At 39.4% G+C, this 144,179-nt stretch overlaps 4 protein-coding genes and 1 non-coding gene across 7 annotated transcripts in view; 2 read left to right on the top strand and 3 right to left on the bottom strand.

Moving 5' to 3' along the window:
- Nucleotides 1-1,762: 1,762 nt before the first annotated feature.
- On the top strand, nucleotides 1,763-1,866 carry LOC118588197. Its single transcript, XR_004945585.1, has one exon. It is a non-coding gene; the product is annotated as a U6 spliceosomal RNA (small nuclear RNA).
- Nucleotides 1,867-11,551: 9,685 nt separating this feature from the next.
- On the bottom strand, nucleotides 11,552-12,196 carry LOC118586934 (putative methyl-CpG-binding domain protein 3-like 5). The gene has a single exon (XM_036192390.1). It carries the CDS (start codon nucleotides 12,194-12,196, stop codon nucleotides 11,552-11,554), a length of 645 nt encoding a protein of 214 aa, XP_036048283.1.
- A 36,145-nt stretch (nucleotides 12,197-48,341) lies between these two features.
- On the bottom strand, nucleotides 48,342-49,616 carry Ubtfl1 (upstream binding transcription factor like 1). The gene has a single exon (XM_036192389.1). It carries the CDS (start codon nucleotides 49,614-49,616, stop codon nucleotides 48,342-48,344), a length of 1,275 nt encoding a protein of 424 aa, XP_036048282.1.
- An 8,877-nt stretch (nucleotides 49,617-58,493) lies between these two features.
- On the top strand, nucleotides 58,494-105,891 carry Naalad2 (N-acetylated alpha-linked acidic dipeptidase 2). 3 transcript variants are annotated; one of them, XM_036193213.1, is made up of 20 exons: nucleotides 58,494-58,511; nucleotides 59,071-59,201; nucleotides 59,834-59,945; nucleotides 63,539-63,725; nucleotides 65,446-65,547; nucleotides 66,776-66,901; nucleotides 69,174-69,360; nucleotides 75,505-75,598; nucleotides 76,423-76,521; nucleotides 80,370-80,455; nucleotides 80,704-80,823; nucleotides 80,931-81,013; nucleotides 83,887-83,950; nucleotides 84,948-85,015; nucleotides 88,748-88,839; nucleotides 95,073-95,163; nucleotides 98,322-98,586; nucleotides 100,578-100,659; nucleotides 101,803-101,895; nucleotides 104,462-105,891. In XM_036193213.1, exons 2-20 carry the CDS (start codon nucleotides 59,120-59,122, stop codon nucleotides 104,649-104,651), a joined length of 2,223 nt encoding a protein of 740 aa, XP_036049106.1. In that variant the 5' UTR covers nucleotides 58,494-58,511; nucleotides 59,071-59,119; the 3' UTR covers nucleotides 104,652-105,891. The 3 variants fall into 3 exon arrangements, with proteins under 3 accessions (XP_036049106.1, XP_036049105.1, XP_036049104.1); XM_036193212.1 differs by lacking the exon at nucleotides 58,494-58,511 and adding an exon at nucleotides 58,816-58,838; XM_036193211.1 differs by lacking the exon at nucleotides 58,494-58,511 and having other exon boundaries at nucleotides 58,996-59,201.
- Nucleotides 105,892-121,858: 15,967 nt separating this feature from the next.
- The window catches only part of Chordc1 (cysteine and histidine rich domain containing 1), a 22,675-nt gene continuing 354 nt past the window's right edge, over nucleotides 121,859-144,179 (bottom strand). The window contains exons 2-11 of the mRNA XM_036193025.1: nucleotides 140,778-140,827; nucleotides 137,820-137,876; nucleotides 136,878-137,035; nucleotides 135,167-135,270; nucleotides 134,331-134,389; nucleotides 129,080-129,150; nucleotides 127,946-128,051; nucleotides 125,665-125,784; nucleotides 125,143-125,205; nucleotides 121,859-124,915 (exon numbers count right to left, since the gene is read on the bottom strand). Coding sequence (XP_036048918.1) covers nucleotides 124,769-124,915; nucleotides 125,143-125,205; nucleotides 125,665-125,784; nucleotides 127,946-128,051; nucleotides 129,080-129,150; nucleotides 134,331-134,389; nucleotides 135,167-135,270; nucleotides 136,878-137,035; nucleotides 137,820-137,876; nucleotides 140,778-140,827 — 935 coding nt within the window. The 3' untranslated portion in view covers nucleotides 121,859-124,768. The remainder of the gene's footprint in view (nucleotides 124,916-125,142; nucleotides 125,206-125,664; nucleotides 125,785-127,945; nucleotides 128,052-129,079; nucleotides 129,151-134,330; nucleotides 134,390-135,166; nucleotides 135,271-136,877; nucleotides 137,036-137,819; nucleotides 137,877-140,777; nucleotides 140,828-144,179) is intronic.

Below are 144,179 nucleotides of genomic sequence, written 5' to 3'. Positions count from 1 at the left end.
GACAAGAACAATGTTCTCACAAATCTTTCTGAGAGGCCTGAGAGAGGAAAACTGAAAGGTCCTATCCTAAGTATGGTGATAGAGAGGCTGCTGAGTGTGTGGCCACATCTGTGAGGCAGCAGCTCCTGTAGTCTAACCCAATACCACCAGGCAGATGGAAACCTCAGAGATGGTATCCTTTTGTTTTTCAGAATCTCGTCAAGTTGTGTCTGTCATCTGAATGGAGAATTCATATTCTTTCCCAAGAACCCTCTCTGCTGTACTACCTTGGGTGATGCCCAAGTATCGATCCTCGCACTTGAATCCTAGGAATTGTTTCCACCTGTGGTTTTTGTGTGAAAGTGGGGGTGGGGTTTCAAGAACAAACCTAAATCTCTGGATTCCTAGAGTTAAAGCTTGCACCACACAAACAAGAACCTCATGGAACTACAAAGAATCACTGCTGGCACGGACAATTTATCCTGTACAGATCTTACTTGAGGGCAGATAGAAAAGCATTTAACACTCACTAGAACCAATGTTGTGGTCTGAGGCTCTGAATCAATCCAAACAGACATAAGAGGTTTTGGCAAAGCAAGATTTTATACAGGGCAGCACAAATAAAGGAGGGGCCCTGGAGGGGCTGATCAGTCAAGGCCACAGAACAGACTTAAGAGCTGAACTGTGACCCAAATGCCAGCTGAAGCAAGTATTTAAGCACAAAAATCACAAACATTTATTGCCAAGCTCCAGTTACAATTTTTCACCAATCAGAATTCAAAGGTTAGGGGCTTTCCTAAAGTGTTCCATCAGTTGTCAATCAGTATAGAATACAATCTGATACATTTGTTCTTTTTTTTGTCAGGAACAACCATAATGTTTCTAAAAATCTAAAGATGCATAACAACTAATGGAATTTTCCAAAGGGCCTGCCATGAGAAGATTCCTCCCAGAGTCCTGGGGAAGATGCTATGTCCAATGGAGTGTGGGGTGGGGGTCCGAGGGAAAAGGGTCTGTGTACATTTTTATCCATTACTTTAATTCTCTAAGAAAAAATTCTAGCTATACAGCTTCAGTTCCGTCCTGACTCTCAGTTCCTCTCTGTACCTACTTTTTCTGTCCTCTTATAGCCCTAATAATAACTGAGCCCTTAGGCTTTTGATCTCATCTTTGTCCCCTGTTCCTCAATCCTCCATCTTTCCTTCCTCTTCTCCTGACCTGATTCACCTACGATCTACAAGAAACTTTTCCTTGCTTCTCACTCCTCAGTCTAAGCCATTCTGCCTTCCCATCTACAGAAACTCTCCTTGTTCTCCTCTGGACAGGAATCCTGCCCCATCCTTCACTCCACCTGGATATGCAAAAACATCCTTTGTTCTGAGTCAATTGCTCTGGAATGCTATTTTCCCTGTCTGGGGAAGGGAGACCTGAGCTTCATTTGCACAAGAAACAAAGCTATGCATCTACAGCCTGCTTGTCTCCTAGGCCCTGAAGGGGTGTAAGTTACCTAGGGGGATGAGTGTCTGAGAAGCTTACACTGTTTGCCAATATGGTCTAGTAGTATATGGGCCTACAAAAATTTCTATTTTTTTTTTTTTTTTTTTTGGTTTTTGGAGACAGAGTTTCTCTGTGTAGCTTTGCACCTTTCCTGGAGCTCGCTTTGTAGACCAGGCTGGCCTCAAACTCACAGAGATCCACCTGCCTCTGCCTCCTGAGTGCTGGGATTAAAGGTATGCACCACCCCTGCCTGGCTAGACACAGCTGAAATATTAAAAACTGAATAGTGCTCACTTCGGCAGCACATATACTAAAATTGGAACAATGCAGAGATTAGCATGGCCCCTGTGCAAGGATGACATGCAAATTCGAGAAGCGTTCCATATTTTAGAAAAAAACCTGAACAACACCAAATATTCCTTGATAAGTGGCTTCCTCTAGAAAAAATGCCTTGAAATTTCTAGGTATAGCTTTAATATACAGCTGAATCTCTATAATATATTCTTGTGTCTCACAAGAAACAACAATTTCTATGGCTTAAGAAGGAGGTGGGTCAACTATTGGAAAGTACCCAGCTCCCCTAGGACTTGGGAACCTGAACTTTGTTTTGCCCTACAGGTATAATGGAATCTGAAGTCAAAATGGCAGTACTTAGGACAAGGTGCTTTTACCTGTTCCCAACACCAATAGTATGTACTTGGATATTATTTCCCCAAGTTATGATGATAAACAAGTGTATCCAAGTGTAGCAGTCAATCATGTCCTGGGTATTGTGTATTGGTTGTTTTTGTTTGTTTGTTTTTTAACTTGAAATGGGTCCCATAGAAAGCTGAGACCAATTTCTTTTGAGATGCATTGTTTAATTTGGAGAGTTACTGTTAGTAGTTATTCGGCGCTAGAAACACGTCCTGAACACGACAAGACCACGGGAGAGTTTTATTAAAGAGGATAGAGGTGACAGGCCTGGGTGAAACACATGTGGGTGGGGAGAGAAGGGGGGAGGGGAAGGGGGGGAGGAGGAGGAGAGAGACTGAGACTAAGAGCCTGAGAGAAAGTCCTGCAAGGTGGCGCCGGCTTTTTAAAGGTTGGGCCGTGCATGCGTACAGGGACTCCTGTGTGTACTCCACGCATGCGTGTAGATTACATGTAATTATCTATCATTCCCGACTCTCATGTTTTAAAAAAGAAAAAAAATGTGGATAGATGGGTATGGGACGCCGTTTCTCTCAAAGACTGCTTCAGGCTGAATGATGGACGTTGATTGGTTTTGGGGGGGAGATGGGGAAGCCGTCTCCTGAAGTTCTGGGATGAAATCCTGTAGCTGTCCGTCCTCCATGGTGTTGCTGGGATCCTTCTATCTGACAAAACACTGGTGACATAAAAAGCTTAGAGAAAAGACTCATTATTATTTTGTTTTTGGAGTTGACATTTATCTGAGGTAGATCTGTCTGGTCTATCTGGTTGGAGACATGTTAAAGGTGGCTGTGATGTTTAAGTACTCTGGTTGGTTTTTTTACCTGAGACAAGCCTCATTTGAGGTGGTTTATTTAAGGCACCTGTTTGTTTTGCTAGTTTAGCGTTTGGGAAACACAGGTGATCAGTTACTGAGAATTGAACAGTGACAAACTGTTATAACCTTACCGCCCGGATATTTTGACGTCTCTTTTGCCTCCAGCTCTATGTGGCCCTAGTTGGGAAATTCCTCTGGAATTGGTGACAAGGCAGTGGATCCTGGTGTCCTCTGGAGCTTGAGAGTGGAAGAGAACTTATTTTTTTGAATTAGGGACAAGGCAAAGATCGTGGCCCTGTCTGTATGCACATGAGAAACACAGGCGGTAACTTTGAAATGAGACAATGAGCTCTTATCTTAGTTGGAAATCTTTTTCATTAAGTAACTCTGAAAGTGCAATTAAATCTGGTGAGGGAAGTAAGGCTGTCCTCAGTTCCCGACAATAGAAAGGAGTGACATCCTAAAACTCCCAGGACTGAGTCAATGGCTCTGGTGTCCAGAAGGAAAGAAACAGATCGCTTCCCTGCTGAGTTCTGGATTCCCTGCTGTGTCTGTAGCCAAGCCTAGGTTTGCTGGAAGTCTTAGCTTGCTGTACCCATGCGTCTTGGTGCCTGGGGGCAGTCAGCTGACTGGTTGTCTTTCTAGGCAGCACAAGGACAAGGCTGTTGATGGGCAGGGCATTTGCTAGCCCATGGCCTTTTTCATTTAAAACAGGGACCCAACAGCTTTCAGGAGTCAGAGAGTGCCAGCATTTGGCAATTTCGTTTTCGGGTTTTTCTTTTCTGACACACCTTAAACGCCACAGATGACTCTTTTGCCCATGGGGTCAGGAGCCTTGTTCTCCAGATACTTAACTTTTAGCCGGGAACAAGAGATGGATTTTACTCTATGTCCTGAATTTTTCCTGACGATTGGTGGCTTAAGGACAGCTTTTGGAAAGTCTGCCAGTAGGCAGACTGTAAACCGATCCTTTGGAAGACTTGCCTGAGGCTATAAGCTTATTCCTTTTGGCTTAGGAGCCATCCTGATTATTGTAAACTTAATTGTTTAGATCTCAGCTACTTTTAGACCCATCTGTGGTTCTCAAGGCAGTTTGAGAATGAGTGGGTGGAGTTAGGGTGGGGGTGGAGTTAAGTGAGTTGGGGCAATTCTTAGGAACCGCCCAAGCCCGCGCATTTGTGCCCGCCCACCAATGGCGCGAAAGTCAGACAGAGGTTACACGTGGCAGACGCCTTAGTGGGAAAGGAAAGGGTTTAGAGCTTTAGCAGAAAGTTCGGAGATGAAGCAACTCTTATTTTAACATTTACTGGCTGAAGTACCTGCCATACTGTTATGTGGTCAGGTTTACCGGTACCGCAAAGCTGTTAAGCGGCCAGATTTACCGGTACCGCCCCATCCGCCAAAGTAAGTGGGTGGTATCCGCCCTCTGTCCCATAGCTGTAACTGAGTGGAAAATAAAAACTTAAAATAACAAACCGGGATCAGACTTCAACTCAGGTGTCCTGAGAATGAAGTAAGATCTAAGCTCAGCTAAGAGCTGCGACTGTGCTGCCGTGGATCCACCCGGTAGACCCAGACGCCATTCTTGCTCCGAGCAAAAATGTGCCTGCCAATGCCAGCACAGCCTGGACAACCCCCGGGATTGTCCGTCGCAAACATATAGCTCAGATTTCAGCCATTAGAACAGCAGACTCACTGTGAAAAATCGTGGCGGTATCAATAATGGAAAGCCGCGCTTCTCGTGGCTGGCCACCACCTGCGGTGGCCAGCAGGAGGTGCGTGCTGGTTGGCGGAAGAATCATAAGCCATGGTTACCTTTTTAGAGCTTTTACAGAGAAAGAAAGCTAAGATACAGAGCAACTCTAGAAAGAAAGCTAAGATACAGAGCAACTCTTTCCATTTGCCTGTTTGCTGGCCAGAATTAGATAACTCCCATAAAAGATTGGGATTTTTTGTTATTTTTTAAAGCATACTTGGGCCGTCTCTCAGTACAGAGACGGATAAGCTTAGGAATCTGTAAGTAGGGCTGATTGAGTTGGAAAACTTATTTCCCATGTCCGCAGCGGAGAGGCAAAAAATAAAAAATTAAAAAAACAAAACGTGATCTAGAGGTCCGATTTTGGGCGTCCCCATATATCAAACGTGGATCTGTTCGGGCACAAGCCGCCTTATCAGCTCGTCAGCCAATAAGCGGGGGGCCCCCGTCCTGTGAAGGAAGCCCTCCCCAGGAGCCTCTCTCACGGTCAGCCACCCCGTCGGGTGCGAAGATCGTGCCGGCTTCACACGACCCCCGGAACGCACCTGACGGTGGTGGTCCCTTCGCGAAATATCTCAAGCTGCAGATGTGGGAAGTGGCTGGAAATCCGGCCCGCGATGGGGGCCAGACGTGGCCAGTAAAGGCCATGGCTGGGGGGTTCCCCCGGTCTCAAGAATAACCAGTGAGGCGCCAGATGCTCAACGGTCAGTCGATCTCACGGATTCAGGAAACCGTTTACGCTGGCCAAAAAAAGGGGAAAACTCACCAATCAGTAGCGGTGTTGCATGTGGATTTGTGCGACCAGGCAAATGGAGAGTGGTCTGTCACGAACGGAGCAGAGTTCCCGGCGTGTATAGCGCAGTTTACGTCCCGGTTCTCGGGTTTCCAGGCACAGAGTGCCCGGAAGCGCCCGTTTTCGCACGGCACCAATGTTAGTAGTTATTCGGCGCTAGAAACACGTCCCGAACACGACAAGACCACGGGAGAGTTTTATTAAAGAGGATAGAGGTGACAGGCCTGGGTGAAACACATGTGGGTGGGGAGATGGGGGGGGTGAAGGGGGGGAGGAGGAGGGGAGAGACTGAGACTAAGAGCCTGAGAGAAACTCCTGCAAGGTGGCGCCGGCTTTTTAAAGGTTGGGCCGCGCATGTGTACAGGGACTCCTGTGTGTACTCCACGCATGCGCGTAGATTACATGTAATTATCTATCAGTTACAATAGACAATTTGACAGGAACTCTCTAGATTTCTTGCTCTTAAATGTTTATGGAGTGAGGTACCATACTGTTTGACAGTCTGTGTGCTAGGAGTCAGACAGGAGGGGGCTAGATAAGACTAAATGTATCCTTTAGTCAACCATTAGGGGACTGGACTTGCCTACTGCTACAAGAAAAGGGAGAGACTACAAGGCCACAGCAGATATCTACAGAGAACCACTATAGACTAGGGCTAGAGTAATTACTACTCAAAGCCCATGGAACTGGTAAGTAGCTACCCATAAGGCAACCCCAGAACATGTTATAAAAGGTACAAGGCATAGCTATCCCTTCATTCTTTGTTGTTCACTATTTGACCTACTGCAATTAGGTTTACTCCAGTCACCACTGCTAACAACTATTTCAAAGATCTTCACATTAGTCCAAAAAAAAAATCTGGATCCTCCCCTACCTACTCTATGAGTTGGCACTAATACTGTGACAAATACATTTTTTTAATTGGTTCCCAGGAGGAAGGTTTCTTTTTCCTTTTGATCACTTTCAAAAGTTCAAATCTATAATTGGACTTCTGTTTCTAGGCTGTGGTTGTGACAGAACATCATGGGAGCAGTGTGTGATCACTGACAGCTGTGTCTAACCTGTGGCCCAAGGGCAGTATGCAGGCATGTGCAACTAAGGATAGCTATGAATTCAGCCCAACACAAAATTATAAACCTACTTAAAAGATTTTTTTGTGCACTTAAAAAACTCAGTTGCAGTTCTTGAGCATGAACTATGTAGACAATAACATTATAATGCCAAAATGTTATGCATGCATTTTATAAGTAAGAGTGATGCTTAGGAATCAGAGGGTAACAGGTAGGAGCCATTATCACAATATCATATTCAAGCCCAGAGGTAGTAGTGCAGGCCTTTAATCCCAGCACTAGGGAGTCAAAGGCAGACAGATCTCTGAGTTGAAGGCCAGTCTGCTCTACAGAGTTTCAGGACTATATAGAGAAAGCCTGTCTCCAAAAACCAAAGTTATTGTTGGTTAAGCGGCGGCACTCGTGGTGGCCATGCCCACAGATGTTGCAGTGGTGGCAGAATCACGAGCCACAGTTACCTTTCTAGAGCTTTAGTAGGAGACAGAGACAGAGAGACTGTGCAGATGGAAGAAAACATGGGAGGACAGGCAATATGGAAAGAGGGCATGCCCGCTTTTTAGGCTGGGATGCTATCGCAGTTGGTGACATAATTAAGAACATAATCCTTACATCCCAGACTTTTGATTATTACAAAAAAAAATAAAAGCAGGTAAATGGGAATAGGGGCATAATTTCTCTTAAAAGCTGTTTCCAGCTGACTGTTGGACGTTGGTTGGCTCTTGGGGGAGTCTTCCAAGATAGACAGGCATTGTGGGATACTGTCTGCCATCCGTTTGCTCTGGAAACATGTATCCCTCTTGGCTGAGGCTGGGAACCTTCTGTCTGACAAGATGCTGGTGACATAGAAAAAAGCTTTTAGCTGTTACAGTTTTTATTTGATGATCTCTGGACTCCAGTTCTGTGGTGGTCCTGGACCATTGACCATTAGCTGAACAGTGAGTTAGAACAGGGAACTGGGAAGATAAAAGCTTGTGGTGCTTGAGAACTTACTTTTCTGAATTAGGGACAAAGCAAAGATCAGGGCCCTGTGTGTATGCACATGAGAAACACAGGCAGTAGATCTGGAGTGAGACAATGAGCTCTTATCTTAGCTGGAAATCTTTTTCCATTAAGTAACTCTGAAAGTGCAATCTGCTGAGGTGGGTAAGGCTGTCCTCTGTACCCGATGATAGAGACAGGAGAGGTGACATCCCAAAACTCCCAGGACTGAGTCAGTGGTTTTGGTGTCCAGAAGGAAAGAAATGGATAGCTTCCCTGCTGTGTTTTGGGTTTCCTGACATGTCTGTAGCCAAGCCTAGGTCTGCTGGAGGTCTTAGCTTGGTGTACCCATGTGTCTTGGTGCCTGGGGGCAGTCAGCTGAGTGGTTGTTTTTATAGGCAGCACATTTAACAAGGCTGTTGATGGCCTGACAGGGCCCTTGCTGGCCCGTGGCCTTTTTCCTCACTTAAAACAGGGACCCAACAGCTTTTGGGAGTCAGCAAATGCCAGCATTTGGCAATTTTGTTTTGGGGCTTTTATCTCTTTCCTGGCACACCTTAAATGCCACAGATGATGTTTTTTGCCTGTGGGATCAGGAGCCTTGCTCTCCAGATGCTTAAATTTTAGTTGGGGAGGTCTGGGGAACAAGAGACAGATTTTATTCTGTGTCTTGATTTTTTTTTTTCTGATGATTGGTGGCTTAAGGACAGCTTTTGGAAGATCTGCCAGGATGCAGAGACTATAAACCGATCCTTTTGGAAGACTTGTCTGAGGCTATAAGCTGATTTTTGGCTTAAGAGCCATCCTGACTACTGTAAACTTATTTGTATGGATCTTAGCCACTTCCAGATCCGTCTGTGTCTCCCAAGGCAGTTTGAGAATGAGTGGGTGGAGCTAAGGTGAGTTTGGACAGAGTCCATAGAAGCCACCCAAGCCTGCCCATATGAGCCCACCCACTGCCGGCAGAAGTCGACAGAAAAGGTTGCACATGGCAGAAACAGAAATGGGGAGGAAGGAGGATTCAGAGCTTTAGCAGAAAGCTTGGGGATAAAGTAACTCTTTTATTTGCCCGTTTGCTGGCAGAAGTTTCCGCAAAGCTGTTATGTGGCCAGATTTATCAATACCTGCCCCATCTGCCAATCTAAGTAGTAAATATATCTGCCCCTTTGTCCCATGGCTGTAGCCAAGAGAAAAATTAAAATAACAAACAAACTGAGATCAGACTCCAATCCCAGGCATCCCCAAGGAGTGAAGAAAGATCTATGAAGCAGCTTAAGTTAGCCGTACTCTTCCTCAAGGGATGCTAAGGGCTTCAGCTGCTATACCATTGGTCCACAGTGGATCGGAGACAGCATTGACCCCCTCGTCAGAAGGGGAAATGTGTCTGCTATTGCCAGCACAGCCCAAGGACAACTCCAGGGGTATCCATTGCAAAGAATATAGCTTAGACTATAGCCTCGAGAACGACGGACTCACTATGGTGAAGAATCCTGGCGATAGCAGTAGCAATAACTGTGTGTGGGCCCAACGGAGGTGAGGGACGTGCACACTCGTGGTCTCGCTGGATGGGGGAGGAAGCAGCAAGTGGCAGCAGGTCCTCAATGACCTATCCGAGTCACGGCACCATGTTGGTTAAGCAGTGGCGCTGGTGGCTGGCCACTGCCCATGACAGCCATGCCGATAGATGTTGCAGTGGCAGAAGAATCATGAGCCATTACCTTTCTAGAGCTTTATTAGGAGAGAAAGGAAAAGAGAGAGAGACAAAGAGGCCACACGGAGGGAAAAGAATACGGAAGGACAGGCGATACAGAAAATGGGCAGGGAGCATGCCCACTTTTTAGGCTGGGATGTCGTTGCAGGCTGCTGATGTAATTAAGGACATAATCCTTACAGTTATAATCTTCAAAACAAACCTCTAGCAATCCAGCTCTATTCAGACTTTGAATTCATTCATGCATTAAGCCTTTGGTTAGGATTAAGACCCCAGGATCTAATGAACTTTGAAACTGACCTCACGGACATCTCCAGAGTGTTTCAGTTGCTTTTTTTTTAACTTTGAAAAACTTTCAGATGTGTGTTTTATTAAAATGCTTTATATCTCACCATCTAATGAGTTAACCAAGAATAACCATTAGGTGTCCGTGGCTATTTTTCCTTCTGGTGTAATTGAATTCCCCTCAGGATTCTTTCCTATTCCATTGAATTCTGGTTCATTACATTAAATACTACATTTATATCTAGGAAGATGTAGACAAAGTGAGGATGAACGTAATGGCTCTGACATCAAGACATGTCAATGAAAAAAATGTCTTCTGGTAGACTTATGTCTCAAAGACATGTTTTGTTTGTGAGTCCTTTATAGATACATAGAATCATATAGTGATGGCATGAAGGTAGAAATTGAAATAACAAGAAACCAAAGATTTGTGGGAGGGGAAGGGTAGTGAGGTACTGGGAATATGTCAAAGTGAAATTATTTTATGATTTTGTTTTGAGGTTTTTTGGGGGGTTGGGGAGGTTTTTTTTTGTTTGTTTTGGTTTTTTTTGTTTGTTGGTTTGTTTTTTGGTTTTTTGAGACAAGGTTTCTCTGTGTAGCTCTGACTGTCCTGGACTAGCTGCATATATTCAGGCTTGCCTATGCTGGGACTAAGGGTGTGTGCTACCATGCCCAGCTGCATTGTATTCTCCAATGCAAATGACCTTATGTAACTTTATATTATAAAAAATGCATTTATTTTCAAATTAGCTGTAGAAGATGGAGGTGTGGCTCATGGCAGAGAGCTAGTACAGAGGGATTGATAAATGACAGCTATAACCACATCTATAATATCTTTATGGCATCAAATTACTATCATGTAAAAGAATCTCTGAACTTGTATTTAAAATGGAAACCTTTATTATAGTTTAGGATTACAACAGGGAGTTTCACAAAAACAATTCCAAGACACTGGTATCTAAAGCTGCAGCACATGGATCATCTTTCATTAATATAAGTGTTAAGTTAAATACTTAGTATAAAACACTAAATAGTGCCCCAGGCTAGATTATTCCTGTAGACTAAAAAGTAAAAACAAACAAACAAACTACAGTTAGATGTGGAATGCTTGCCTGTAATCCTACCATTCATCAGACTGAGGCAGGAGGATCAAATTCAGGGCCTACCTGGTCCACATAATGAGATTCCAATAATCACCAAGTTTTAAAAATTTATAGCCCGAAATTGAACAATTTTGAGTAAAGTGCCCCTTTCTTCTCTCAATATTATATTATAAAACTATCTACTTGTTAGGTCATAGACATAGCACTAGAGAGGGGATTAGCCATACCAGCTGCGGCTTCTCTCTTTCCAGGGCTAAGGCAACCAGAGTTTCAGTCTTATATGTGATCTAGTACCATCACTAGAAGCTAAACACCTAGCAAGTAGCAGTTCTGTGGTAGGGAAGGACAGAGGATTACCTTCAAGGTAGCCAGGCCTGCCTAACCTGAAAGAAAGCTTTGTAATCCACCTGGTAGCTTCACTAAACTACCTGCTAAATCATAGACCCTTTTCATCTAAATGCTATAAAATAAGGAATTTCCTTTGCTTTGTGGGTAGCTATTGGATCTATTCCAGAGTCCTACTGTAGATCACAGCTGACCTAAAGGATAGTTTCACAATCATTTCTAACAAAATTAAAAACATTTACTTAAAACACTACTGGTCATTTGGTTGGCTTTCAAAAGAGCTTTAAAAGGAGTAATTTGTGTATATCATCATGAGAGTAGGATTATTATATAATGACATACAAGTAATGCTGGGTGGTGGAGGGGCACCTTTAAGCCCAACACTCTGGAGGCAGAGGCAGGCTGGTCTCCAGAGTTCCAGGACAGCCAGGGCTACCCAGAGAAACCCTATCTCAAAAAATAAAACAAAAAAGACATACAAAGTTCCTTTATGGAGAAATTGCAGAGGCTACCACACTCTGTTTTCATTCAGTTTTCAGAACACTCAGGTATGTTCCGTTTCCCATATTCTCAGCCTGCCTGGCAAGCCTATCTGCCTCCAAAGCCGCAGCCAGTTTCTTCCGGGCTTTCTTTACCCTCCGGGTCTGTCTCCGGATGTCTGCAATAGTTACCCCTTGGCTGTAGAAAGAAGGTGACACCTGAAGAGCCACAGCTGTTGTTACCCCTTGGCTGTAGAAAGAAGGTGGCGACAGCTCAGGAGTCCCTTGCACCTTCCTTTCCGAACTCGGGGGCTGGGCAGAGGTGAAATCAGGGCAAGTGTGCAAGTCAATAGCACGCCTTTGAACTCTGGCTCCAGCCTGCATTCCCAGTGCAGTTCTTTGTACAGGGTTTGTAAGGTCCAATGGATGGAACTGTTCCCCTTTACTGTCTTCTTGATATTGCTGCAGTCTTCTGAATGCGCTGAGCTGCCGGGGTTTCACCAGCTTCTCTTCGTCTTTCCTGCACATGGTCTTATTCCCAGGGTGGGAAGTTATTCTAGTCACAGGCCTTGTGAAGATGCAACTGGTCAGCCTCACAGGAAGAACAGGAGTGACCCCAGATCGGTGTTTGGCCTTGACCTTGTTCTCGGCAACCTGGGCCCTCCTCTTCTGTAATTTCTCAGGTATCATACTTCTTTGGGGCATCCTCTTTGAAAGCAAAGTAAAATTTAAACAACAGAGGATGGAATCTACTAGCAGTTACGCAAAATTTTCTCAGTTTATGGATTTTCTACCATCCATTTTAGGTCTTAGATCCCAGCATAGGCTAAAGTCATTTGTGAAAATTTCTGAAAGTCAAATATCTGTAATCCAAATATGTCTAGGGTGGAGCCCACAATTTGATTTTTTGCTAGATCCCCAATGTTACTGCAATAAAGGCTCTAGTTACCAGGCTTCTGGGACATCTAGCTCATGTGATTTTCAAGGATAAGAATGCTACTTTTTTCTTTCTTATGGTCACAGCATGCTTATGTTCCAAATCTACCCTCAGTGACACACAGTTATCACTAGTACAGAAGTACACCATCTAAGTTTATGGAAGAACACTCTAGATGTTCATACAAGGACAAAAATCATCCAGCAGTGTATTTCACAGAACCCCTTCTCATTATGAGCTGATGAAATACATTTTAAATTTCTTCCAACAAATTTTAACCACAAGCAATTAACACAGCTTCCTACAGGACATCAGTTTGTGTCAAGTACAGCTATGCATTAAATGAAGGAGGTTTAAATATAAAGAAAAGGGACAAGAGTGAACATTCTACAGTTCTTGTGAATTGCATACTCATACTCACTAGCAAAGGCTGACTTGGAAATGGATTTCCTGAAGGTCCCTCCATGGTTGTAGGGCTTGTCCGAAAGGCTCCACTACAGGGATGCAGACAGGGCTTGGGTTGCTAGAAATGGCAGTGCCTTTCTCGTCTAATTCTCCTTTTATATAGGACTAGAGATAGATAACCTGCAGATAAACCAATGAGTGTTAAAACTGCTAGGGAATAAATCAGTTGGTAGATATCCTAAGCACAGAATAAACTGGGTAGTAGATTATTATTAATATTGTTAATAGACAAAAAGCTTGTTTTAAGTACCTGAGGTTACAATAGTGTTAATAACAGCATTTCATTGTATTTAAATTCTTTAAGATTATATTTAGAAAACTTTATAAACTGGGAATCGTGGCACATGCCTTTAATCCCAGCACTCAGGAGGCAGAGGTAGGCTGATTTCTATCAGTTGGAAGCCAGCCTATATACAAAGCCAGTTCCAGAATAGGTGACACTATTACATAGACAAACTGTTTCAAAAGACAACAACAAAAAGCTGTTTATAAAGAAAAATTGAGCCAGGCGGCTGTGGCGCACACAGTTAATCCCAGCATTCAGGAGGATCTCTGTGAGTTCGAGGCCAGCCTGGTCTACAGAGTGAGATCCAGGACAGGCACCAAAACTACAGAGAAACCCTGTCTCGAAAAACAGAAAAAAAAATATTGAATGTTCTATGTATAATATAAAGACACCTCTAATCTAATTAGCATACCCATTATCTCAACTTTTCCTATCAGCTTTTTTTAAATATATCCATTTTTTCTCAATAGTTTAACATCTCCAAATACATTCTATAAAAATAAAAGTAGAAAACAACAACAACGAAAGGCCAGGTAGTGGTGGTAGATACCTTTAATCCCATGGAGGCAGAGTTAGGTTGATCTCTGTGAATTCAAGGCCAGCCTGGATTCAGAGTGAGTTCCAGGACAGGCAGAGCTGTTACACAGTGTCGAAGAAGAAGAAGAAGAAGAAGAAGAAGAAGAAGAAGAAGAAGAAGAAGAAGAAGAAGAAGAAGAAGAAGAAGAGATGTTTCTGTATAGATAAATTTTCATACATTTTTATGACAGATTCTCACTGTGGAGACCAGAGTGGTCTGGAATTTACAGAGATCCTTTCTCTCTGCCTTCCTCATGCTTAGATTAAAGGTGTATTTGACCACACCCAGCCCAACACCTATTGTACAGGATAAAATTTGAAAATATTTACGTGTTTATCAGGGCTGGGTGTGGTAGTACACTCCTTTAATCCTAGGACTGGGGAGGAAGAGGCAGGCAGATCTCTGAGTTGAGGCCAGCAGGGCCTACAGAGCGAGTTTCATGACAGCCAAAGCTACACAGTAAGACCCTTTCTCAAAAAAACAAAAATAAAATAAACATAATGTTTTATCAATAAAATATCCAAAACACTTACTATGTGCTTGCATGTTTTAATACAATGCATGGGTATTAAAACAGAACTTGCTAGTTTTTACATTGAAATGTCATGTAATTCCTGATAAACCACACTTATCACATCCTTTCTGAGACCCTTGGTTATTTTTCCTTTAATCTAACTTAGAATCTCTCTCACTCTATCATTGGCCTTTCACATTAACTTTTGAAAGAGTGCCTCACTAAATTGCCCAGGTTGGCCTTGAACTTGAGATGCCCTTGTATCATGCTTCTGAGAGACAGATCTTTCTGTCTCTGCCTTCCTGGTGCTAGGATTAAAGGTATGAATGAACACACCCAACACAACACTTTTTGTACACGTTAAAATTAGAGAATGCTTACATGTTCATCAAGGCCTGGTGTTAGGAAAGTAACCTGAATTGATTTCACTAGAAATTATTTTCACTTAATTTGTGAAATCACTCTACAATTTACTTTTCAGTGCTGGGTATCAAACTTGGGGCCTCACACTTGGTTAGATATTGCTCAGCCCTTGAACATGAGCTAAAGCCAGAGCCCAAGATTTTTTTTTTTTTCCCTGTTTCAAAACATTAGCAACAGCCGGCAGTGGTGGCACATGCCTTTAATCCCAGCACTCAGGAGGCAGAGCCAGGCAGATCTCTATGAATTTGAGGCCAGCCTGGACTACAGAGTGAGATCCAGGACAGGCACCAAAACTACACAGAGAAGCCCTGTCTCAAAAAAAAAAAAAAAAAAAAAAAAAAAAAATTTGCAACAAAATGTTTCAGGATTTGGGGTATCTGTATCTTTACTTAACCATTTAACCCATGTGATAAAGGAATTTCTTTATCTTTACTTTTATCCCCAACCTTTAGGGGTTGAGGAGTCCTACATTCAACAGTAATCTTATATTGCAAGTAAGAATTCAGATTTAGATTTCCAGGAACCAAGAGGTCTCTCTGAATGCCCAATGAAGTAAGCCTTTGTTTCTATTTCTAGTATACAAAGGGATGCCCATTGGTTTTCTGAAGCATAGTCTTATAATATTACTCCCTGAAGTAAAACAACTGTTTGGAATTAAATCTCTGAGATTTTCTGTCTTCTAAACTGAACTGCATGTTTGTATTTCATTCTAGATTCATTCAAAGCAAGTGCAATCAGTCCTTCCCCGATCCTGCAATTCAGCCATCAGAAATAGAGGAAACGTGGGTTTAACCAATTTGGTGGAAATTGCCTACCAAATATAAGGCCCCAGATTTTCCCCAGTACTCAAAAATAAATTGTAGAGGTACAATCAGTCATTCACTATCTGATCAAAGGCCATAGCTCCATCAAAAGTGAATAATATCACTACATCATGGATTCTTTCTTTTTTGAACTGAGGATCGAACCCAGGGCCTTGCGCTTGCTAAAGCAAGCGCTCTACCACTGAGCTACATCCCCAACCAGGTATGGATTTTTTCTTAATCAGCTGGAGTTTTATCATATGTACCATCACAGGCTGAAGACCATATTGCTACTTAATACTTCTTAAGTTCGTTCCTCTCTAAACTTTTTCAAAGTAGCATTATTAGGGTTGTGAGTGACCAAAAAAAAAAAAAAATACACATTCACATAATAGAGTTCCAGGAGGGCAGTGGCTAATGGTGACAAGTAAAAATGTGGACATGTGTGAGAGAGGAAAAAAGTCAACTCTTGAAATGTTTCTCGTAAGAGAACATAAAAAAAAGCCAATAACATGCCTATTATTTATTTTCACTTTCTTTTTTGTTTGTTTTACTACAGGATCTCTCTTTGTAGCCCAGGCTGGCCTGAAATTCATGGAGATCTGCTTACGTCTACTTCCTGTGTGAGTGCTGGGATTGAAGGCCTGCACTATCACACCCAGCTGGCCACTGTTTTCTCTATTCAATTTGTGTATACTGAGCCAGGTGTGGTGGCACAGGCCCTTAATCCCAGCAAGTAGATCTCTGAGTTTGAGACCTGTCTCATCTACATAGTGAGTTCCAGGACAGGCAGAACTACAACTACATAATAGAGAGACCATTTCTCAACACATGCTCACACACATTCTGAGTACACACAGCTTTTACTTCATTTAAGCACTAATGAGATGAGTTATATATAGTTAATGCCTGCAATGAAATATGCCTGCAATGAAAAGAAACAGAAAAACCAACTACTTCTGAAGCCGTCTCTGAGTGACTATAATCTTCAAAGCAACATTAATGATGACACAAAGCACCCAAGCTCACTTAGCCCTGAGTCCCATAGAAATCTGATGTCAATCTTAGACTTTCCAGTGTGCAGCATCCAGTCCAGTGAAAATCATGACTCCACCTCCGAGTGTTGTAGCTTTGGGGGCATGCCTGGCTGCTGGTCTTCCATGCTATTTTGGTCTAATTAGGGTTTTAGCTTGCAGTCCTGACTTACACCATCTCTGAGTGTGCACTAGTAATCACCTCCCATGTATCTGTATTTTTAGGTTAACATTGCCACAGAGTATAGAATCCTGTTCTGATAAATTTATGCTAGCACTTTAAAGATTATGTCTCATTTAATGTTAGCTGCCAGTCCTTGTTCAGTTATATTGGCCACTTCCCTAAAAGCTTTCTCATTAGCTGTTTTTTGCTTGTTTTGTTTTTTTCCAGTTCTAGAAATTGAACCCAGGGCCTCTTGAGTTCTAGCAAGAACCATCACTGACCCATGTCTCTATCTCTCTTAATCTTGGTTTGTAGAACACAATATAGTTCAGTATTGTTAACCTGGATTCCTTGAGTTAGGAAATGTGGGTTTGATTAAATATGCAGTGTGGTATCTCCCGTGCTTTGGAACATACTTGACTGAAGTGGGTTGTTTGTTTTATTTGGTTAACAAGGGAGTTTGAGTTTATTTGTTTCTAGCTGGTTTGGGGCAGCACAAGGCTTACCTCAAACTTGCAATAATTCCTGTATAGCCAAGGGCGACCTTGTAAAGCTTCTGTTCTTCTGCTTCCAGCACCTAAGTGCTCACATTAACAGCAAGGAGTCTCTCACATAGCTTGTTTGGATATTTTGTTTTCGATACTCAGGCTTTCCCTTTTAATCCCATCTCACACAATTACAAGTCACTCAGTTCTAAATTTTCAAATGTCTTTCACTCATGACTTTGGAATATTTTGGTTTGTACAGCTTTCTAAACTTATGTTCAGATTAATTGCTTACTAATTTCTCCCTAATATTATCTTAGGATTTCAGATCTAAATAATCAATAGCTTTAATTTAAAAATAGAAGAATGGAGCTGGGCGGATGGTGGCACACGCCTTTAGTCCCAGCACTGGGAGGCAGAGGCAGGCGAATCTCTGTGAGTTCGAGGCCAGCCAGGGCTACCAAGTGAGTTCCAGGAAAGGCACAAAGCTATACAGAGAAACCCTGTCTCGAAGGAAAAAAAAAAAAAAAAAGAATGGAAACTTTAAATCAATGTGGAGAAAATTTCTTTAGACACAATATATTAAAAATAGGCAAAATTATAATTTACAACACATTAATTATATTAGTTGCTATTATTTATCAAACTAGATCAAGAAGATGGGGAAAACCCAGCGTGGGAAGAGGGGATTTGGGTTACATACATCCACTAAAGTACATCAACAAAAATAATGAGAAATGGTTTGGGAAAAGGGTGGCAAATTTGGGAGTCCCTACATAAAAGATGTTAACAAATGGCCAATAAACATGTTCCAGCCTGGTCTACAGAGCAAGATCCAGAATAGGCATCAAAACTACACAGAGAAACCCTGTCTCCAGGGGGAAAAAAAGAAAGAAAGAAATGTTCAGCTTTGAGCTGGGCAGTGGTGGCACACGCCTTTAATCCCAGCACTTGGGAGGCAGTGGCAAGCAGATATCTGAGTTCAAGGTCAGTCTCATTCACAGAGTGGGTTCCAGGACAGCCAGGACTACACAAAGAAATTGTCTCCCTACACACACACACACCAAAAAAAAAAAAGAAAAAAAGAAAAAGAAAGAGATATTCAACTTCATTAATTAATGGTGAATAATTTTTTAAACTCACAGTAAAACACAATTAATTATACCCAGACAATTTAGGTAAAATGGAAACATCAGGAATCATGGTACTGAGAAGGTCAAAGGATGCTTGTGGGAGTTCAAGTTAGATTATCTACCCTGAGAACTCCTGAGTAGTATTTATAAAAGCTGTATAGACGTGTAAGTAAATTGTACCGGGCATGGTTAACCCATCACTAGGGGGATTGCAAGCTCTTCCCCCAGGGCTAAATAATGAAAGCCTATCTCAAAACCCAAAACAACAAATACGATATTCCCCTGCACACAGCCAACCATCACCACCAACATCGTACACATTCTACTTGGATCTTGGAAACTAGAATCATAATAGCTGTGAACTAGAATTTAAACAAAATACTCAACAAGAGAATGGACAAAAACAATGAAGTATTTGCAACAGACAGAGCTCCATACAGCAAAAATTCACAGAAAACAACTGATGTAATACTACAGAAATATCTCAGGTACAGTGGGGACAGCTGTTCCAACGATCAAGGGTCCCTGTTTCTCTTTTCCGGTCTTTCATGCTGAAGTATCTTTGTTTAGCCTTGACTTTACCTGCTCTCTTCCTCTGCCTCATTTACACAATGACAATGAACACACTGAAGCTTCACCTGGAAGAGCTTATCGGAAATCACCTTCTATCAAAGGTCCTGGGCTAGGAGTGTGATATTCTGAGTTAAACAGTACAAAGAACTAAATCACTGTTTGTGATGGTGATAAGACTTTGTTGTAAGCACCTTTTTTAATGTAATGTCTTCCTTATAAAAGCTAAGATGTTGGGTGTTGGTATAATTTGACTCCCTAACTGACATTCATTAAACCCTTCCTGCAGCCACAGCTGCCTTGATTGAAGGACTAGCACCCAGAGCAGCCAGCCTAACTACTCAGAGCCTTTGAAGAGTCCTAAGAACTTATAAAATGAACTTACACATAAATATATATGTATATATTTATTTATAGGACTTTACTGAAGCCGGGCAGTGGTGGCACACGCCTTTAATCCCAGCACTTGGGAGGCAGAGCCAGGCAGATCTCTGAGTTCAAAGCCAGCCTGGTCTACAGAGCAAGATCCAGGACAGGCACAGAGAAACCCTGTCTTGAAAAACAAAACAACAACAACAAAAAGTGGAATGACTTACAGGCTGTAGTTTAACAATGGCTAGTATGAATGGAAGTTCAAGAGCCCAGTAGTTGCTCAGTCCCACGAGGCTAGGTATCTCAGCTGGTCTTCTGTCTCTGCTGGAAACCAGAAGAAGTAGGCTGCAATGCCAGTGAAGGAATGGAAGTGCAGGCAAGATGAGAGCAAGCACGCTGAGAACGACCTCTTCCTCCTTCCCTTGTCCTTATATAGGTTTCCAGCAGAAGGTGTGGCCCAGATCTGAATTAAAGGGGTGTGTCTTCTCACCTTAGGATCTGGATCAAAGGCATGTTGTCTTCCTGCCTCAAGATCTGGACCACAAATGTACCCTCCATTTCTGGATTGTAGTTTATTTCAGATATAGTCAAGTTGACAACCAAGAATAACTGTCACAAGTACCTTGAGTTCTGCTCTTACTAACTTGACTGAATGACCCAAATGACCCTATAGCCTATTTCACTCAGGTCAGAGGAGCAGCAGTTCCTATGACAGCCCGTGGAATTCCTATAATTGCTTCAATTGTAGTGTTTTGTTTTCCGGAGGTTCTGTGCCATACTTGCTGCAAACATTGCCCTTTCTTTGCATGACCATTTGCTATGTTTGGTGCAAATATCTCTATGGCTGTCCTCTTCTGGTTCTATAGGCACATGTTCAACTGAGCTGATTTTACAGCTTTGTTGGGAAGTTTTCCTGTATTACCCTATTGCATTACGGTATTGCAACAGTCTCTCACATGTCTTTTCCTGACGGCCTTTTTTTTTTTAAAGACAGAGTCTTACTCTGTATCATTGGCTGGCCTGGAACTCACTGTGTATTCCAGGGTGCCATCAAAGTTACATAGATCAGCCTATCTTTGCCTCCTCAGTGCTGAGATTAAAGGCACTACATACCATTCTCAGATTCTTGCCTACTGAGTATGTGTGTACATGTCTTTGACCACATGTGCAGAGGCCAAGGGAGAATAATGAGTGTCCTGTGTTAGCAATAAATCTGTAGCCTGGCAACCAGTAAACCCCAATGTTAATAGCACATCATATTAGCATTACCATCTTACTTGTAGATACACCCAACTCTTTACAAGGATTCTGTGGATTCAAACTCAGGTTTGGAATAATTACTCTAATATTTAACAAGATAATATCTTGATGCTGATAATTTCCTGTCAGTTATTCTCTACCTAAGTTGTGTGTATTTACTATGCAGAGCCCATGTTTCAGGTTTATCATCATCACCATCATTATTGACAGTGCTGGAGATTGAACCTAGGGCCTCATGCATCCAGAGAAGCACTCTCCCACTGAACTCTGGTCGCACCCTGTTTTATTCATTTCACTCTGACGCAGGATCTTGCTAAGTTACTCAGGTTGTCCTACATTTTTGTTCTCTAGTCTGAGCTTCTGAAAGAGCTGGGGTTAAAAGCCTATGCCTCTAGACTTTAAATATGTTAGCATTACTATTGTTTATTATCTGTACTAAAATTCATATTATAGAAAGTGCAGTATATTTATGTTTTTGAATCTAAAAAATAGCATAGAAACAGAGAAAGAAATATGAAACAACTTTCTGTAGGCAGAGTTTCTCTGTGCTATGGAAGTTGCTTCCAAATAAGTACTTAGAGACTTATTATTAATTATGAATCCTCGGCCAATATCTCAGACTAGCTAACTCATATATATATAATTTATAGCCCCAGGCCTTTCACATTAACTTTTGAAAGAGTGCCTCACTAAATTGCCCAGGTTGGCCTTGAACTTGAGATGCCCTTGTATCATGCTTCTGAGAGACAGATCTTTCTGTCTCTGCCTTCCTGGTGCTAGGATTAAAGGTATGAATGAACACACCCAACACAACACTTTTTGTACACGTTAAAATTAGAGAATGCTTACATGTTCATCAAGGCCTGGTGTTAGGAAAGTAACCTGAATTGATTTCACTAGAAATTATTTTCACTTAATTTGTGAAATCACTCTACAATTTACTTTTCAGTGCTGGGTATCAAACTTGGGGCCTCACACTTGGTTAGATATTGCTCAGCCCTTGAACATGAGCTAAAGCCAGAGCCCAAGATTTTTTTTTTTTCCCTGTTTCAAAACATTAGCAACAGCCGGCAGTGGTGGCACATGCCTTTAATCCCAGCACACAGGAGGCAGAGCCAGGCAGATCTCTATGAATTTGAGGCCAGCCTGGACTACAGAGTGAGATCCAGGACAGGCACCAAAACTACACAGAGAAACCCTGTCTCAAAAAAAAAAAAAAAAAAAAAAAAAAAAAACAATTAGCAACAAAATAACCTCAAAATACAGATACATGGGAGCTGATTACTAGTGCACACTCAGAGATGGTCAGGACTGCAAGCTAAAACTCTGGTTAGACCAAAATAGCATGGAAGAAAACCAGCAGCCAGGCATGCCCCCAAAGCTACAACACTCGGAGGTGGAGTCATGATTTTCACTGGACTGGATGCTGCACACTGGAAAGTCTAAGACTGACATCAGATTTCTATGGGACTCAGCGCTACCAAGTGAGCTTATATATATATATATATATGGGGTTTTGGTTTTTTGTTTGTTTTTTTTTGGTTTTTGGTTTTTGGTTTGTTTTTTTTTTTTTGAGACAGGGTTTCTCTGTGTAATTTTGGTGCTTGTCCTAAATCTTACTCTATAGACCAGGTTGGCCTTGAACTCACAGAGATCTGCCTGCATCTACCTCCCAAATGCTGGGATTAAAGGCGTGTGCCACCACCGCCTGACAAGTCATACATTTTAAATTAACCCATATTTCCTGTCTACCATCTGCCACATGTCAGTAACTTCTTTCAGCAGGGCACATTCATCTTGCTTTCCTCTGTGTCTGCTCATGATTCCCAAGACTCTGCCCTTCTTCTTCCCATTCTCTTTGCCCCTAAAATCTGCCAATCAGTTTTGTTTATTTGTTTGTTTTTAGTTTTTTTGAGACAGGGTTTCTCTGTGTAGCCCTGGCTGTCCTGAAACTTGCTCTGTAGACCAGGCTGGCCTCGAACTCATAAAGATCCATCTGCCTGAGGGCTAGGATTAAAGGCGTGAGCCACCACCAACTGGCTCAGCTTTTTATTAACAATGAGAACAACACATTTTCACAGTGTGCAGAAGGATTATTCCACAGCAACTTTTTCTACACCTGAAATTACTTTTCCAGACTCACAAGTCACTTTTTCAAACTTATACCCTTAGCCTCTCATGTCCTCAGACCTTAAGACGTTTTTATAACGTGCATTTACAGACTTTCACAATTAAGCTTTTACCTCCTCAGACCTTCATAACCTGTATTTATACATCTTAGCACATTTTCTTAGACTCTAACAATTTTAGACCTTTACAACTTGGTGATTGGGAAAGATGAGGAGGGGGCTGTATAGTGGAGGTGGGATTACTTCACTGGCATACACTACAGTTTGGGGCTAGGCTCTGTAAAAAAAAAAAAAAAAAAAAGTCTAATCTGCTAGGGTGAGAGTCAAAGATGTTTAGAGAAAGGATAGAAAGGATTTATTATTAAAGTAAAATACTTGGTGTAAGCAGTGAATACTGTCCTGTGTTGAAATGGGCTAGGTAAGTTATCTGGGTTACTTAGTGGAGTACCCTGGGGGTAAGTGGGGGGAGACTTGGGGATGAAAGGGCAGCTTTATGGGTTGCCATGTCAGGGTGATTACTGCCTTTACTGACAATGGAGGGGTCAGTCTGATGGGCCTTGTAATGAACCAAGACAATTTGAGAGGGTAAAAGCTTTGAGAAGCTTATGGATATATGAAGAGTTAATAATTGAGTTGTCTTTAGTGTTTAAAAATCTCTGTTCTTGCCGGGCGGTGGTGGCACACGCCTTTAATCCCAGCACTCCGGAGGCAGAGCCAGGCGGATCTCTGTGAGTTCCAGGCCAGCCTGGACTACTAAGTGAGTTCCAGGAAAGGCGCAAAGCTACACAGAGAAACCCTGTCTCGAAAAACAAACAAACAAACAAACAAACAATCTCTGTTCTTGGGCGCTGGAGGAGAGCGCAGCTGCGGAGGTGTCCATCACAGATCTCCCTCCGCCCGGAAGGGCCCGGATGAGGCGCGAGACTAGCCTCGACGGCGCCCGCAAAGAGGAGGAGGCCAGGCGCTTGAACTATAATTCCTGCGGCAGCTTTCGCTTCTAGCAGTCAAGTATGCCGAGGTTGGCCTCGACTCCATCTCCAGGTGTGGTCCCAGGACAGTTTTGTCTGCAGGCACCCATCAGCTGGACTGCCCTACATGGAGGCCCTTGGGCAGTTGGCGGGAACAGCTGGCACGGGCCTTTGTGGGTGGTGGGCCGCAGCTGCTGCACGCAGACACCATCTACAGTGGAGCTGACCGCTATCGTCTGCACACGGCCGCGGGAGGCACAGTGCACCTCTGTATTGGCCTGCTGCTGCGCCACTTCGATCGCTATGGTGTGGAGTGTTGAGGGACTTCACCGCCACTAGTCACTGTCATCTACAGCCCTAGGAACTCTTGAGCACAGGATGGCACAGCTGTCAAGAGCACGGACTCTGGATCTTGCCAGTCTTGACCTCACCCAAGTCATGGCCCCTCTGCCCTACCTAGAACTGCAAAGCCAGGAACTCCCCCGAGGCCCATGCTCCACTGAACTACCTGGTAGTAAGTCTGTGGGTTACAAGGACTCAAGGGATGGTGCACTTAATAAAAGCTCAAGGGTTTTTAAAAAAAAAAAAACAAAACAAAACAAACAAACAAAAAACCAAAAAAAAAATCTCTGTTCTTTCCAGATGTTTGAGTGTGTTAGCAAGATATGGAAAGCATATTTGGATTCTGTATAGCTAGCCCCCAAGGTCCATTCTCTTGTTTGGCCACTGACGAATACCTGAGACAAAACACCGCCCTGTGGTGGCACACGCCTATAATCCCAGCACTCGGGAGGCAGAGCCAGGTGGATCTCCGTGAGTTCGAGGCCAGCCTGGGCTACCAAGTGAGCTCCAGAAAAGGCTCAAAGCTACACAGAGAAACCCTGTGTTGAAAAACCTAAAAAAATAAAATTAAAAAAAAAAAAAAAAAAAAACAAGGTCCAACAATCAAAATTTATTATTTGGCTAACATATGTAACGGGTTTTGCTGTACCACACCCCTCCGATAATAAGTTTCTCTGACGATGAAGTAAGCCAGATCAAGCTGAGTTGAAAAGTATAACAAGTATATTGAGAAAAGCAACTCCCTGCAGGTTCATTGGTCCCAAAGACGGAGATCAGAAAAGTTGAGTGCCCAGGCCAAGGCAAAAGAGTTATAGAGTGTGTGAGAGGTGTGTCCACCACAAGTTGGGTTTGTATCCACATATGATCAAAAGCTGAGCGCTTAGGTGGGGGCTTGGGTGGCTGGCGACTTCAGAGGAGGAAGCGGCAGTAGCCATCAAGAATTGGGAACTGGGGCTGGGCGGTGGTGGCCCACGTCTTTAATTCCAGCACTTAGGAGGCAGAGGCAGGTGGATCTCTGTGAGTTCGAGGCCAGCCTGGTCTACCAAGTGAGTTCCAGGATAGGCTCCAAAACTACACAGAGAAACCCTGTCTTGAAAAACCAAAATAAATAAATAAATAAATAAATAAATAAATAAACAAACAAATAAATAAATAAATAAAAAATCAGGTGCAGGTATACCACTTTTAGTGGGGCAGTGGTAGCCAACGCCTTTAATCCCAGCACTTGGGAGGCAGAGGCAGGCAGATCTCTCAGTTCAAGGCCAGCCTGGGCTACAAAGTGAGTTCTAGGAAAGGCTCCAAAGCTATGCAGAGAAACCCTGTCTCAAAAAAACAAAACAAAACAAACGAACAAACAAAGAATTGGGAACTGGGCTTTTGGGCACCTTTCCTTTGTTCTGAGACTCTCTGAGTAGGCTAGGTTTGGGGAGAGGAGAGAGAGAGGGGGGGATACGGAATTTCTGGGCCATGCAGGGGTGAGCTGGTTCCAACCAAACAATATCTAGTTAGGACTTACCAACTCATCCTTGCACAGACATCCCCTTTTCTCCTTAAAAACCCACTCATGCAAAAATCACCTGCTGCTATTTTCTGCCTGCCTTTGCCTGATTCAGAGGCAGCCTGCCCACCCCCCCACACACACACACAAGTAATAAATATACTTTGTGCTGATAATTTATTGTCTGGATGTGTCCAGTACTAACTGGGGGAGGGGAGCACCCCTCTGTTATTTATTAAGTGGCAACATGTTATTTTTTAAGTGGTGCTGTATAGGAGAGAAATCACAAGGCACAACAAAACCCACTATAAGAGTTTATTAAGGGAATAGAAAGAGGATTGCACAGGCCTATAGAATGACCATGCAGGATGAGAGGGAAGGAATAGGTGGAACCACTTTTAAGGTCCCCTCCTCCCCACATATGAGCATATGGGCTTACATAGCTACACCACAAATGCACACGGATCACATGATCATGCAGCACATGGATTATGTAGGATACAAGGCCGTGGGATGACTAAGCATCCTGTCTGACTACTGGATATCACACAGGCAGTCATGTAGCTTAGGATGTGGCTAGGAATTCTAACACCCTCCCCTACATGTGTTACAGGTGGTTTTGAGTTGTTTGATCTGGATGCTGGGAATGGAACTCAAGCCTCTGTACTGGTACTCACTGCTCAGTACTCACTCTTGAACTCAGAGCCATCTCTTTAAGCCTCACTTTCCCTCATGAAAACTTCCAGCCAGCCCTGGCATGGTGACATACATCTATAATCGCAGGCACTCAGGAAACTTAGACAAGGGGATTCCTGTGAATTTCAGGCTAGTATCCTCAAAAGAAGACCAATGTCCCAAAAGGAAGCACACAACAGTGAGAATTCAGTATGTGGTGGCTCACACCTGTGTTGCTAGCATTCTGGAAGCTGAGGAGGAAGGACTGGGAGTTGGAGGCCAACCTTGGCTACAGAGTAAGACCCTTTCTCAAAAACAAACAACAGATTGGAAATTTAGCAAAGAGAGGATATAAACAGACAGTTTTCTCCTGCCTGCCAATTCCCAAATAACCACTCAGAGGCTTAATATTATTTATAAATTCTCAGCAAATAGTTCAGGCTTATTACTAGCTACCTTTTACATTTAAATTAACCCATAATTCTTATCTATGCTTAGTCACATGGCTGGGTACCTTTTCTTGGTACAACATTTTCATTTTGCTTCTCTGCATTTGCTGGTAACTCTCTGACTCCGCCCTTCTCCTTCCCATCATTCTTAGTTTGGTCACTCCATCTATACTTCCTGCCTGGTTAGTAACCAATCAGTGCTTTATTAAACCAATTTGAGTGACAAATCTTTACAGTGTACAAGATGATTATTCCACAGCAAGAGGAGTTTGTGGGAATAAAGGGAAGGGGGAAAATGATATAATTCTATTATAATTTTTAAAAATTATTAATAAAACAGAGGGGCTGGAGATATGCTCTTGCAGTTAGTTAAGATCACCAGATGATCTTCTAGGGAATCCAGACCCAAGTTCCAGCACCCACATGGCAGCTGACAACCATGGGTAACAGTAATTCCAGGCTATCTGACCTCCTCTTCTCTCTTCTAACTTCGTTGGGTAACAGGCATGCACATTGTTCATAGATAGGCAGGCAGGCAAAACACCCACCACAAAATAAGTAATAAAATTGAAAAATAAAATATAATAAATACCTGGAATGTGGCTGAAAAGGAGCATGCAGGCTCAACACAAGTAAGGCCCCGAGTTCTATCCCCAGCAAACCCCCCTGTGGGTAGTTTGGAAGAAAATGACCCATAAAAGACAATGGCACTATTAGGAAGTGTGGCTTTGTTGGAATAAGTATGACCTTGTTGGAGGAAATGTGTCACTCTGTAAGTGGGTGTTGAGGTCTCATATATGCTAAAGATACCACCCAGCATCTCAGTGCAATTCTTGTTGCCTTTGGATCAAGATGTAAGAACTCTCACCTCCAGCACCCTGTCTGCCTGCATGCTGCCTTGCTTCCCACCATGATGATAATGAATTAAATCTCTGAACTGTAAGCAAGTCACACCAATTAAATATTTTCCTTTATAAGAGTTTCCATGGTCATGGTGTCTCTTCACAGCAATAGAAACCTTAACTAAGACAACCTCCCACACTGCTGTCCTGAATACACACACACACACACACACACACACACACACACACACACACACACACTGTTAACCTTATGTCAGCAGTCTTCATAGGTTATGTGAATTGTGCTGAGATTATTCACATATGTATTTTATGAATATGCCAGAGAAAGTGAGAGAGGAAGGAAAAGAGGGAAATAAACAGCTGAAATGTGCAAATTGTCAAAGAATAACAAAACAAGGGTAACACCAACAGCAATAAAAGTAGAAAAACAAAACATAGTAAATTCAAAATTACAAATACATATATTTAACACAAACCCACTTAAAGCCACAGTGCCAGAAAGGTTGCTTTTGCTCTTTCTTTCTTTCTTTCTTTCTTTCTTTCTTTCTTTCTTTCTTTTTGTTGTTTTTTTGTTTTTTGAGACAGGGTTTCTCTGTAGCTTTGGAGCCTATCCCGGACTAGCTCTGTAGCCCAGGCTGGCCTCAAACTCACAGAGATCCACCTGCCTCTGCCTCCCAAGTGCTGGGATTACAGGCGTGCGCCACCACCGCCTGGCACTTTTGCTCTTTCTTACCACTGGATTTTGCACTTAGGTTTCCTATGTATACTAAAGCAAGAGTTCAGATTGGGGAAAGCAAAACGGAAGAAAAAGCCTTAGCAAGGCAGGGTTACACCCTTGGTCCTAAAGCAACCTCAGAATGGTCATTTGTTTTTCTACATGTATCCCTTTTTTTTAATTAAAATTTTTTTTCATTTTACATATGAGCCTTAGTTCCTGTTTCCTCCCTTCTCCCACTCACCCCCCCCCATTTCACCCTCCCCATCCACTCCTCAGACAGGGTAAGGCCTCCCTTGGGTAGTCAACGAACTCTGGCATACCAAGTTGAGACAGGGCTGGCCCCTCCCCTCTGCATCAAGGCTGAGCAAGGTATCCCACCATAGCGAATGGGCTTCAAAAAGCTATTTCATGCACAGTCCTGGCCCCACTGCCAGGGTCTGCAAAAACAGATCAAGTCACACAACTTTCACCTACATTCAGAGGGCCTAGTTCGGTCCCATGTAGGTTCCCCAGCTGTCAGTCCAGTGAGCTCCCACTAGCTCTGGTCAGCTGTCTCTGTGAGTTTCCCATCATGATCTTGACCCTGCCTTGCTCATATAATCCTTGTCTTTCTCTTCAACTGATCTCCAGTAGCTCAGCCCAGTGCTTAGCTGTGGATCACTGCATCTGCTTCTATTAGTTACTGGATGTAGGTTCTATGATGACAATTAAGGTAGTCAGTAATCTGATTACAGGGGATGGCCAGTTCAGGCACCCTCTCTACTATTGCTAGGGGTCTTAGCTGGGGTCATCCTTAGGGATTCCTGTGAATTTCCCTAGAATCAGGTTTTTCCCTTCCCCCATAATGGCTCCCTTTACCAAAATATTTCTTTCATTGCTCTCCCTCTCCATCCCTCCCTTCACTTGGCCATCTTGATCCCTCATGTCCCCTTCTCCATCCTCTTCCTTCCAGTTTACCCAGGAGATTTTAACAATTTCCCCCTCCTAGGCCCCTCCATGTATGTCCCTCTTAGGGTCCTCCTTTTTACCTAGCTTTTCTGGGACTGTGGATTGTATCCTGGTTATCCTTTGCTTTGCATCTAATATCCATTTATGAGTGAGTACATACAGTGTCTTTCTTGGTCTGAGTTTCCTCACTCAGGATGATTTTTTTCTAGTTCCATCCATTTGCCTACAAATTTCATGATGTCATTGTTTTTTTACTGCTGAGTAATACTCCATTGTGTAAATGTATCACATTTTCTTTATCCATTTTTTTGGTTGAGGGGCATCTAGGTTGTTTCCAGGTTATGGCTATTACAAATAATGCTGCTATGAACATGGTTGAAAGGACATGATCAATAAGACAAAAATGACAGCCTACAGAATGGCTCTGACAGAGGGTTGATTTCCAAAATATATAATGAGCTCAAGAAACTAGACATAAAAATATCAAATAATCCAATTTAAAAATGAGGTACAGATCTAAACAGAGAATTCACAACAGAAAAATCCCAATTAGCTGAAAGACATTTAAGGAATTGCTCAACATCCTTAACCATCAGGGAAATGCAAATCAAAATGACATCAAGATACCATCTTACACTTGTCATAATGGCTAAGATCAAAAATACTGAGAACAGCTTATGTTGGAAAGGATGTGGAGAAAGGGGAACTCTCCTCCACCGTTGGTGGGAGTGCAAACTGGTACAGCCACTCTTAAAATCAGTATGGCGGTTTCTCAGAAAATAACCTACCTCAAGACCCAGCAATACCACTTTTGGGCATATACCCAAAAGATGCTCAATTGTGTGCCTTTTTAAAAATAATTTCTTTCAGAAGAGAATATTGGATTTAGCCTGAAGTTTTCTCCAGTCCTGCCCACACATCCCCCACAGTCCCACAGTCGCTTGGACCCAAGTAAACACACAGAGGCTTATATTATTTACAAACTGTATGGCCTATGGCTTTAGCTGCTTGCCAGCTAGCTCTTTCATCTTAAAGTAACCCATTTCTATTAATCTATGTTTTGCCATGTGTTCTGTGGCTTTACCAGTTTGGGGCATCTTGTTCCTTGGGTGGCGGGCTGGCATAAAGCAGCTTATTTATTAACCAGTGGGAACAACATATAATCACAGCATACAGAAAGACATCCCCCAGCACTGGATCTGTGGGGATTGGGGTTACAGGTGTTTGCAAGGTATCTGATGTGGGTTCTTAGAACCAAACTCAGATCCTCTACAAGAGCAGCAAGCACTCTTAGCCACTGAGACATGTTGCCAACCATCACAAGGGTGTTTTAGAGTATCCATGTACATGCCTCAGCTTTTCCTTCACATTGGTCTGTGCCACATGTCCCCCATCATTACAAAGTGAAATCAGACATCTGATGTCTCTAATGTCATAGATATCCATGAAACACCTGAGAATATTCTTTTGTAGTATATTTTCCAGAGGAGAGAGATGAAAAGAACTGTCTGTCCATCCCAGACAGGCAGACAGAGCAAGATATCAGCCAAATCCAACTTGGTCAACTTACTGAAAGGGTGCTACATCATCACCTTGAAGTCTAGGAGTGAGGACCTCATGGAAACTGTATCATGTGGTATCAGTTTCAATTTACCTTCTGTTACCATTTAAGGGTCTTGTTTGGGTTTATTTTCTTTGCCAGCTAAAGAATTAAAAGGTAGAAAACATCCTAAGAGTTACAAGTAGCAGCATTGAAATCTTCAGCATAGCAAAAAGAATCAGAAGTTGAAGAAATACTTTTATTAGGAATGAAGACATGTATATATACAGCAGGTACTCAGGGAAAGGACCCTCACAAAATGGATGTGGTACTCAGCAAGCCAAAGTCCAACTTCTATTTGAGGGATATTTTTTTGGTTTGTTTCTTTGGGTCTTTGAAAGAAATTCTTTCCCTTTTTGAGGTTTTGTCAACTTAAAGAAAGACAGGATGGCTGATTGGCTAACAACTGTCATGTAAATATGTCCTGATACAGCCTTGAATTTTTTGAGCCTGTTCATCAGCAGGGACCCTTCTACCTGAAGGAGGAAAAATCCACAAGGTCTTCACTTTAAGCTGTTAGGCTTTTATCTCAGGTCCAGAGGATGAGGAAGAAGCCAGGCTTCTTGGAAGTTCACCATCTTCCAGTCACAGCTCCTCTCTCTCTTTTTTTTTATATAAGATCTTTATTGACAGATAATTCACATAGAATACAATTTTCCTATTTGCACAATTTGATAGACTTTAGTCCAGCATCCTCATAGGCCCATGACACATTATCATTTCCTGTTTTAGAACATCACTGTCTTCAATTTCTTTCTTTCCTTTTTTTTTTTTTTGAATGCTGAATGCCATTTATTGATGGAGGGAGGAGGTCTTAAATACAGGCTTACAGCACAATGGGAGAACCCTGGAGGGCAGAACAATGTTTTACAATCTTGCATCTAAACTGTTAACGCCCAATATGCAGGATACACAGACAAGGACCTTCCCTTAAGTATTCAAGAGGGTGGAATCTCTCAAGGAATTAGCATAGGGAGGATATCAAGGTCAAGGTCAGCAAGCAAGGCAACAGTTACCCAAAACAGGGTCCAGGACCCTACAGGTCCCCCCCCCCCTTTACTAAAAAATGAGCTTCTGACTTAGGTTGCATGGGACATCAGCAGGTCACCTTACCCATCATGGAGACACCTGTCCAGGCCACACAGGCTCTCTGTCTTGGGTTTGTGAGAACCCCCCAGGCATTCATTACCCATCTCTGAATACTCATTATCATACAGGCTCAATCATGTGAGAGCTGCAGAGTTAACTGTTGCCAAAGATCTCTAAGTGGCACTGGGCTTGCAATCTGTGTGTTTGACACAGAAAAGAACAACAGAAGTCTTAATCCATCCATAGCTGGTAGGCTAAAGGCAACTGAGCCATTCCCTTCCTTAACGAGCCTTACTGCAAACTGGAGTCCTTGTAAGATGGTATCCCAAGAGCAAATGGAACTTGAGTTTGAAAATGTATAACTTTCAAAGCCAATAGAAATGTATACAATTATTGATTTAAATTTGTCATGCCCAATAGAATGAAAGATTAACTAACTGTGGTAGCTACTTTTGCTGCCAGGGTCTCCACTGTGCTAACTGTAGTAACCAATTATGATATGGCAATCCCAGAAACAGTAGTAGCGATGGCCTTCACTGTTATAACAGCAACAGTGGCAGCAGCGATGTCAAATTCTCTTCTGGAGCGTGTGGGCATCCACTGTTATGGACACAACTCGAGGAACACAAACTGCTGAGGCCCACTTTTCTTGATCCCAGCATGACCTAAGCTGGCAGCTCTGCAAAACAACTAAGAACCATAAAGAAAAACAGGCAGCTCACAAAGAGCAGAACTAATGGTGTCATAATGGCTACATTTAGGCTCACAAATTTTAAGGTATCTTCAAAGGGGGCTAAATGAATTTCAGGAGGCCAAAAAATGTTGCACAGAGCCACTCCTGAGAAATAGGTACTACTCCAGCTTGAATAGGATTTTGAGAATGAAAATGCTTAGCTGGCATGCTACTGTTAATAAATGGAGATCAGTGATCTTCAGTGTTATCTTTAATCTCCAAGGTGTCTGGGTGACATGTTCTCAAACATACTTGAAAAAGCAGTTATCATACATTAACTTTTGGAGAATCAAACCCCATGGCTGCAGTTCCTTGGCTTACGTTAATGCTTGCCAAAGCTGGCCATATTGGGCTTTCAATCCCCATTGGCATCAGAAGGGAAGAGTTTTTCACAAAGGCCCAATAGATCTCTGCCATGCTGGGCTTCAGCTGCAGCCATAGGGCACACACAGTGCTTAGAAACCCAATGATGAATCTCATTGTCCTGAGGAAAGACATAAGCAGAACCCGAGCCCACACCAACACCAGATCGGGTCCTCTCCAAGTGTCAGTAGAAAGATCCTTCCATCACTCCAGAGGGTGATTTGCAACAGAAGCCCTTTGGTCACAGCTCCTCTCTTTATTGTAAGCAAGTGTAGCAAAACTGGAATGAGAACAGTTTGTGGGTAGAAAAAAAGAGTTTACTGGGGAAGGAACTGTGAGGCTGTCTCATGAAAGTAGAGAGCAGCAGCCCATCCTGGGAGAGCAAGTAATCTTTATAGGGTGTGTGCTGGCTCAAGGGAAAATCCCTTTCTCTAGGAGGAATTTTTCTGTCCTGGGTAGAATAGAGTCCCCTGGGCAAGCCCACCAGGAAGGGGTCTGTGCCTGATGTATCAGGTCAGTTTATAGGTAGCAGATGTCAGGCCATTATCAGAAAGGATGAGGAAACTGTAGTTACCTGGTAAACAAGATCACAAGGTTTCTGAGAATGTTCTCTTTCTCTATGGACAGATGTCCCAGATAAACTCTTGTAGCCATTCTAGGGTATTGATGGCCATGCCTCCATCTTAGGGGCCTGTTTGTGACCTACCTACATATCTGCCTATCAAGGAATCTGTCTAATTACTAGTTCCTTACATCCACTTCTTTGAAGATCATTTGTGGTGGTGGTAATAGGTGTGTGTAGAAGGAACAAGAATAGGCTGAGTGGGTAGAGTTTTCTTTCTGCTAGAATGTGTTAACAGTTCCATTAATATTACCATTTCCAAAGGCCTGGGTATCTCTGCGTGGGCTTTTATTTTTTCTTAAGGCTAGTTGGCAGGTAGGCAGGCATGTTTTGGGTGCTGTGAAAGGGTGGAGACTGCTTGTGTCATGGTGAAAAAATTCACAGGACACTGAGTTCTCGAAAAGATTACACTGAAATCATGACTGAAACAGAAAACTTGCAACTGGAGAGGTGGCTCGGCAGTTAAGAGCACTGGCTGCTTTTTAAGAGGACTGGGATTCAATTCCCACCACCTGCATGGCAGTTCACAACTGTCTGTAATTCCAGTTCCAAGACATCTAACTCCATCCATACTCTAGAATCCATGGACAACAGACAGGTTAATTGGTACATAGACAGACATTCAGGCAAAACACTCATATACATTTTTTAAAAATCCCAGAAAACTAGAGATGCACTGTGATATGGTAATTAGAACAAAAAAAAAAACCTGTAAGCATGCAGACCCACAAAACATGGAGACACACAGACACACACAGAGAAAGGATTAGACCAGGCAGGCATATCAGCATGAGCCAAAGCTGTGCCCCAGTGTGGGTGGATATCTGTGAGTTTGAGGCCAGCCTTATCTACAAGGTGAGCTCCAGGCCAGCCAGTGCAGCACAATGAGACCTATATGTGTCTAGGGTATTGGGTCTGGGGGTTTGGAGGTATGGATTATGTGGTACAGGGTCGGGAGAGAACTTAACTGAAATAAAATAAAAGTAAAAATATATAAATAAATAAATGGAATTTTTTACTTTTTTATTTTTTATTGAGTATACTGGAAGAGGGCAAATGGGCTAGGCTGTAGATAGAGTACCACCTCAGGTCAAGTTAGTAGGCCACATGATGATAGATAATAAAGGAGAAGTCCAGACTGGTTGGTGTACAATCCTGTGATGTTAGCACAAGTGACCTTAAATGTAATTTCTAGTCTGAGACTGAGGAGCCTGAGGAGGCTAGATTCACACAGAGTACTGGGCTGTCTGTAAGTCTATGGTGCTGCTATAGCCTATTCTGGCCCTGACTTGCCTGGCCTTGCTTGGCCAACACTATGATTCCTAGAGAAGATTATGCACACTCTGTGAGGTAAGCATACTGTGTCAAGCAATTGAGTAAGCAGAAGAAATATTCATAACATTGGGTCCAACGAACCAAGCTCAGCAGGCCAGGGCACTTGTTGGCATAAACAGTCAGCTCATGAATCAATAAATGCTAAAGAAATTTAAACATTAGAATTACCAAAATATGTGTCAATGGGCCTTCAAGATTGTGAGTAAAGGCAGTTGACACCAAGACTAAGAACCGGAATTTGATTACAAGTCATCCTCTGACTACCACAGTAGCAGCATAGCACCACTGGTGAGCATGCCTAAATCTGCATGGTCAAGAAATAGAAATGCAAATAACACCATGAAATGAAGAACTAAAAGAAGGCCTATAGCATACATATCTGGAGATCAACATAAATGAAAGCAAACAGCTCTGAGAAGTGAGACCATGCAAGGTCACATTGGTCAGGATTCTCCAATTCCAGCTCAGGGTGGGCACACAGGAACATTTGGAATTATACAGTGAATCAAGAAACACACTTCATCTCACAGAACACACACATATCCTCAAGGAAAACAGTGTTCAGGAAGATACTCAACATACTGGTTTAAAAAAGTCCTCATAAAAGTCCAATCCCTGCCGGGCGGTCGTGGCACACACCTTTAGTCCCAGCACTCCCGAGGCAGAGCCAGGTGGATCTCTGTGAGTTCAAGGCCGGCCTGGGCTTCCAAGTGAGTTCCAGGAAAGGCGCAAAGCTACACAGAGAAACCCTGTCTCGGGAAAGAAAAAAAAAAAAAAAGTCCAATCCCTGAGAAAAGGTAGTTGTCACAGAGCCCACAAGCAACCAGCCTGCTACTGAAATTCATTTAACTCAGTCACAGCCTCTAGCATCTCCCAATTCAAATTTAAAAGAAAAGATAATGAATTAAATTAATTGTTTTCTTTAAACACTTTCAAGCTTTGGAGAACACAATGGTTTGACACTCAATTATCTACCAGTGGGACTCAGGACTGACCACTCAAGTTGCAAAAAAGTGAAATTATGGCCAGGTGGTGGTGGCACATTCCTTTAATCCCAGCACTTGGGAAGCAGAGGAGGGTGGATCTGTGAGTTTGAGGTCAGCCTGGTCCATAAAGTGAGTTCCAGGACTGCCTATACTTCCTGGCTGGCTACCGGCCAATCAGTGTTTTATTAAACCAATTAGAGTGACAAATGTTTACAGTATACAAGAGGATTATTCCACAGCAGCAATGGTTATGGATCAAGGGTCATCTCATCACATCTTATCTTCTAGAATGTCCTAGAAGAGCTCTTTGGTAAAACTTCTGCTCCAGGCTCATTGCATGATGGCAATCTGCTCCCAGCGAGCCCTGCACACTCCTTCCATGAACCTTTAGTTTGCCACAAAGCTGATGATAGCTTGAGAAACACAAGCAGCATCTGATGAGCACACCTGCCAAATACAGACAACTGGCCTGTGACATTCTCTGAGGACATTGACCTGAAAGGCAAACAGGCCTCACTGCGCTTGCTTAGTCCAAACCCCTCCTGGAAGGTGAGTGCGGATGATATACGATTGTTTCCAAGTGTTCATTCACAGTGCTTTAAAATGTCACCTGGGCTATGCATGGTGATGCCTGCATCTAATCCCAGAACCAGAAAGACAGGGACAGGAAGATATCTATGAGTTTAAGACCAGACTATTTTGCATAATAAGTTCCAGGCCAAACCATTTATCAAACCAACAAACAAACAAATCACTTATGGCCAGTGAGCCTGCCAACCTGAGTTGTATCCCTGGAACTCACATGTTAGGAGAAAAATGACAACTGTGTTTGTCCTCCAACCTTCACATACTTACTGTGTGGATCACCCTCACTCCACCTCACACGCATAAAATTTATTATTCATGTTTTCTCCGCCCCCCCCCCCCGGCTCTGCCTCCCGAGTGCTGGGACTAAAGGCGTGCGCCGCTACTGCCCAGCCTTCATGTTTTATCTATGTGAGCATTTGTCTCTGGATGGACTCCAGCACAGAAATGTGCAGACCACACATTTCTGGGCCAAGTGTAAAGCAAGTTCCCATTTACCCTGTGGGAAATGAAAGGCGATGTTTGGGTGATCTCTTCTGGCACCTTCATGCATTTGTCATGAGCAGGTGCTTAGCAGGCTGGACAAACCACTTACCTTCTGTCCTTTAGGCCAAATGTCATCGATCATTTAAAACAAAGGCAATGCTAGAATGCTTCCTAGGTGTCCACTAACCTGAGGGATAGCCCCACTACTTCCAGCTGCCTCCTTCTTATCATTTGGAGAAGACCATAATAAAGCAAAAGAAAAGGGTATAAGTGTATCCACAGCCCATAATTATGCCTGGAGGTCACAGGAATTTTTTTTTTTTAATGTATGGTGCAATCCTGGGGATCATTTAGTTAACCTTTCCTAGCTTTTGTGTGCATTACATAGATTCTTCTGCACTGGAAACGGCAGTAGTAAAAGTCAGGTGAAGTCAAAGACCAGAGTGTAGAGGAAAAGTTATGATTATAAGGGAGCAGTGTGTGTGTGGAGGGTAGAGGCTGGAAAGATAGTTCAGCAGTGAAGAGCACTGCACATTCTTCCAGAGGACCTGGGTTTGGTTCTGAGTACCCATATAGCAGCTAATAGCCTTCTATACTCCTGTTCCAGGATAGGCAACTCTCCCTTCTGGTTTCTGCAGGTCCCTGGCATGCATGTGGTACACTCACTGACATACATTCAGGCAAAACACCCATAGACATAAAATAATAAAACTGAGATGGATGGGAGTGGGGTGGGAGGGAGAGTATAGTTGGGCTTTCCTTGGACCACCAGCTTCTAAATAATGACACAGAGACTTATTATTAAGTAAGAAAGCTTGGCCAGCCGGGAAGTGGTGGTGCACGCCTTTAGTCCCAGCACTCAGGAGGCAGAGGCAGGTGGATCTCTGTGAGTTCGAGGCCAGCCTGGTCTAGAGAGTGAGATCCAGGAAAGGCGCAAAGCTAAACAGAGAAATTTGCATAACAAGAATTGCTTCCTGGGAAATGGTACACAAATTTGCTGACCCTAACCCCAAGAGGATTCCTGTATGGATAACCATGGAACCAAACAGTAGGTTTTGTTTCTTGTGTGGTAGGATAAATTTTTTACTTTAATGAATGGCTGTGGTAAGTATAGATTAGATCTTTGCTGGAAGTCTTTCTGGTCTACAACATTTGCCTCAAGAAAGAAAGAAAAGCCAAGAACAAAACAAACTTGTACACAAAAGAACACTGTAGAGTCTTTATTTAATATGAACAGTTTGTATCATTATATGAAATAGTACTGGGGTGTATGTAAATCCTGCCTAATGTTATTATTAATTTGTTTAATGTGGCTTGCAAAATATTGTATATAAAACTATTAGTTTTTATATTATATTAATTTTTTATTCAACTTTGTTTTATCTGCAGTATACTAGTTGTTAAGTTTCTGATTTTGTCATGTACATTATCTTGGCACAATAAAGTTTGATCACACACACTGCACACAGAATGGACACTCTTTATAATATCTGCAAATTCACTGGGTGCCACTTTCTAAAATTACCCCAGAACAGAAAGAGTTCTTTTTGTTTGTGTTTCTATTTTTGAGGCATGGTCTTATTATGGCTGGCCTGGAACTATTTATGTAGAACTCCCAGAGATCTGTCAGCCCTTTGTGCCCTCCCCCCAATTCCTTCTTAAGAACTGGGATCAAAGGCACACACCACCATGCCAAGCAATTGCTTCTTAGTGTCCCACAAGCACAAATGATTAAGCTCCTATTAGCTCATTATAAAATATGCCATTCATTTCTGGGGTTCAGGAAAATGACAACTTCTACCATGACAACTGACAGGGCTTGTAGAATAAGAGCTTTCAGCTGGGTATTTGGAAACAATGCTCATTGGACTAGACAGAAGATATGATCCTGAGTTATCCAAGGACATTCAGTCTCCTGGGGTCCCCTAGCCATATCATAATATCTAAGAGATCTTTGGACTTTTGTCAGGTTGAGGTGTGAGCATGGGTCTCACTGGAGAGTGTGTGTGACTTCTTTTTGACTGGTGTTGGGTTTCTGTTTGAGAGAATCATGCTTGTGGTGAAGGTGACTCAGCTCTATCTCCACTCTCAACTTTGGAATGGACCAAATCAACTATGGCAGAAAACATGGCTCAGGTGTACTAAATTTTCACTTCCATTAAGTGGCACCCCACCTCTGGTATGCACATCCTCTTTTTCTCAAGATCTTTGAAGCATATGAAGACCTTTGCCAGAAGAGGTCACAGAAACAGCACATTTGGTTTTCCTACCTGTTTAGTGGGGCCACCATGCCTGGTTAAGTAGGGATCATTTTTATACACAGCACAGCCATGGTCAGAATGGCAGAAGGCAATATTTTAAGCCTGTCACTAGCATGAACTGGAAGTCACATGAGACCCTATTCTACTATGCAAATGTTATATTGAAGGCTTTAGTTAATACTCACTAATATGGAGGCATAAGAATAAAACAGAAAGAGGTAAATTACCTTTTTATTTTTATTTTATTTTTTTATCAAACTATATTTATTTTATGTACAGCAGTACAATTTATACATTAATTTTTATTTATTTGTTTATATTTTATGTGTGAGTGCTTTGCTTGCCATAAGAGGGCACCAGATCTCATTACAGATGGTTGTGAGCCACCATGTGGTTATTGGGAATTGAACTCAGGCCTCTAGAAGAGCAGTCAGTGCTCTTAACCACTGAGCCATCTTTCTAGCCGGTAAATTACTTTTATCATCAGATAGTATTAAAACATTTCTGAAAACCTCAAGGTTGTTAATGAAAAAGCCACTATCAACATTAAGGAAAAGTTCAAGCTGATGGACTGATAATTATTGTATATGAATTAGCAGGAAAATTTTAAAGCAAAAGTATATACCAACAAATATTGAACAAAAAAATGAATATATTTTTATTTTTAAAGTGTATTTTTAAGATTTTTTTAAATTATGCATACAGAAGAGGGTGCCAGATCTCATTACAGATGGTTGTGAACCACCATGTGGGTGCTGGGAATCGAACTCAGGACCTCTGAAAAAGCAGTCGGTGCTCTTAACCTCTGAGCCCTCTCTCCAGCCCTTTAAAATGTATTTTAAAGACTTATTTATTTATATATACAGTGTTCTGCCTGAATGTTGCCTGCAGGCCAGAAGAGGGCACCAGATCTCATTACAGATGGTTGTGAGCCACCATGTGGTTGCTGGGAATTGAACTCAGGACTTTGGAAGAACAGCCAGTGCTTGCATCTCTCCAGCCCTTAAAATGTATTTTTATTATTACTTGGTATGTTTTAGTTAGGGTTTCTATTGCTATGAAGAGATACCATAACCATAGCAATTCATAAAGGAAAACATTAAATTGGGGCTGGCTTACAGGTTCAGATGATTAGTCCATTTTCATCATAGCAGGAAGCATGGCAGTGTGCAGGCAGACGTGTTACTAGAAAAGGACCTGTAAGTTTTCCATCTGGATCTACAGGCAGAAGAAAGAGAGATTGACACCGGGCCTGATTTGTGCTTCTGAAACCTCAAAGCTTACCGCCAGAGACACACTTTCTCCATCAAGGCCACACAGACTCCAGCAGAGCCTCATCTCCCAGTAGTGCCACTCCTTATGGGAGTGTGTGTGTGTGTGTGTGTGTGTGTGTGTGTGTGTGTGTGTGTGTATGGGTACCAGAGCATGTAGGAGCCATGAGTTCTTGGTATTGTTCTTTTATATCTGGACTCCAGGGACCTTCTGCTAGGGATTCTGAGAGTGGTTCATTCTTTGGATCATTCAGCCTAGCTTGGGCCTCCCAGGCAAGCTCTCTCTGACTATATGTCCAGCTACCAGAATTCTTGACATCCATGGTTTCAGAACTCATTAGGGGATGATCCACAGTTCCCTGAGACCTAGTTCACCTTGGAAGGCAAAGGGGACAATACTCTATCTTTTAACTCTCCTAATCACATTTATGTAGACCTATAAATATGGTTATTTAATACCCAAAGCCAGTTATACTTGCTTGATGTCTTTACTGTGTAATACTTCAATAACAAGGAATTTATAAATAAACTTGATTAGATATAGATCTTAGCTAGGTTTTGACTGTTGATCTTTGGTCTTATAAACTTTAATATTGTATATATCCTCTCAAAGTCTCATCCACTAGGTACCTTCAATAACTTCTCAGATCTTCATAATTGCAAAAGCTTTCTAATTTCCTTCATTCTGGAAACATCCAATCACATTGATTCTCAACTCTTGTTTACTAGAACATTTTCATCTTTATATACTTCTAAACTTTCCTTTATTTCTTAATTCCATAAGATATAATAACATTAACAAATGAATTTACTAGCAGTTATGAGAATGGTCTCCCTCAGGGAAAGTGACACTAAACAATGTCTATACCTTCTTCATAAGGTACCAATGGCAAACTAAAGTTCAATTTCACCAAAGTTCATCTGGGGAACCCATGAGTTTATTGAGTCTACTTAAGAGAACTAGTAGGGGTTTAGTGTTGGGAGTGTGGGTGATTCAGAATCAGTCACACTGAAAAATTTTTATTCAGTATGTATGAGGCCTTTTTATAGCCAAATGGAGAGTTTGCATCCTGTTAGCTCCCCTACCCATTTTGTCTATAAAAAACTGTCTGGGCTGCTCTGTTCATCTCCTCCTTTTGTGAAAGAATATAAAGATTTAACAAGCACCACTGTGATCATTTTAGGCAGGCACAGGTGAAGGTCTGAAGATGGCAGTTGTTTAACTTAGAAGATAGGACAGAGGCCCTGTCTTCTTTGAGATAGATAGATAGATATTGGGTTTTTGTTTGTTTAACATGGGCTTGGTTAAAATAAGGAACTTGAAAACAAAACCATTGTTTCTTTGTTTTTAAAGGGATTGTAGTGGTCAAAATAACATTGTTTCTTAAAATATTTGTATCTCTATATACATTCATTTATAATCAAAATATATTTAAAAGCACAAATAAAAGGTTTTTTTTTAAGATTTATTTATTTATTATGTATCCAGTGTTCTGTCTGCATGTGTATGTGCAGGCCAGAAGAGGGCACCAGACCTCATTACAGATGGTTGTGAGTTACCATGTGGTTGCTGGGAATTGAACGACTTGACTGATATCTTTGCTAATGAGATCAATTGCAGGCCTGTAATCCCCTTACTCAGGAGGCAGAGGCAGGTGGGTATCTGAGTTCGAGGCCAGCCTGGTCTACAAAGCTAGTCCAGGACAGGCTCCAAAGCTACAAAGAAACCCTGTCTTGAAAAAACCAGAAAGAGAGAGAGAGAGAGAGAGAGAGAGAGAGAGAGAGAGAGAGAGAGAGAGAGAGAGAGAGAGAGAGAGAGAGAAATGGAATGTAACATCACCACCATCTTGGCTAATGTTACCATATGGCACAGCCAAAAGAAGGATACCCATGACACTTCATGGTTCTACTGACTCCTCTTGGAATCACCTTGCCGCTTTTGTATCAGACTAAAGAGGTAAGATCAAACCTCTCAGATGATTACTTTGTAACTTTAAGGCTTCATTTGGTTTTAATTTTGATAATTTTTAAATGATACATTTACTGGTTTCTAAGGAGAACCTAAAAGTTTTCCTGGTGGCACGCCTTCAACAATGGCATAATAACAAGGGAGCTAACACTTTGAGATTCACAGGTTCCAATGAAGACTCAAAGGATAAATGGCCAAGTGCTAGACAAGGTGCTGCCAGTGAAGCTGCCCGCTGTTTCTGCTGGTATCTCCAGGCCCAGTTTCAAGTAACTGAGATAAGATGTTCTTTACCCTGGATGCTCTTTTGTTTTGCATGAGTCTGCTTTTGTTTCTTCCCAATCTAACAATACATTTGCTAAAACTCTATGTTAATTCCCCCCCACAATGAAAGTTATAAAATATAATTCCTCAAATTATATAAACTCAAATATTTGGTTTAAAAATACCTCTTGGGTATGTTTATATATATAAAGACTACCTGAACATATATGATTATGGTTTGTTTTTTGCATCATGTACTTAACATCATATTGACTAATAAGTAAATAATGATGCAAACTAAAATTGTTAACTTCGCCATACTTTGTTGTTCATAAGAAAACTGAAATTAAAAAAAAAAAAAAAAGATAAATAGGCATGGCTAATGGTCCCAAATCTTTCTTTGGAACAATTAACGTAAATTTTTAAATTTAAAAACTTTAAATCTGCTTTTAGGACAAGACTTAATAATCATACAATTCTGGTCAATGCTGTCTCCTTGATCTTATCCCAACTTGAGTTCCATAAGATGGTCTCTATCACTTGATAATATTTATTAACTTTAAGAGATGATCATCCCTACTTTGGGATGTTTTTCCTGTTGTGCAATTGCTTTTTCTTTAGATTTGAATAACTTATGTCTGTGCCTTTAAATGTACTTTACATGTAAATGAAAGTATATACAAATATAAACATCTAAAGAATATTTTTGATCACTATAGTCTTTTTAAAAACAAACAAATGAACAAATTATTTTTCAAGATCAAATATAGGGCTTCCACCCTATATCCTAAGATAAACAATTGCCATCGTCATACCATCAGCTGTACTGGCCTAAATTGATCTTAGTGAGACTTGTTAAATGTTAATAATTCTTCATAAAAAGAGGAGTGATAAATGGAGATTTGACTATAAAATGTCCTCATATATATTGAGTTTTTTAGTGTAATTGCTTCTGTGTGACCCACATTCCTATCAGTAACTCCTTATCAATTATCTGTAAGTAAGCTTAATAAACTCACTGGTTTATCAGGGTGAACTTTTATGAACTTGAACTTCTGTTTGACAGGGATCTTATGAATAGGGAATTGACATTGCTTACTACCCAATCCCTACACAAAGGGAGAAAGTTCTCAAGTAGAGGGTAAATTCAATTGTTAATGCTATTATGTTTTATGATATTAAGAATTTAAAAAACTGGTTGGTGATAGCTTATGCCCTTTATCCCAGCACTTGGGAGGCAGAGGCAGGCAGATCTCAGTAGGAGGCCAGCCTGGTCTACAGGGAGAGTTCCAGGACAGCCAGGGCTAAACAGAGAAACCGTCTCAAAAAACAAACAAACAAAAATTATAAGGATGAAAAGAAGTATTTTTTTTTAATAAAGAAGGAATTATGTGTGAAGATTAAGATGGATGAATGCTTACAGGATGAAAAAAAATAGAAAACGTTGGCAAGTTATGAAGATGTGAGTAAGTTATTCAAGGTACATAGAGATGATGTGTACAGAACTAAAGGTTCTAAGATCTAAGATCATCAATTACAAAACTGACTAAATGTATATCCAATCATAGTTTATTTATAAAGAACAGACCATTAAAATATTACAGAGTAGTTAAAAGTAGCAAACTGGTATAACTGATCTTCTGGGCATTTGATAACCATTCTTGATGTCTATTCTATTGTAGTCGGAGGGACTATTTTCCCCATGGGCTTCCAAGGTCAACAAGGTCCCAAGGGACTATGGATAATGTTCTGGAACTGTAGGAATTCACCTGTTCTCTTGTTCAGAGAAGCCATGGTGACCCCACTCAATTAATTTTAACCACTGTCCAGTCTACAAAGAGGAGAGGATATTTAGAGGAAAGAATCCCTTGGTGCTTCCAGGGAAGCCACAGCCAGACAAAGCCAGGCCTTTGGCCTATCCTCACATAGGTGGACATCTGGTAGAGAAATGCTTAAGGAGTCAGAGATACCTCAAAAGCCCAAATGACCTCTGAGGACTGGATCCTCAGAGGACCATAACAGCACAAAATAAAAAATTAATTTTGGTTACCCTCATAATTTTAAACATCCAGCAGGAGGTTATAACCAAGATTAAAATACTACATATATCCCCCCCCCCCTTTTTTTTAAAAAAAGAACAATTAAAGAGGCTTCAGTCATCAGTTATTATATTTAACTGTATAAAATGTTATTTGGACAAGTATTTCTCACTAATGACTCTTACACACACACACACACACACACACACACACATTCTCTCAGATATAAGACATGACTTTGGTTTATATCAGTACCACTGTTTTTATAAGTTGAGAAAAATCTATCTTCTGAAATAAAGAGGCCAAATCTAAAGGCATCTACAAAAAAACAAATAGTTGAATGAAAATTATTCATGACACAAAAGTAGAATTTAACAAAGAAATAGAAACATTAAAGAAAACCTAATCTGAAATAAAAGTGGAAATGAAAAAAATTAAGAAGTGAAGAAAAATCCTCAGAAGAAAGCCTCAACAACAGAGGAGAAGGCATGGAAGAGAGAGCATCTCAGGTGCTGAAGACGAAGTAGAAGAAATGGACACCCCAGTCAAAGAAAATATTAAATATAATAAAAATCTAGGCTGAAAACTACAGGACATACAGAACACTATGAAAAGGCAAAATCTATAGGTAATAGGAATAGTGGAATTAAAAACCAAGATCAAAAGTGCAGAAAATATTTTCAACAAAAATGATAGAAGATAATTTTCCAAACCTAAAGAAGGAGACAACTATCAGGATAGAAGAAACATACAGAACACTAAGTAAACAGGACTAGAAAATAAATTCGCTATAACACATAATAATAAAAACAGCACAGAAGAACCAATGGATATTAAAAGCAGCAAGGGAAAGAAAACAACAAATTACATATAAAGGCAGACTTTATTAAATTTTTTAATTAAAATTTTTTTCCATTTTACATACCAACCCCAGTTCCCCCTCCCTCCCTTTCTCCTGCCTCCTCACCTCGCTCCCCCCCATCCACTCCTCAGAGTGGATAAGGCCTCCCATGGTAGTCAACAAAGTCTGGCATACCAAGTTGAAGGAGAGCCTAGCCCCTCCCCATTGTAAAAGCTGAGCAAGGTATCCCACCACAGGGAATGGGCTCCAAAAAGCCAGTTCATGCATCTGAGATAAGTCCTGGTCCTGCTGCCAGGGACCCCACAAACAGATTGAGTCACATAGCTGTCACTCACATTCAGCAGGCCTAGATGGGTCCCATGTAGGTTCCGGAGCTGTCAGTCTAGAGTCAATGAGCTCCAACTAGGACCTGTCAGCTGTCTCTGTGGGTTTCTCCATCATGTTCTTGATCCCCTCTTTTTTTTTTTTTTTTTTGAATGTCGAATGCCATTTATTGAAGGAGGGAGGCCATTTATTGAAGGAGGGAGGAGGTCTTAAATACAAGCTTACAGCACAATGGGGGAACCCCGGATGGCAGAAGTTCACTTCTGATGAGTTTTGTTTGTTTGTTTGTTTGGGGTTTTTTTTTTTTTGAGCTGAGGATCGAACCCCAGGCCTTGGCTTGCTAGGCAAGCGCTCTACCATTGAGCTAAATCCCCCCCGCCCCACTCCTGGTGTTTTACAATCTTGCATCTAAGCAGTTAATGCAAAGGCAGACTTTTTAGAATAACACCTGACTTTTCAATGGAGACTTTGAAAGCCAGAAGGAACTATATGAATGCTTTAAAAACTCTAACAGATCACCGCCTAGACTACTGTATCGAGCAAAACTATCAATTACAATACATTAAAAAAAGAAAAACATACCATGGTAAAACAAAATTTAAGCAGTTGTTATCTATAAATCCAGCTTAACAAAAATTACTAGTCTAAAGAGTTAACCACAACCAAGAAAACACAAGAAATGAATAATCCCAGACAAGTAACTCAAAAGAAGAAAAAGCTCCATACTATAACAATAAAACAGGAATCAGTAAACACTGCTCATTGATAACTCTCAATCATTGTCTCAATTCCCTAATAAAAAGACACAGACTAACAGATTCTATCAGAAAACAAGACCCATCCTTCTGCTTATTCAAGAAACACACCTTGGCATCAACAAGACCCATCCTTCTGCTTATTCAAGAAACACACCTTGGCATCAAGGACAGAGATTATCTCGGGGTCAAATGCACCCAAGACCAAGCAGATGCAGCTATGCTAATACCTGACAAAATAGACCTCAAACAAAACTAACCAGAAGAGACAGAGAGATACTACATAGTCTTGCAGAAGATTGGCAACTAAGTAGGCCATTTTTTGTGGCCCCAAAGTAGAAGCAATAACAGTACTTTCTATGTATCTCTAGAGAACTCTGAGAATTATTCTATAGAAAATTTCTATCATTACATGATTAAAGACAGGAAAAAATTAATAAACATTCATTAAAATTGTTTAATTGTATAAATAAATATCCACTTCTGGCAATATGCTATAATTTAATTCAAATTTATATATCAACAGTTTCATGATAGCAAATCCTGCAAGTTTTAGCTAAAATTTTTTTAAAATCACACAAATTTAACACTACTATCTTTTGATATTGTTGCATCTGATCCAACATCTTTAGAAGCATAGGCAAATCAGAAAGGTACAAAATATTCACCAAAACAATTTTTCATGCAAGAACACATAAACAGTGATTCACTAAGATAAGAATGATAATGTGCTATAAATTTCAAAAGGAAATTATTTTGGCAAATTTCACCTCAAATAAATGACAAATATTTGAAGAGACACATATATTTAACCGATTTAAACATTACACATTGTAAATATTTATAAAAATATCCTAGTACTCTATTAATATGTACAAGTTTTACAATTTATGTGTAAGCTAAGAGAACTAAATTAATATTTAGGTACAAATATAAAATCTCTAAGGTCTCAAACAATTACTATTCGTGAAAACAGCTTAGATTATTCAGAAGCAAAATGATAAAGTAACATTAAATACATCTAAAATGCCACAAAGCAAAATAATTACGGTAGTGTGGTACTGATGTGTATTAAAGACATCAGATAAGTTCAGAGAACAGAGTATTTATCTGTATCTAGCTGTGTTTCTACTTATCCTGAATCACAAGGACTAAGAGAACTGTCTTAGATTTAACTGACCGCTTGTATGCACAAGTGCCTGGCTTTGTAAAACTGGTTCTATAGTTTGTTCGAATAAAATGTAAGTAGCTTTTACAGGAGTGTCTTCCTAAGCCTATGCACCTGATGGAGGCAGTACTATGGAAACCCCCTCTCCCCAAACTGTACTCCTTTGCACTTAGTACGCCAAGGAAGGATGTAGGAGAAAAAAGCGAGGGCATACAAAAGCAACAGAGAAGACAGTTCCCTCTGTCAGGGAGGCCCTGGGTCTTAAACAATGATTTAGGATATGAAAGTGACTAAAATGGAGTCTAAATCTGAGGATTCCGATAAGAGAGATGTCCATCATCTTCATCTTTCTTTCTTTTCTTCCTTCCTTCCTTTCTTTCTTTCTTTCGTTTTTGTTTTTGTTTTTTTTTCCGAGACAGGGTTTCTGTTCAACTTTGCACCTTTCCTGGAACTCACTTTGCATACCAGGATGGCCTCGAACTCACAGAGATCTGCCTGCCTCTAACTCCGAAAGCTAGGATTTAGAGGCGGGCGCTAGCACCGCCGGGCCATCATCTTCATCTGTACTGCTAGAGTCGTCCGAGGAGCCGCTAGAGTCGTCTGAGGAGCCGCTAGAGCCATGCCAGGAGCTGCTAGAATCGTCTGAGGAGCTGCTAGAGTCGTCCTCTTCTCCATCTTCCATCATATTCTGCCTGAATACCTGGGAGCCACCATCAGCGCCCTGAATAGTCTCCGAAGAATCTGTTCCAGGAGCCAGCAGCTCTTGCATTTCCCCAGGCCTTTTTTGCTGCTCCTCTGCTGAATTGGACTGCTGATCTGTCCGTCCAAACTTGGGGCTTTTGCCTCCAGACATGGCCAAGTTCTTTCGCTTACCACAGGCAACCTGTGCCTTTCTGTATGCAGTGTATTCCTCAGATGACAATCCCTTCAGCCAGAGGTCCATGTCCACCTGGTATTGTTTCTGTAGCTTCTCAGCCTGAGTGTTATAGTGCTCTTTCTGGCTCTTGGGGACTTGCTGCCATCGTCTGCTAATCTCAACCCAGCGCTCCCTCAAGGGTAGACGGCACAGCTCCAGACTTGACCACGAATCTTGATGAAATTTGTGGTATCCATTCATAGGGGGTTTCTTGGGTTCTCCCTGAAATTTCATCACTGAGGGAAATGTTTTGGGAAGATCTGTTTTTAGAGGAGACTTCACGTTTTCCATATCTCTTTGTGGTTTCTTCGGGACTTTGGTTTCCCGGCTCCTGGGCACCACAGATTTCTTATAATGCTCTACATCAGGATGGTTTTTCTTGAATTTAATCAGTTTTTCCTCAAAGTCCTGTTTCTCCTTCTGGAAGTCCTGAATATATTTCTCCTTGATCTCCCGGGGCAGCTGATTGTATTTCTCTGCCAGGAGTTTGGCCAGCTGTGAGTTGTTGTATTTAGGATACCGCTGAGAGTACTTAGCCCGCTGCTCTTTGTAAAAGCGCAGATAGGCAGTCAGGGGTCTTTTGGGGAAGTCAGGATGTTTCTTACTTTGGGGCTGTTGTTTCACATGTTCATTGGCTTCTAGCACTAATTCTGACAGTGTGCGGAACTTCCTCAAATTATGAGAAAGTTGTATCCACTTTTGTTTGCACATTTTTCCTGAAAAATGTTTAAAAGCCACTTTGCCCCAGTCTAGGTCTTCCTGGGTTTTTTTGAATGATCCGGAGTCATCTGAGGGGATATTTTTCTTGATGCATTCCAGTAACTTCAGAATGTCTCCTTGGGACCATGGATAATCTTTGTCAAGTGATGCCATCACTAGCTTAGGTTCTGTGCCCACTAATAATATCTCAGTTGTGCAAACACCTCAACAGTAGCTCAAACTGCTTTAACAAACATGTACAACTTTGTAGATAGTTTCTGAATTTCAGTTAGTGTGAATCTGTTTTTCTGAAGAGAAATAAAACGAATGTTAGACTTCATTATTGGAATTTACAAAAAAAAAAAATCAGGTATCACTTGTAACATGTTACTTATATGATTAATTTACTATTAACAATGTAAAGGATAATTTCTCCTTTTGAAATAAAAGTTGTATGCCTTATATATAACATAGTTATATCATCTTCAGGCTCCTTTTCCAAATATTAGCAGAGTTTGCCTGAAAAATGTGGTAATGAAGCTGGGCATGGTGGTGTACACCTTTATTCTCAGCACCAAGGAACAAATCTGTGTAAATTCAGGGGCAGTCTGGTGTACAGATCAAATTCTAGGACAATAAGGGTTATACAGTGATACTCAAACAAACAAACAAATAAATAAATGTGAATGAAATAAACACCAGGCTAGGGAAGCTTAGATTACAAAAGAAAAAGAAGAAGGAGGAGGAGGAGGAGGAGGAGGAGGAGGAGGAGAAGAAGAAGAAGAAGAAGAAGAAGAAGAAGAAGAAGAAGAAGAAGAAGAAGAAGGCAGCAAGAGGGCCCAGTGGGGCTGGAATAAAAAGCCGAAACAAAAAGACTAATGACTAAGAAGAAAGGGACTTTCACACTGCAGTGCCCTGTCTGACTGCTCTCTCGATAGGGCCAAGCTGTTCATAACTTACATGCAAATGAGCTGAAAACAGGAGACAAGACACTGAACTCCCTAGACATCCAACTGTGGCATTTTCATGGTTTGAATGTGTCTCTGTAATAAACGATAGATTTATATAGTCCCCAGGACTCTGTCCAGAAGTAAGAGCTCTATGCTGCATCATCTTGCATAGGTTTCAAACAAGCATTTCATTACATTTGCAGTTTTATTTGGCTACTTTTTCTACATACATAAGCCTCAGTAAAAGGATTGCCCAGTAAACTGAATACTTGACAATAACACTGATAATTGTTTTTAAATATAATAAAGTAGAAATAATAAAAACCATCCATCATTTAAAAACTCTCTGCAAAGAAAATTGATAAGATCAGCTGGATCTAAATAGAAAGCTTACCTTGAACTTTTTAAATTTTGTCAAAATCAACATTATCAACCACAGGCTGGCTTCTCACTCTGGATCCTCCAGCCTGAAGCTCCCAAGTAGGGACTTGTAAACTGATTGGTTTCAATTATTTTGTTTTGATTATTTTCTTAGTGCCAGGGATAGAACAAAACATGTGCTAGGCAAGCTATTAATGAGCTGAGTCCCCAGCACTAGGAGCTCAGCAAACGTATAATGTTACTAATTGAATGTGTTATAATACACCAGTAAAATATAATTTTTTAAAAGCTTTTAAAAATATGAGACACATGACTGTAGCTTCTTATACTGTGGAAGGTTTTATACACATTGCATTTTATGAATTCTATAATGTGTACTAGGTTTAGATCCCATACTAAAAATAGAACTACATATCTCCATACATTCAAAATTTAGAATCACAAGAAACATAAAGGAGACAGAAAAAATCACATTAGTTTTAAATTTTAAAGTGATAGATCAAAATTCTGTGTTCAACAGGAAACTGAAATAACGGTGTTCTATTTATTTATTTATTTGTTTGTTTGTTTGTTTTCCGAGACAGGGTTTCTCTATGAAACAGTCCTGGCTGTCCTGGAACTCACTCTGTAGACCAGGTCCGCCTCAAACTCACAGAGATCTGCCTGCCTCTGCCTCCTGAATGCTGGGATTAAAGGCGTGCGCCGCCGCCGCCACCGCCGCCGCCACCGCCGCCGCCACCGCGGCCGCCGCCGCCGCCGCCACCACCACCACCACCACCCACCTGGTGTTCTCTTTATTAACTATGTCCAATACATCTATTTGAGAAAACTTTAAATCAGAGAAAGAAATATAAAGCCAGGATTTCAACTCACCTCCAGATGCTCTGGTCTCAACAATGCTTGCCAGAAAGTCTGCTCTTTGCTTCAGGGGTGCTGTGTCTTCTGGACTCCCTAGACAACAGTTGTGATTCTGAACTGAACACATCTTGCAGTTCTGAAGCCTTTATATACAGATCTGAAAGCCCCACCCTAAGGTGGAGTGTTCACGTGTTAGCCTGATTGAATTAACTTAGCTCACTGGATATACCCTGAGGGTTGTTTTAGCCCTCGTGGCTATTTGGCTGTTCTGCTATGGACGAAGCAGGGCACTTCATGAACACTTCCACGTGTTAATAAATTCAAAGAAACTTATTGTGGTGGCCAATCTTGGTTCATTTAAAGTCTAAGCTTCTGGACACTCCAGTAAGGAATTCTCTCTCTCTCTCTCTCTCTCTCTCTCTCTCTCTCTCTCTGAAACATGGTTTCTCCATTATGTAGCTTTGGCTCCTGAAACTTACTATGTAGATCAAGTTGGCTCTCCTCCAGTTCACAGAGATCTACCTGCCTCTGGCTCCCATGTGCTGGGATCAAAGGCGAGTGCCACCAAACCAGGCTGAGTAAGAAGTTTTCTCACTCAGCTGATTTGAAGGAGGAAGATTCACTCTAAGTCTGAGCCATACCTTCTGGTGGAGCCCACACAAAAGGACATGGAGGAAACTTCGGCTTTTTGCTGGCTTGCCCCCACTCATGTTTTCTTGCTGTGGCCAATATTAAATCTAACTTCATCAGCATTCTCATATAGACTGAAGACAAGCAACTTTCCAGGAATCCTCCAAGACTCCAAGGCCATATTTGGACTGAAGAGACTTCCAGCCTCATGGACTGAACAGCTCCTGGATTCTCAGCCTTCTGTCTGAGACAGCCATTGTTGGGTTACTCAGACACATCTTCAGTGCACAATCTAATAAGTTTCCTGTTAATTGTACAGTCCTTTTTGTCAGCTCTGTCTCTTCAGAGAACCCTGACTAAATCCATTTCAAATATCACAAGGAAATTCACTCTTCTATAATTAGTATATACTAATTTTAAAAAATCTATGTATTTAATTTTGTTGAAGATAGATTATATATTTTGGAGCTTAGAATAGGTATCTTGGAACCAGATTTATTCTTTGTGAAGGTCAGAAAGCACTGATTGAATCAGCTACTCCCCAGTTTGTTGAACTGCACCATGATCCTCTTACTCTTCCTTCCCTGAACTTGTCACCTTCATTTTAAGGTCAAACTTAGAGTCTGTTATAAATTTATCATCTAATCATCAGAAAAGCTCCTTTACTTATTTGCTGTTAGACAGGCTTGTCTGGTTCTGAGAAAAAGAATTTTTCAAATAAATAAAGAAGTAAATAGATAAAAACAAACAAACAAACAAATATATAAATAAAAGCCAGGGGGTGGTGGCTCACACCTTTAATCCCAGCACCCCAGAGGAAGAGCCAGGATCTGTGAGTTCAAGGCCAGCCTGGCCTACAGAGCAAGGTCCAGGACAGGCACCAAAACTACACAGAGAAACCCTGTCTCAACATCCCACCCCCACCCCGCAAAAAAAAAAAAAAAAGAATTCTTCACAGTAGATAGTATATACTGAAAAGGACTAGCAAGTCTTTCTCAGGTAGCTTATGACTTAAGCACAGAATTAACACTGAATCCTATTATTGACAATGCAGTTGAAGAAAACGGGGAATGGGGCTGGAGAGATGGCTCAGTGGCTCAATGGTTAAGAGCACTGAGCACTTCCAGAGGTTCTGAATTCAGTTCCCACCAGCTATGTGGTGGCTTACAACCATCTGTAATGAGATCTGGTGCCCTCTTCTGGCCTACAGTCATACATGCAGGCAGAATACTGTACACGTAATAAATATACAAATCTTTATTTAAAAAAAAGAAAATGGGGTGTGATTATTATGTCTGTGAGAACAAGGTTTATACTCTTATTAAATGAAGTAGGCTGTTCTCAGCCAATCTAGTTGGTCAGGAAGAATAACTATTTAACAAAGACTTTTTAACTCAATGGAATAAAAACAGAGTTATTTAACTTTTCCAACAATTGTCTCCATTATAAAATTATTAGCTACTCTCTTTTATATTTTGTCTTTTGTTAGGGGATCCCTGGGAAATACTGTTAAAGAAAGCTGGGGACTCTCTAGGCCACTTACCATGTCACACTGTCTCCTTCACTAGAAGACATGCAGACTGACACCATCATCAGGAAATCATGGCACCACTGAGCCTCTAGTAGCTTCTCTGTGATGCTAGTGATCTGTTGATATGGGGTTGCCTAGTCTACATGTGTTGGTTTTATATTTTTGTCCTTGATGAAGCTTTCCAATGAAGGGAGGTGGAACTTAAAACTAGATCATATGGACTTTGGTGGCCACTATTACAAGTCTGAATTTTGTTTTTAAGTTTAAAGGGGAGGCTTTGGAGTGATCTGACTGTTGCTTTAGGAGAACACTACCTTAAGTAATTGTGTGTGTGTGGTGAAGGTGGAAAGCAGTTGTGTTTGGATTGCATAATCATTATAGTCTTCTGAAGGTTTGTATGTAAAAGAAACTGAGGAATAATATGAAAAATTGAGGTGGACACAAGATTTAAAGGATTGTTGTTACTACCAGTAGAAAGGGTAGCAGGTGCTCAGCTGGCAGGAAGGATCCAGACATGAAGCAAAGACATAAAGGAGACTTCAAAAGATACTGCAGAGCAGAGTAAGGTAGCAGACCAAAAGTCTTTTTCACTTCTGACCTCTGATGTGGTGATATTGTGTTCCCAAAATATTGTGCACCCTAATAAACTTATCTGGGGTCAGAGAACAGAACAGTTACTAGATATAGAGACCAGAAAATGGTGGTACACACGCCTTTAATCCTAGCAGATTTCAGAGGCAGAGATCCGTCTGGATCTCTGTGAGTTCAAAGCCACACTGAAAACAGCCAGGCATGGTAACAAGAGCCTTTAATCCCAGGAAGTGATGTCAGAAAGCAGAAAGGTATATATAAGACATGAAAACCAGGAACTAGGCTGGTTAAGCTTTTAGGCTTTTGAGCAACTGTTCAGCTGAGATTCATTCTGGATGAGGACTCAGAGGCTTCCAGTCTGAGGAAACAGGATCAGCTGAGGAATTGGCAAGACCTTTTAAGATTCATGCTACACTCTGATGAAGGATGGTAGGAAGAGAAAATGGCTGGTTAGCTAGCTTCTAGGAAATGGTATCATTAAATGAGAATAAATATCAGAAAGAGAGACTGTTAAAGAGGACATAGAAAGCACTGAGACACCAAGGTTACTGAAGGAAAGTAGAGAACACAGACAGAAAAGACACCAGAATGATTAATGCTGGCAAAGTGTCATGGGTAACAAACAGATGGGATGTGTATGTTAATGATAAGAGAGGAACAATGCTGAGTGGGAAAATCTGGGTTAAAGGCAGTGTTCGTAACTTACCAGTATTCTAACTGGAATGTCAGTTTGACAGGAGCTGAGGCAGAGACCTTCACCTTCACTTGAAATAAGTGGCTGTTCCCTAATTTCTACATTTATTGTTGAGTAGAGTAATTGTGACATCAGAAGAAAACCATCCAATCCTGGTTTCTGCTTTTTCTCTAAATTTCTTCTCCTCTTTGCTAGTCTTTTCTCACTACCTTTATTTCACTTATCATCTGTCCAACAGGTTTCTCTATATTGATCAGTATGCTAACACTATAGCATGTCAATTTCTATTTGTTTTTGAGACAGGGTTTCTCTGTGTAGCTTTGCGCCTTTCCTGGATCTCACTCTGTAGACCAGGCTGGCCTCGAACTCACAGTGATCCGCCTGGTTCTGCCTCCCGAGTGCTGGGATTAAAGGCGTGCGCCACTACCACCAGCTGTCAATTTCTATTTGTAATGAAAATTGTGCCCAGACTCTTAGAAATGTTCAACTGGAATGCCTCTCTTCTCATGAATCACAGTACTCAAGGTACTCAACATTTGCTTTTTGGAAAGTAAGCATTGCTGTCTCAATGACCATTTCTGTAGTAGTGTTACCTTGTGATATCTTTAATGGTTTAATGCTTGTATTTATAAAGAGGGTATTTAGAATAAGGCTAAACCTTAAAGGTGGAATTTCTGACACAACCACTGTTGAGAATGTGGATGTGACAAATATCTAGTCACTAAACCCTTTCTAACACTTAATTATTAAAATATTATTAAGATATATATGCTATACACATTGCTTTATTGGTATACATTTCACACTGGTTTGTTTGATTTTGTTTTAAAAACAGGGCCTATGTATTTCAGGCTAGCTTAGAGCTCATTGCTTAGTACAAGATGTCTTCCAAGTTTTTGAGGTAAATCTCCTCAGCCTCTTTAGTTTTGGGATTAGAAGTGTGTGCCATGCTGGGTGGTGTTGGCACATGCCTTTAATCCCAGCATTTGGAAAGCAGAGCCAGGCGGATCTCTGTGAGTTTGAGGCCAGGCTGGTCTACAGAGTGAGTTCCAGGAAAGGTGCAAAGATACACAGAGAAACCCTGTCTCTAAAACAAACAAACAAACAAACAAACAAACAGTGTGCCACTACACCTAGCTCTATTTCATCATTTTTCAAAAGATTAGACATAAACCAGTTGAAGTGACTTGATTTTGGAGTTGTAAGGATGCTTCTAAAATGTGAGAAGAGGAAGAAAAAAAATTTATATAAAAGCATTCAACTTGATGAATGAGAAAGCAATATATTTTGGAGGCTCACCAAATGAGTAGATCAAATAGTTTTATGGAGAGATGGGTTTCCAATAGAAAATTTTTTTTATATTATTTTAGCTTTGAAGAAAAATTTTTAGAAAATGTTAGCAAATATCAATAGTATTGGTTTTTTACATATTCTTTGCAAATATTTACATATTCTTTGCAAATATCTGTCAAGATGCTAATTATTAGAAATCATTACTTAACAGTAGCCTTCTGTTATACACTTAATGGAGCAGAAATTCTGAATGCTTGCAGATTCCATAGTAATAAAAGGCCGAAGACTCTGGAGCTAGCCAATCACACTTCTTATAATGGATTTTCAGGACTCAGACTGCAGATGCCGCCTGATAGGGTATCGGCGGCGGTCATATTGGAGGTAATACTGCTTTTTCTTAGAACTTATTATATGAAATAATTTATCCAACCTTATCAGTCCATCATAGGTCTTATAATGGCAAGTATCACATCCTCAAGAGTTTGTACAATGTGTGTCATGTAATAGTTGCTTATTAAATGTTGACTGAATCAATATGCTAATTTCAATTTTGGAAGATTAATCAAATTGACAAAGTGATAAATAATGCATCAACTTCTACTTGTCGAACTTCAATTGGCTGTCAAAATTGAGATAGGGTGGGGAAAATTGAAATTTGAAAATAATTTAGTTACTTTAATCATTAGTTGCCATCTTTTCTCTCACAAACCTAACTGAATTTTTGTGTACTTTTAGATACCAGCCTGGAAACTAGCAAATTATATAAACAGTTCCCAAAATATTTATGTGGAATACAAGTAACATTTCATACTGTTTGTGATTGGAGGTAATTCTTGTCCCAGCTGTTAGATACTGGACAGTTACTTAAAACCATATATTCAGCCTGTTATGATAGAGCTCGCCTTTAATCCCAGCATTCAGGAGACAGAGGCAGGCAGATCTATGGGTTTGAGCCCAGCTTGGTTTATAGAGCAAGTTCCAGGACAGAGAAACCCTGCCTCAAAAAAGTAAACAACCAACAAAACTCTGACATTCTTTATTTACATAACAGCTTTCTTTCTTTCTTTCTTTCTTTTTTTTTTTTTGTTTTGTTTTTTTGTTTTGTTTTTTAACAGCTTACTTTCTTAAGCTCTATTAGGGGAGTGTGTCCACTTCACAGTCTCCTGTGCCTTTGAAATAATTTCATTCTAATTTTCTATGTATTCATCCACATGGAGGGGAATTCATTTTGACATGAAAATGTATTTGAAAAGGTGTTTATTTCTAAAATTGAGACTGACAGAGACATTGGTTTAGGACAGTCTAGAGAGCCACTATTGAAGGAACTGGTGGGGCTTTAAAAGTATACAAACACTTAGAATTAAGTTGTCAGGGCAGGGGATTTGGCACAGTTGGTAGAAGGCACACCTAGCATGAACAAGGATGTGAGTTCCTTTCCCACAACCATAGAAATGGTGCCTGGGGGCACACTCCTCAGGAGTTCAAGATTGCCTTTGCCTGCATAGCAAATTCAAGGCCAGACTGGGAGACTTCTTTCAAAAACAAACAACAAACAAACAAGCTTATTGTATTAAAAGTATCTCTGTGAGTTTGAGGCCAGCCTGGGCTACAGAGTGAGATCCACGAAAGGCTCTAAAGCTACACAGAGAAACCCTGTCTCGAAAAACCAAAAAAAAAAAAAAAAGGAAAAAGAAAAAGTAATTTTTTAAGGCAGCTTTTAGGGCTTTTGCCAAGTTAGAATAGAAAAGCCATTTGATACAGCAATCAATTATAACATCCAAGAGAAACACACTAGGAACTTTCAGCACCTTATTGGAAGTAAGGTGTCTCACCCGAAGTCATTAAGAATGCCCAGGATGTGGAGAACAGCTGGGCATATCGTAGAGGTGTTATCGCCTTCATCATCCACTGGGGAATTTGATTTGGCTGCAAATGTGTTTCTGGCTAGAGATGAAAAGTCAGCTATCACTTGTTAGACCTTCCCTTTGGGAGAGATGAAGGCAGGAATTCTTTTTGCAAGACCTGCTATTTTGCCAACTTTCTAAACACTTTTAAAGGGAAATGCTTTTTAAGTTAACAGGACAAGGACAGAAGTGACATTTAGAACTTACTGCCACTAATAGTGCAAGGCCTTTGCAATGGTGAATTTTGTTCATTTGTAGCTACAATATTCCAGTGAAGTAATGTTTTAAAAACTGCTACAGAGGGTTGGGGATTTAGCTCAGTGGTAGAGAGCTTGCCTAGCAAACGCAAGGCCCTGGGTTCGGGCCTCAGCTCTGGAAAAATAAAAAATAAATAAATAAATTAATTAAAATAAAATAAAAAGTGCTACAGAAGCACAGAAATGCGGAGTCCTGTTCAGATATGCGTGTTGGGGTGGAGAGGGAAGAATTAGGTCTCAGTCTCTAGGATTTGGTGTTACAGGGTTGAGGCTCCAGCTTGTTACAGAAGTAGAATCTGAAAGCAAGGTAAGGAACTCTTCAGTGAGATTTGCAGTGAAATTGCTCTTCTTAGGATGTGTTTGACCAAAGGCTGGTTGGTCTCTTCAGTAAATAATCGGAGCTCTTTTAAGAGCTTCCTGTGCTGCTCCGCCTTCCACTGCAGGCAGATTGAGCAGGCTGCTCCCTGCAGGGCTTCCGCAGCCTTGCAGTTTCCGGATCTTTGCAAAGTCTTCTGCTCACCCCGGCTTTCCATCTGCAGCCCCCAGGCCTGCGGTTGCAGTCCCCCGAGCTCCCAGGCCCAGGACGGCATGGCGAAGCCTAGGCATCTCAGGGGTTTGGGGATTTGCGTGGCCGTAGTGCTGGCGTCCTTCCTCGCCGGCTTTACTCTGGGTAAGTGTGAAAGTTGGGTGAGGAGATGTTACTGGAGGGAGAAGCCCAGAGCGGGCTGGACTGTGTTCTGTGGAGTTCCCAAAAGGACACAGCAAAAGTAGAGAGCGAGTAGAATGCATTTAAATCGGAATTCAACTTTATTAAGTTCCTATTGCGTGTAGACTACTGCTGTGGGTCGCTGGGAAGAGAACACGGGCTGTTACTATTTATGTGCATGGGAAAAAGATGACTATTTCTAAGTAATTATGAATTGAAACCATTTTTTACATGGATTTTTTTCAGTGCTTCTTGAGTGTCAGGGGTTGTTTATGAACTAGATTTCAAAAGAGAGCCTGAAAGGCCATAGCACAAGAGAAGTAGGCAACAGTTCTTAAAGTAAGCCTGTGCTAACCAACTGAGAGTTATATGTGTATGAGAATTTTTAAAGCTTTCTGCAATTAGCATGTTTTCCCCCCAAAAGTGCACAGTGAAATGTTGGTTAGATATCATTATTTTTTATTATTTATTTATTATCTATTTGTTTGTTTGTTTACTTTACTGGGGTCTTATAGTCAGAAGCAGTCAGTGTGCTTGTGTCTGTGTGTCTTTCTGTGTGTTGTTTGTGTGTATCTGTAATCCCACTTCACCCCCAGGCTGGTTTATTAAGCCTCTCAAAGAAACAACGACATCAGCTCATTACCATCAAAATATGCAGTGGAAACTCCTATCTGAAATGAAAGCTGAAAACATTAGATCATTTCTTCGGTAAGTTTGTTTTTCATTTTTATCTTATAAACAGTGTTTGTTGCATGAACAAATGCATTAAAACTTGGCCAGCCTTTACTTATATGTGAAATTATAAATTTCTCATTAGTTCGCTGATTTTTAAAATGTCTCTAAACCACTCAGGATGAAATCCATGGTCTGTTACAGAGGAGTCTTTTCTCACCTATAACTTCATCCCACAGAAAAGTATCTGGTCAGTCTTTTTAGAGATATTTCAGTGTCGTGTAACCTAGAACTGCAAACTGAATGCGATTTTTTTTTCCTAGAATTTTTTTTTATTGCTCTTCACATACACATTTGTTTTGTTTTGTTTTGTTTGTTTTCAAGAAAGACTCTGTTAAGCCCTGGCTGTCCTGGCACTCAGTCTGTAGACCAGGCTGGCCTTGAACTCAGAGATCTCCTTGCCTCTGCCTCCCAAATGTTTAAGATATTTTTTTTCTCCCCGGAGCTAAGGACCGAACCCAGGGCCTTGTGCTTGCTAGGTAAGCACTCTACCACTGAGCTAAATCCCCAACCCCACTTTTTTTTTTTTTTTTTTATAGCCGTTTATTGAAGGAGGGAGGAGGTCTTAAATACTGGCTTACAGCACAATGGGAGAACCCCTGAGGGCAGAAGTTCACTTCTGATGTTTTACAATCTTGCATCTAAGTTGTTAACGCCCAATATGCTGGATACACAGACAAGGAGCTTCCATTAAGCACTGAATGCGATTTTTTTGTTCCTTGTGCATTAACTAGAAAAATCTTTCCCCACCCTTCTACTCCCTCTCTTTACTACATTCTGTTAAGAGTTGGGACACTGGCAGCCTGGTGACTTAGAAAGAAGATCAGTGTTTCTGATTATGGCTGCCTTACATTTTTTCCCCCTTCATTTTGCAAATAAAATTTTTTTTTTGCTCAAACAGTGAACAAAATGAAAACAGTAAAGACAATGTAAACTTTTCAACTTCTTTTTTTTTTTTTTTTTTTGGTATGTGGAGCTGAGGATCGAACCCAGGGCCTTGCGCTTGCTAGGCAAGCACTCTACCACTGAGCTAAATCCCCAACCCCTCAACTTCTTTTTGAAGGCAGTTACTGTAACACATTTTTGTTCTCAGACTCCCTCAAAAAGAGCACCATTAACAAATCAGCTTTGTTGAATGATAATTTACATAAACTACACGCCTTCAGAACCTTTCGATTTCAGAGATTTTACAGATGTATTATAGTCAACAAACCACATGTTCTACTGGGATCCTGAGAATTCAAATTCTCTGGTCATTAGTTGAAGAAGGGATGTGCAATGAGGTTATGCTTCATGAAAGGTGAAGGAAGTGTAACTAAAGAAGCTTTCCTTTAGTGAATGAAAAATGCAAGAGGGAACAGTGTTCTTACTTATTCTTTGATTGAACATTACCAAATTACTGTTCAATTTGGATCACAAAGGGAAACTCAAAGGTCTGGTTTTCTTTTTTTCTCCTTTTTTCACTCCTGTGTTCCATTTCATCGAGCCCTCTAGAAGATGAGAAATACAAGGTCATGATTAATCCTCCATCTCCATGTAAAGAAACACACTAATTTTTTCTAATTGCAAAAATAGTATCTGCCGAGCTGGAGAGATGGCTCAGAGGTTAAGAGCACTGGCTGCTCTTCCAGGGGTCCTGAGTTCCATTCCCAGCAACCACATGGTGGCTCACAACCATCTGTAATGAGATCTGGTGCCCTCTTCTGACACACAGGTATACTGTATACATAATAAATAAATAAATCTTAAAAAAAAAATAGTATCTATCTACTGTAGAAAGTGAGACAACAATGAACTGTTGCCATACTTGGGTTTCTATTGCTGTGATAAACACCATGACCAAAAGTAATTTTGGGGGGTGGGCAAGGGTTTATTTCATCTTAGAACTCTTAGAAAATACTCCATCACTGAGGAAAGTCAGGACAAAAACTCAAGAGAGGAACCTGGTGGTAACAACCAAAGCATAAACTGTGAATGCTGTTTACTGGCTTGCTTAGTTTGTTGTTTTATTGATTCCAGGACCACCTGCCCAGGTATGGCACTGCCCATGGTGGCTGGGCCCTCCCAATAAAGCATTAATCAAGAAAATGCCTCACATACTTGTCTGCAAGGCCAGTCTGAAGGAGGCGATTCCTCAAATGAGATTCCCCATACTAGAATACTCTTGGTTGTCAAGTTGAAAACTATAATCAAAACAAAACAAAACCATAACCAACACAAGTATGTAAAGTAGAAATTTAATATACTTAGGCTTGAAGTATTTTTCTCTAGCTGTAAAATAACTTTTCTGAATTCATTGTACTTTGTAAAGGAAATATTTGACATATTCAACATCTGTAGCCTGCAGTTTTCACTTAAGGACATGAAGAGAGAGAGCTTCACAGAGCTTGATACTCGAGTCTTTATGGATGAGTCATAGTTTGCAGGTAGGAGAGGGAAGACTCTAGTTGATGGAGAAATATTTATTATGGAAAGAAGACCTTGTGCAAAGTCTACAAACAATGAAAATGACAGTGGAAAGAGTGCTGTTGAGCAGAAGCTTGTGAGCACAGTAACAGTGAACAAGGCTGAAAGATGGAAGGGTGGGTCAAATGTATGTTGGGTTATGAACATTATAGTCTAGATTATATGGAACTGTCCAAGTATCATGAGCAATCATGCAGTAAGATTGGATCAACTGCTAAAATGCACTATTCCTCAAAATCAGAAAGTTATAATTTCAAGGTCTAGCCCAGGCATTTATTAGCTATAAATATATGAACTTCTTTCTCAGTTATTTTATTTGCAAAATAGGAGAAAGAAGAGTGGTCGTGAGGATGAAGATGGAATGTAAAAGTGCTGGCACCAGGGTTTTAATGAAAATTTCATCTTCATGTCCATGGGTTTTTGTTTTTTAGTTTTAGGGTTTTTTTGTAATATTATTTCTCTACAGATGTAAGTGGAAAAGAGAAAAATCCTTTAACATAATATTTGTCTAAAGTAAAATAAATCTCTTTACTAACTCTTTGTGGGGTTATTAAAATCCTATAGCTCTTTTACACCCAGAACTAAGAAAATATCACCCAAAGTAATTTAACAGATCTGTGTTTTTCATGTCACAGACAAGACCTTGGCACTATAGAATACGTAAGTTCATGGACTTTCATTTCAATGAAATAAATACATTGCTACATACATGTTATAGTTGCTAGAAGCATCTAAGACAAATGCAGAGTACTTGGCTGTTCCTGAATAAATATTAAGACTTCTCCCTCAAAATGTCCTCAGTTCACTCATAAACATCAGTGTTGCCTCCTTGTTGTAGAGCTGTGACATTCTTATAGGTGTCCTCTCACATTTAGTCTGTGCTATTGTGTTTACCATGGATTATGTTATTCATAGAGGGAGCAGAACATGGAAATTGCAGTTTTGCTTAATTATTTTAAAGAGTCATGCCTGAAAATTGGTATATCCAACTAAGATTTTTCTACGTCTGATAGAAAATTGATGCATGACTTGCTGAAAGGTGAGCCATGTAGCATCATTTGGACGTACTCTCTTAATTCTCAATGTTATTCCTCTCATTTCAGTTCCTTTACAACATTTCCCCATCTGGCAGGAACACAACAAAATTTACTGCTTGCCAAGAAAATCCAAACACAGTGGAAGAAGTTTGGATTGGATTCAGCCAGCTTGGTTCATTATGATGTTCTTTTATCTTACCCAAATGAAACGAATGCAAACTATGTATCAATTGTGGATGAACATGGAGTTGAGGTGATGTAGAATTCTTGGGAGTTTTTGTATTTTACAATCTCTGGCTTGTACTTTGCCTTTGAGACAGGATCTCACTTTTTGGCTCATGCTGGCCTGGAATCTACTGGATGAATCAGACTGTCCTCAAATCTGTGGTGAATCTCTTGCCTCTGCTTCCTGAGTTCTGAGATTACAGGTGCACACAACCCAGTTCATTGCTTTCTTCTTGCTCCTTCATTGATTAGAATGTAGAGTCAAGTAACAATAGAGCTTTGTTAATAGTGCAGTACCATTTACATCATTCGGAAAAAATGGATAGACTGCAAACTCTCGGTGTCTGCCTGTGTACACACATGGTACTAATTCCTCAGACCAGAATGAAGATTAGGACATAGTTCTCTTGCTTATTAGGGTGAGGCCAACAAAGGGATACGTTATTTAAAGTCAGTAGGGTGAGTGCTGGGAAGAGAGAACTAAGGTTCTTGATCTACAAAGGAACAGATCATTTAGCCTAAACAAGGAGATAGAAAGTCTTCCTGGTAGAATTGATATATGAGTCAGAAGAGAGAATAAGACTTTAACCACATGAAAACTTACAGCAAGGTAAGAGAGTTCTAGTCAGAGGAAAGCAACTAGACATGCCTGAATGTGTATCATGGCTTGGTATTATTGGTAGAGTCTAAAGATTTTGTGTATTCCAATAGTGTGAAAGCAAAGTGAGCTACAAAAAGGGATCAACTAGTAGATATGTTATGGAGACAGGTCATAGGATTATATTATATCTTCAGGAATTAGATGTCAAGCTTCAATAATGAAACCTCCTGAAAAGCTTAGGAAAAGCAAAGATAGGACGGAAAAGCATGTTAGCTAGTGCACTGGCAACATCATGTATAGACTAGGCAGGGAGTCAAAGTTACAACTGTAACAATAGTTCAAGTCAAGGTTGAAGCCCTGAATTAGGCTACAAGCAGAAGTAAAGAGGAAGGCTGAATTTGAGAAGCAGTTCTCGAGTGTGTTACCCGCATGGTTCATGGCTGACTTGAGCAAGGAAGAAGTGCATAAATAATCAGGATGACTGTCCACTCCCAACTGCCTGGTGCAGCTGGCTTATCTAGTGAGGAGGTGGGAGATGCAGAGCCACAAGTAGGCTTTGGGATGGTAGAAGGTAAAAGCAAATTTTAATATGTTGAGTTTGAACATCAAAGCTAAGTGGTCACCTGGCTCTTAAATACAGGAATGTGAAATGCTGAGTCTCAGAAGCATATTAGATGTTGGCACAGTCTTAATAGTGAAATTACACAGGAAGGCAGAGAAAATTAGTCAAGAAGTGGTAAAGGGATAAAATATGCTAACAATTTAATTGATGATGAAAGAGTAGAGCTTTGCAAGGGAAGAAGAAAGGACTACCGAGGAAATCACAAAAGTGCCACCATCGGCGGCATTTCCTTTGTTCACTTTTAAGCAGTGTTGGGGATGGAATTCAACATGATATAGAAGTATTCTATCACCGAGCTACACCCTAGTCCATGAATGCCACCTTTGCAGCTCTGCTTCTACACTTAATAAGAGAACACTTAATCACTTCAGACTATTATTTTGAAGATGATATCGAACTTACTGTTGTCAGCAGGATTCATTTATTTAATTATAAAACCTTACCTAAGTGTAACTTAGGGGCAAGATGCCTTAATAGTAACCTGGAATTATTCTCTGTGACTTGACATGTTTGAATTCTTGCTAGATTTTTAAAACATCATACTTTGAACCACCACCAGATGGATATGAGAATGTAACAAACATCGTACCACCATATAATGCGTTTTCAGCTCATGGAATGCCAGAGGTAAAAAAAAATAAACAAATAAAAATAATTACACTTTTAAATTGTCTTTATTATGTTTAGGAATGTTCCTTGTAAAAAATTACATTTTTAAACATTCATACCTTCACGCCTTTCTTTGTTATATGAAAGCCTGTATAGAGAAATACAACCAAGGGGAATTCACATGCAGACTAAATGTTTGTGTAGTCATTGTTTAATGGTCAGTACTATGAACACCTTCAAACATTAAAATTATTTTTTCGTAATAGAAAAGATCCCAGGGAGAGAAAAAATGAAACAAATGCACTGCAAGGAGTCCCGCTGGCGCAGCCAGCCCTCTCCCGAACAGCAGACTGCAGAGTGAGCTTGTGGCAGGTGCCCTCGTCAGCTTCCCCACTGCTCACAATGTGAAGTTTGAATGATCTTTATCCAGCTGTTCCCGTAGTTCACACACTGGGGATTTCAGAAGCTATCTCCAATTGATATCCACTTGCAAATGAAAAGTTAGTTTTCTCCACAGAAGTCTCACTAGGGAAACAAACCACTCTTAAGGGTAGGCCGCCCTGTGTAGCAGTAGATGACAAACACAAAATGAACCCAACGGTGTCTTTGGAGGTTCTTTGTCTCATAATTTTAAGTCAGGCTTTTTTAATCTGACTGATTCGTTGCTTATCTATTATGGCTTCTAGTTTTACGTGTTTATTGAATTACTTTGTGTGTGAATACATGTGTCTGTGCATTTATATGCATTTCCTACCACTTTTCTTTCACTCTTGCTCTTTTCTGATTTGTTTTGTTTTGTTTTTATCTTACTTTACTTTATTATCATTCCTTAGATGCCTGTTTGTTTTCTAATGAGAGACAGGAAGGCTGTGGATCCTGACGGGGGAGGAGATGAAGAACAGAAAGGAGTTGGGAGGGGACCATTATCAGAATATATTATACTAAAAATATTTTCAATAAAAGAGAAAAGATTGTAAAACTGAAGCTAAAAATTAAAACACAGTTGAGATTATTGAAATGGCATTGATTGTTTCTTGCTGATATTTTCTTCTGGAGAACAACTATTGTAAATACATCTTAGCTCCTTAAAGGAGTTTTTGAACAGTTAAGATGATGTTGTAATGAATTCCAAATGTTAATTAATCCCAAATAAGGAAAGAAAATTGCCAATATAGTTTTGAAGAACAAATTATTTTAATTTTATTTTTAAGACAGTAGCATATGTATCTTTCCCATTTCCCTGTAGGGAGAACTTGTATATGTCAACTATGCTCGCACTGAAGACTTCTTCAAACTAGAAAGAGAGATGAACATCACCTGCACTGGAAAGATTGTTATTGCAAGATACGGGAAGATCTTTCGAGGAAATAAAGTAGGGTATTCTTTTTTTCTAGAGGGAAGGGGAGAGGTTGGATCCCACAGATATTAATGGTCAGTTATATTCACTCTGAAATTGCTCTTAATTTTAATTATTTTTTTGGTTGTTCTCCATGGGTACACAGAAAACTTATTGTGGTATAACTATATTTCTAAGAAGGAAATTATTTTTGTTACAAAAGTAGTATTTTCTTTTTTAAAGTCAATAAGAGGAAATATGTATCAATTAAAAGGAACATTTCCTCTCTATTGCCCAACTTAATTTTTCTAGACATATTCAGTTTTAGTCACCCCTTCCTGATTTAATTCTTTGAGTTTTAATTATGAATATATGTATACTTTATGCAATTATTATGGTTAAATTTTAAAGACGCCATTGTACACTGTGTGTTCTGTAGCATTGTTGTTCCCACCCAGCTATTCATGCACATATCCATGGTAACACACTAAGCTGTACAGTATAGCAGTAGTTAAGGGGCTAGGACTCTGCACATTTCCATGGTAACACTGTAAGAGCTGTACAGTATAGCAGCAGTTAAGGGGCTAGGACTCTGACTCCATACCTGGGTCAGGCATAGTCTGGGCCTGAATCCTAGATCTTTTTAATGTCAACTACTTTCTCTGTGCCAGTGTCCTCATGAGTGGAATAGGATTGCCAATAATACCAACCTCAAAGGGTTCTTCATAGGATCCTAGTCTGCACTGAGAGCATCTCAGTAGCAAACTTATACTAGTAATTTCTGTGTAACTATTTATTAAATGCCTCGTTAATTTAAGTGGGAACATAATATTTTTCAGAATTGATAGTTTATTTAATCATTCTTCTATTGATAGATGCTTTCCTCAGTTGGGCTTCAATATGTTACTACTATAAAGAATTCCATTGTTAACATTTCACGGCTGGGTGGAGGTGGCGCACGCCTGTAATCCCAGCCTGTAATCCCAGCACTGGGGGGGGGGGGGGGGGGCAGGCGGGAGGCAGAGGCAGGTGGATCTTTGTGAGTTCAAGGCCAGCCTGGCCTACAGAGCTAGTCCAGGACAGGCTCCAAAGCTACAGAGAAACCCTGTCTCGAAAAAACAAAACAAAACAACAACAACAACAAAACCCCAAAAAACCATTTCACATATACTTCAAATATTTGCATGCAATTTTTGTGATATAGATTCCTAAAAATTAAGGCTGGGTACTATACATACATATATACATATATATATAAACATATATACACACACACACACACACACACACATATATACATGTGTTATATATATGTATTATATATATATATATATATATATATATATATGTATGTATTATATGTTCTTTCATAATTTTGATGAAATGACCAAATTTCTTTTCCAGAAAGTTGAGATATTAACAAAGCTGAGTGCTTTCTTAATATCATAATACATATGAGAGAGCCAAGAGTGGGAGTTACCTGTCTTTTGCTGTAACATATCTGATGATTAAGAATTCAGTTATCTTGGGGTGGGGGCAGGAGGGGAAGGACAGGGGAACCCATGGCTGATACGTAAAATTAAAACACAAATATCCATATAAAAAAATAAAATTTGAAATAAAATTTAAAAAAAGAGTTCAGTTATCTCACAGAATAAAGTTTTCTGTTCTTAGCAAATCCAGATCGTTAGATGCTTACAAAGTTACTTTTGAAAAACACACTGTGACTGTTCTACATAAAGTTGAAAACCTGTTTGCTTATGTAAGTATTTGTAAAATGCTTTCTCAGTGATGTGTAAGATTTTTGTGGGTAGTTGGTTAAGAGTATGGCATCAGTCATATTCTCAACAACACTTTCATTTTAGTAGAGGAGACACACACTAGAAAGATATTTTAATATATTATAAACTGTCCTATGATAGAAATATATAAAATAAGTATAAAGAAGAGAGACTTTAATTTTGCAAGTTTGGGAATAACAGGAACAATTTTTTTTCCCCTGAGACAGGGTTTCTCTGTGTAGTTTTGCGCCTTTCCTGGAACTCACTTTGTAGACCAGGCTGGCCTCGAACTCACAGAGATCTGCCTGCCTCTGCCTCCCAAGTGCTGTGCCACCACCTCGGCCAGGAACAGTTCTTAAAAGAGATAATTTAGTAAAGATTTTGTAAGATAAATGGCCATGTGTTAAGTTTACCATGATGAAAATTAGTTTTAAATGCAAAGATAACAAGCATATAACAACAGGATCAAAAGCAGGTATTACTACTTTTGTAGGAGCAAACCAGTCATTTGCATATTTCTCTTACAGGTTAAAAATGCCATGCTAGTCGGAGCCATAGGAATCATCCTGTACTCTGATCCAGCTGACTACTTTGCCCCTGAGGTACAGCCGTATCCCAAAGGATGGAACCTTCCTGGAGATGCAGCACAGAGAGGAAATGTCTTAAATCTGAATGGGGCAGGTGACCCACTCACTCCAGGCTATCCAGCTAAAGGTAATGGGCAAATCTGTTAGTTGATCATTTTTGTAAAATATTCCTTGCTGTTCTAGGTGTTACAAACAAGCACTTTATGTCATTTTAGACCCTGACTACTTGGAAATAAGTACTTTTAATTTTTTCATATGAAGTTGAGGATTGTCCTTTCAAGGTCTGTGAAGAATTGTCTTGGAATTTTGACGGGGATTGAGTTGAATCGGTAGATGGCTTTTGGTAGGATGGCCATTTTTACTATATCAATCCTACTGACCCATGGGCATGCAAGATCTCTCCATCTTTTGATATCTTCAATCTCTTTGTTCAAAGACTTGAAGTTTATCATACAAGTCTTTCACTTGCTTGGTTAGTGTTACCCCCAAGATATATATATATATATATATATATATATATATTGGTTTTTTCGAGACAGGGTTTCTCTGTAGCTTTGGAGGCTGTCCTAGAACTTGCTTTGTAGACCAGGCTGGCCTTGAATTCACAGAGATCCACCTGCCTCTGCCTCCCGAGTGCTGGGATTACAGGCATGCACCACCACTGCCCGGCTTGATATTTTTATTATTTGAGGCTATTGTGAAAGGTTTTGTTTCTGTGATTTCTTTCTCACTTTGTTTGTCATTTGTGCATAGGACAAATACTGATTTTTTGTTTTGTTTTGTTTTTTAGTTAATCTTATATCTAGCTACCTTGTTAAAGGTTTTTATGGTCTGTAGGAGATCCCTGAGAGAACTTTTAGGGTCACTGATATGTACTATCAGATCATTTTCAAATGAAGTTCCTCCTTTCTAATTTGTATCCCCTTGATCTTTTCAGTTGTCTTGCTCTAGCTAAAACTTCACGTTCTGTAAAGAGTAGGTATGGGGAGTGTGGACAGCTTTGTCTTTAGGAAATATTTTAGTTGAATTGCTTGGTGGGGGGGGTCAAGGAATGGAATGTGGTGGTTTGAATAGGAATGGCCCCATAGACTCATGCGTTTGAATACTTGGCCCACAGGGAGTGGCACTATTAGGAGGTGTGGCCATGCTGGGGTAGGTGTGGCCTCATTGGAGAAAGTGTTTCCTGTCTCAGAGGGGGTGGGCAGGCTTTGAGGTCTCATACCCTGGAGCTACACCCAGTGTGGAGCACAGACTCCATCTGCTGCCTGCTGATCAAGATGCAGAACTCTCAGCTCCTTCTCCAGCACCATGTCCATTTGCATACCACCACATTTCTCTCCATGATGATAATGGACTAAACCCCTGAAATGGTGTCTTAAGGTTTTTACTGCTGTGAAGAGATGGCAACTCTTATAAAGAAAATATTTAATTGGGGTGGCTTGCTTACAGTTTCAGAGGTTCAGTCCACTATCATCATATCAGAGAGCATCATGGCCTGCAGGCAGATGTGGTGCTGGCTGTGTCTTGACCAGAAGGCAGCAGGAAGTCCACTGAATGTCATATTAAGGGAAGTTTGAGCAAAAGAAACCTCAAAGCGCCTCCCCCCACCCCCACAGTGCCACACTTCCTCCAACAAAGCCACATCTCCTAATCGTGCCACTCCTTTTGGGGGCTATTTTCTTTCAAATCTCCACAAACTGTAAGACAGCTCCAATTAAGTGTTTTCCATTATAAGAGTTGTGGTCATGGCGTCTCTTCACAGCAATAGAAACCCTAACTAAGAAAATGAGTATGTAGTGTCCTTTATTGGTGAAAAAATTAAGGCCACTCCACGTAGTTAAAAGGGAGGTTTATTCTGTGGCGTAACTTACAAATGAAGGGATAGGTTGCAGGGTCTGGGAAAGGTATGGCACAGTCCAGTGGTGTTCTCTGGAGAACTCTGCTTGGTCTACCTCCAGTGTCCAAGGTCCCCGGAACCAAGAGAGGCCTCTCCTCTCGATCCTCGGTCTTCAGCGTCCTCCCTCAGCCCCGCCTTGTGGGGGTGACCATTACTGAAGCCTCAATGGGGGTTGGAACTTCTAGGCCAAGGCTGGGATGGCTACCCACTACAGTCCTTCTCTGTCTCTTGATTAAATTTGGTTTGAAGTCTGTGGTGATATTTTGTTTGTGCTCTAACAAATAAAACTTGCCTGGAGATCAGAGTGCGGAGCTAGCCAGTTGTTAACCATAGAGGCCAGGCAGTGGTGGCACACACCTTTAATCCCAGTGCTAGGGAGGAGGAAGCAGGAAGATTAGGAGTTCAAGGCCGCCCTGATCCAGTCTAAAAAAGAAACAGAGCCAGGTGGTGGAGGCTCACACCTTTAATCCCAACACTAGGGAGGTGGAGATAGAATATAAGATGGGAGGAGACAGGAGCTCCGCCCCTTTTGGTTTGAGGATTTGGTAGAGATAAGAAGTCTCTCTAGTGGCTGGCTCCTCTACTTCTCTGATCTTTCAGCATTTACCCCTATATCTGACTCTGGGTTTTTATTATCAAGACCAATTAGAATTCATGCTACAAAAGTATATTTTGTTGGAAATTAAAATGGCTACACCATTTTTCTTCTTAGGTCTATTTGCTTAGAAAATCTTTTTCCAACCCATTACCTTAAAGTAATGTTTATCCTTGTTGTTGAGGTGTGTTTCTTGGATGCAGCACAAGGATGGATACTGATTTGCACCCAGTCTGTTAGTCCTTGTCTTTTTATTGGAAAACTGAGACTATTGACATTGAGAGAAACCAATGATCAATGATTGTTGATTCCTATTACTTTGTTGTTGTTTGTGGTGGTAATTGTGGTGGTGGTGTGTGTGCACTTTCCTTTTGTTTCTGCTGGTATAAATTTATTTCTTATGTTTTCACGGGTGTAGTTAACGTTGGTGGTTTGGGTTTTTCTATCTAGCATCTTCTGTAACACTGGATTTATGTAGCTAGAGTTTTCCTGCCTGGCCCAATGTCAGGACAAATCTCTCTCACCTGCCAGTCCTGCAGCTGCTCAGACCCAACCAAGTAAACACAGAGACTTATATTACTTATAAATTGTATGGTTATAGCAGGCTTCTTGCTAACTGTTCTTATATCTTAAATTAACCCATTTCTATTAATCTATAAATTGCCACATGCCTCGTGGCTTACCTGTATCTTAACATGCTGCTTCTCATGACAGAGGCTGGCAGTGTCTCTCTGCCTCAGCCTTCCATTTCCCAGAATTCTCCTTTCTCCTTGTTCCACCTATACTTCCTGCCGGGCTACTGACCAATCAGCACTTTATCAATCAGTCATCCACAGCAGATTTGTACATAGATATTGTTTCAATTTGACTGGATCATGGAATATCTTGTTTTCTCCATCTAGAGTGACTGAAAGTTTCACTGGGTATAGTAGTCATTGCTGGCACCTGTGGTCTCTTAGAGTCTGCAAGATATCTGTCCAGGCCCTTCTGGCTTTTAGACTCACCATTTGAGAACTCAGGTGTAATTCTAATATGCTTTTTTATATTACTTGGCCCTTTCCCTGTGGCTTTTAATATTCTTTTTTTGTACTACTGTATGTTCAGTGTTTCGATTCTCATGTAGTGGGGGGACTTTCTTTTCTGGTCCAATCTATTTGGTGTTCTGTATGCTTCCTGTACCTTTAGATGCATTTCTTTCTTGAGGTTAGGAAAATTTTCTTGTATGATTTTGTTGACAATATTTTCTGGGCCTTAGAGCTGGGATCTTCTCCTTCTATTCCTATTATTCTTAGATTTGGACTTTTCATAGTGTCCCAGATATCCTGGATGTTTTGTATCAGAGAATTTTTAAATTGAACATTGTCTTTATCCAATGTAGCCATTCCTTCTATAGTATCTTGAATGCCTGAGATTCTCTCTTCCATCTCTTATTCTGTTGGTGAAGCTTTCTGCTGTAGTTACTCTTTGAATTCCTAAAATTTTCATTTTCAGAATTCCCTCTGCTTGTGTTTTCTTTATTGATTCTATTTCCATTCTCTGGTCTTGATCACTTTTATTTGTTTTCTTCAAATGTTTGTGTTTTCTGGGGTTTCTTTAAGTGATTTATTCATTTCCTCACATTGTTTTCATAGATTTATTAATTTCTATTTTAAGGAACTCTATCATCTTCATATAGTTGGCTTTAAGGTCTTTTTCTTGTGCTTCAGCTGTGTTGGAATATTCAGGCCTTGCTATGGTAGGACAGCTGGGCTCTGCTGGAGACATATTGCCTTTGCTGTTGTTGATTATGTTTTTATGCTGGCATCTTGGCATCTGAGTTTGGGATAATTATAGGTCTAGGTGCTGATTTCTGGATTTGTCTTCATTGGATAGGTGTTTTATTCTTTTATTTCTGTTTCCTCTCTGGATTTTCAGAGAGTCTTTTGACTGAGTGTTGCCTGTCCTGTCCAGCTTATGCATTCTCAGGGAATGCTTGCTGGTGTTGTAGGCTGGGATACTGGGATGAGGTAGGGGAAGGAAGGTTTGGGAGGAAGGTCTTTGTGATCCTTTGGGGATGGGGTCAGATAGGAAATGGAGACCATAGTAGATTTTCTGCTATAGAGCTTAGGATAAAACTGGGGGGATTGGAACTCAGGAGCAGCCCTGGGTTAGCAGGGGCTGCCTGCTTGGTTGGGATCTAGGACAAAGCAACAAGTTGGGGAAGAATGTTAGAAGAGGAAAGATCAGTGGAATCCACTGGAGATGATAGCAGGTGGGGGTGGGACTCTGCCAAGTTTGTTCTGCTGTAGAGCTGGGGATGGAACTGGTGGAACAGAGAGAAGAGAAAGTCTGAAGGGAGCATGCAGGTGTGGCCTGTGGGCCTCCTGTCTGTTGGAGTTGTGGGCCATTCCCTTGTTCTGCTAGGCTGCTGTGTTCCCAGTGAATGCCTGCTGGTGTTGGAGACTGGGATACTGGGATTAGATGGGGGAAGAAGGGTTGGGAATGATCTTTGTGTTCCATTAGGGTGAAGTCAGAGAGAAAAGGGAGACCACAGCAGGTTTCCTGCTAAGGAGCTGGGGATGATACTGGGACTAGGGTGGATCTCAGAAGCAGCAGCACAGGTGCCCTGAGAGAGGCCCTTGGTTTAGCAGGGAGTGTCCACTGGGGTTGGGGTCTGAGACAAAACAAAAAATAAAAGGAGGAAGGTTAGAAGGGGGAGATCTGTGGGATCCATGGGAGGTGGGAGGAGGGGCTGCCAAGGGTGTTCTGCTATAGAGCTGGGGATGAGACTCGGATATTTAAATTGGGGGAACAGAGAGAGAAGGGAAGGTCTGCAGGCAGCCTACCTGTTTTTATGGGTTAGCAGAGAATCACATTGTTTGGTTTTTAGCTACTCAAGAATTTTGGAAATATTTTCTTCAATATTGATTTCTAATTCATTATAATTAATTTCACTATTGTCAAACAATAGACTTTGTATGATTTTTGCATTCAGTGGAACATGTTTTATAGCCTACAATACCACAATATAATCTATTGAATACATGTTCCCCACATACCTGAGAACAAAGTAAACTGTGCTGTTTTGAAGTATGCCCAACTGTTAAGAACATCTGCCCAATCAAGTTAGTGTAGTTGCTGACTTTTTTTTATAATTATACTGTTATGCTTTTTTTCAACAGACAATTATGAAAATGAGTAATAAAAATTCTTTGAACTATTGTTTCATGTCTTATCACTTTTAAGTTGGTCCAGATATGAGCATGAAGGTTTCCGTGTTAATCTATCTTGCCAGATAGCCAGGCCCAAAGAGTTTATCAGTCTGACAGCACTCCCCAAGCATCCTTTCAAGAAAACTTTGTCTTATTATTTGGATAAATGTAATTATTTCTCAAGATCTCAAAAGTTTTCTGGTTTTTTCCCCATTATATGTGACTTTAGAATATATAGATACATTTTCCAAGCATACAGTTTACTGGAGTTTCTATAATAGTGGTTCATAATATCTTTGAGCAAATAAAATAGTAAAAGGTTTAAGAAAATTATTTCAAATGTTTAGTTTAAAAAATCTATAATTTCTATGATTTGATTTTACCTTAAAATGTAAATGACATTTTTTTTTTTTATTACTGACTCAAATAGTCCAGTTTAAATAAAACAGTTTGACTTTTTGGTAACCTTTAATTTTATTTTATTGCAAAATATATCAATTCTGTATTAATATTATAAGAAAGTCCTGCATGCCATTGTCCTTGCTTGTATTGTTCAATGGTTTTCACTTATATACTTGATTTTTGCAGAGTACACCTTCAGACTTCATGTTGAAGAAGGAGTAGGGATTCCAAACATACCTGTACATCCAATTGGATACAATGATGCAGAGATACTGTTACGGTATAGTCATTTAGTTGGATATGAATATATCTTACCCTACAATGTCCATTTTCTGCTCTATTAGTCAGTTGTGTTAAAAATAACATATCAAAATAAGCCGTGAAGTAGGAATACTATTTTTATGAGAAGAACAATCAGATTAGCTATTAAGAAATAATAATAAAACATTTCTCTGCTCAAATAAAATTCTGTCCAAAGATTAAATTCAAGCATTGATTTGAAAAAAATTCAAATACTTAGACTTCATTTGTGTAGACGTACAATCATGCTAGCCACTAGATGTGTGATCTTGCACCAGTTACTTCTTGGTCCGATTTAGTTTCCTTACCTGTAAAATGAGGACAGTGATGTTTCTTCTGGAATCCCAGCTGAGAGCAGTGTCTGCAGTACAGTGAACGCTGAGTTAATATTTTCTGGTAATGTTTTCTGTATTTCGTTGCCTATTTCCCAACTTCATTTCCTACATGTCTGTACCAGAGTAACTTAATTATGGAGTCAGTAGATTCTGTAAAAATTTGGTGCTTCTTAACACAGTCAGGAATGTTCCTTCTTTCGGATAGCCTTGATTCCCTGGTTCTCCCACTACATCAAGTGGGAAGAGGCTGTTGCCACCCATCTGTCCTCCGGATTTTAGTTTTTCCCTTCATCATTATAACTAACATGTTGCATGTTACTTATTTGTCTAGGCTGTGATTATTTCCAGAAGGAAAGCTCCATTAGGCTAGGCCTTTTTTTTGTAAATAGTTCCAACATACACAGTATCACACTCGGTCTCATGATTTTCTCAAGATCAATCTTTTTGTTGTTTCATGTACTCTTGACAGAAACTTGGGAGGAGCTGCTCCACCAGACAAAAGCTGGAAAGGAACTCTAAATGTTAGTTACAATATCGGGCCTGGCTTTACAGGAAGTGAATATCCCAGGTAACGTTGTGAATCTTGAATAGCCTGGAAAAGTTTTGTTTTAACAGAAAAATGTCAAGATAATGCTTTGCCAGGTAAAGTATGCTTTGCTCTTTTTTCCTTGTCACCAGTAAGCAACTGATCATTTTATATCAACTCAGAAGGACTTACAGAGTTAGTCTTGTTTGCTAATTTACCTATCTATGTGAACTTTGATACTCAGGAGATGTTTTTATTGCTAGAATTGGCTTGTTTCAGAAAATTTGAGGTTAAAGAAGTTCAGTTTTCTTATTTTTATGGGAATTTTAGAATTTGAGGTATGTAGGGCTTAATTATAATTCAATCAGAACAGTGTTCCATCAATTAGACGGTATAGTATCTATTTTTCTTATATTCTCCAGAGAGGGGGAAAGATAACATAGTTGTACAAGATAAAGGCTTTTTAAAAAAAAATTTAAAGCAGAAGCAGACAGACATGGAGAAAGTATATTCATAATTTCTCTGAGTTTACTCAGAGGTCTTGAGATGAACATAATTGCAGGAAAGCTTGCTTTTATAGTGGAGAAGAATCTTACATGAATGTGTACTAGATATGATTCTACTGTGAATTATCCGTGTTTCTGTCATGCTTCTGTGTGTTCATTCAGTCTGTCTCTACAGAGATAGACAGAGCAGTCTAGTCATACAATGAGATGAGAAAAGGCTAGGGTGACAGTGACAGATGGGCCAGAGTGTTTTCCAGCTTTCCCTATAGGAGGGAGTTAGTTCATTTGACAAATACTGATAAACATCATCGGGATGCAAAGTACCACTCCGAGTCCTGGGTATTCATCCTGGATCAAATAAGCAAAAACACCCTCCTATTAAGCCTAGATCCTAGACTGTGCTTCATTTGGAAGTGTATTTGGAGTGATGTGAGGAAAAGCAGGTAGTTGCTACGAACAATTGAAGAAGTCAAAGAAAGTGAAAGCCTGGAAGGTACACAGGGTAAAGACTCGAATGTATGAGAAACATTAGAGACTCTAGGCATCTACCATATATTAATGTTTAGAATTACTGACTTTTCTCTAGATTTCATTCATTTATTGCATCAACATTTACCTTTTTTTTAAAAAAAACAGCTCTCACTATGTAGCTGCCCTGGCCTCATACTCATGGAAATTCTCTTGCCTCAGACTCCAGAGTACTGCTATTAAAGGCAAAAGCCACCACACTAAGCCTGACTTAGCTTTCTTAATTTAATGATACAGTGATATAATACCAATGACTTCGGGTTTTTAATTATAGACTTTAAGCTCTTAATTACGGGAAGATGCTGAAAATGTTTCTGCATTGCAGCAGTGGGTGTTTTCCTGCTAAAAACTGATCATAGGGTTTTGCTTTTGCAAACTAGTGGCTCCGCCATTAAGCCATTTCCCCAGCTCCTTAGTGTTTTTACTTCACAGTAGCAAAAGTATATTTTTATGTTAAAAAAAAAAAAAACAAAACTAGCTTGTTGATTGTTTTTACTCTTGAAACTTTTAGCTGAATTATTTATTGATTATTATTAGGATTAATTATGTATTTAGAAAAAATTTAGGAGATATCAAAATCTGCACGCACTTCACATTGTACAAGCTCCATCCAATAATCATGATAGCAAGTTAGAGACCTTTCTATATCTAGAATAAACAAAGGCTTGTTTTCTGTTCCTGTGAAAAAGCAACTCAATATTTATGTATGTCATTCTGGGATCCATGGAATGTGTATTGCCTTTGAGATGGAGGAGGAAGTCTGGCTGGGTTTGACTGAATTTACCTTTGCTTTTAAATTGGTTAAAATCATGAATGAATATTAAAGTCCAGCCCAAATCAGAATCAAAATAGATGGTCCAGGGAAGTTTCAGTATATAGTTGTGTACTTAGCACAACTTTCCAAATTCTTATTTAACAATAGAATTTATCATATTCTTCACTCAGTGACCAGGTCAATTTTCTTTTAGTAAGAAATTTTTTATTCTTTCCACATACCAACCACAGATCCCCCTCTCATCCTTCTTCCCACTCCTTCCCTCCCCCCAGCCTTCTACTCCAACCCAGCCCCCAGCCCCTCCTCCGAAAAGGTATGGCCTCCCATGGGGAGTCAGCAAATCCCCCATTTAGCGCAGGCAGGTCCAAGCCCCTCCCCCTGCATCAAGGCTGGGCAAGGTGTCCCACCATAAGCAATGGGCTCCAAAACGCCAGTTCATGCATCAGGGATGGATCCTGATCCCACTGCCAGGGGCCCTCAAACAGAACAAGCTACACAACTGTCTCGTCCACGCAGAGGGTCCAGTCCAGTCCCATGTCTCCACAGCTGTTGGTCCACAGTTTATGAGTTCCCATGGCTTGGTTCAGTTGTCTCTGTAGGTTTCCCCATCAAGGTCTTGATGCCTCTTGCTCTTCCCTCTCTTCCACTGGACTTCCAGAGCTCGGCCTGGTGTTTGGCCATGGCTCTTGGCATCTGTTCTTATCAGTTACTGGATGAAGGCTCTATGATGACAGTTAGGGCATTCACCAATCTGATCACCAAGGTAGGCCACCTCAGGCACCCCTCTACCACTTATAGTAGTCTAAGCTGGGGTTGGCCTTGTGGACTTTTGGTGAACTTCCCTCACACCAGGTTTCTCCTTATCCCCATGATGTCTCCCTCTATCAATATATCTCCCTCAATGCTCTCCCATTCTACCCCGTTCCAACTCAACCACCCCATTCACCCATGTTCCCATCCTCCATCCCCTACCTTCCATTGCCCCCCTCATCCCAGTGGAAAAAAATCTCTTTTAAATAGTTTCCTTTAAAATATCTGATATAAATGACTTACCAATTCTGTGTAGAACAGTAGAAATCCAAGAGAATTTCAAAACAGCTACCTAGCGTCCGAGGTGGGAATCCAGAGAGAGAGAGAGCAAGAAAACAAGAAAGCGTAGCCATGTTCTGGCTAAAAGCTTGAATCCAACCGCTTCAATGTTCCTGTTTGAGCGGAGTAGAGCCTGGGCTCTGGCTTCCTTAAGCTCTGACTGATCACGTGCGCTGGCGTTTCAGCCAAAAACAGCCTATCTGCAGTTGTGTGTAGCTACTGCAATTAGCGGTAGCTCCTGCAGGCCTGAGTTGTTTGTAGCACCTGCTTTTTAAGCAAGTAACTCCAGCTGCAGCGGTAACCGCCTGTAGCTAAGGTAGGTTGGGCCTGAGTCCTAAACTGAGCTAGGCCCTGGTTAGGCCGGGGCTAGGCCGGAGCTAGGGAGCCGGGCCCGCCCAGGTGGGAAGCCAGACCCACATCCAAGGCAAGCGGATTTTTTAATGAATTATTGCCACGTTGGGCGCCAAATGTGGCAGGAAACTTAAAAGTTCTTATTAATGAAATCAAACCCGAGGTGATTTTTTTCGAGACAGGGTTTCTCTGTGTAGCTTTGCGCCTTTCCTGGGACTCACTTGGTAGCCCAGGCTGGCCTCGAACTCACAAAGATCCACCTGGCTCTGCCTCCCGAGTGCTGGGATTAAAGGCGTGCGCTACCACCGCCCGGCAGAGCATAAAGTTTTAAAACTAATACTTTAAGACATTTAATAGAATATTTTGAGTTAAAAGTAAGACTAAGTAATATAGCTATGAAGAAAAATTAAAATATTGGTATTTAAAGTTGACTTTAAGGTACGTGCCTCAATACATAGGAATAAATTGTAATGCCGCTTTGCAAGTGTTTTAAATCATCCAATTATTGAGATGGCAAAGATATGAGAATTCACTGTCCTATTGTATAGTTTTCTGTAGTTTTGAGATTTTTCACAATAAAATGTTAAATAAAACTAAATGCAATGCTTAATTGAATTAACTTATTCTTTTCAAAATTCTAGGAAAGTTAGAATGCATGTTAATAACATTAACAAAATCACAAGAATTTACAATGTAATTGGAACTATCAGAGGGTCCATGGAACCTGGTGAGTCACTAAAATTTTAAAGACATTTTCTTTGAACAGAGATGAAGAAAAGATGAAATTCTGTTAATAACATATTTTTCTGGCTGATTTGAAACTGAAATTCAGGGGAAGGATATTTCCACTCTAAAAGATTTTAGTTTTGGTTGTCTTCTGTGGAGGAAACTCAGGCAGGAGAAAACTTAAATACATAAATGACAAATGCCTGTGATGTATACAAGTTGAACCTCTTTGAACACGTGCTTGTCCAGATAGGTATGTCATCCTGGGAGGTCATCGTGATTCCTGGGTATTTGGAGGGATTGACCCTACCACTGGCACAGCAGTTTTGCAAGAGATTGCCCAGAGTTTTGGAAAGCTGATGAACCGAGGTAACTAGCATTTCTCTGGTAGCTGCTGACTGAAAATGACTTGCTTAATATCCCTGTCCCTGCAGGTGGGTGTATTTAACCATGTTCACTAACATGATCGCTCGCAGGCTGGAGACCTAGGAGAACGATCATCTTTGCCAGCTGGGATGCAGAAGAGTTTGGGCTGCTGGGTTCAACTGAATGGGCTGAAGTAAGTAACAGAGAAGATACCTGTTATCTAATACTGTATAGATTATCTTACCTGATAGAAAATGACTCAAGTGAATTTAAGACATAGAATTTGTTTTTACTCTCACATCTATTTGGCAAAGCAGAGTCACTTCTTAGGCTAAAACTAGTTATTACCAAAGTGTTTCAATATTTTTCTGTATTTGTATTGTGAAAACAACATCAGTAAACTCAGAAGGTAATCAGAATCTTCAAGCTGTGAATTTTTTTTACCTTTTGTAGCAGTTTTATGCTTTGATGGTTAAATATAAAATGATAATTCTGTAATGTGATCAGTTTCATAAAGTGGCTGAACTTCCTATTTCACAGCACTGTCTTTCTTCTTCCTCACAGGCTCTTGGTCTTACAGAGCCTTTCTTATGCACCTCTTTCTTCTGGCCAGTTCTCCTCTGCTGGTAATGTCTAAGTTCTCACATGTGTAAAGCGCACACACATTTTCATAAAGTTAGATATGCTTTCTCTCTACCACCTCTCTGTCACATGTAAGTATACATTTTACTGGTGTGTTCTAAAGCAAAGTTTTCATGTCTGTGTATAGTTTAAAAAATGCTTTCCTCCCAACTCATTTCCTCTTACATTACTATAAAATAATAGTTTAAAGCAAAATCAAATAGTTACTTAACTGATATCACTTATCTTTTTGGGTTACATTTACATTGTAAAGTTTCATTTTGATACTGGTACTATAAATATTACATTTAAAAGTAGAATGTTAATTTAGATTACTTGAATATTATTGATCAAGCTAATTTCTTTTTAGAATGTGTGATTTCTTATAATGTATGTGCACATAAATATATTTGTTTTTTCAATTTCAGAAATTCAAAATAAAAATAAGAGAAATCTAAGATTTACAATAGTAATTTGCATTGATACACATGTGAGTTTAGGAATAATTTTAACGTTCTTCCTAGTTTTCTATACCAGGCTTTTTCTTTTGGGCCATTAACCAGTTCCCAGATTATGACGTGGAGACTTACTGGTTTTGAATGCTTGGTCTAGATTAGGCTCATTTCTGGCTGTCTCTTTAACTTAGATTAACCTGATTGTCCTTGTCTACCTTCTGCTTCTCTTCGGTAGACCTGACTTTCACTCTTCTGTCTGCGGGCTGGCAGCTTCCTGGCTGGCCCCAGGCAGGTTCCTTGTTCTCTCCCCCTTCGCCTTCTCCTCTTCTAACTCAAGCCTGCATTTCTACTCCTATTTATTCTTTCTGCCCACCAGTCTCACCTATCCTTTTCTCTGCCGAGCTATTGGCTGCCCAGCTCTTTGTTAGAACAGTCAGGTGTCTTAGGCAGGCAAGGTAAAACAAATACAACACATCTTTACACAATTAAACACACATTCTTACATCATTAAACAAATGCAGCATAAACAAATGTAACACATCTTTGCCAAGTTAAAATAATATTCCACAACAATTTTCTAAGACAGGTTGTCATATTCAATAGTACATTTAACTTGTATGAGAACATATAAGGAGTTATGTATGGTAATACACACCTTAATTAGTGTACTCAGGTGGGAGAGGCAGGAAGATCTATAGTTTGAGAGCAGCCAAGTTTATATAATGAGTCCCTGCAAATGCTGTACTAGAGACGTGGTCTATAATCAAGGCATTAGTTACTTTTCTTGTTGTTGGAACAAAATGCCTAAGAAAAGCAACTCAAGGTAGAAAAGGTTTATTCCACTCATAGTTCCAAAGGTACAACCCCGAGACAAGAGCATAGAGATGACATTTCTGTGAAGCAACTGCTCACGTTCCATTCACGGTCAGGAAGCTGAACTAGATGGATGCTGGTGCTTGCTTTCCTTCAGCCCAGAACCCTAGTGTGGTGGTATTGTGTTCCCCAGAATATTATGCACGCTAATAAACTTATCTGGGGTCAGAGAACAGAACAGCCACAATATTAAACACTGAGGTTAGGCAGTGGTAGCACACGCCTTTAATCCTAGCATTCCAGAGGCAGAGATCTACCTGGATCTCTGTGTGTTCAAGGATATAGCCAAGCATGGTGATTACACCATTAATCCCAGAAAGTGAGCCTTTAATCCCAGGGAGTGATGGTAGAAAGCAGAAAGGTATATAAGGCAAGAGAACCAGAAACTAGAAGCTTTTGGCTGGTTAAGCTTTTAGGCTTTTAGCAGCAGTTCAGCTGAGATTCATTCTGGATGAGGACTTAGAGGCTTCCAGTCTGAGGAAACAGGATCAGCCGAGGAATTGGCAAGATGAGGTGGCTGTGGCTTGTTCTACTACTCTGATCTTCCAGCGTTCACCCCAATACCTGGCCCCAGGTTTGTTTTTATTAATAAGCCCCTTTAAGATTCCTGCTACACCCTAGAGTAGGCTTGTTATTCTTTATTTTATTCTTTCACTTATAAATATAGATAAGTGACTTTTATGTTTCTCACTCTTATACTGTGCTTAGGAATCCACTTAGTGGACCTCAAACTTCAGTGGATGTTAGAAAACAGTTTCAGGCCTCACTTTGAACAGTCTGGATTCAATAGATTTTAGTTAGGACTATCAAATTTTGGACCCTAACCTCAGCAAATTCTGATACAGAGAATGAAGTAATCACACCTGAAAATATTTTTCGTGGCCTTTTTGCTTGTGGTATACAGCTTCATAATGTTCTCTTTTTCTTACTTTAATTTCTGTTGCTATTATCAATTAAGAAATTATCAGAATTTTTTAAAATTTGTGGTCATGGGCAGATACTGTATTTGACTTATAAACAGCAGCAACCCATTTTACAAGAGATTAGTGTGTCTACTTTGTTTATATTTCCAAAGCAGTAAATACTGTGAGTGTTAACAACTTGGCTTCAATTGCAGGAGAATGCAAAGATCCTCCAGGAGAGAAGCGTTGCTTACATCAACTCAGATTCATCTATAGAAGGTGCATCTTATTTTATTTTGAAATACAGTGTTCAAAAAGTAAATTCTATTTTTAGTAATTTCATTTCTAGTAAGTATGCTATCCTTTTAAGATAAGGGTCTCGTGAAGGTCCTCAAATGTGTTGGTGGTCATGGCCTTGAACTCCTTAAATTCCCACTTCCACCTGCTAAGCACTAGGATTATAGGAGTGCGACAGAATGCCTGACAATTTTTTTTTTTTGGCTTATTATATTTTTAGGTCTAAAAATTCTAGCTTACTAGTATCTCAAATCTTATGTTTAGATAAGACTATTCAGTAATAACTTAGTTTTTAGTTTTACCACAGGAAAAATAATTCATATCAATCATTATGACTCACAACCGAGCTATAGCTCCTGATTTTTTTTGCTCTATCTTTGGTTTATACTTGCTTGCCTTGGATTACGACTTAAAACCCTACTCTTCACCACAATTTTGTGGAGGAATTAGTGAAATTTGATTGGAGTATTTAAGAAGAAATATTCTGCAGAATATCTCATAAAAATATTTTCTTAATAAAACATTTCCTTGAAAATAAAAATAATATTTTCCTTACTTATTGGAACTGTGTTTTGGAGGACACATTGTATTTACCTCTCAGTATTTTTGGTGCATTTTTGTTTATTGTCCCTGAAGCTGTTGCAACATGCATACTGTTTTCTAATACATTGATCTAAACAAATGAAAGAATGAATGATTCTGTAGTCTTAATGCTTTCTTTGACACTGTCCCCGAGAGATGGTGCTACAAGGAAAATTGGCTGATGGCTGTGGGAGCTGCCACATCAGCCACCAGGGTCCACCATTGCTCCATCAGTTTAAACAATGAACTGCAGCCTCCCCCCCGCCACCCACACATACACACACGTCTTTGAATTAAAGACTGTTACATTATAATTTAAATAGAAAGTTGTAATTAAACATAAATGATTTCATTTGGTAGTATGAAATGTGACTTTTGTGTTTGCTTTATTGTTCAGGCAATTACACTCTACGAGTTGACTGTACTCCTCTCCTTCACCAGTTGGTGTATAAAGTGGCAAGAGAGGTAAATGAGGACACCTGGCTTACTGTTTTATGATGAATGGATAACACATTTCTGGCCTAATTAGCTACATTTATTTTTAAATTGCTCTCAGAACATTGGTGACTCAAATAAGTAGCAACTAAAACAAAGTTTATAATATACAGCTTACTATGTGACATAATTGTGAGGATGCTAAGAAGTAAAGTATTAAAAAGAAGCTAAGGAATTCAGAAATCAGGCAATGCAGAAATCACTGATCTTTCTCACCAGACAAATCACTGTATGTCAGCGTAGTGAATAGAATGAGCAGTAATTAGTCCAAAGGCAAAGGGGGAGGAAATCTGCAACTGGTGGTTACACAGAAACATTATAAACAGTAAACTAACTGTATGTGTTAAATATTCTTAAGAACTAAAGCACATTGAATCTCAAAGTAAAATCAGATAATGTATTCCCAGTAGCTGTACACTTCGTTTAAGTAGTCCTCTGGTATAGAATTTACTTATAGAGGTGCTGGAATGACAGATCAGTGGTTAAGAGCAGCAGCTGATCTTCCAGATCTTCCAGAGGACCTGATTTGGGTTTCCATCACCCACAGTAGGTGTCTTACAAGTGCCTGTAATTCCAGCTCAAGGGACCTGACACTCTTATATTTCCTTGGGTACCTGATCACCATACATGGTGCATGAGAATACACACACACACACACACACACACACACACACACACACACACACACACGAATCAACAATCTTTAAAACCAAGGAATTTACTTGTAGAAGTGTTTGCTGCTTTAAGGGCAGCCTTAGTGAAAAGTAAGGGGTGAGTACCACTCTAAGGCAGGTTCTGTTTTCTAATCTCTCTAATCTTGCCCTACCTGCCTGTTTACTGCTCGTGTCTCTAAAAACAGGTTTGTTTTTTTTCAAGCAAAAGTGCTTGCTATATTTTCCCTCTTGTTGGTGTCCTTACCCTCTTGAGTAAACTTATTTCCTTGTTCTTCTTTTGGAATGCTTCACAATAGTTTCTTTCCTAAAAGCAAGTGTAAAGAGAATCTTTATGGAGCAATACTTCAGAATAGGTTTTTATGATCTGTACTGTATTTGAAAAATGGCTCCTGTCTTTGATGTCAGGGTGATAAGAACTTTGGAACCAGTAAGTAGAAGTTCTTATTTGTGCATCTTGTGCAAAGACACATACTTACTGTCTATGGTCATACAAAGACCCGGGGACTACAGTGACGCCTTCCCCTTCCCGTAAACAGATTACTACAATTTCTCCTATCCTTCATGTCTCAGTTACTTTTCTATTTCCATGAAGAGACAGCATGAGCAAACAAACTCATAGAAGGAAGAGCTTACTGGAGACTTACAGTTTCAGAGGGTGAGTCTGTGACCATGATGGAGGGTAGCATGGCAGCAGGCAGGCAGGCAGGCACCGCATTGGAGCTGTAGCTGAGAACCTACATCCTTACCTGTAAGCACAAGGCACAGAGAGAGCTAACTAGGAATGGCCTAGCCTTTTGGAACCTTGAAGCCCATTCCCAGTGGCACACCTCCTCCCACAAGCCCATACATCTATCTGAATCCTTAAACAGTTCCACCAACTGGGGACCAAGCATTCAAACATATGAGCCTATGGCAGGCATTCAAACCACCATGCCTAATAAGTCAAATAATCAAGGAGGGTAAAGAAAAGCAGTTGCCAGACTCAACAAGAAATGGGGCACAGTACTGCTGTGCTGATAGGACATCTCATGGAAGCAGTTAAGATTGGTCATGGTTCAGGGCCACAGGATGAGGCATGAGTTAGTGACTCTAGAAAATGAGGAGGATTCCTACCCATCATCCTACCCTTGCCAGCCTTCCTCCCTTTCCTCATATTCATGTCTCTCTGGATTTTTAACTCACTGAGTTTAAACAGGGCTGTCCTTATGACCGTGGTTTTGGAACTAGCCACTGGAACATGTTGGGCTTACCGGTATGTACAGAAATAGAGACAATGAATCCTTCTCTCTCTGCATACATCAATAGCCACAAATTCTTCTCCCTTCAACAATTGACTGTTGATAGTCCCAATCATATGCAGGCTCAGTGAAGGCAACTGCAAACGGAATCGCTGTAAGCTCAGAATTACAATGGCTTGTCATACCCAGGAGATTGCATTTTGGATCCTGGCTTAGTTATGACCCTTGGCCAGTCAAAGTATAGCTTTAATACACAGCCGAATCTCTATAATATATTCTTGTGGCCCACCACACCCCCTTCCATTTTCATATCACATGAGTGTGGTGATATTTTATTTGTGATGAAATGTGATGATATTTTATTTGTGCTTTAATAAATAAAGCTTGCCTAGAGATCAGAGGAATAGGAACAACCATTATAAGTAAATAAAGAAGTCAAGCAACAGTAGCACACACCTTTAATCCTATCACTTGGCAGGCAGGAATCTGTCTGGATCTGTGTGAGTTCAAGGCCACAGTGGAAACAGAGCCAGGTGTGGTGACATATGCCTTAAATTCCAACACTAGTTAACCATGGAAGTTTGGAGATCTGTACAGACAGACAGGAAGTGACAGAGCTGGGCAGGAAGAGGAAGAGATGTAGCTGGACAGAGAGAGCAAATCTGATAGCAGAACAGCAAAGGCATGTAGGTGTGGGTAGACAGGAAGTCGCTTGCATTTGGAAGCTGCCAAATTGGTGAGGTGAGGTTAGTTGTAGATTTCCGTATGTCACTATCTCTCTCAGGCTTTCACCCCTATATCTGGCTCCATGTTTTTTATTTAGTAAGACCATTTAGAAATTAATCTACACATGAATTATACTGTGCATCCATCTTTAGGACTTTTCCCTAGCCCCCATACTCCTTTTATAATTTCCTGGTCTCTGTAGATTACAAGTTAAATACAAAATTCAATTAAAAGGAATGCTACATTGTATAATAAAGAACACGTGGTATTGGATTTCTGGGTCTGAGTTACCTCACTTAGTGAATTTTATCCTCAATTCTACCCATTTTCCTACAAATTTCATTTTTATTTAGTGCTAAATAGAATGACATTGTATAAATGTGACACATTTTCATTACCTACTTTTCAGTTGATGGACATCTAGTTTGGTTCCATTTCCTAGCTGTTGTGAAGAGGACAGTAATGAAAACAAATGTGCAAGTGTCTCTAGTGTTAGTTTTGGGGGTATATGTGCAGGAGTGGTATAGCTGGGTCATATGAAGATCTATTTTTGATTTTGAGAAAACTCCACACCAATTTCCACAGTAACTGTACCAAGGTATGAAGGTTCCTGATTCATCACATTAAGAAAATCCAGTTTTGCTTAAACACAATTTAAAAAATAGAAATAATTGTACTCACTACTACTGACTTCTTTTCCAGTAAAAGTAGGATCCATCTTTTTAGATAAAGGCAATTTATTAAAGAAAATGTGTCTACATTTTCTCCAGTATTTTTACCTGAAACAATTTAAAACTTTTACTTAAAATGTTACCAATAAAAAAGGAAAATCCTTATTTTAGGTAATTAACAATGTTACCAAGAACAGTCATCATAAATGAAGACAAATTTAGGTTAGTTGTTTGTATTTCCTATAAGTTACAAAATATACTATTTTTATGTAAGTGAACATGACATAGGCATGCACATAAAGGTAGCAATGGAAGTTGATACTAATATGCAGATGGAGTTAAATTGGTTATAGATTTGTTTCAATTCCTCATATTCACTGTTTGTTTTTCTAGATCTCCAGCCCTGATGATGGTTTTGAAAGTAAATCACTTTATGAAAGCTGGCTGGAAAAAGACCCTTCACCTGAAAATAAAGATTATCCTAGGTAAATTAATGTATGCATCTTTTCTACTCTGGGATAAATATAGATTTCCCCCTTTCCCTTGCTCCTCCAAACATGCCATTCTCAGAGAGTGCACCAATAATTTAAATGAATTCAATAAAACTGTCCAGCCAGCTGCTGTTTTGCTTACCAATCAGCTTAGACACATATTTAATGTTCAGTGTAAGCTAGATATACCTTTGGAATTTTTCAGTTAAACTGATTTTATGGCTACTTAAGAGTGCTTGCTGCTCTACCAGAGGACCCAAGTTCAGTTCTCAGCACCCATGTCAGGTGGCTCACAACCATCTGTAACCAGCTCCAGGAGATCCAATACCCTCTTCTGAATTCTGTGGGCACCTGAACATCCTTGTATATACTTGAAGACATATACATTTTAATATAAGTAAAATAAATTTTATGATGATTTTTGCTTTTTATTAGTCATTATTTGACATCCTTACAGAAATGTAATTTTACATATGTAGTAGATGCTTTAAATAATAGCATAACTTCATGTGATAATGATGTAAAAATAAATGTATTATGTGTATGGATGTATGTGTGTGTGCATGTGTGTATATGTGGTATATACGTGTGTTTATGTTTACATCTAATTATGTGTATATATATACATCTGTGTGTGGGTATATGCATATGTCCTCAGAGGCCAGATGAGTTAGATAAAATGAAACAGGAATTTACAGTCAATTTTGAGCCATCTGATATGGGTGCTGGGAACCAAACTCATGTCCTCCGGAAGAGCACTATATGCTCTTAGTCACTGAGCCTTCTCTCCAGCCTCTCTATCTTATTTATTTTTACTTTTTCATGATAGATCATTCATTGAACCTGGAGCACCCAGCAAAACTGGCTGGTTGTGGGTTTCCAGGATCTGACTGTCTCTGCCCCCACCCTCAACCACAGGGTTTGAGATATGAGTGGCTAAGACTGGCTTTTATGTGGATTGTGGAAATCTGAATTCTAAGTCCTCATGCTTGCACAGAAAGCACTTTGCCCACTGAGTCATCTTCCTAACCTCCTCATTTTATTTTATATTTAATAAAAGGCCTTACTAATAATCTTCAAATTGTGCGTTTTTCTGTAATCAGTTTAGACTTTTATCTTTTTACATTTTCTCATTCATGCTGCAGTGTCTTCTGGAGTTTATTACATATTTATCCATTTTTATTCAATATGATTTATAAAACTAGCAGAAGATGATAATAGTCTACAGCTTCATTCTATTTCCTAAATTCTTCTTGAAAATATTATTTATTTTTTATTATAATTTTTTTCCTACTTTTTGAGACTATAATTACATCATTCCCCTCTTCTATTTCCTCCTTCCAATCCTTCCCATGTACTCTGTGCCTGCTCTTTCAAATCCATGGCCTCTTTTTCTTCAATTGTTGTTACATATGTTCGTGTCTGTATGTGTACATAGAAATGTGCAGTGTGCATACACCTAAATGTATAAATTCAACTTGCTTAATCCTTATAGTGTAGTTGTATAAGTTTTCAGGGCTGACCATTTGGTATTAGGTAACCATCAAGGTATTTTTGCCATTCTGACTGGGTTAAGATGAAATTTTAAAATTGTTTGAATTTACATTTCTTGAATTGCTAAAGACAATGAATGTTCCCTTTTGAGGTTTTTCTTAGCTATTATTGATTGATTGATTGATTGATTTTTGAAACTCCCTGTTCATATCCCAACTCCATTTTTTTTGAGCTGAGGATTGAACCCAGGGCCTTGTGCTTGCTAGGCAAGCGCTCTACCACTGAGCTAAATCCCCAACCCCCAACTCCATTTTTTGAATGAGTGTTTTTATTTTTTATATTTGGACTCTGCTTTTTGAGTACTTTATGTATTCTGGTTATTAATCCTGTATTAGCTGCATATCTAGAAAAAACTTTTCTCCCATTCTGTGGGCTTTCTTTTTGCTTGATTGTTGCTTAGCTGTTCTCAAGTGTTTTGTCCACTTGTCAATTGTTGCCCTTAATTCTAGGACAAATGGAGACCTATTCAGGAAGCTCTTTCCTACACCTATGTTTTCTTCCAGTAGTTTTGGTGTTTTAAGTTTCACATTTAGGTCTTTCAACCATTCGGAGTTAGTTTTTGTGCAAGGTGATAGACACTGATCTAATTTCAGTCTATCTGCAAATGAGCATCCTGTTTCCCAACACCATTTGTTAAAATGGTTTTTCCAGGTTATGCTTTTTGGCTTCTTTGTCAGATATTCAACGAGTGTAGTTGCCTGTGCTCATGTCACATTGTTGAAACTATAATTTCTGGAAGTTTTCTGTTAGAAGTATTGGGATCTCTGTGTATATTATGTTAGCTGCTAAGAAGAATTGTTTCATTTTTTTTCCTACTTGTGTTTCTTTCATTTCCTGTGTTTGCATTATTACTCCATCTAGTGCTCTAACAAAATATTGAAAAGGAGTGGTGATAGTGGACAATCCTGTCTCCTTCCTATTTTCAATGGGCTTGCTTAGAGTTTTTCCCCATTTAGAATGATGGTGGTTGTGCATTTCTCATATGTAGCTCCTGTTATTTGAAGTTTGTTCTCTCCAGTCCTACTCACTCTATGACTTTTATCATGAAGACATGTTGGATTTTGCCAAAGAGGGCATGTTGAATTTTTTGCATGTAGTGAGATTTTTGTTTTTTAAGACAATTTATTTGGCTTATAACATTTGTTGACTTGTGTGTTTGAGCCATACCTTTCAGAGATAGAGCCAGTTCGGTTACATGGATAATCTTTTTGGTGTATGTCTGTATATGTCTTATAAGTATTCTATAGTGCCTTTTGACTCTATGTTCACAGTTTTCTCCTGTTTGTTGTATCTCTACCTGGTTTTGGTATTAGAGTGAAACTGTCTTCATAGAAGGTGTTTGGGAGCACTCCTGTTTCTATTTTATGGAATAGTTTAAGGATGATTGGCTGTAGATCTCTAAAATTCTTGTAGAATTCTGTTGTGAATTCATCTGGTCATGGACCTTTTATAGTTAGAAGTCTCATTATTACTATTTCAAAGTTTGCTATGGTCTGTTTAGGCTGTCAATCTCTTAGTGGTATAATTTTGGTGGTTTAGCTGAAGGTAGACAAGTATTAATTTCTTTTAGGTGTTCCAACTTAATGGAGTACAGGTTATTAAAATACTCCCATATAATACTCTGAATTTTGGGGTAATCTATTTTAATGTTTTACTGTTTCTTTGTTTCTTTCTTTGTTTGTTTCTTTGTTTGTTTGTTTGTTTGTTTGTTTCTTTCTTTCTTTCTTTCTTTCTTTCTTTCTTCCTTTCTTTCTTTCTTTCTTTCTTTCTTTCTCTCTCCCCCTTCCTTCCTTCCTTCCTTCCTTCCTTCCTTCCTTCCTTCCTTCCTTCCTTCCTTCCTTCCTTCCTTCCCTCCTTCCCTCCATGTCTCTCTCTCTCTCTCTCTCATTAATTTCTGTTCTGATTTTTATTATTTCTTGCTGTTGACTAGGTTTGGATTGGTTTGTTCTTGTTTTTCCAAATTTTTGAGTGGAGTCATTAAATAATTAGTTTGTGCTTTTTCTGATTTTTGAATGTAGGCAGTTAGAACTGAAATTTTCTGTCACAGGACTGCTTTTAATGTGTCCCGGAGATTTTGTTGTGTTCTTGTGTTTCATCTTCATTTAGTTCCAGGAAATTTTTATTTATCTTTTGATTTCTTCTTTTACCCATTCATAATTCAGTACTGTATTGTTTAATCTCCATAAGTTTGTGTATTTAATAGAGTTCTGTTTGCTATCAATTTTAAGTTTCCTTGAATTATAGTCAGAGATGATACATAGAGTTACTTCAATTTTTCTGAATTTGTAAAACTTTGTTTTGTTCCCCAGAATGTGGTCTATTTTAGAACAGCTTTGCTATCTTTTGTTAGTTAAATGTACGTTCCTTGTTGTTTTGCTGGACTATTCTGTAGATATCTGCTAGGTCCATTTGATACATGATCATTTAATTCTAATTCTGATATTTCTCTTACTTTTGTTCAGATGACCTGACTATTGGAACAAATGGGATTTCGAAATCACCTTCTCCATTTATGGGTTGATACTGATTTGTGTCTTTAATTCTAGTAGTATTTTTTTTAAACAAAATTGAATGCTCCAGAGTTTGATGCATGTATGCTTAAGAGAGTAAACTCTGGGTTAACTGTTCTTTTGATTACAATGACATTTCCCTTATGTCTTTGATTAGTTTTGGTTTGAGATCTATTTTTATCAGTTATTAGGGTACTGACACTTACTTGCTTTCTGATCCTGTTTGATTGGAATATTGTTGCTTATCCTTTTACTCTAAGATAGTACCTATCTTTAAAATGAGTTTCCTGTAGATAACAGATGCATTTTGTTTCTTAATCCATTTAGTCAGTTCATGTATTTTGATTTAAGAATTGGGGCTGTTGATATGTAAAGTTATTGTTGAAAGGTGCACGTTGACTGCAGTTACTATGTAGTTGATTTTTTTGTGTCTTCTTGGTGAAATTGTATTTTAGTAATTGTAGCTTCGCATTTCTCTTGACTATGTTTATTCCTCATTAGGCTTGCTTTTTCGTGTGTGTGTGTGTGTGTGTGTGTGTGTGTGTGTGTGTGTGTGTGTTTTGTCTGTTTCTATCAGGGGAACTTTTTCATTTTCTGTCAGGTATCATGGCTAGTTTTACTGGTTATATCAGTCTAGATTGGCCATTGTGGTCTTTTAGGATGTAAAATATATTGCCCCTGGCTCTTCCAGCTTTAAAAGTCTCCACTGAGAAGTCAGCTGTTACTCTGATGGGTTTTTCTTTTTATGTGGCTTGTGGCTTTTCTCTTAGAGCTTTCAATAATCTTTCTTTGTTATGTATAGTGTTTTATCTATAATTGGTCATGGGAATTTTCTTTTCTGATCCTGTATATTTGACACTTTGTGTTCTTCTGGTAATCTATATGAATCTGTCTTTTCTTAGTTTGAGGAAGTTTTCTTCTATGATTTGGATGAGGATGTGGTCTGTGTAATTGACCTGGGATTCTTCTCTGTCATCTATTTCTGTAATTTGAGGTTTGGCTTTTTTTAAAATAGTGTTTAAAATTCTTTTTCATATAAATCCTCTATTTTATCTTTGAGTTCTGATCTATTTTCTGCTTAATTAATTCTTCTTATAAGGCTTTCCTTTGAGTTTTCTAGTTGGGGGTATTGGTTTTTTCAATGCCATCTTCATTTCAGCTTGAGTTTTTCTCAGTGTTTCTCTTTATTGAACTCTGTTTTCAAATCCTGGATTGTCTCCATCATTTTTATCAGCCTTACATTTGTTTTCTGGGACATCACTCAGGCAGTTATTCTCTTTAAATTCACTGAGCTATTTCTTTTTGTCTTCTTTAAACCTTTTAGAATTTTGATGATGTTTATAATTTTTCTGGGGTTCAATTAGGTAATTCTCATTGGCAGACATTTCTCTAGAACTGGTTGATTGCTTTATGTTTGTGGGTTTACTACCTTGATATTGCATGATATTATTTGTATTTTTGTGATGAGATCTGGGCATGTGGACTTCTTTTATTAGTTTGTGTTGGGCAATACCCTGGAGAAGGTTGTTGTTTATTTATTTTAACGTGTGTGTGTGTGTGTGTGTGTGTGTGTGTGTGTGTGTGCTCATTCATATGCCACCCAATTGTGTAGAGGTCAGAGGAAAACTTTTCCTTTGTCCCCTCCTTTTTTCATGTGGTTCACAAACTCAAACTCAGGTTGTGAGGCTTCTTTGCAAGAGGCATTATTCTCTAAGCCATCTTGTTGGTGCCCAAATTAGTCTTGTGAAACTTAAAATGTGTTTTTTCCCTTATAAAAGTTTAATATGCTTATTTAGCAAAAGAAACAAACAAACAAAAAACCCCAAAATACAAAAAACCAGACTCTTCCTATAAACAGCTTGAGATGGCCTATGAAAATGGTTCATTAAGTGGTTCAAGTATTTCTATTCATTTAAAAACGTTAGGCTTCAGTGTACTATAGAATTGATAAACTCTGGTCATGTTTATTGTAGCTTGTCATATTAATATTCTAGCAAATAATAGGAAAATAGCTTGAAAATTGTTTAGCTTTGTCTAATTCTTATGACAATTTGGTATGCAAATTCTTAGCTACTCTTGGAGAATGATTCATTTTCCCATTTGTTTGACTTTGTATTATTTATTTTATAATGTATATTTTATTTATTAATATTTTATGTCTAGAATCAATAAGCTGGGATCTGGAAGTGATTTTGAGGCTTATTTTCAGAGACTTGGAATTGCCTCAGGCAGAGCTCGCTACACTAAGAACAGGGTAAGCCATTTAGTAATTTTTAATATGTAGTATATTATTTCATTCTTCATTACTGTAACAAGATACCTGGAATGATCATCTCCCAAAGAAGATTGTTTTTATTTATGGTTTCAAAGAGTTTGTTCCAGTTCTTGTAGGGTTGTGATGAGTCAGGACATCATGGTGGGCAGAAAGCTGCTTACCTTGGGGCAGCCAGGAAGCAAAGAGAGATTAGAAGGGGCTGGATTTCCACTTCCTCTTCAAGGGCATTTGCCAGTATGTCTTTCTGGGGGCATTTCTTTTTAGTTATGAAATAATGAACTTTAATGATGCTTATCTTCCTCTTGTACCTTCTCTCCCCTCTCATACTTCCTCCAATAGTTTTTGGCCTTTTTCAAATAGTCCTCTACCTACTCTCATGTCTTTTGTTTTAAATTTAGATATAGATTCTATAAATAGAGAAAACATACTATATTTATTATTCTCTGTATGACTTATTTTATTTAATATGGTGAGCTCAAGCTCTATCCATTTTTTATAACACTTCTTAAAATTGTTCTACTACCTTTCAGAGTGCCACACTGGGAGTATAAGCTTGAACATATGAGTTTTTGTATAAGTCTTTGGATGGGAGTTATTCCAGATCAAAACCATAGCAACATTTCCCTAATATGAACTGTAATTGAATTGTATGGTATCAGGCAATAAGTGGCCTTGGGACCCAAGAAGAGTTCAGGGATACAGACAGACTACTTGTTCCTGCTCCTTTGTAGAAACACTATGAAGGGATGTGGGCTGTTCTGTGAATTATTTACTAAGGTTTTCATTGAAATGATAGTTCATGTATACATGCTGGGTGTATAGTTGGTTATACATGTTAACCATTTGCATCCTTTTCTCAAAACAGAATTTGTTGGAAAATCCTAATTTTTCTGGGGATGTAGCTGAGTTGGTAGAGTGCTTGCCTGGGATGCACGAAGCCCTTAGTTTCTTCCCCTAAAATGGAATGTGGTTGGGCATCCCTGTAACCCCAGTACTTGGAATGAAAGCAGGGGAACATTCTTGGCCACATAGAGAGTTTGAGATCAGCCTGGACTGGACTCTCACTCCAACTAAATGAAAAATAAGTAAATAAATAAAATTTTATTTTGTAGTCTAGTTGTATAGACTCTATATGCTTTTCTTTTCTCTCTCTCTGTCTCTGTCTCTCTCTCTCTCTCTGTCTCTCTCTCTCTCTCTCTTGAGACAGGGTTTCCCTGTGTAGCTTTGCGCCTTTCCTGGAACTCATTCTGTAGACCAGGCTGGCCTCGAATGCACAGAGATCCGCCTGGCTCTGCCTCCTGAGTGCTGTGATTAAAGGTGTGTGCCACCACCGCCTGGCCCTATATGTTTTTCTTAAAGGAAATGTTTTTGTAGGGGGAATGCTGGGCTAGGGTTGTGTGTTATCAGGTGCCCTTCCACATTTTCCTATTCCTGTCTGTCATGAAGCAAGGTCTGTGGGTAGAGAACAAAGCAAGTTTCTTTCAACTTTTAATTTCTCCCTATCGTCTATTCTGTACTGGCTAGTTTGTATCATTGTCATTGAACCATTCTGATGACTTGCAAGTACTTAGACATAGTGAACATGTGCTGTGTTGCTTTGAGCATGTCTTAAGTTATGTCATACACCAAATATTAGTAGACTTGGCTTCTTTGAATCTTTTAATCAACATCTTGCTGTGCATAATGCATATTGGTTGTCAATTTGACTATTCCAAATTTGGCCAATGATAAAGCCAAGATAGCTCCAGAATATTGACAGTTAGATGAATGAGCATTGTATATCAATACTCTTTTTTTTTTTTTTTTTTTTTTACTACAGCTGACCATCAAACAACATCGGTTTAAATGCTATGGGTTCATTTAGATATAAATATTTTTGAGATTTTTCTACAATTTGAAAAAGATTACAAAGTACATACTCTAGAAATATCAAAAAAAACTTTAAGAGCTAGGTATGTCCTACATAAAATATATGCAGATGAGTCTAGTTTCATCTTTTACTGCTATAAAATATATAAAAATAATAAAAAATAAATTTATCAAAGTTTTTTACAGAATTATACATGATACTGTTTTCAATACAATGAAATGTAAGTAAATGTAAAGATGTTACATTAAATTATAGCTGTGTAAAATTAACTATAGAACACACTATACTACTAAAATAATTCTATAGCTCTCTCCTATGGTGTTGTGGTGTGACTGTTTTGAATATTTACTGAAAATGCCATGTGACACCAGTCACCTGTGCTTGAGCTCTTTACCTCTTCAGTAAGTTGTATACTATAGTAAAAAGTAATCTTTTATATGTATCATATTTTAATTATACAGAATACATAGATCAAATGAAATATGTGTTGTCGATATTATTATTAGTTTAGTTGATACACGTACTTTCAACTATATGGAAATTAAATTGTCTCTTGCTAACACCTGTGTGGCTCATGGGTCCACTGCACATGAAAAGTGTGACTTAGCTCTTTATCACCCTGTTCACTATTATATCTGTCATCAGTTTGAAGAAAGTTGTCTAATAGTCGAGACTACAGTACATTAGAAGCACACAATTAGAAGAAGGGGACTGATACGGGATTGGTTTTTAGTGATCCAGGGTAGTAAGAATGACAGTCCTATTAAGAAGATAGTAGATGGTAAAAAAATAAAATTAGGATATGCAGACCAAAGATCTCAAATTATTTCTTCATGGTGGTAATATGTGATAACATGTTCATTACACATACTCCCAGAATATTGTCAAGGGTTGGTAGCCTTTGGTTGAACAGTGCTTGGTTAGGGAAAGAGTGCATTACCTTTCAGGTCTGTAGACGCTAAGCTACCCAGAACTTTTAATACACTTAATCAGTTTGTAAGTTTGAATTGTGCTGATTTGAATATGTATTTCTTTAGTTATCAGAACCAAAGGTTGAATGAAGGTCTCATGAATCATAAAATGAAGATAGGAATGTAAAAATTTAAATCAGTGAGCATTTTGGCTGTAGTATTTTAATTACTTTTTAAATTTATTTGCTTAATTGATGAAATCAGGGCTATCATGTATTTTCTCTAATCATTTCTAGGATTAAAATATTATAAACTGAACATGTAATACTTATTTTTCAACTCCTTCTCCATTTTAGAAAACAGATAAATACAGTAGCTATCCTGTATATCATACCATCTATGAGACGTTTGAATTAGTAGAGAACTTTTATGACCCCACGTTTAAAAAACAGCTTTCTGTGGCTCAGTTGCGAGGAGCATTGGTATATGAGCTTGCAGACTCTGTTATCATTCCTTTCAACATTCAAGACTATGCAAAAGCCTTGAAAACCTATGCAGCAAATATCTTCAATTTATCCAAGAAACATGAACAGCAACTGAGAAACCATGGAGTGTCGTTTGGTAAGATATTTTGTAGTCTTTAATATAAACTTTCTTAGCTCCCATCATGGTCAGTGCATTCTAGAAGAAATTCCCGCTTATTTACTTATTCTTTCTGACAAAAACTTTAAACAGATACTGACTTAGGGGTCCAATTTAATCTGAAATGTCTATGATTAATCCATTACTTATGAAGCAATGCTACAAACATTAAATTGGGTATATAGTTTCTTACATTACTACTCTTATTAATATTCTCCAAATGTTAAAAATTGTAGCCCCAAATTCTATTATGTATATTATTTTTGCTGAATATATTCATCAGTATTTGTGTAAATGAAGGCTATTTTGCATCGTTATAGTCAGTCTTTCATTTTATGACTGGATCTTCACACCACATGTCTTCTAAAAAGGAGGATGAGCCACGACACAATGCTGTAACATTAAACACTGGATCTGGAAGCAATTGGTCTAAATCAGATATTCTCTCTTCCATTTAGTACCTGTGTTCTTTAGACTTCTTAACTTCTGTATTGCTGTATTTCTTAAACCATGAACCAATAAAACACACTTCACTATTAGGGAGATTATTAGGGATTATGTAGATTAGTAGTGATTGGTGCTTAATGCTCAGTGAATGTTGCCTACTGGCACTAATTGTAAATATTTTCTTTCCTGACTTCCAGATATATATTCTTAGTCTATATCAAAATAATCAAATTTGTACTGAATGTTTACTGTGTACCAAGTACATTACTAATATTAAAGTGATAATTGCTAATGTTTTCAAAGAGCTTGAAATTTAATATGAGAAAAGGGAAGGCGAATACAGATGACAAGTTATTAGAAGGACAAAAGTATAACTAAGAGCATAGAGAAGAGGGATGGAGTTGGTCATTAGTGACATTTAAATGTTAGTTTGATTATTACATAAGGATTAGTAATCTTTATGAAGTTATGAAGAATAGCAGGTATTTTATTCATTTTAAATAAAAAATTACATTTCTAGAGTCATTGTTGGTAGGGGTAGATGTTGTGTGCTACCATGTAAATATGGAGGTCAGAGTACAGTTGTGGGTGTTGATTCTTCCTTCTACTTTGTGGGTCTCAGCATCGAAACAAGCATGGCAGCAAGTGCCTTTGCCCACTGACCCATCTTGCTAGCCCACATGTAGGTGTCAGTGTGGACATAAAATGAAACAGAAGAACCGTCCACTGGTCTATACCCATAACCTCACATTCAGGGTTGAGACAGGAGGATCACAGGTGTTAGACAAGCCTGTCTGAAAAAATAAGACAACAAACAAAAGAAATAAAAAATAAAGAGTATCTCTGCATGATGAGATGAATGAAGAGATGAAACTGGAGAAAAAGACAAGGCCCTGCTCAAGACCGATGCGTGTGTGTGTGTGTATGTGTGTGTGTGTGTGTGTGTGTGTGTGTGTACATATATATTGACTAACATGTCTTAATTATTCCAATAAACATTCAATGGATGAATGCTGGGGTTTGGGTCAATAACTGATCAAGGAATTATTTATTCCTTGTACTTGTGAAAGAAAATTCTCTTAAGAACCAACTTCGGGGAGTGCTGGAGTGAGGGCTCCCTGGTTAAACACACTTTGTGGTCTATCCTGAGAGCAGGAGTTCAGATCTTAAGACTTATGTCAGTGCATCATAAAACCTAAACTGCGTGGATCATAAATACCTGTAATTCCAGCTCCAAGACATCTTACCCCCTCTTCTGACCTCCATGGCACCAGGACACAATGTACACATACACACACACACACACACACACACACACACACACACACACACACTTAAAAACACAATTTGACTACATTTAAAATTCCTATCTTTATTCATAATACTTTTCATGAGCCCACAAGAAGGATCCCTAGAATAATGGTTTTCCAATTATTCAGTCCTATGAGGGAGAGGACAGTAATGTGACCCTCTGAAATGTAAACCACTAACTAAATTCTTTTACTTTTCTATTTTTGAAAAAGATTCCTTATTTTCTGCGGTGACAAACTTTTCAAAGGCTGCTTCAGACTTTCATAGAAGACTCACACAAGTTGATCTTACTGAGTAAGTTTTAGCTGCCTACTATTGGAAGGGCAGGCTGTCTTCCCCACACATGTGTTGAATGCTAAGTCATTGCCACTGAAGCCATGTCTGCATGATAGCAGCATCAGCAACAATTGCCAGCTTCTTAGAAAGCAGAAAGGCACACTTAGAGTTGTCTTTTCTCTAACACATATTTCCACCTACTCCCTTAATTCCCCTGTTGTCGCCTTCCCTCACCTCATTCTCAAATTCATGGCCTCTTCTTCTACAATAACTAGGGTTCTCAGAGCCCGTTTTTAAAATGACACTCACTGTGGGGGATTTTACACTAACAGTAAAGTTGGATTTGTGTGGTGAGAGTTATGGTTGGTAATTCCTAACTATAAACTTGGTTGCTTTTGAGAATATTTCTGTATAGTCCTTCTCAATACTCCTATTCACCCATCAACCACTTTTTTGTATAGATTTTTTTCTGAAATGTTTTCTGTTATTGCCACTTTAGGTAGAAAATAATTTTTAAATTGTATTAAAAACATTATACAACAAATATGAATTGTACCAAAGTATAGTTTTTTCAGACTTAATCAGCAAGCCATGTCAGTCATTTTGAGGAGGTGCTCTGTCCCTTGGATTATGGGAGAGTCCAAAGGTGTATGTAGTTCAGCTATACAAAAAGCAGTATAAGGATTGTGAATGGGGAAAGGACCATCCTGGCTTACTGTGAGAAGCTGCCCCTGCCTTCTCACAGACTTCAGAAACCTTTACTCTCTGTTGTTGCTTATCTTTATTCTGTTTCTTTCTTCCAGAGTGGGGCTGTGTGAGTCATAAAGAATAACTTGGCAGTTTTCTCCATTTTTCTGGGAGGTCTGGTTATCCTACAAAGAAATAAAGAATATCTTTCTTTCACTTCTTTTTGCCCACTCTGTGGCCTTGAAAACCAAAACACACCACTTCTCAGTCACATTCTGTGTCTATTACAAATGCTAGTAAGATGACCCTGCTGTTACATGCTGTTTGCTGTGTAACATATTGCTGTGTAACATTGTTTCTGTTAATTATCTACTGATTATTTTATTTATATTCCCATGTATTACCTTTATTTAATATTAGTTTAATTGTAGCCTACTAGTAGAGATTTTAATGATGTATTTTTTTTTCTCCAAGTTCTATTGCAGTGCGAATTATGAACGACCAACTGATGCTTCTGGAAAGAGCATTCATAGATCCTCTTGGTTTACCTGGGAGGCAGTTCTACAGGTAAGGGGAAGATGGGTACTCCAGAGAGCACCAAACACCGCCCTATAGTCAAAGAAGCATATCAAAGATGATTTAAACTAATGCCAGCACAGGAGCGGAAGATGACTCCATACTAAATATACTAAATGTAATGTAAATGGTAAATGTAATATGGGTATGATTATCTACCCAGTAATGGTGTAATATGTAGTATCAGAGAAATACATTTCCTATCAATTAGTTCTTCACTGTGTGCCAAACTGAGAAAGAACCTTAACAAAATATTCTAGCCACAGAGTTTGAAAGGAATCTTAGAGCACATGCAAATTCTAAGGAATCCTTTCTGTGTGCTTTCAGGTAAATAAATACTCAGTTTGTTTCAGCCTTAGTGATGGAGAGCTTAATGCTTTGTAAAGAATCCCATTCTAGTCTATTTTATTGAAAGGTGTAATTATTAGAGAATTTCCTTCATAAAAAAATCTTTTATCTTGTAAATGTTTTCATCTGACCTGATCTTTCTTCCCAAGTAAAGCAAACTAGCTTAGTACATTTATGAAATTTAGTTTCATTCCATATAATGATTTAAGTTGTTAAGATAGCTGCCATGTCCCTTGGAAGAAATATTGTTTTATGCCAGGTTATTTCTTTTTGTTTTCTATGTCATATTTTTTTTAGAGCTATCAGCCCCCAAAGTCTGTTTTTCTCAAGGTCCTTAAAAAAGGGGGGGGGGGTTCCTTGTGTCTAGAGAGATGGCTTAAGGATTAAGTGCACTTGTTGCTCTTGTAGAGGTTCAAGTTGGATTCTCAGCACCCACATGGTGGCTCACAACCATCTGCAACTCAGGGGGTCTGCCAGTCTCTTTTGAACTCTGCAGGCACCAGGCATGCAGAGTATACATACATATGCCCAGGCAAAGCATGTATGCACATAACAATGTAAATTAATCTCAAAACTATTTTAAGTGGTCCCTTAAGATGGTCCTAGCACTTAAAGTCAGAAAACTCTTCATTCATGTTCATGCAGATGTAGGATTGAGTGTTTCAGTGCTCTTTGATGTTAGCATGTCACTAGAACTTGCCTGTCTGAATTAACATAACAAATGCTACTTTACAAAGCTAGCTATCTCCTCTCTAAACATTAGTGGTTAGGACTAACATTCATATGATATAAACAGAGCTTTTGGAGCACAGATCTTCCACTGTGACCTGGGAAGTCATTTCTCTAAATCTTGGATTTCTCAGCTGCAAGTGGAGGTTTTAGCTCTTCACCACTGAGGCCTGTAGATTTAAGGCATCTGAAGATTAATCTCAAAGAAGGAGGCACTCTGAAATGTGAGCTGTATTTATAAATGTTTGTTTATTCATAGATAGAAATTGGAGATGTCAGTTATGAATACATATGTATGTGTGTATATATATATATATATCAAGCAAGAAATATCTGTAATTTTAGTCCTTTCTTGAAAGTTATTAGCCTACTGATGCTTTAGAACTACTTTTTTTTTTAAGATTTATTTATTTATTATGTATACAACATCTGCCTCCATGTAACCTTGCAAGCCAGAAGAGGGCACCAGATCTCATTATAGATGGTTGTGAACCACCATGTGGGTGCCGGGAATTGAACTCAGGACCTCTGGAAGAGCAGTCAGTGCTCTTAACCTCTGAGCCATCTCTCCAGCCCCTAGAACTACTTTTTATAATGAAAACATCTGTACTTTTAAAATGTTCAGATTCTGAAGCATGTGATCTAGAGACAGTTCCATTTCATCAGTTCCCTCCTCAATTGCACATCTAGTTCTCCTAATCTTTTTGGGAAAACTCAACCTTGTGTGAAGTGTTAACACACTTAACATAAATGTGACCTTTATATGCATGTTTACATGTAACTGTATACACAACACATATTTATATGAAAATCTGCTTACTATATTCATGTACTATATTTGCATTTAAATGTATATTTATATATACATATTCACAGGTCTTTTAGTACAGAAACATTTATATTTATATAAATGGAACCATACCTTAATTTACAACTATTTTCAAGAATTCATCTGTTGATATCAGCATAGAAAGTTTTAGCACTTTGATCCTCCATATAGTACTTCATTGGTTAGCTTTCATTTATAGTTTTAATGACTTATTATTGAGATTTTTTTAGATGAGCTTCTCTCCATTATGAAATACACTTCCTTAAGACGTCCTTGTGTTCTGTTTGAACAGTTATAAATATTAATATTTCTATAATCAGGCCCTGGGACTTAGGGCTAAAAAAGACAAAACATCTTAAAATTTGATGAGAATATATCAAAATGTCCTCCAAAACACTATGCTCTATTTTAACAATATATTTTGAACTATTAATTGAATATTTAGATATTTGAATACTAAAGTAGTTCATATTGCTGTTTCAGTCTGTTGCAGTGTTCTAGAATAATGCTACTGTATTATTGTAAAGATTTTGTAGAATGGCTGTATGACATATTGCATAATTATGCTTTGCCCAACAACTTCTTAGATAAATGTAGCTATGACATTTGTAATTTTCATTTGTTTTAAAAATAAGCAATTTCTTTGTTTAGGCACATCATCTTTGCTCCAAGTAGCCACAACAAATATGCTGGAGAATCATTCCCTGGGATTTATGATGCCATGTTTGATATCGAAAATAGAGCAGACCCTCACTTGGCCTGGGCAGAAGTGAAGAAACATATTTCTATTGCCACTTTCACGATTCAAGCAGCAGCAGGGACACTGACAGATGGGTTGTAGTGACAGATGTAGCTCTGGTCCAGGAGCTTCATCACTAAGAGCACTGCAGAGGGTTTGAGAGAGAAACTGTTAGGGGAGTCTGCTCAAATGGACTCACCACCAAAGGCACTGATGAAGACAATGTTTTTTTCTCTGATGATTCACGAAGCCATTCTAAACCCATGATTCTCAGGTCGTGTTGTGTACTGCCACCTTACTTACCTGTCGTGATTTTTTCTTTGTAACTCTTGCATGAATATTCAGTGAAAGTGAAACTGGAAGCAATCCAAATGTTCATGAAGAGATAATTGAATTCATTGTGGTACAATCACAGTGGGGTACTACTGAAAATGAAAGAACTGCTGAACATCCAATATTACTGGTAGATCCTGCTGATTAAAAAGTTGGACATCAGTGAGTCCATAAGACCAAACTAATCCAGAGTACTATTTATCTTTTTAATGAAAAGACTTCTGGGATAAATGGAATTTTCCATACCTCTGGATTAGTGTTAGTTACCAAATCTCATCAAGCTGTCATTTAAATGTCTACATTTTATTGAAAATTATTTTGAAATAAATTTGATTAGGAGGGGTAAATCCCACCAAAAAGAGAAGTCAGGTAAAGAAACAGAAATAGTACATCATCCCTTGTAAATGACCCAGGAATATATAAAGTACAAACGGTACTTTGATAACTTCAGTTCTACTGAATAAACATGCAAGTCTAACAAATGAGGAAACAAGCACCCCAACTCTCCACCCTAATTTATTTAAGAAAAATTCAACAGCATTACAGGGTTTTAGGCGGAACCTTGGGGTTACAGGTAAATATCATTGAAGTTTCATCTTATAAGAAAGAATGCATACTTGGCTCAATGGTAGGACACTTGCTTTGTTTCTTCAAGAACCAAGTTTTTTCCTCAGTATTACACACACATGCATGAATATATGTGTATATACAAGCACACATGCACTCACACATCAAGTAAGCTTGGTTGTTTAACCACTTCACTAAGTAATTTAAAAAAAATAGCACAGTTCTTTCCCTTAGCCTCGGGGAGCGTCAAGGGAGAGGGTGTGGACAGAAAATACAGGCTGGAAGGAATGCTATGGAATGGTCTTCTGGACATTATTGTTGCACACATGAATGTGCAGCAGTTGTGGGTTATCTACACAAGGTCAAGCACAAGAGCGCAGAACAGAGCCGGCATTGGTGGTGGTGGTGGTGCACGCCTTAAATCCCAGCACTCGGGAGGCAGAGCCAGGTGGATCTCTGTGACTTTGAGGCCAACCTGGTCTACAGAGTGTGATCCATGACAGGCACCAAAACTACACAGAGAAACCCTGTCTGGAAAACAAACAAACAAACACAAACAAGAGTCCAGAACAGACAGGGGAGGGACTCATGAGGTCCCATCTATAAAGGAAGAACTATTGGCAGTTAATGGATGGGAGAAGGTAAGCTAGGTTTTCAGGCTGTAGCCACTGGTAAGTTGCCCATGGTGGAGTAAACAAACCCATAGCCACTCACATGCAAGAAAATCTAGTTAAACTCAGTGTATTGAAAAAAAATGACATGAAGGGAATAGAAGGTATTGGGAAGATAGGTTCTGGAGAGCATGAGAGAGTGATAAGAGAATTGGGGGTGAACACTTTCACAATATATTATGTACATGTATGAAATTCTCAAGGAATAAAAAAATATTAAAAAATTAGGGGTTGGGGATTTAGCTCAGTGGTAGAGCACTTGCCTAGCAAGCGCAAGGCCCTGGGTTCGGTCCTCAGCTCTGGCAACAAAAAAAAAAAAAAAAGAAAAAAGAAAAAAATTAACCTTATATAAGCATACTGGCTAAAGTAGTAAGCAACAGCTCAGTTTGACCACAAGGAGAAATGATCCCACTACTCTTCCATCCTAGCCAAGAAGACAGACTGGTTTAATGAGTGGGGTATTGGAGAAACACAAACCTTTGCAACCCTGATATATGTATGTGAGACATGCAGAAGGAAGGGAGCCCCTTGTTAAAGAGTCTGCTCGAAGTCTTGAAGAATTATTTTCAACAACACACTTAAAATTTGCTGTGAAGATTGCCTATATGGATAATATTCTTTTTATTATCTTTTAATTAAGAATTTTAAAATGGTATGAACCATGCTTAAATTTAGATTGAGAATAAATGAGTTGAGTTTGGGTTCATTTCTTTCCCACTTACAAGTGCACAATATTCCAAGATCTCAAAAGACTATAATAAACTTTGTTTATGGTAAAAACATTTAAACCTTATTGTGATTTCTAAAATCCTGGTGACCTATGGCTTTGTTATATCAGCGTATAATCTTGTCCAGTGTTCCCTTAGGACCCACCCAGTGTTAGCTGCAGAAATTGAAAGGAAAACAAAAGCACATGTTTCTTGATAACTCTTTGTACAATGTAACTTCAGAAGCCACCAAAATCTCATGTGGCTATTTGCTAAGACAATTAAGGACTACTTACCCCTGTGGAACCCTCACTCAACTTTTAGGTGTGTCCCATCCCTTCCTCTAGCATGTCTAGACTTTGTAGTTCAGAACACTGAACACTGAAGCAGACTGTCCTTTTGGGTAAGAGATTCATTGGAAAAGCTATTAGTGCCATAGAACAGATATTAGGTTGGGGATTCTGGCAGAGTGTTCAGCCCTGCTAGACAAAGCAGGACTCTTCTATGCCTTGTAACTGATAAGAAGCCCCTAGGCTCTGATTTTCTAGTGGGAAAGGAAGGGGAAGGGTGTTAACTTTTACACTTATTGCAGACTTTCAAGGGGAGCAGGTGCCACCAGTTGGGGAAATGGGAATTAGAGTCATAGAGTACTTGTCAATTTCCTAGTCTGGTTACTTGGGCAGCTTGATAAACTCCTTAGGCAGGAGAATTATAGACTTTCTCAGTCAGTTCCCTATAGAGTAGGAATACAGTCAGCTCTGAAAGTGGAAAGACACCTATAGAAGGGCGTGACCTAAGCAGCATCTGGTTTGGGATTTAACACCTATTGAAACTTATGCTTAAATCTGTGTCAAAACCTCACCTTAATAAATCCCAGTTCTGCCTCCAATGGCTTCTGCTCAAATCCTTGTGCTCAGACCTGACCTGAGTGGAGGTCTCTGGAACTGGTCCAGCTGAAGCAGGAGGCAGTGAGGAGCAGTTCCCAGCCCCACTCCTGCAGCTTGTTCTTCCTCGCTATCCAAGTGAATGAAATACTATATATTTTTTAAACTCAAAGCCATAGTACATTATTTCTAAATCACTTCTAAAGGTGATAAAGGACAAAGGTTTTGAGATTTCTGAGAATTTCTCTTGCTAGTAGCTTTCTTGAAAAAACATGGCTGCGAAACAGCACCTATGATTAGCAATGTGAGTCTGGGATCAACAGTAAAATTTCCAACTTATCATACCTAATTGGTTATTTTGTTTCTTATTTTTAGTCACTGCTGATCATTAATGACAGAATAAGGCATTATGCTGCATGCACTGTGATCAGCCCATGCCTCTGGAGAACATGTGATACTGTTAATAAGCTAGTTTAAAATTAAGGTCTTGGCTTAAAGGTCAACCCAAGAAGGACCACTCCATCATAATCAGTTTTGGACAAATGAGAAATAGTAACGGTAAAGGAGAGGTATCACATGGTCTCTCCTTGAGGCTGAAAATATCATATGAAAAGGAGGAAAGTGGGAGCAGGACACTTTGTTGTGAAGCTTTAAGGGAAGGATGAGTGTAGCACGAATTGTTAGGAGGTCATATTAATAAAAACAAACCCAGGATCCAAGTATTGGAGTGAACGCTGAAAGATCAGAGAAACAGAACAAGCCACAGCTAACCTCACCTTGCCAATTTCTCAGCTGATCTTGTTTCCTCAAACTGGAAGCCTCTGAGTCCTCATCTGAATGGATCTCAGCTGAACTGCTGCTAAAACCCAAAAGCTTAAGACTAGTTACTGCTTTCTGCCATCACCTCCTGGGATTAAAGGCATGTGTCACCATGCCTGGCTGTTTCCAGTGTGGCTTTGAACTCACAAAGACCTGGATGGATCTCTGCCTCCCAAGTGATAGGATTAAAGGTGTGTGTGCCACCATTTTCTGGCCTCTATGTCTATCTAATGGCTGTTCTGTTCTCTGACTCCAGATAAGTTTATTAGGGTGCACAATATATAAGGATAATTTCTCTTGGTCATCCATGGCTATTTTTCTAAGTTTAAATTTTATTTATGTGTATGGGTGTTTTGCCTGCATGAAGATGTGTACTACATGTATGCCTACTGCCCACTGAGGTCAGAAGAGGGCACTGGATCCCCTGGAACTGGAGTTGGACAGTTGTGAGTTGCTACATAGTGTTGAAGACCAAATGATGAAATTCTGGCTTTCTGGAAGAGCAGTGAGCTCTTAACTTCTGAGACAACTCTTCAAGATCCCAAGCATGGCTACTTTTTTTTTTTTTTTTATTATTCTTTAATTCTTTTTAGTCAACTGTTACATTTTCCCTCCAAAAGAATAAGACCTGACAAGTCTCACACCTAGCTATTGGCAATTGATGACTGCCGAAGGGAGGTGTGGGGTGAGGACAGTTTCCTTTAGGAATGCAACCACTGAGCTGGGGTGGTGGCGGCACATGCTTTTAATCCCAGCACTTGGAAGGCAGAGGCAGGCGGATCTCAGTGAGTTTGAGACCAGCTTGGTCTACAGAGTGAGTTCCAGGACAGCTAGGGCTGTTACACTGAGAAACCCTGTCTGGAGGGTGGGGGGTGGGGGAAGAAAAAGAATGCAACCACTGAGGGGCTACCTGTGCTCCAGTAGATGGCCATATGCCCACACATGCATTACAGTGACAATACTAAGTGAACTCAGTGGATTTAAAAGGAAAACACACACACACACACACACACACACACACACACACACACACACACCACACAAACTCCAGAACATGAAATTGAGAGGGAATAGTGGTAGAGAGATGGGGGAGGGGGGTCAGCTCTGTGTGTGTGTGTGTGTGTGTGTGTGTGTGTGTGTGTGTGTGTGTGTGTATACTTGATCAAAACACATTATACGCAGGCACAAAATTCTCAAAGAAAGGACCTGAGTCTTATCTCTGGCTCTGGTAAAGAACAGACTTATCACTGCCCTTTCCTTTAAGTGGTAATCCAAATGGGCCTGTCAGTCATTGGACAGGTGAAAAATCAAAACCTGTGGGAAACCTGCTGGGACAATGTATTTAGTAGAATAAAACTACTGAATCAGGCTTTTCCCTGCTCTAAGAAAATGTTCTTCCTTTGTGATGGGATATTTTTGCTAACTTTCCACAAATAAGAACCTATTTTATGCGCACGCCTTTAATCCCAGCACTCAGGAGTCAGAGCCAGGCTCTGTGAGTTCGAGGCCAGCCTGGTCTCCAAAGCGAGTTCCAGGAAAGGCGCAAAGCTACACAGGGAAGGGAAACCCTGTCTCGAAAAACCAACCAACCAAACAAACAAACAAACAAACAAACAAACAAAAAGAACCTATTTTACATGACTAGAAATACAAGTATGTTGCCTGATACACTACTATTCAATTTAAGTGCCCTGATGTGACAGTCTAGAAACATGGACTTGTAGTCATCCACACCTAACAGATGTAGGAAAACATTCCAGTCTAGATGATCACAGGCCAAGGCTATTCACACACAAAAGCCTGTAGAACTGCAGGGGACAAACTAGTGAACAAGGACCTTTTTACACTCGTCTAGATCCTTGTCAACTGGCCTAACGAGCTCATTGAGAAAGCAGCTGACTCCCAGTCTTAGTGTCTTCACTTAAGATCAAACACCTGGACAAAATAACTCAGAGGTGAGAGGCTTGTTCTGGCTCATGGTTCCAGGTCAAAGTCTATCACTATGGGGAAGTACAGTGACAGGAGCTCAAGAGAGCTGGTCACACTGTACCAAATGCAAAGAGCAAGACATGCATGCATACTGGTCCTCAGCTCACTCTACAGCCCAGGATCCCAGGCAGGGGCTTCCCACCTCAACTAATGTAATCAAGATTTCTCTGAAGATATGCCCACAGGACTAACACAATCTAGACAATCCCTCATTAAGTCCATGGCAAGTTAAAGGCCATGACAGTTAAAACTGCTGCTCTCACAACTACTGTGACAACTCAAAGCATGCTCACACTTAATGTTAATTCAGCTATTTGATATAAGAAAATCAGAAACAAACACATACAATTTCAATTTTGAATGTTATCTTTAGGGTCATAGTTAAAAGAACTTTGGGGGTAAAGGCCCTCCTGTTAAAATTGAATTTCACTTTATTCCATATGTGACTTTAGGCAAATTACAGATTTTGCCTTTGAATATGGATGACAGAATAGTCTAATCATGGGGAGGGTCTCAAAAATTAAAGTTAACATAAAATACTTGTCAAAGTGTTTGATACAAACTAACTGAATAACCCCTTTGTGCAGTTTCAAATTACTTAATTCCCAAATTCCTAAACCCAAGTCACATTAGCATTTCTGAAACATCTTCTAATGAATGAAGTCTTATAGACAGCTACTTTAATTATCTTCCAATGTGATTTCCATCAACTACCTTTCAATCCTGATTTTCTCTCATTTCACTGCTTTAGAAAGACTTCCTTGTAAAGGTGACTCCTTTTTCTGTTCACTTTTGTGTTTTCTTGCTGGGAAGCAAAAAAGTCAAGAAATTTTAAGGTATCCAAAGTGGCCAATATGGCTTCTAATAGGAAGCAGATAGCTTTGAATCTGGCTTTAATTACCAGAAAACTATCTAAAGTTTTGCAAAATTATCATGTAATTATACCAATCTTATGATGATTAACCCAAAGTACCAAGTATTTAAGTTTGTGGAATTTGACACAAACTTTCATTTTTCTCTACCTTAAGAATATATTTTATGTTTCACTGACACTGAATAAAGGCCTGAAATGCCCTCACTGGCTTGTGTGGTTTTGTTCCACCTTCATTTTTCATTCTCCTGATAAGAAAGAGTCCTCCTCCTCCTCTGGGAGGCACATTACAGATGTCTTGGTGGTGTCCTTCAAACATCTGGTGTGCTAAGCTAAATCAGTCTTTTACTGGATTCATTCATTCTGTGCCTGTGCCATCCGTAATGTGTTTATGACTTTTCTCTTAATGAGAAGGTGTCCTCAGTTGGTCAGAATACTATCAGTGCTGTATCCTCGAGTTGCATAATCCTACATCCTGCTGCTGATTTACTCAGAGCCTCCTTAAAGCCCGGGCAACTTCGTTTTAATTTGTGACTCAGCAATCTCTTTGAGAACCAATTACTTCCAAAATCTGTTATCTGTCTCCTTTGGACCCTTCCTCTTTACTCAAGCCTAGCAGCTATTTAAAAGTTGACGCTCTAATCCCCAATTCAGGATCATGGTTTCTTAATTCTCTTTCCTAATGTTATTTTAGGTCTGGTTCCTGTCTCTCTCCTACCTCCAAATGCCTTGTATCAAATTGATCTAAGATGTAAACTGTGTTGTTCATGTGACCAAAAGTGAACAGAAAAGGAACTCAACTTTGAGCTTGCAGGAATCTCACAACACATGGTGTATTTCAAAACAGCCAAAACCGAACACAAAGTCCCACTGCCTAAAGGTGACTGAGTAGTGGCTGAAGAGATGGAAATGCTTACTACCTTTATGTGATTAATACATATTATATACATGAACCATGATAATGTAACCCAGACAAATTTTTAAAAATTAAATTGTTCTATCTGCAATACTTTGTATTCTTAGGTCCCATTTCAATTTTCCAACTTAGTGTTTGGAATTGGGGATCAAGAACATGCATTTCTAACTAGTTTTCATTGAAGGGTGATCAAGCTAGTCTAGAAATAGTATTCTGACTACCACTGGTCCACAGGAGAACAAAAATCTAATGATCCTTAGCAGTTTGGTTCTAACTCCTTATGTTCTAGAACCAGGAATATGTTCTAGATACTGCAAATTTGTCACTATTTTTAACATCTTACATTAACAGGGAAAACAAAGGTAAGTTTGCTGGTGTTTGACTACAGCTTCTGGCGTACATATTTACAAGGCATGAAACACTACCTGAATGGCAATGGAAACTATTATGACTTGCAGCATTGAGGATTTTGAGATTTCCTTCAAGATCTTTGGGGAAACCACACTCTAAAAGTTGTCAAATCACAAATGATGAGTTTTAATAGGCTATCAATCAAAACCATCCAGGCAAAAATGACATATTATTTTCTAACAAAACATAGTATTGACTACCAGTCACCAGTTTCCCATGTACTGTGCCAATATTTTAGAAAAGCTATTCATTGTGCTAATAAGTAGTACAGTGTTGGGAACCAAAAATTGGATAGCTGCGCCTTGACTTTTCTTGCTTGGATGATCTGGCATAACTGCACCCATTGAATTGCAAAAACAATCATTCCCGGAAAAACCACAAAGTGTACTTTTAGATTAAACTTCCTGGAGTATGTTTGATTGATCAGTTGTTCAAAGCATTGGACCAAAGAGACCTCTCCCTAACCCTTTTCTAATTGATTGATCGGTTGCTTGAGCACTGGACCAAAGAGACCTTGTCCTGAACCCTTTTCTAACAATTTTTTCATCTCCCTCCCTTCCCCTCATATCCACCAGTATATAAGCTTGCTTTACTTTGCAATAAATGAGACCTTGAAGTGACTCAGACTGACTCTGTCTTTCTTTATGTGCCTGGTCTCCTTTCTCTCTCGCCCCCATTGGTCTTTCAGGTGGTGCCTCCTCAGGTCCGACCTAATAACCTGGCCTGCAGGACGGGTGAAGTGGCGCCCAATGTGGGGCCCGAGGCACGGTGGCCTACCAGACCACGGATAGACGGAGCTCCGGACAACGCAAGGTAGAGACACAAGGTAGAGACGCCCGGACCTCATCACTCGTGCAACCTGGGAGAGTCTTGAGGTAAGCACAGTCGTCCCATAGCCATGGGTAAAGGATTATCAAAAGAGGTTCTTTTTATTAAAGAAATGAAGGGCAATCTCAGGGAGAGAGGACTAAGAGTTAAAAAAAAAAAAAAGGATTTGATAAAATTCTTCTGTTTTGTGGAGGAGAAGTGCCCTTGGCTGGCAGTTAATGGCTCAGGGATTCACCCACTAACTTGGAATAAGGTTGGAAAAGACATCAACAAAATACTTAAACAGGGAGAAAATATTCCTGATGCTTTCTTTAGTTTTTATGGTGTAATCAGAAATATTTTAAAAGAGGCAGAGGGAGACGGGAATGCTTCACATTTATTGGTCCTTGCGGAGGATTTTCTCTCAGACTCCTCCTGCCCGATGCCCGATGATGAGTCTGGAGCCACGGTGGCTGCTCCGCCAAAGAATGAAAATAAAACGGAGACGGCCGCTTCACCCCTGGCAGCCGCTCTGCCTGAGGCTAATGGGGACGTTGAGATCACAGGCAGCCCTGTGGCTGCCTCGGCCTCGAGTGCGCCCCCTCCCTTATTGATGAGCCTATCCCTGCCACTGAATTAATCCCTCCTTTGTTAAAGCCTCCTTGCCCCGATCAAATCCTATAAAAAGATTTATCCTGTCATTCATAAAAATGCAGCAGGCCATGACTGGCTTGACCCTTTTTCAGAAATCAGGCTGGAAGAAGTGGCAGCATGTTACAAAAGGGAGAAATATGATCCCCCTCCCCTCTCTCAGTTCCAAGCCTTTTTCGACAGCTGCCAAATAGGCGAGAGGAGCCTTCACTGGCACTCTCTGCCTGCTTATGTCACTCCCTCTCCCAACGCCCCAAGAGCTCCCATTCGTAGGGAGACAATGACAGGACAAATGGGCCCCGCTATACCTGGAATGCAGGGTCTCTTAGAGACCAAGGAATCCCTTCTAAACCAGATTTACAATTTGAAGGATGTCCTCTCTATGAAGAGAGAATTGAGAGATCTTACCCAACAGATACAGGAATTACAGGCCAGCCTTACAGGAGAAGCTGACATCACCCTTCCCACCACCTTTAGTAATTCCTCTCACACGTGCCCCCTCTGCACAGGAGTGGGGCGGGGAACCGAGAGGGCTGGCGCCCTCCAAAGACACAGATTAAACCAAAAGTAGGCAAGACTAAAAGGGCACCGACTGCAGTGTCCCTCTCTTTCCCAGTAATGACCCGCTCTGGCACTCAATCCCAGGACGCAGGGGAACAGGCAGACACCACTCAGGGTGCTGACAGAGATACTGAGGAACAGGGGTCTTCAGCCTCGGAGAGAGAGGAGGAGGACTCAGTGGAGAGTCATGACACTGACCAAGTTATATATAAAATACTAAAAATAAAACATCTAAAGGATTTACACTCTACAGTCAAAAATTATGGTATTAATGCGCCCTTCACAATTTCAATTCTTGAAGGGCTGAGGCAAGGGGGTAATCTGTTGACTCATGAATGGAATAAGGTGGTTCAGTCAGTGTTAACACGGAGTCAATTTTTGACCTGGAAGGCTGAATTTATAGACAGGGCTGAAACACAGGCCGTCATAAATAAGAAAAGTCCTCAGATGGCTTCATGGTCTTCTGATAAGATTACGGGGAGAGGCAAATATGCCACAGAGGAAAAACAATGGAAACTCCCAACAGGGCTTCTGGCACAGACCGCCCAAGCGGCGCTGGCAGCCTGGCGAGCTGTGCCCGTGACAGGGGCAGCCACCACCTCCCTGTCTAAGATAGTCCAAGGCAACAGTGAACCTTACGCCCAGTTCATTGCCAGGCTGCTAGAAGCGGCTGAAAGAATCCTAGGAGAAGATGGTTTAGAAAATATTGTGGTCAAGCAATTAGCCATAGATAATGCCAATGCAGCCTACAGGGCAGCCTTGAGGGGCAAAACCAAGGCTATGGACCTCAATGGCATGATTAAGCTATGTAGTGATGTAGACTCATTTGATCATAAAATTTCCAAGTCCATCAGTATGGCAATAGGTGCCATGCTCCAGACGGCCCGCTAGAGGGCCTAACAATGGAACCAAAAACTGTTTCAAATGCGGGCACCCGGGACATTTCACCAGGGAATGTCCTGGCACCCAGGGTGAGAGATTCCCCCCCCCCTTAATGATAATCTGAGAAACCCACCCCCAGGGCTCTGCCCTAGATGCAAAAGGGGACAGCATTGGGCCAGAGACTGTCGCTCCAAGACTGATGTTAATGGCCAGCCGTCTCGGGAAATGGGCTGTGGGCCCCATTTCGGGGCCCCACCCATCCATCACAGCCCCGTATAACTCCCAACAACCCTTTCAACAACAATCAAGAACAGGGAACCCCACTGCCCCAGACAGCCCTGGCCCAACTTGCTCGAGCCTATCCCAAGCCACACCAGGAAGCGCAGGACTGGACCTCTGTTCCTCCACCACCCGGATTGTAACCCCGGAAGAGGGCACGGTGATTATAGAGACCGGGATCCTTGCCCCCCCCCACCTGGAATGTTCTTTCTCATTATAGGCTGAGCTTCCAGCTCGCTGCAAGGATTCTCTATCATTCCCTCCATAGTTGATTCTGATTATCAGGGAGAGATAAAAATCCTGGCCTTAGCCTCTCGGGGTCCTATCACCATCCCTGTGGCCCAACGTATCGCTCAGGCTTTCCCTCTCCCGATGGTTGGACAATTTCCTCATAAGGGACCAACTCATGGCCTTTCAGAACCAGGATCATCAGACATATTCTGGGTCCAACAATTAACAGAGAGCCAACCTAAAATTAAACTCTCTCTGGAGGGAAAACAATTTCTGGGCCTTTTGGACACAGGCACTGATTCCACTGTCATAGCCAAAAAAATATTGGCCTGATTCATGGCCACTGGAGCCCACTGCCACACATTTAAAGGGGATAGGTCAAATCCAAAATATGCTACAAAGCTCTAGATTCCTAAAATGGGAGAACCCTGGGGGAAATACTGGAACAGTAAGGCCCTTTGTGGTTGAAGGGTTGCCAATAAACCTGTGGGGAAGAGATATAATGACACAGATGGGGATCATCATGATGAGTCCCAATCATAAAGTGACCCAAATGATGCTAAAGACAGGCTTTCTGCCTGGCAAAGGGTTAGGAAAGTTTGAACAGGGGCAAACTCAGCCCATCATGCCCATCCCCAAGCTGAACAAAAGGGGGATTAGGGACGGACCTTTTTTCCTAAAGACCACTGCTCCTCCTGCACACCAAGCCGATAAAATAACTTGGAAGTTGGATGACCCGGTTTGGATAGACCAGTGGTCCATGCCTCAGGAAAAAGTTCAAGCTGCCCTCCAGTTGGTGCAGGAACAATTAGAGCAAGTGCATCTTGAACCTTCCACATCTCCATGGAACACTCCCATCTTTGTAATAAAGAATAAAACTGGAAAATGGAGGTTATTACAGGATCTTAGGGAAGTAAATACAACTATGATCCCCATGGGGGCGTTACAGCCTGGATTGCCATCTCCTGTGGCCATCCCTAAAAAATATTTTAAGATTGTTATAGATATTAAAGATTGCTTTTTCTCTATCCCCCTGCATCCTCTGGATTGCAAACAATTTGCCTTCTCTATACCTGTTGTGAATCATGTTGGACCTAACCCCCGATTTCAATGGAAAGTATTGCCCCAAGGTATGGCCAATTCACCCACATTGTGTCAAAAATATGTAGCTCAATCCATTGACCCAGTGAGGGTCCAGTACCCTGACGCTTATATTATATACTATATGGATGATCTATTGATAGCAGGGGAGTCTGAAGAAAAGACACAATATATAGCCAAAAGATGATTACTTTACTTCAAAGCCAAGGATTTTGTATAGCCCCAGAAAAGATACAGACCCAATACCCTTTCTTGTTTTTAGGATTTGAGTTACATCCAGACCTTCTTTATACCCAGAAAATTCAGATCAAGAGAGGCAAGCTCCGTTGTCTTAATGACTTCCAGAAGTTTCTGGGGGATAGCAATTGGCTACGACCTTATTTAAAAATGACCAAGGGAGAAGTACGTCCCCTCGAAGATATTCTCAAAGGGGATTCCGATCCTTGGTCCCCCAGATATCTTACTGTAGATGCAGAAAAGACACTACAAAAAATTGAGTCAGCCATCGCCCAACAACACACAGGATATTTTGAGCCGACCTTACCCTTATATTTGATCATTTTTTTCCACAGAATTTGCCCCACGGGACTGCTCTGGCAAGAACCCGTGCCCTTACTTTGGGTACATCTTCCTGTTGCTAAAAGAAAAATTTTTCCCACCTACCCCTCCTTGGTTTGCCAATTGATCGTGCTGGGGATAAAAATTTCCACACGATACTTTGGGCGAGACCCTGATGTTATTATTATGCCATATGATAAGGAACAGCTTGAATGGCTGTGCACCCGTAGTCCTGATTGGGCCATCCTTGTTTGTACCTATATAGGGAAATTTGATACACAAATGCCCAGTAATAAACTCCTACAATTCTTTTCCCTTACTTCTTTTGTTTTTCTCAAAAATACCCGAATGGAGCCCATCCCAGATTCCCCTGTGCTTTTCATAGATGGGTCAAAAAAATGGCAGGGCTGCTTATGTCCTTAATGGCCAAAAGAATGTTATAACAACTCCTTTCAAGTCAGCTCTGTTGGTGGAGTTATATGCTGCACTTGTTGTCATCAAAGATTTTAAAAATTGCTCCTTTAATTTATATTCAGACAGTCGATATGTGGTAGGGGCTTTAAAGACTCTGGAAATGGTCCCAGTAATTCAACCTATTACTTCCACCTTCCAAATGTTTTCTGAACTGCAAAAGTTAATCCAACAGAGGTCATTACCCTTTTATGTTGGCCATATTCATTCCCACGGAGGCCTGCCTGGACCCTTGGCTCAGGGAAATGAGCTTGCTGATTCTGCTACATGTTCTATCTTAATTTCTCATCTGGAACATGACCAGATAGCCGCTCATGAGGCCTCCCGCCTTCATCATCTCAATGCTCAAACTTTGAGACAAAGGTTCTCTCTCAATTACCAGGGAGCAGGCTAGGGAAATTGTAAAAAGCTGTAAAATCTGCCTGATGCTCCTACCTGAACCCCATTATGGAGTAAACCCCAGAGGGCTTATACCTGGACAAATATGGCAGATGGATGTCACCCATGTTCCCTCTTTTGGTAAATTAAAGTTCATACATGTTACTGTAGATACCTTCTCTGGATTTATTTGTGCTTCCGCTCACAGTGGAGAAGCCACCAGACATGTTATCAATCATATGTTGCATGCCTTCACAGTGCTCGGCCAACCAAAATGCGTAAAAACTGGTAATGGCCCGGGATATACTAGTAATAAATTTAAAGTTTTGTTTACAATTAGGAATTAAACATATCACTGGAAACCCTATAACCCTCAAGGCCAGGGTATCGTGGAGAGAGCTCACCAAACCTTAAAAAATACTCTTAGTAAACTCAGCTCACAAGAGACACTGTTTCCCTTTAAGGGGAACCAAAAGACTCTGCTTTCTCATGCCCTTTTTGTGTTAAATTTTTTGACATTGGATATTTTTGGAAAATCTGCAGCCGAGCGACACTGGCACCCAGAGACCAAACAAGGGTATGCTCAGGCCCTTTGGAAAGACCCAATCACCGGAAAATGGGGCGGCCCTGATCCAGTTATTATTTGGGGAAAAGGGTCTGCATGTATCTATGATTCCAAGGAGAATGGGGCTCGCTGGCTACCTGAGAGACTAGTCAAGCCATATACTGCCCCCAAAACCCAATCTAAAATCGATGGCCAAGATTAATGATCATCACTGTTTATGATGCCCAGGCCTTAACCCTGAGACAAAGATTTCTCTCTCTCTCTCTCTTCAGGTGTGGTTGAAGCCTCCTACAGAATGAGGGATTCTGCCCTTACCTGCTTTATCATGTGGCTCGCGCTGATGCCTGCTGTTGACATCAACTCCGGCCCTCATCTCTCAGTTCAACAGACCTGGCTTGTTGTGAACCCCAATACTGGAACCATTGCCAATTCCACCTCCTCCAGCACATTCCCCAAAGGGGCATGGTTCCCAGACCTATATGTAGATCTTTGTGATATAGTGGGGGGAGATTGGGACCCCCCTTATCATTTTCCTTCTCCTCCTCACCTTTGGTCCTTGGGCTTTTCAACGATTAACTCAATTCATAAAAAATCAGATTGATTCGGCTCTATCAAAAACCGTCTCAGTACACTATCATCGTTTAAAAATTCCAGATCCAACTATCAAAACGGGTGAAAGGCTAAGGTTCAGCACCCTACAGACCTAAAAAGCCCTTACAACTAAAGGCTAGAGGGTACTCAATGACGGGATTAATATGGGGCCTGTGCTGGAGGCACAACGTATAGAGGTCGTCGAGACCGGCTCAACATGGCACGTTGCCAGACACGGGACGCACCCAATATAGCCTAAGACAGGGGCCCTCTAGAGTCATGACCAAAGCCTGCTTTGGCCATTTTAAAGAAAAAAGGGGGAATTGTTGGGAACCAAAAATTGGATGGCTGCACCTTGACTTTTCTTGCTTGGATGATCTGGCATAACTGCACCCACTGACTTGCAAAACAATCATTCCCGGAAAAACCACAAAATGTACTTTTAGATTAACTTCCTGGAATGTTTGATTGATCAGTTGCTCAAGCATTGGACCAAAGAGACCTCACTCTCTTTTCTAACAATTTTTTCATCTCCCTCCCTTCCCCTCATATCCACCAGTATATAAGCTTGCTTTACTTTGCAATAAACGAGACCTTGACGTGACTCAGACTGACTCTGTCTTTCTTTATGCGCCTGGTCTCCTTTCTCTCTCGCCCCCATTGGTCTTTCAGGTGGTGCCTCCTCGGGTCCGACCTAATAACCTGGCCTGCAGGACGGGTCAGTACAGAGTATGTCTGGACACAGACATAGGGAACAAATTCTCAATGTCTGAGTCTGCCATTTTTACTCTACAGCTTACTGGAAGAGTTTAAGCAGTGCCTGTAATACAAAATTACATACCTCACAGGGTAGCCATGAGCAATTAATTAGGTTCATATGCATTGATGTTCTTAAAACAATGCTAGTCCATTACTGGCGTATGTTTGTCATTAACAGTTACCTAAATATGTCAAATAGTGCAGCAGAAAACAGGCATCCATTAGTTAGCCAAATCAGAAACAGCCAGAATGACAATGCAGGCAGCAAAAAGACTGACAAATACTACACATAGACTAGGAAGAGACTCATCTAATGTCTGTGTTGTAAAGAAAGTGTTTCAGGTTTTGGGAGATTTTCCTTTTTCATGCTTAATTATTAGGCTGTAATTACACAAATCTTTTTAAAAAGATAATTATACAATTTAACCATTTGAATATTTGCTTAGTGGAAAAAGAGTAACAAATCAAGCTATTTTTAAATAAATCTTTAAGTGACGTAAAAATATCTAAAGATCATTAATGAAAATAAAGTCTTTGGAAACCTATTCTTGAAGAAATTCCTTACATCTAAGAACTCCATGAACTAAAAAATAAAGCACTAAATATATAGAGAGAAGCCTGGCAAGCTAGGTATTTTAGGGATAATGCTGCATGCCCAGGCACCCACCATTAGTAAAAGGCCCATGCAAGTGAGATGAAGTGCAGTCGCAACAACAGATGACAAGCAATCAGGGGACACGACCTGCTACTGATCAGACCCTTTAAGACATCTACAACAGTGAAGCTTTATACAACAATAAAAGCCTTATAAACCAAGTTGGACTTAGCAGTTCCTACTTCAGGATAAGGCTATGAAGCAATACTGATAAACTACTATACATTAAAGTAAAATAAGACAATCTGCAACAGAATGACAGCATAAAACAATCCTTTTCAAATGGAAAAAGAACAAATTAAGTTTAAAAAATACATACTCAAGTGCCTTTAAGTGGACACTAGGTTCCTTAACGGGTTTTTAAAGTATACTATAGATGTATGTAACAACCAATGTTCAGAGCAATCTTATTTATTCATTATTTATTCTCTGTGTTTGTGGGTGCTCACCGCAGATGCCAGAAAAGGATATTAGATCCTCTGCAGTTGGAAGTTATAGGTAGTTGTAAGCTGCCCAAAGTGGGTGCTGGTAAGTGAACTCAGCTCCTGCAGAGGAGTAGCAAGTGTTCTTAACCACTGCACCATTATTTCTCCAGCCCCCCAAGCAATCATTTTAACTAACTGTTAGAAGCAGTAATTCACAGGACTCAAAAGATCTGCAAAAATGTTTTAATGGTTCTCATTATGATGAACTGATAAGAAGAAAATCAAACAAGTTCTATGTATAGTAAAGACAAAAACCCCCATAAGATATCAATGACAAAGTTCAATCAGTGCACTGACTACACAGTTCTCTAAATGTATACAGTGAACCTATAAACATCTGATTTCAATTCATGTTTTAATTGTTTACATTACTGGCTTAAATTAGAAGACAGGTTTCAAAAATTATGCTTTAAGGGTTCCACTAAAAAGGTTAAAATTAAACATTCTACTTTAAATTATACCAAGGTTAATGACTCAGTTTTGTAAACCATCTATCATGACAATTTTAACATGGGAAGATGATATACTAATTATAAAGAACTCCTATACTGGTTTTGTAATTCTGCCAACCTAAAGTTATTTTAAAATAAGAGGTTAGAAAAGACAGGTCAACTTAGGATATTAATTCCTTTGTGCAAGCAAAAGCTAGGCAAGAAAAATAGCATTTACGTTTCCCATGCTAAAGTGAGTAACAACATGTATAAAATATATTTAGGTTTGACTGCTTTGATGCCATAATAAAAGAAAGGCAACATCTAACAGGAATAACTTCTTAGTGCTAACAAGCATTTCATTAACTTTTCTTAATAAACTGACAGAGTAAAATATTTTTCCTTTAAAAAAACAAAACAAAACTCTGTTGCCAGACTTTAAGGTAAATTTCACTTAATTTATATCTGAGTGATATCCAGAGGTTCTGAAAGAAAACAGTAATTAAATAGTAACAGATGTAAGCACTGCACAACTGTATGAAAAAATAAAAACAGTGCTGTGCAACCAAGTCTGAGGTTAGAAAACTTCACTTGCTTCAACAGTACCATACCAACAGACAAAATTACCATTCAAGGAATAACAAAACAGCTGCAATAAGTGATACAGGTATAATTAATATTCTGAATCAAACTCTTTCAACCTCTTTCCTCTGGCAGAAAACAAGATCTCTTTGCTAAATGAATTCATGTTTAACTAGAAACTTAAGAGACACTATTTGGATCCCAGTTTTTTATTGCAAAAATTTTTTTAGCATGTTCTTGTCGCATCAAAGCTTAAAGGCTAAATTTGTGTCTTTACACTTGCTGACAGAACTAGACAGTATCTCCAATAGTTATTTGCTAATAGCAGAATGACGCATACAGGTTGCCTGCATACTTGCCTGGTGCCCATGGAGTCTAGAAGAAGGACCTATAACTGAAGTAGAGTTCCTTTAAGTATATAAGTTGCGATATGGGTTCAGGGACTCAAACGTAAGAGCCGCTCCTAAGGGAGCTGTCTCTCCAGCCCCTGTCCTAATTCCTTTATTTGCCACAAATAATATCTTGGCTGTACTCAAACCTTCTTTGTAAGAATTCCATTAATACCAAAGAGTTTGGGAAGTGAACACCTTTAACTTTCATTTTGACTTATACAAGTTTAAGGCACCAATTTACTAAGTTCTGCTAGAGTTCTAACTTTCATATACCAAGTTTCCCCTTGAGGTGTGCCTCAAAAAGTAACCCATTCATTAATGGCTGTAATTGGCATAAACAAGCAATCCTGTGTCATATATAATTAATGTAAACGAAGGATAATATGTAACCAATATTATATTAGCAAACTTGTCAACCTCTTCATGAAACCCTTAAAGTAACTCCAAAGAGTTAGGCAACTCCATTAACATATTAGACGCAGCTCTCCTAATTTTTCTGTAGTGTCATTTTTTTTCTCGTTGCCTTGACAGAAACAACTCAAGGGAGGACAGGTTTATTTTGGCTCACAGTTTCAGAGGATACAGTCTATGATGGCTGAGAAGCCAGCACTGAGAGCACTGGACAGAGAGGTTCATGTGTCCTGACAGCAGACAAGCCAGCAGGATGCATAATCATTAAAGGCTTACCCAGAGGGCCCAACCAGGCCCAACATCCTAAACATTCCACAGCCTTCAAATAAGCCAGAGGTTGGGGGACCAACAGTTCAAAAGTTCAACAAGCCTGCAGGGGCATTCCAGATTCAAGCCTCACACATACCTTATTTCAACAAAGCTACACAGTCACAATTTTACAGATACAGTTTTTCATCTGGGAGATAGATATAATCCCTAAGAGGGCTTAGACTGTAAATTAGATACAATTTAATTAAAACACCATACAAACACCTTTAAATAATTAAAAAAAAATTTTTTAAACATTATTGCTTACTCTTATGAAATGATGAATTTTAAACAAAATTGGTACTTCTATAATCTTAGTTATATTTCCTATAGTCTTAAATTATACTCTTTGACAAGTACTATAGGTATTGATGTAGCTTTCTGAAATTAAATTAATTGCAAATGAATTGTGTGAGCAGTACACACAGATGGTGACCACACTGCTTCAGGGTTAGTACTACAGGAAGTAACCATCTCATTGGGGAAAGCAAACAGAACTGTTTTCTTTAAAGGTTTTCAAGAATTACAGTAACAAAAGTTCATGGAAAGGCCAATTACATTTTTTTATATTACACCTTGCTTTCCCATTTAAGGGTAACAGTGATATCAGGATAAAAAAAATCCTTTTATTTCTCTGCTTATAATAATTTATACTAAGAAATACTACAGTTTTTTATACTAAGAAATACTACAGCTTATGAGTTCTTTCCCTCCCTACATATGTGGGGTAACAACTATGTTTCTACTAGTGAGGAGACTGAATAATCCTATTATGAAAGTCAAAAGGAAGATAGAGGCACAAAAAATTAACAGACTTTGGCTTTGAAGAACCTCATGATAACTCTAAAAGGGCAGATTAAAAAACAACAAAAGGATTACAGCAGCAAGCTACTATTTCACCACACACATTAAGAACTCTAAACCAGACAAGAGCTTTCTGCTTCTCTTCCAATCAATCTGCAATATCTTCCTTTTTATTCTCCTGCTTTTTGGTTGTAGGCAGTTCAAGACTTGCCCACTGCATGGGCTCTGCCTTTCTCATAATGATCTCAATCTTTGTTGCAGTCATGGTTACATAACTCCGTTTGACATCAATCACCTACAACACATAAGGAGGAAAAGTTAACTTGGTACTTTTATTGGTCACAAAAAAACCACATCTTGCTTATTCTAATGTCAAAATCAAGCCTCCGAGGTCATTTTTTTATGCAGTTTAAGTATCTTGACAGACACATTAAGATTATATTCACAAACTTACCATGAATACTCGTTTTCAAAATGTTTTGAAACATTAGGAAAAAAAATAGCTGGATTCATAATACTTACACCCCATAGTTTCACATTTTGATGAAATTCTTTCTCTCCTTCAAATACAATGTGAACATTTAACTGAAATAGATAAATTATCATTATTTTGGTGCCAGATACTGAAAACAAGGCCTTAATACATACTAAGCATGCAGTGATACACTGAATCACATCCAGAGTGATAACTGATCAAATTCCTACTGAAGATCTGTGAAACCAAGTACCAACTGTAAAGATAAGATTGACATTACTTAAGCCATGAGAAAATGTCAGTAGAGCCCCCACATTTAAGAAAGTGATTAAGAGAGTAGAAAAATTAACTGGAAAGTACTGAGAAACAAATATATATTTTATGATTCTTCTAAGATACTATATTTTTAGAAAACTTCAGAACAAACTCTACTACACTGTGATTTTTCACTTAAAATACTGTTTCTATGAAATCATTAGTAATTTTCTGATGAGAACTAAGAACTCTGAGAAAATGTTAACAAAGAACGGGTTTAAGATAATTTTTGTTCAGTCAATTAATATACTCACCAGTGTACTATTTGCTTCTACTTGGCTGAGTTCTGGCAGTGAATTTTTAGCATACACGGAGATGGTAACTTCACCCCCAGTCTGATGCCAGTCATGTCGACATGGAACTACTTTTTTCCCCTGTAATGTAATAATGACTTTGTAATCTTAAGAACCACCACAGCTTTTTCATCATCAACTTCTACAAAAGAACTCACTCATCTAGAGAAAATTTACTATGCACAACTAACATTTGATGCCTCAGGGCAGCAGCGTCTAAAGATTCCACCAAGAGGTTTAAACAGTTAACTATGATACAAAATATCTTAACAGCTTATGATGTGAGAACACCCTCATTTCTCCAATTTGGTTTATTCTTTAGGGCTACCTGTTACTGTCCACTTGGGAATTTCTCAAGCCTTACTAAACTTTATTCCATTCACATCCTATAGTCCATTATGTACTGTAATAGAATCATTCTTTGAAGACAGAAATGAAAAAGGAATTTATTTGGTAAAATAAACAAGATAACACAAGAACTTGAAAGCATGAGAACCTTGAGTTCATTTTGTATGAGAGTTTTGGGTGGTGTCAGGGCTGGGGACAGGGCTCAGTTGGCACTATGCCTGCTTTCCAAGCATGAGGGCATGAATTTGGAACATCAGCATTGACATAAAAACATTCATACATGGTAGCATGATTCTGTAATCCTAGTGCTAGAAGGTGGAGCACAAGATCCCACAGCTGGATTGATGAGCTCTAGGCTCAGGGAGAACCCGTATTTCATAAAATATGGTAGGGAGAAGGAAGACACCTAAAATGAACTGTTATACCCTTATACGCACACAAACACAAACACAAACACACACACGTTGTCTATGAATAACTATTCTCTGATTATTAAATTATCTTGTCCTTTCATATTAGCATGCAGAAAATGTCACAATTTATAGAAATCATCTTTTGACTGCTATTATGGATATGACCATTATTCTCCAGTGCTATACTATGGTATCAATCAATTTCTGAAAAATAAATGAACAATCTGAGATTTTTCTAAGTCAGAACAATTCAGCCAAAAAGTTCAGGAAACTCTGAAAACACTTATATTTAAAGAAAGAAAATAGTTACATTTCACTATTTTGAGAGTGTAAGGAATACATTCTCAAAACTTTTAAACAAAAAGTAAAGCAGAATTTATTTTTTCAAACTATTTAAGGTTTTTACCTCAGAGAAAATGTACAAGCATACCTCACTTTCAGCTAGTAAAACATTTCTGCAAGTTTTATGGCCAGTATATGATTCAAAACCAACAACAGTGAGGTATCAGAGACTGAATACATCTCTAGCCTGAAAGGTAAAAGTTTTATGAACCAGAAAGGCTCCTAAAAGGTTATCATTGTCAGCACAGCACAAAAGATTTGTTTATATTAATCATGCTATTAAAATAATAAGATCTAGCATACAAACCGTTATTTAGCAACAAACCCGTTTTCTTCTTTTAATATAAAGAGCTTAAGAGGATTACATTCATATCCCTACGATGTTATGGAAACAAAAACAAAAACAAAAACAAAACCCCAGGAAATAGGAACTGATGCTCTGTAACTCTTTTTTCCTTCCCTTGATAAATTTCTCCAGAGCTGACAGAGGCATTCAAAGAAATTCCTTTGAAGAATCAACACTTTGGACACTAGATGGAGGGGCTGTATGTATGATTGAATGACTTTGTGGCCAAAAAAGAATTAGAGGCCTGAATACTGGCTTAGTAACATTAAATTAATAGAAAGTGCTTTTATGAAACAATTTTTAAAGTAGGAAAAGGTTGTAAAACTGATTTTTTAAAATATATTTTAGATTTATTTTGTGTGTGAGTGTTTTTTCCCAGCACGCATGCAGGTGCCTAAGGAAATGGTGAGTCTTCTAGGTGATGGGAATCCAATCTTCGGTCCTTTCCTAAGGAAATGGTGAGTCTTCTAGGTGATGGGAATCCAATCTTCGGTCCTTTGCAATAACAAGTGCTCTTACCTACACAGCCAACTTAGTAAGACAAAGATCTTTCAATTTTTGCAGGTTTAAAGTATTTGTGAAAACTTACATACCTGCATCAATACACACAAGGGTTATTTTGTCACTAGGCAGCATTGGGAAACTGAGATTAACTACTTTGTACATATGTGTCAATGCTTTATTTCAATAGTAAGAAAGCTATTTTTGTAATATAAACCCATAGCAACCTCAGATATTTTAAAGATGACTTAGATGAACAGAGGTCAGCATGTGATTTTGAAAGGTTACTTACTGCATCTTTTTTAGTCCACACATGTTTCCCTCTTGTACAGCCCTCTTGGGCTAAGAATGTATTAAAGTCTGAGGTTTTTCTTCTACAACAGCTCCAATATTTCATCCTTTAAATTAGACAATGAATTCAAGTCAGTATTATCATTATACCAGGTGCAATTAAGAAATAAAAACTCCAACTTTAAATAACTTGCAAGTATTTGTTAGTGAACAGTTAAAATGAACATATACTAGGGAAACTAACTGTTTTAAAACCAGGGTGATATTTATTGTATTAATTTGGCTTTTGAGTAAATATATAAAACAATCACAAATTCCAAGTATAGTTTCTCACTGAGAATGTATACCTTAATTCCCCCATGAAGCTACCAAAAAGTGGTACGACCAAATATTCTGATAGTCACACTTTCACAACCCACCGAAGAACATGGAACAAAGTAGAAACTAGTGTTTCCACACATGACGGCCAATCTCAAAGAAGGAAAAACCACTACTAGTAACGAGAAAAATCCTGCACAGGTAACTAAAAATTACAGCTCTCCAGGTAACTAAAAATTACAGCTCTCCAGACATCTGAAGCATATGGAAACAGCTGAAGAGTCTAATACCATCAAGTTTCTACATATTAATTGTATCACAATATAGAGACAAACTAAAAATTGAGAGTTATGGAAAAGCATGGGCTTTCCTGGGTTATGGTGCTTTAGTGTCCCATGGCCAAAAATTCTAATGTCCTAAAAATGAACTGACAGTCCTTTAAGAAAAGTAATTCAGGCCACATGGTAGGACATGCCTGTAAAGTGCTCTCTCTGCAGGAGGCTAAGGCCTGAGTATCTTGAGGTAGAGGCAGTCCACACAACCAGTAAGACCCTGCATCAGATTAAAGATAAAAAATAAAAATAAAGTCCAAATAAGATCACACTGAAGAATCACAATAATTACTTAAAAACTGTAACCCTTTTTCTCCTGTGTTTAGTGAAGGCACCCACCCCTGGCCTTTACTTTGGTTAGTATAAGGATTAAATGGTAATGTAGGTAAAATTTTCCAAAAACTGCATGGCAATATTTAAAGATATAAAGGTTTAATATTTTGAATCATTACTATAAATATTTTAATTAGGAATGCATAAGTTACCCCTCATGGAAAATAGGTACTCCAGAATGATATACACAGACTTCATCTAAACTCTGTAGACCCTGGTATGTCTAAAAAACAAAGATAGAAAAAAAATTAGATGTTCATCTCACACTTGCATCTTATACCTATCTGTAACACTGGTTACCCATAAGGCCTTCAGAAAATACTTAAATAACAGCAGCTACAAGAACATTGGCAAATTCATCAAGGAATGGAAAATGACCCTCTTTTGGACATGGTTAAACTCTAGATCCCTGTAAAGAAAGCAAACAGAAAGGTAGGCAACTCACTATATAAGATGCTTTTAGCCTTTAGGTATGAAGTTACAATGAACTATATTCAAGTATTTAAATTTACAGAAATATGTTGGAACCAAGGGACTTATCCTCTCCCCCAAAGGAGTAATGAATTATGTGTACATTATACTCTGTGCGAGCATTACCAATTAATATTGGAAATCTAATGAGCTATTCTGGAAGTTTCAGTAAAATGGTGATATCTTATCCCTACAAATGGTAAAATGAGCTGCAGACCTATATATACATCCATGGTTTGTCTGGAAGATCCGGGCCCACTGCTGCTGTACATGAAGGCTCTACAGATGAATTCACAAAAAGTTATGTTAATAAAACATGGATGCAGCTGGTAGTATATTCTCTAACTTTGTATTCATATTAACTGAAGTACAGAAGACCAAAATTTTCTGTTTCTTTTCTTTAGGTAAAAAGTACTGGGTGTTTCTTACCTTAAGTACATCATAAGTTCCAGTATGTTAGAATCTGAACTTATCATTGCTGCACCTAAATGTCTCATTTCTTATTTTATTCAATGGCACCAAATGTACTGAGTCCTCCAAATCTGAATCAGTACATCTGTCCTCTCTACCTCTAAAGTTATCACAAAATCTTGTCAAACTCAAAGAAAACATTTTAACTTCACCCAAGAACTAGCAAATTCTCCTCGAATGTCCTTTGATTAAAAGAACACTTCATAGTTTCTGCCATACTCGATGTTTCACATATTTAAAAGTACCTCTGCATGAGAAACTGACTATAGTTCAGAAGAAGTATTCCTGAAATAAAGCAGAGCAGTGGCTATAAAAGAAAAAATAGAAAAACTTCACTTCATGAAAATTAAGTCTCTTTGTTTATCAATGATATCATCAGGTCAGTGAAAACCAAACTAAGTATCTCTGACAAAGGACCTGTAGCTAAAAGATATCAATAGTTCCTACAAGACTGTTATAAAAAAAATGAAAAAGATAGGTGAGAAATTAGGGACATTTAGCCAGAGGGGAAAGAACTAGCTAGCAGGCACACAAATGGGTGCTCAACCTTCACACCAGTGAACTCGAGTAAGCAACAAGTGAGAAAACTGTATGCTTTACCAGAATTGCTGAAATATAAAACACTGATATGACAAAATGTGTCAATGTGCAGACAAGTGGATCCAACCCATAAATACTGACAAGCATACAGAATATACAACCTTTGAAAACTACCTATGTGTACAGACCCACTAAAACTGAACACATACATACAATCCATTTCTAGTCATAAAAGTTACACACTGAAATGTTTAAAGTGGTGTTAGTAAAACAAAACAAAACAAAACAAAACAAAACAAAAGACAGCAGGAAGGAAAAAAAAAATCAATTATCAACTGCAGCACACTGTAGTGGATAGCCACCCCAGCATTGGCCTGGAAGTTCCAACCCCCATTGGGGCTTTGGTAATGGTCACGCCCACAAGGCGGGGCGGAGGAGGAAGCAGAAGACCCAAGATAGAGAGGAGGGGAGCGCTCGCTTGGTTTGGGGATGCTGGATGCAGGAGGTAGACTGAGCAGAGTTCTCCAGAGAACACCGCCAGACTGCGCCATACCTTTGCCAGACCCTGCAACCTACCCCTTCATTTGTAAGTTACCCCACAAAATAAACCTCCCTTTTAACTACGTGGAGTGGCCTTAATAATTTCACCAATAGCACACTTTTAACAATGACACAAAGCATCAAAAAGGGCAAGATTATGGCTATATTCCCTAAAACAAATCTAACAAATGTAAGTGAACATTAAGAAAGATGACAAAGAGAGCAAAATATGTGTTGATAGATAAAAAATAAACCTTTGTAGGGAAATGTGTGAAGAATAGTTTAAGATGTGCTTCTCAATACTGCCATCTTCATTTTGAAAGCCCTCAAGTTTCAATCTCACTATTTCAATCAAATAGTTCAAATAGTCTTAAATCCTCTGTAATCTAAAAGTTTAGTTTCTCAGCACAAACGGCACTTACATATGGTTATCTCTTAATTTCAACCCATATAAGGAAACAGTACCATGACACTTGCATGATTTCTTTGTACTACTGCGATCAGTTTTAGTGGATAGATCCCCTCCCCATTTTTGGTACTTTTAGGAAGTTGAATTTCCACTAGTACTCTGCCACCTGTATTGATTGCCTTTCTCATTCTCTTCTCACAGTACTGAACTATGTAGCCTATGACCTCTAACAGCAAACTGACTGCAAGACTGTGCAACAGTAGCAGAAATGTTAGGACATAACAAACCATCTTTTGATTGGGTTCAAGGCCCAATCCAGAAGATGGAATCCACACCTGAAATTGTTAAGAGGCCAAGAACCTGAGGCTAGATAGGCCATGGGCTTTGGGAGGAAGCCTACTACTTCTCTGCTAAATGAACATGAGGGGTGGGGAGAGATTGCTATCCCATAGATCACTGCATCACTTAAGTTTATCAGAGAAGCTTCTTGTAGTTGATGGTAATTAACAGAGATAATTTGACAGGGGGCAGACAGTGAGAAACCTTGGAGCACTCAGCTGTAAATGGGATGTCTGTATCAAAGCCCTCCCCATTCAAGGCTTAGGAAGCACTGAGGAAGAGGCAGAAGGATTCTATGAGCCAGATAGTGGATGCCTCCAAAGAAACAGCATGCTCCAGATATAACAGAGCCTATGAACATATGGAGAGACTGTGACAGCATGCACAAGACTTGAAAAAAAAAAAAAAAGGAAAACAGAAAATCTGAGCACAGAGAAGGCGAAGTGCATACACCTAACCAAGAAGCAATTTGCAACTGGTACCTGTTGAGAAAGGGTTAAAATTCAACCATGCTCCAGGACAGACTTCATGCTCAGGAGGAGCTGACCAACACAAAACAGATTCTAGCTTTTGTACGGGTGCATTTTTTGTTATGGTTTGGTGATTTATTTATTTATTGAGAGAGATAGAGAAAGAACATGAAGTTGGGTGGGAAGGGATGATCTGGAAAGGCTTGGGAATGTGAAAAGAATATTATCAAAATGAATGAAAATTTAAAAAAATAATAAAACTTAAAATGAAAAAAAAATTACCCTCTTTCACCGACTACTTCTACCTTATACATATGAAGCTATACTTCTCTTTCCATTCCACTTTCAGTAAGCAAAGGAGTCTCAAACTTCACAGAGGGAAAACAAACCTGCTGAGGCCACCTTCATTCTCAACTGTACTGTAACTGCTCTGTCTGGCAGGGATGAAGAAACCGTTTTTATTATTTTTATGAGTATGGGTGTTTTGACTGATTATGTCTGTGCACCCAATGTTGTGCCTGGTGCCCAGGGAGGCCAAAAGAGGGCAATGGATCCCCTTGACCTAGAGTTGCAGATGGTTGTGAAATGCCACATGGATGGTTAGAATCAAGCCTGGGTCCTATGCTCTTAACTAACAGACTACTGAAACAATGGATTCTACAAAACAAATTCCTCCCAGGACCATGCTGGGAAAAGAGAAGGCCTAAATCCAGTCAAATGGAAAGGCCACACAATGATTATGGTAGGTGGGACCAGACCTTGCCTGGGACTGTGTAACTATGCATACTTGTAGCCCTCTATTTAAGCATCTCCCCTACACAAAATGGACTTGCAGTGGGTACTGTTGGATCTTTGTCCCTCTTCCCAATGTGATCACATGGATAAAAGCCTTTTCTGTTTTTCTCAGATTAACTTATCTATTTACATTGGCTTATCAAAGATGGGGGGCTGAACTTGGCTTCTTGGGGCATAGACTGTGACCCTAAGCCCACCAATTACCCAGATTCTTGAAGGCACAATTATTCAAATTGTATCACTATTGTACGCATATCAGTTATGTGCCAGGCACTGACTGTTCAAAGCATTCACTAGACAACAAAAAAGCAAACTGCACTATCATATTCCTCACCATGAGACAGGTAGTTGTAACTGAAGGAGACAAGTAAGGTTACAAGTGTTACAGAGGAAAAAGCATGAGAGGGTACACAGAGCAGACAGCACAAGAGCTTATGTCAAGCCACACCCCACATTCAGTCATGTCCCAGCGACCTACTCTCCAGAATGACACTGCCTGGTCTTCAACAACAGTGTCCAAGCCGGTTTCTCTTCTTCCATTTCCACTTATGACAGAGACTGCTTTACCTCTCCTAAATTGGGCAAGGTGGCACATAACCATAATCCTGCACTCAGCTAGGGGGCAGGAACGAAGCTTGAGGCCAGGATGGGATAGAGTGAAACTTGCTCAGTAAACAGAACACCTTCCCGAAAGGTAATGGCTCACCATCATAGTCTGTAAAGGAGCCCAGACCCTCACCCTGGTTTAGACCTTTCACCATCTTGCCTACTTCTTGGTCCAGTGTTTTCAGATTACTGCCCAAACCCTGTGACCTTGCCCTCACTGAGCAGTCTAGTTCTAGAGCCTCTCTGCCTCTGCTGCTCCCTCCACAGATAGTTCCGTTCCCAGGTTTACAGCCCCCCCCCCACACCCCTGTAATTCTGACCTAGTGCTGCACCAGAAAGACTTTCCCCTACACATCTCATTTAAGTAACCCCTGACTGGAACACTGTAGGTGCTCCATCTATTAAATTTACTGCAGGTCTGCCTGAACTCATTATTCAATGGCCTGGTCTGTTCTCCTGCTCACATCAGAGTATATTTCTTAGGAACAGAGGTTTTTGTTTGATACTATTGTCTCCAGCCCCTGAAACAATGTCTAGCATGGATGAAATGCTTAGTAAACGTCAATCAAATTAGATTTATTCCCATAATTCTATGAGATGTTCCTCTTAGAAAGTCTCTTACTGTATTTACAGCCCTAATCTTCAGCAAAGTGCCCAAAATGTAACTAACACCCAACTATTTGCTAACCTTAGAGTGAGTCACAGTACTCTGCTTCAATATTAAAATTTTACTCCATAAATCCAAAATTTTATAATATATACCTTTGAACACCCTCCATTTTTACAAGAAGTCCCAATCTTAATTTCATCACTGTCTTCTTCTGCAATGAAAAAAAAAAGTTAACACAAAATTTCCTAACTATGTTCTTTTGAAACAAGAGGAATAAAATCTAAAACGACAATATTAAAATAGAACCCCACTGTTCTAGTAATCTTAAAAAACCAAAAACTAAAAAAAACCCAAAACAAAACAAAAAAACCCAGTTCCAATTTAAGGGAAAAAAAAAAGAGAGGAAAACAGAAACCCAGAGCCCAGTCAATGTGGTGGTGTATATCCCAGCAGTTGGAAGGGTGAGGCAAGATGATTATGAGTTCTAAGACATCTTAGATCACAAAGCAACATCCAAGACAAGCTACTGGACAAAGTCTTGTGTCAAATCAAAATAAACAAAAATCCCTATACCCAGGTTTTGCCCGTGTGCCCCCAAATGGCATATGTGTTTTCATTCTACAATACAGTGCTTATCCAATTTTATAAAATCTTATACAGCAGAAATCACAGAAGCTATTTTTGTCCCTTGGTATTAGGCAGGTCAAATGGATAATAAAATATATTTTATATGATGGACAAAAAAACATTTCAGTTGTGGAAGAAATTTATTACTTGATAAAATAATTAAAAGGTGTTAAGTTTGCACACAGACATAATCAAAGAACTGAATGTTCTTTCATGGTGTTACTAGCATGTGGAAATAAAGTAAGTTCTTCACTATAATGTGTTACATTTTCACATGCTCAGTGTACTACAGCTATCTCTTTAGAATGGCTTCTTGCTTATACAGAAGAATATTGTAAAAAACCAAAAAACAGTATCCTACCTTTCTTTTCTTCTTCATTCCCTGATGACAGTTTAAGTTTATCCAATGCTTGTTTTAGGGAAGCAGATATTTTTAATTCCAAGTTTGTCATTGGCTCATCTGGGCTGGAGAATTTTGAAGTTATATTATCATCAATAGACCAAGATATAAGATGTTAAATATATATATATTTATATATATATACACACACATATATACACATATATATGTATATATATGTATCTGTATATCTTCTATATAAGATGTTAAATATTGTGCATCAAATTATTCCTAATAAAAGTATTTTATAAGCAAATGTCACAATCTACCAACATTTTAACTTTTAACAAAATGATTCTTCTATTAAGAAATTAAGTTTCAAATATTTAAGCCACTGCTAGCATAAAAAGATACTACTATACAGTGGAGCTATGGAAGTAAAGACTAGGAATGTAAACTCTGTGGAAAAGACTGTATAATCCTTTTCAGTTCATCCCCAAGCAAAATTCTGAGCACAAATCCTCAAGTACTAAGTGAAAGCATACTCCTGTGTATTAGCAGAGTCAATTAACTTGATGTGGAGAGATGACATACATAGATTTTTCAATTTAGATACAACTTTATGACAGTGCAAAACCACAACTATGTTCTAAAAATTCATAATGGCTTAAGATTTTTTTATATATAATTTAAGCCTATTCAATAAGCAAATATTGAGACTACTAATAAATATAGCAATAAAATACATCATAGGCAATTCACTCTGTATCCACAATGGCAAATTGGCAAACATTAATGAAGTATGCTAGAAGAAGTAACTCATGTATCAGATGGATTTAAATAAAACATTTAAGTGATGGAGAGCTAGCTCACTGATTAAGGGGTTTGATTCCTAGCACTCACATAGTGGATTAAAAACTGTTTGTAATTCTGGTTCCAGGAGAATGGAACCAGATGGTCTCCATGGGTACCAAGCATGCAAGTGGTCAGATACACATGCAGGCAAAACACCCACACAAAAACGATACATTTTTCTCATAGTCTTCTAAGTAGAACTTATTAAGTCTTCAGTCCATCATTTAAAGAAACAGTATTAACTCGTACTATTACTATATTCTAGGAGGCTTCTAAGTTGTAACAGGCTCAAGGATGAACTGTACTGTATCAGAATTCTTGTCTTTTTCCAGTATTTTTTTTAACTGCCTAGGCTTGTGTTTGACAGACTCTTAAGACCGAATTAATAACACAGGTGGAATAAAAAATTCTGATCTTTAACTACAGCCTACACCTCAAAAAACTAATGAGGAAACAAACATCCAAAGTTAGGATTTTTATCTTGTGCCATATTATGTAACAGTTTATAAATTATTTAAGTATAATAAAGAAAGAGCTGGGAACACTGTAAATTTATAGTGTGAATTAAAAGCTTCAGTTGGTTTCAATGATTTCTCAGGTTTGTATTTAAAAAGAACTCATCTGAGAGACAAACCTGGAGCCCAGATCCTGTGCTGACATCCTGTAGTTCAAGTTCTGAAACAATCACTATTTAAGTGCAGTTTGAGGATCTTGTGTTACATGAGTAATCCCATTAATGTGTCTCAAAATAGTCTTATTTGAACAGAAGGAGATACAAACAAACTGAGCAAAAGCCATTTTTAAAGTATTTTCCTAAAAGGAATTACCACCAGCAAATGCCATTACCATAGTGTTAAAAATAGAAGCAGCTGTATACCTTGGCCTTTTTATTGCTTCTACTGGTTTAGGGGCTTGAATGATGTGCTCCTGAAATTTGGGTTTTAATTCAGACAGTTCCTTCTTCTCTGTAGTCTTGACTTCAGGCTTGACTGGTTCAGGTGGCTTCTCACTGTTATGCCTACCTTTTGTACAACCCTATTAGTAAAAGATACAAACAAACAGTTACGCTTTCACCTACTTTATGTATGTCAGCACAGGATCTGTTTGGGTGTTTTCAAAAGCCTTTTCAAATTATGTATACACGCCAAAGCTCTTTATTCAAAAAGGTCCCAGACTGCAGTCTCAGTTGACAGAGTGCTTGTTTAGCATTACAAAGCCCTAGGTTTGACCTCCAATACCACTAAGCCTGGCATGGTGTCACCTGTAATCTCAGCATTTGGATTTGGAGGCTGGCAGTTCAGGAGTTCAAGGTCATCTTTGGCTATACCTAGGCTTCCTGAGACCTTGCCTTAAAACAAAACAAACAAAAAGGTCTCAATCTAGGCTTCTAATTTCCTACTAAACTGAAATATGATCTTAACTCAAATAATCTTTAAAAATGTATTTTTCTCATCTATAATATAGAAATACTTTTTCTTCGTGCCATATGAAACAATGAACCATCTCATTGGTGTCCTGATAAAATTTACTGCCTCTAATTGAAAATGTTCTTTACCATTGCCTGCCTCTGACGTCCTTTCTTCTTTTCAGGACTATTGAAATCAAGAATGTAAAATGGCAAATGAAGTTAACATAATAAAATCTTACTCTCCAAGGCAAACAAAGGATTTTAGAGGCTATGAAGGGATGACTCTGCTTTGTAAGGTATGTTGCACCCTGATAGCTGAGTTAATGGATGCCAGTGACCTGACTGCTCAGCCTGGAGTGTCTAGGATGATGTACTTTTGGAAAAATAATGAAGAAGTAAACTAGTACTTACTACAATGCTTAAGAAGTCAGAAAAATCAGTTGTTCTTCTCTTACAGCAAGACCAACCCTGTAGAACAAGGGAAAACAACAAACAAACCCTTAAAACTGTGTTGCACTTATGTCCTTGAATCTAGACATTATATACATATATACATGTGAATTCAGTTTTTGTAAGGTGTTTCCTAATCCCATAATTTTTTCAATAAACAATTAACTACTTAAAACAAAAAAATCAAATGTGCTTTTAAGAATATTATTTGAATTGTAGAAAAAAAAGGTTTTAAACACCATCTACTGGACTATGGATGTAAGTCACGGAATGCCTAGTGCGCATAATACCTCAAGTTCAATTCCCAACAACCTCTCTCTAATTCATATAGTTGAAGGATCTGAGGAATAAGGTGATTATTAAGTAACAATTAAATCAATGTAGTTCCTAAACAATTAAACTAGCCTTTCGGCCTGAAGCAGAGAAGACAGAGCAACTGAGGGAAGTGAAGTCTGAATGAACTACCAAGTGACTCTTTAAAGCAGGGAGTTACCAAACCAGGGAAGGTGACAGATGTCACCAGTTACAATGCCCTTCTCGCCTACCAAGTTAAAAATAAGCCAGGACAGAACACTTGTAATGAAATATCAGCAGGGCAGCTTTTAGCTGACCCAGAGCTAAATATGCTCAAAGTAATAAATGATTTTAGTGGTCTACCATCTCAAACATGTTGGGTTTTGGGTAACAAGAGTAGCCCTTAACTGACTAGAAAGTTAAACCAATAACAATAAAGTAAGGCTCAATAATTCTTCGAAGTGGCTGCTTTGGTATTTAGAAGCCTTCATCATCCTGATTCTTTCTTAACCCTCAATAAATGCCAAAAGGAACAAAGAGCAGAGGCTCCTGGCCTAATGCTCTCTTCTCACACTGCCTGCCTCACCGCCACCATAAGATGCACTATTGTTTCTTCCACTGTACTCTGGATTCATTAAAAGCTTATCTGGCTTTTCTCCTGGTCTCCACCTTTTCTTTGTCTGGTGCTATGCCACTGAGGAAGGAGTCTAATTTTAATTACTTTACTCAAAAAACAGGTAGTTTATGTAGTTTACCATAAACAGCTTACTGAAGGTGGTTTTCAGTTATTGATTTTAATTTTAATGTAGTAGAAAGTAAGGAAACAGAAGTACAATATCTTTGTGTCCACAAATTCATATTAAATTTATGTGGGTTTATGCCAGCTTCTTAAGGCATTTTGGGAGTGAATTTTTAAACACTATACGCACTTTCAGGTTTCTCTCCTGTTCTTAAGAAGGAAAATTAAATATCCTGTAATTTCTCTTGTGAACTTTGGATTAAGATGCACAGCAACCACCAATTACCAGAATCTTATAGTGTTTAAAGAGTGCTGATATTATTCAACAAATGCATTCTGTAGAGAGTTTTACTGACTTAATCGTGTGTATGAGGGGGCGATTCTTAGTAATTAACTGGTACATGAAAACAATGTAAACAAAGGTGCAAGCAGCTAAGTCTGTGTGAGGAAAACAATGTTCCAGAGGGCCCTCTGTCCAGCTCCTGCTTCCATCTCTTTAGCCTCTTTAACAGCCTTTATGGGTGTTGGAACTGATTATGAAGGTGTATTTCTTTCTTGGAAAAGGACAGTTTCTTGATTCCTTCCTGTTCATTCCTCTCTTACTGTACATTTTTATTTCTCATTTTTCCCTTCTACTATTTCCTAACCATAGGGATGCTTCCTGTTTTCACTCCTTAAGTACATTCGTTTGTGTCCTCACATTGTCACCTCTAGTCCAGTGGTCTCTGGCATACTTGCATGTGTGTGTTGTACAGATACCATCCACGCAGTCCTAAACTCAAGTATTTTTATTACTCTCATTTCTGTAGTTGTGTTGGCTTTTCTTGGCTTTGTTCATTGTATGTGAATGTGTGTGGGAGCAGAGACCAGAGGTCAATATATAGTGTCTTCTGTTCTACACCTCACTTTTCGAGACAAGGTCTCTTACAGAACCTGGAGCTTGATAATTCAGACTAGCTGGACTGAAAGGCCCAAGGACCTACTTTTCTCTGACCTGGGTTAAAGCAAGCCCTCCACTCTGATTTTATATGGGTGCTGGGGATCTAAACTTAGGTGTCATGCTTGGATGATGAGTGATGTCACTGTCAGTCATTCTACAGACTCTTGTTGTCTATCTGTATAACTACGTATTATAAACCTCGACTTTCCAAGTCTCCTGGATTCTATGGCCCAGGAAATCTCAGGTAATACAAACACGGATATAAAGCCACTCGTTTCTTCTAACGAAATGAGTGGTTAAATTTATATTAATAAAACATTTTAATGTTATAAGGGGAATATTCAGAGAAAAGTTGTTAATTCAAGGAAAGACAGTAAAGTAACCTTATTTTTACATACTTAAAATTTATCTTTCTTTAAAAATATAAGTTACTGAGAACTTGTATACCTCTTATTAACATGAATTTTAAAAAGGTAACATTGAAAACTTGGTCAAAACAAAGCAAAAACAAACAAACAAACAAACCACCACTGTACTATTTCTGATTCTTCAGTTCACCAAGGAAATAAGAGAAAATGTGGTACCATGTTTCCAGTAAAACACTTATAGAAGCGTTAACCATCTGAAATAACCAATACACAGAGGAAGCCTTTTTTATTAGCCAGCAGTGACAGACTAAACACTGAGACCAATATGACTGCTTTTATTTCACTTCAAACTTAGGAAGGGAATAAATAATTAGGAAAATGGGTTGGAATGTAAATAAAGTAACTTTCTAACTAGAAAATATCACTGTCCACCATCTTCTGTCTTTAGAGAATATGCTTAAAGTACCCCAAAATGGTCATTAGGAAAAACTGACAAGCTGAGGGAGGAAAACAGTTTTTATTATATCTTGAAGTTTACCATACAGGTATAAAGAAACTGAAAAGTATCTTGTTCCTACCTTTAGGGCATCATGAAATACAGGTACACCTGGGTGGTATGTGCAAGCATCTGTCAAAAACAGAAAAAGGAAACAATACAGCTGTTTATAAATTAGAAGTTTATATATTACTCCTTCAGGTTGTTAGGGTTTGATCCTTTTTCCAAATGCAGGTAAGTTACTCTTAACACTTCATTAATTCCTTGTATTACAAATACTAACAGTTAAATCTCTGTGAGTATGATACACAGACAAAAATAATACAGAACTATTCAAGAATAACATTCAGGAATACTCTGTATCAGTGGTTGTCAACCTTCCTAATGCTGTGACCCTTTAATACAGTTCCTCAGTTGTGGTGACCCCACCCACCATAAAATTATTTCATAACTGTAATTTTGCTATCGTTATGAATCATAATATAAATATGTTTTTCAATGGTCTTAGGCAACTCCTGTGAAAGGACTGCTTTGACCCCTAAGGGGGTCATAGCCCACAGGTTGAGAACTACTGTTCTATATTCTTCCATCTTTTGGAGTAAAATTTGTTTACTATTCAACTTTAAATTCTAGTGATTCTGGCAATATTTCTTTTTTATTCTCTAAAAGTTTTATACATGTATGCAAAGTATCTCAGTCATACCCACCTCTCTCACTTGCTACCCCCACCTACACTTACCAGCTCCTTTCCCCAGAACTTCATGCCCCGGAGTCTAACTAGTGGTGCCTATATGTCCATGCATCTTGCTAGCCACTCCCCTGAACAAAAGTCACTCCTTCCCCCAGAAGCCATCAAATGCCAGCAGCTTCTCAGTTTAGCCTGGGGGAACCACAGACTTCCCTTTCCACTCTGCTGAATATTTTAACGAGATGATGCTATATTGTGCAGGCAACCACACCAGCTGGGAGTTCATGTATGGAACAGTCATGCCATGATGTGAGTACAGAATTTCACAGCACTCCTCCCATCTTCTGATTGGCCATATCTCAATTATCTTTTTAGAAAAATATCAAATTTCAGTATACTTATAAATCAAGCCATAAAATTGCCCAAGAGATCCTCTAAAAAGATCTTTTGAAAAAAAAATAATTGACTCAACATTTTAATAACTGCTGTAATAACTACATTAGCAGTCTTAACAAGTAATTCCTAGATACAAACCAGAGTTGAGTTTCAGAGTCTGTTTCTATTGCTGTGTTACACTCTGTTGCTATTGATCATTTTGTATATCCAGTCTCTCTCCATATTACAGAATAAAAATTTTAATTTACTTAACTCTTATACAAAATGCGTTTATTACCACTAGCAATGTGGAATATTTTGTTTAAAGCAATCAGGTAACAGACACACTTATTATCTGAGAATACAGTACCATGAGGTTAGAGAAAGCCAGTTACATTCCTCCATAATTTTCTTACTTCACTCAATCTTTCAAGTTTAATTTTCAACTCCCTAAGTCTGATTTCTGGTATTGCCTTGAAATCTCTCTAATCTATTAACAACTAATACTACTTCCTTAGAAAGTGTTGGTTATGCATACAAAACACTAGCTAATGAAATGGTACAAGAAGAAAACCCACAGATTAGGAAGAGGCTACTGGCTATATATACAGCAGAGTTAGAATAAGGAAGTTGGGCATGGATATGTGTATGTACAGAAACATGAAGTTGAGAGGGGAATACCAGATCACTGCCATAAAGTACACAATGTATAAACACAGCCAGGCATAAACAGTCCAGGGCAGCTGGATCTTTTCCATGTAACCAGCATGAATGTGAAAATCACTGCTTTCACAAGGAAATGACAATTAGACGGAGTTCCTTCTCTAACATTTATCAGGTTTACCAGTTTTGCTGAAACCTGTATTTAACGCGGAGAAGCTACAACAGATTATTGGCTAAATTTTAAGGGCTTTTTAACACTAGGTTTGGCTGAAGTTTTCACTCGTCACTCGTAGATGCTGTCCTGTTTGTAAACGTGTGTCTACTTTCCAATACTTAACACATGCCAAGTTACAATTCACATTTCTTTTTAACATGTACTTGAATCATAAACTAAGATGTCCTATCATCTTGAAAAGAGTCAAATTTTGTACACAAGGTAAAAAATAAACTTAAAAAGAGATGAAATAAATCAACAAATGTGGAAATCACACTACACCATTAAGAAGGGGAAGACAGCTTTTTACAAATAACACATCCATCACCGTTTCCCCGAAAACATAGACCATAATGGTACCTTTACATTAACCCTTTAATGTGTAATTTCAATGTATAAGCTCAAATTATTCCCATTCCAAAAAACTTTAAGTCTAGTGTTATCAGCTGTCATTCATTCAACCAATCTACTTGACATTTATCCCTAATTTCTAAAACAATTCCCACTTTGCTAAAGTGAATAAATTTCTTGCCAGTTGACTCGAGTTCCTTGCTGTATGTGATGCTGTTAATAGCCCCAAATTGATGGCTGTTATTTACTTGTGTGGCTTTCCTAGCCTGGCTTTTATCTTTTCTAAGTACTACATCATTCCACATACAGAGTAATTTCCAGTAACAAGCTGGTATCTCTCCTGAACTTTGAACTAGAATCTAGTACACTAACACTATTGCCCCATGCTACAAGGCAGCAATCTACTTAGTGTTTAAATAGAATGTGCACATTACTAATGCAGTTTAACAAGTGCTTGTAGACTGGCTTCATCTTTCTCTTTAAAACCTGTACCAATTTTACTTTGAAAGAAGTCACCTGTTTACTTGGGTACCAAGATAAATATTTCAAACACTTCAAACGTGAAACAGGTCTTTAAATAAGGTACTGGTTTTAAACTCTTTCTCAATGCAGAATTGTGTTACTACCACGTGGAGCTTCGGTTTGCAATGAGATACTTCGGTGTAGTTAAGTTATATAACGAAGTGACAGTCCAATACCTTGCATGTGAAAACCATACTATACATGCTAGGTGAACCAGAGATAAGTGCTGTCACTTTCCACAATAGCCTAGTAATCTGCATAATTATCCCACTCACTAATGAGACTCACTCACCACTCTGAGTTCACCCAGCGTGTGCTTGCTTTCCCTGGACGTTCTTAATTTGACCACACTGGTCTTTGGAGCACCAATGGGGCTCATTTTATGCTGGTTGGCGTGGTTTAAAGCTGCAGGCCCCAGCAAAAGCATACCCAAAACGTTGCTACTGTGGAACGGGTGTGTTAACAGTCGTTTCCGCAACAGTTCTTTAGAAAGCAAGTGATTTATAGGAGATGGGGCTGAACTAGTCACACTACGCTTTTCACTAGTACTCAAAATGCAAGAAGTCCAATGCAAGAATGGTCCACTGCCCACCTCTTCGGACCTCTCACGCCCAGGAACCAGGGCAGCGACAACGTGTAAACTGGGTCAGGTTAGCCATGGAACTGAGGTG

Source organism: Onychomys torridus, chromosome 7 (assembly GCF_903995425.1).
Source record: "Onychomys torridus chromosome 7, mOncTor1.1, whole genome shotgun sequence".
NCBI classification, from domain to species: Eukaryota; Metazoa; Chordata; class Mammalia; order Rodentia; family Cricetidae; genus Onychomys; species Onychomys torridus.
Note: the sequence above shows the minus strand (reverse complement) of the source record. Positions and strands in the feature narration are given on the sequence as shown.

What these genes read in the sequence shown, in the direction of transcription:
- Ubtfl1 (XM_036192389.1), bottom strand. Translation starts at nt 49,616, where the DNA reads ATGGCATCACTTGACAAAGATTATCCATGGTCCCAAGGAGACATTCTG.
- LOC118586934 (XM_036192390.1), bottom strand. Translation starts at nt 12,196, where the DNA reads ATGATACCTGAGAAATTACAGAAGAGGAGGGCCCAGGTTGCCGAGAAC.
- Naalad2 (XM_036193213.1), top strand. Translation starts at nt 59,120, where the DNA reads ATGGCGAAGCCTAGGCATCTCAGGGGTTTGGGGATTTGCGTGGCCGTA. An exon ending in AACATTAGATCATTTCTTCG is followed by an intron (nt 59,946 to 63,538) that starts GTAAGTTTGTTT and finishes CTCTCATTTCAG; the next exon opens with TTCCTTTACAACATTTCCCC. An exon ending in TGGAAAGCTGATGAACCGAG is followed by an intron (nt 80,824 to 80,930) that starts GTAACTAGCATT and finishes GATCGCTCGCAG; the next exon opens with GCTGGAGACCTAGGAGAACG.